This window comes from Engystomops pustulosus, chromosome 7, assembly GCF_040894005.1.
Source record: "Engystomops pustulosus chromosome 7, aEngPut4.maternal, whole genome shotgun sequence".
Taxonomy (NCBI): Eukaryota; Metazoa; Chordata; class Amphibia; order Anura; family Leptodactylidae; genus Engystomops; species Engystomops pustulosus.
In genome coordinates this window covers 103,954,101-104,098,279 of record NC_092417.1, presented here as the reverse complement: position 1 = coordinate 104,098,279, position 144,179 = coordinate 103,954,101, and the positions used below count along the sequence as shown (strand labels likewise).

Here is a 144,179-nt window from a genome sequence, read left to right as displayed (position 1 = left end):
GCTATACCCATCTGACAGTGTGCTTACTTATCCCATTAGCTTGGTTCAGGGATATATAGTTATTTTGTTGGGTTACAGTTGTGTAAAAGGTGTCAATGTATACAAAAAGTATTGCAAAAATTTTTGAAAATTTAAATTTTCATGTAATTTTTGTATCTTATCACAGTTTGTTGCAAAGAAGGAGTTTATGTATTTATAATAAAGTATAGATATGCAATATATTTTAATACATAGTAGGCAGAACTTTCTAAAAGAAAATGGAGGCATGTTTGTTATATAAATCTACTCACTTTTACTTACATTTTTAATATCTTTTTTGTGTGTAAACCTCAGCTTCAATGTGGGCTTTATGTGAAAATGCATGTTTTCCTGCTTTTTTTTAAGAAAAACGTTACATGAATGTGGTACTGGCTGTCAACTGTTGGCAAAGACAAATGTAATTGCCAGGTCACCTGCTTTCAAACATTTTCCAAATAGGTTTTAGTGGAGCATTTCCTTTTTAATGGGTGTAATTACTATATTTTGCAGTTTGTGACCATTTTAAAATTTCTAGTTGAAAAGCAGATTTATGGTTATTTCAGTTATAGTGATTTTATTATAATTTATTTAATTATGAGTTATAGGGGCACATTTTTTGCCATCAAATACTTTTTTTACATTTTTTTTATAAAAATCTACATTTTAAAACGCATACTGATGACTGTGTGTATAAACTAGGTGCAATTTTGACAATATGACAACTGTATGGGCCTTAGAATGTGGGGTATATGAAATTCTCTATGTTGTAATTTTGGTTTTTATTTGTAAATATCAAAATTGTAGAAATTGCTCTGGCAAATGTGGCTGTAGCCTTATACACATACATCTCATACAATGGGTAGTACACATATGCATTTGAATTCATATGGATACTTACAGCATGAATCCAACACAAGCTTTATGTAACAGCTTTGGCCTTTGGACTTCAGTGTCATCCTTTGCCCATAAAATACGGCAGAAGATGCTCTGCTGATGGTAATTTTGAACTTTATTTGCTTTCTGTCCTGCACTAGTCTAAACTTATTCCCTCCTGGTTTTCTTAATTGATTTCCACCGCACTTTTTCTGTCTCCTCTTAACTTAGTGCTGGGTTGCATAAATAGAGAGCCTCCTCCAACGACTTTCAGGACAAGAACTTTGATATCACATAAGAGAATTTCCCATTTCCCAGTGCTTGATATAAGTCTTCCTTTCAGCTTGATATCAGTTTATGGACTTTTATGGACTATTTTGGATATTTTGAACTATTTCCTGTCCTCTAACCATCCATTTGTCTATTGATTCTGTACTGCATTTTCCTCTTAATTTTGACCCATACTTGTATGACTATTCTTGTGTTTATTTGGTCTCGGTTTATTTTCTCACTTTTCACTGTGGCACAGGAAAGGAACATCAACCAGTTGTCACCTATTATTACAGCAGCATTAAAATTTGCTTATGTATTGTCTGATATTAGAGAGGTTTTCTCCTCATCTACTTTGTGTCAAGTAGAAGACATTCATAGATTTATTGCACCTCAAATTAGTGCATGAACAACTAGTCAGTTGACCAAAATGTACTTTTCAATGAATAAGTGAACATTGACCAAATACAGAGGTCAAAATATGAATGGAATTTCCCAAGAAAATATGTTTCAACATGAAATTCTGACCAGATGTCAGTAACAACCCATCCATGACACCAGCTGAAATAAACAAGTGATTAGAAAGCAATCCTACCACTTTATTATTCAGCTAGCTCAACTGATAGCCTGTAAAAAGGTGTCTTGTAACACATGGTTTGTTTGTCATGCATTGCAATAGAAACACAATGCTGGGCTTAGGAGCTGTGCATTTAGTGAATATGGATAAGGTAAATTTGTTTTATTTTAATGCATTTGTGGTATTAAAACTATTTTTGGCAGTGGACCGGGCATGTATGTAAGCTCTAATGATTGTGTCCAAACTCTAAGAATTTCAAAAAATAACTTTTTGATGTGTTTTTTGTGCTGTGTAATAGAAAGTTTGAGTTCCATCCAAAGATATGTAGATATTTAATAAAAAAACATACAAAACGGATAGTTTTTACTTTTAATGGCAGTTCATTTTTCTTGTAATAGATATCAATTAGAGATGAGCGAACATGCTCGTCCGAGCTTGATGCTCGGTCGAGCATTAGGGTACTCGAAACTGCTCGTTACTCGGACGAATACTTCGCCCGCTCGAGAAAATGGCAGCTCCCGCCGTTTTGCTTTTTGGCGGCCAGAAACAGAGCCAATCACAAGCCAGGAGACTCTGCACTCCACCCAGCATGACGTGGTACCCTTACACGTCGATAGCAGTGGTTGGCTGGCCAGATCAGGTGACCCTGGGATAGACTAGCCGCTGGCCGCGCTGCTCGGATCATTCTGTCTCTGGATGCCGCTAGGGAGAGAGCTGCTGCTGGTCAGGGAAAGCGTTAGGGTGTTCTATTAGCTTACTGTTAGGCAGGAGTGATTCAACAAGAACCCAACAGCCCTTCTTAGGGCTACAATAACGTTCTACTTTTTTTATTTTAATTTGCATCTATTACCATTTTGTGAGGAATTAGCAGGGGGACTTGCTACCGTTGTGTTTAGCTCTTAGTGGCACACATATCCATAGCAAAGACCGAAGTGGGAAAATTCAGTAGGGGTTGGATTTCTATTAGGCAATAACTCAGTGTCATCTCAGCTGGCATAGTAGTGTGCTTCCTTTGATACTTGGCTAGAAAATAGCCATAGGAGAATACAAACAGCTTCTTGAAGCCTACAGTAGCGTTCTATATATTTGATTTCTGGTTGATCTGCTGGTGGCTGTAGTTTCTGCAGTGCATGTACTTGCCAATTCTGAGCAATTTGTAGTGAGACTTGCGACCGCTGTGTTCTGCGCTTAGTGGCGCACATATCCATAGCAAAGGCCGAAGTGGGAAAATTCAGTAGGGGTTGGATTTCTATTAGGCAATAACTCAGTGTCATCTCATCTGGCATAGTAGTGTGCTTCCTTTGATACTTGGCTAGAAAATAGCCATAGGAGAATACAAACAGCTTCTTGAAGCCTACAGTAGCGTTCTATATATTTGATTTCTGGTTGATCTGCTGGTGGCTGTAGTTTCTGCAGTGCATGTACTTGCCAATTCTGAGCAATTTGTAGTGAGACTTGCGACCGCTGTGTTCTGCGCTTAGTGGCGCACATATCCATAGCAAAGGCCGAAGTGGGAAAATTCAGTAGGGGTTGGATTTCTATTAGGCAATAACTCAGTGTCATCTCATCTGGCATAGTAGTGTGCTTCCTTTGATACTTGGCTAGAAAATAGCCATAGGAGAATACAAACAGCTTCTTGAAGCCTACAGTAGCGTTCTATATATTTGATTTCTGGTTGATCTGCTGGTGGCTGTAGTTTCTGCAGTGCATGTACTTGCCAATTCTGAGCAATTTGTAGTGAGACTTGCGACCGCTGTGTTCTGCGCTTAGTGGCGCACATATCCATAGCAAAGGCCGAAGTGGGAAAATTCAGTAGGGGTTGGATTTCTATTAGGCAATAACTCAGTGTCATCTCATCTGGCATAGTAGTGTGCTTCCTTTGATACTTGGCTAGAAAATAGCCATAGGAGAATACAAACAGCTTCTTGAAGCCTACAGTAGCGTTCTATATATTTGATTTCTGGTTGATCTGCTGGTGGCTGTAGTTTCTGCAGTGCATGTACTTGCCAATTCTGAGCAATTTGTAGTGAGACTTGCGACCGCTGTGTTCTGCGCTTAGTGGCGCACATATCCATAGCAAAGGCCGAAGTGGGAAAATTCAGTAGGGGTTGGATTTCTATTAGGCAATAACTCAGTGTCATCTCATCTGGCATAGTAGTGTGCTTCCTTTGATACTTGGCTAGAAAATAGCCATAGGAGAATACAAACAGCTTCTTGAAGCCTACAGTAGCGTTCTATATATTTGATTTCTGGTTGATCTGCTGGTGGCTGTAGTTTCTGCAGTGCATGTACTTGCCAATTCTGAGCAATTTGTAGTGAGACTTGCGACCGCTGTGTTCTGCGCTTAGTGGCGCACATATCCATAGCAAAGGCCGAAGTGGGAAAATTCAGTAGGGGTTGGATTTCTATTAGGCAATAACTCAGTGTCATCTCATCTGGCATAGTAGTGTGCTTCCTTTGATACTTGGCTAGAAAATAGCCATAGGAGAATACAAACAGCTTCTTGAAGCCTACAGTAGCGTTCTATATATTTGATTTCTGGTTGATCTGCTGGTGGCTGTAGTTTCTGCAGTGCATGTACTTGCCAATTCTGAGCAATTTGTAGTGAGACTTGCGACCGCTGTGTTCTGCGCTTAGTGGCGCACATATCCATAGCAAAGGCCGAAGTGGGAAAATTCAGTAGGGGTTGGATTTCTATTAGGCAATAACTCAGTGTCATCTCATCTGGCATAGTAGTGTGCTTCCTTTGATACTTGGCTAGAAAATAGCCATAGGAGAATACAAACAGCTTCTTGAAGCCTACAGTAGCGTTCTATATATTTGATTTCTGGTTGATCTGCTGGTGGCTGTAGTTTCTGCAGTGCATGTACTTGCCAATTCTGAGCAATTTGTAGTGAGACTTGCGACCGCTGTGTTCTGCGCTTAGTGGCGCACATATCCATAGCAAAGGCCGAAGTGGCAAAATTCAGTAGGGGTTGGATTTCTATTAGGCACTAACTCAGTGTCATCTCATCTGGCATAGTAGTGTGCTTCCTTTGATACTTGGCTAGAAAATAGCCATAGCAATAGGATAGGATTGTTTGGTTTTAAAAACTCAAAAAAAAACAAAAAACACAAAAAAAAAAAAAACACAAAAAAAAACAAAAAGAAGTAAAAAAAAAAAAAAAGTTATAACTCTCATTTTAAAAATGTTTAACCCGAGGGCTAGGGGTAGAGGACGAGGGCGGGGACGTGGGCGTCCAACTACTGCAGGGGTCAGAGGCCGTGGTCCTGGGCGGGGTGAGACACCACCTGCTGATGAGGGAGCAGGGGAACGCCGCAGAGCTACACTCCCTAGGTTCATGTCTGAAGTTACTGGGACTCGTGGTAGAGCACTGTTGAGGCCAGAACAGTGCGAACAGGTGATGTCGTGGATTGCTGACAATGCTTCGAGCAATTTGTCCACCACCAGTCAGTCTTCCACGCAGTCCACCCATGTCACCGAAATCCCCACTCCTCCAGCTCCTGCACCTCAGCCTCCTCCCCCCCAGTCTGCCCCCTCCGAGGAAAATTTGCCATTTGAACCGGCATACTCTGAGGAACTGTTTTCTGGACCCTTCCCACAGTCACAAACCACTTGTCCGGTTGCTGCTGAGCAATTTTCCGATGCCCAGGTTTTCCACCAGTCACAGTCTGTGGGTGATGATGACCTTCTTGACGTAGTGGAAGTGTGTAAAGAGGTGTCCGACGATGAGGAGACACGGTTGTCAGACAGTGGGGAAGTTGTTGTCAGGGCAGGAAGTCCGAGGGGGGAGCAGACTGAGGGATCGGAGGATGATGAGGTGACAGACCCAAGCTGGGTTGAGAGGCCGGGTGAACACAGTGCTTCTGAGACGGAGGAGAGTCCTCGACCTGAACAGGTTGGAAGAGGCAGTGGTGGGGCCAGACGGAGAGGCAGGGCCAGAGCTGGTGCATCAGCGCCACTGTCAACTAGTGAAGCTCCCGTGGTGAGGGCTCTTGCGGCGAGGGCTAGATCTTCAGAAGTGTGGAGGTTCTTTAAGGAAACACCGGATGACCGACGGACTGTGGTGTGCAACATTTGCCAAACCAGGCTCAGCAGGGGTTCCACCACTACTAGCTTAACTACCACCAGTATGCGCAGGCATATGAATGCTAAGCACCCCACTCAGTGGCAACAAGCCCGTTCACCTCCGGCCGTGCACACCACTGCTCCTTCCCCTGTGTCAGCTGCTAGTCAGCCCCCTGCCCAGGACCCTGGCACAAAAACCCCATCGTCGCCTCCACGATCCTCCACAGCATCCACCAGCGTTCAGCTCTCCATACCCCAGACGCTGGAGCGGAAACGCAAATATAGTGCAACCCACCCGCACGCCCAAGCCCTTAATGTGCACATCTCCAGATTGCTTAGCCTGGAGATGCTGCCCTATAGGCTAGTAGAGACCGAGGCCTTTCGCAACCTCATGGCGGCGGCCGCCCCTCGGTATTCGGTCCCCAGCCGCCACTACTTTTCCCGATGTGCCGTCCCAGCCCTGCACCAGCACGTGTCAGACAACATCATCCGTGCCCTGACCAACGCCGTTTCTGACAAGGTCCACCTGACCACGGACACGTGGACGAGTGCTGCCGGGCAGGGCCACTATATATCGCTGACGGCACATTGGGTTAACTTGGTGGAGGCTGGGACCGAGTCTGACCCTGGGGCTGCTCATATACTGCCGACGCCGAGGATTGCGGGGCCTACCTCGGTCCAGGTGTTTCAGGCCTACTATGCCTCCTCCTCCTCCCACCCCTCCTCCACCTCCTCCTCCGAACTACCATCCGTGGGCACGGCGCCATCAGTCGGTAGCTCTAGGCACAGCAGCAGTGCCGTCGCTAAGCGACAGCAGGCGGTGCTCAAACTGCTGAGCCTAGGCGACAAAAGGCACACCGCCCAAGAGCTATTACAGGGCATCACGGCGCAGACTGATCTGTGGCTGGCACCGCTGAACCTCAAGCCGGGAATGGTTGTGTGTGACAACGGCCGTAACCTGGTGGCGGCTCTGCAACTCGGCAGACTGACACATGTGCCATGCCTGGCCCATGTGTTAAATCTGATAGTGCAGCGTTTCCTCAAGACATACCCCAATCTGTCTGATTTGCTCACGAAGGTGCGCCGCATCTGTGCGCATTTCAGGAAGTCCAGCCCAGATGCTGCCACTCTCAGGGCAGCGCAGCGCCGCCTCCAACTGCCCGCTCACCGACTGTTGTGCGACGTGCCCACGAGGTGGAATTCAACACTGACCATGTTATCCAGAGTTTACCAGCAGCGCAGAGCGATTGTAGACTGCCAGATGTCAACTTCCACCAGAACTGGTAGTCAGGTCAGTCAGCTTCCTCAAGTCTACAATGAGGAGTGGACGTGGATGTCTGATATCTGTCAGGTGCTGAGTAACTTTGAGGAGTCAACACAGATGGTCAGTGGCGATGCCGCCATCATCAGCCTCACCATCCCGCTGCTTGGCCTGTTGAAAAACTCTCTGGTCAGCATGAAGTCGGAAGCTTTGCGCTCGTCACAAGAGACGGGGGAAGAATATTCCCTTGTTGATAGCCAAAGCACCCTGAGGTCTGTTTCTCAGCGCATATCGGAGGAGGTGGAGGTGGAGGAGGATGAGGAGGAAGAGGAGGAGAATGTTGGCGAGACACAAGAGGGGACCATTGTTGAGTCCTTCACTGTTCAGCGTGTATGGGCAGAAGAAGAGGAGTTGGAGGAGTTGGAGGAGGAGGAAATGGACAGTCAGGCCAGTGAGGGGAGTGAATTCTTACGCGTTGGTACTCTGGCGCATATGGCAGATTTCATGCTAGGCTGCCTATCCCGTGACCCTCGCGTTCAAAGAATTTATTCCAGCACCGATTACTGGGTGTTCACTCTCCTGGACCCACGGTACAAGCAAAATCTTTCCACTCTCATCCCTGCAGAGGAAAGGAGTGTGAGAATGCATGAATACCAGCAGGCCCTGGTGCACAAGCTGAAACAGTATTTCCCTTCTGACAGCGCTAGCGGCAGAGTGCGTAGTTCTGCGGGACAAGTAGCGAGGGAGAGTAGGCGAGCAGGCAGCTTGTCCAGCACTGGCAAGGGTACGCTTTACAAGGCTTTTGCCAGCTTTATGTCACCCCAGCAAGACACTGTCACCTGTCCCCAGTCTCGGCAGAGTAGGGCTGATCTTTACAGAAAGATGGTGAGGGAGTACGTAGCTGACCATACCATCGTCCTAAATGATCACACAGCTCCCTACAACTACTGGGTTTCAAAGCTGGACATGTGGCACGAACTGGCGCTGTACGCCTTGGAGGTTCTTGCCTGCCCTGCCGCTAGCGTCTTGTCCGAGCGGGTTTTCAGTGCAGCTGGTGGCATCATCACCGATAAGCGTACACGCCTGTCGACTGACAGCGCTGACAGGCTGACGCTTATTAAAATGAATAAAGGCTGGATTTCTCAGAATTTCCAATCTCCACCAGGTGAAGGAAGCTCAACCTGAATAATTGATCCACTCCTCCTCCTCCTCCTCATTTTCCTCCTTCTCCTCCTCTTTGTACAGTAAAGCAGAGGAAAATGGCTATTTTTTGACAGGGCCCACTGGCTCTTGCTATAGTACTTCATGCATTTAATTTTTCTGGAGGGCCACCTACCCGGTCCTCTGTTTGAAACAATTTTTGTGAGTGCCACATACAGGCACTCAATCTATTCCATTTTACTGCAGGGCCACCTACCTGCTCCTCTGGTTTGAACAATTTTTGGGACTGCCACATACAGGCACTCAATCTATTCCATTTTACTGGAGGGCCACCTACCTGCTCCTCTGGTTTGAAACATTTTTGGGACTGCCACATACAGGCACTCAATCTATTCCATTTTACTGCAGGGCCACCTACCTGCTCCTCTGGTTTGAAGAATTTTTGGGACTGCCACATACAGGCACTCAATCTATTCCATTTTACTGGAGGGCCACCTACCTGCTCCTCTGGTTTGAAGAATTTTTGGGACTGCCACATACAGGCACTCAATCTATTCCATTTTACTGGAGGGCCACCTACCTGCTCCTCTGGTTTGAAACATTTTTGGGACTGCCACATACAGGCACTCAATCTATTCCATTTTACTGGAGGGCCACCTACCTGCTCCTCTGGTTTGAAAAATGTTTGGGACTGCCACATACAGGCACTATCCAAATTAAATTGTCTCCATAGCAGCCTCCACACGTTGTCTCCATTGCTACCTCCAAAAGTCGTCCATATAGCTGCCTCCATACATCGTCCCTTTATCAAACGAGGTGTGTCAGGCAGAAATTTGGGTTGTTTTCATGGATTCCACATCAAAGTTGTTAACTTTGTCGCCACCCTGCTGTGTTATCCACAAAATATACTGGCAAACTTTTACCATTTAGGGATATTATTTCAGCGCTTCTTGCGCATCTGTTTACATTCCCCTCACCCGGCATATCCTAAACTTATAAGAACGCTACTACACTTGATCTTATACAAAAGGTTCTTAGAAGTGCTGTTTGGGGAGTAGCCTAGAGACAGGGGCTTGGATTGGCGAAAGCTCGCCTGGCAGCGGAGCGCCAGCTCCATGCGCATCATGCGCTTCTTGCGCATCTGTTTACATTCCCCTCACCCGCCATATCCCAAACTTATAAGAACGCTACTACACTTAACTTGGTGCAGGCTGGGACCGAGTCTGACCCTGGGGCTGCTCATATACTGGCGACGCAGAGAATTGCGGGGCCTACCTCGGTCCAGGTCTCAAAGGCCTACTATACCTCCTCCCACCCCTCCTCCACCTCCTCCTCCTCCGAATTACCATCCGTGGGCATGGCGCCATCAGTCGGTAGCTCTAGGCACAGCAGCAGTGCCGTCGCTAAGCGACAGCAGGCGGTGCTGAAACTGCTGAGCCTAGGCGATAAAAGGCACACCGCCCAAGAGCTATTACAGGGCATTCCACATCAAAGTTGTTAACTTTGTCGCCACCCTGCTGTGTAATCCACAAAATATACTGGCAAACTTTTACCATTTAGGGATATTATTTCAGCGCTTCTTGCGCATCTGTTTACATTCCCCTCACCCGGCATATCCTAAACTTATAAGAACGCTACTACACTTGATCTTATACAAAAGGTTCTTAGAAGTGCTGTTTGGGGAGTAGCCTAGAAACAGGGGCTTGGATTGGCGAAAGCTCGCCTGGCTGCAGAGCGCCAGCTCCATCACAAGATCCAACTAACATAGTTGCAGCACCTTTAATCTACTACTAGTTCACTGCCTCCATAATAATAATAATCTTTATTTATATAGCGTCATCATATTCTGCAGCGCTTTACAAATCATAGGAAACAAATACAAATGTAATGTAACAGAGCACAACATTTGTATGGAACAACAGGAGTGAGGTCCCTGCTCGCCAGAGCTTACGGTTTATGAAGATGATGGGGTAACACGAGGTAAAAGAATATTAAATGGTCAAGCCATTCTTCTTAGGGAATAGAAAAAAATATAATAAATGGAATTGCTGTCGCTTGAAACACTCAGCCGTCATCTTATATACCAGGTCCAGGGTGAATGGGACTGCAGAGAAGTCTGGTGCCTGTTGGTTGCTGGATAACAGATGGGAGGACGACACAGGACGGGTTAGTAGAAGAGTTAAAACTTCATGCAGTTAATGAGTGTTATAGGCTTGCCTAAAGAAATGGGTTTTAAGAGCACGTTTGAAACTTTGGAGGTTAGGTATTAGTCTGATAGTCCGGGGCAGAGCATTCCATAGAATTGGTGCAGCTCTAGAGAAGTCTTGGAGACGCGAGTGGGAGGTCCGCACTAGGGTAGAGGTTAATCTAAGATCACTGGCGGATCTAAGAGCACGGGTTGGGCGATAGACTGAGATAAGAGAGGAGAGGTAGGGGGGTGCAGCATTATACAGAGCTTTATGGATGAGGGTTATTATTATTTTAAACTATTCGAAAGGAGACTGGCAGCAAGTGCAGCGACTGGCATGAACTGTAAGCATACATGGTCCCCTTATCAAACGAGCTGTGTCAGGCAGAATTTGGGGTTGTTTTCATGGCTTCCATGTTAACTTTGTCGCCACCCTGCTGTGTAATCCACAAAATATACTGGCAAACTTTTATCATGTAGCGATATTATTTGAGCGCTTCTTGCTCACCTCCTTTGGTTCCTCTCTGCCACCCATTGGTTTGAAGCCTGAGTCCATTTAGGGTATGTCGCCATGCCACTCTCTAGCCTGCCGCTGCTGCCGCTGCCTCTGCATGCCGTCCCCTATAGTGTCAGGGTCAATTATTGGATGTTTTAGATGCTATCTAGCTTCATTCTGTCACTCTGTCATGGCCATGCTGTTGCCCATAATTTTGGCATAATGGTGCGATTAGGCAGCCTCAGAGGCATCCATGCATGCTGCCCCTGCTGTTTCCTGTCCATTTCCGTGGTGTTTCCATCCTTTTCTGAGGTTCCCAGGTGTTTGGCCAAGCTTCCCTGTGCAGAGCCTTGGTCCCCTTGAAAAATGCTCGAGTCTCCCATTGACTTCAATGGGGTTCGTTATTCGAGACGAGCACTCGAGCATCGGGAAAAGTTCGTCTCGAATAACGAGTACCCGAGCATTTTAGTGTTCGCTCATCTCTAATATCAATCTTACATTTGTGGTTGTTATGATCTTTCCTTCTTTTTTATGTTTGCAGTTTTATTGTTTTGTGGACATGTGTGTAATTTTAGGTTAGGTTGCATTATGAAAGCATGCATCTACTGATTAGAGTAGTCTTATGTTCCAAAACTTTGAGTTCTGGGCACTGACTGTATGTGGTTTTATGGGTTTAGATTATACACTTGATTCCACATTTATGATATTTTTGTAAAATGAATGGATAGAGGTTTTAAAAATGAATCCGTTTTGTGATGAAGGAGTTCATTCAGGTCAATGCCAGAATTATGGCTGAAACTTTAAAAGATTTTCCTTGTAAAATAAACTATAGTTTTAGATGGACCTTGTTAGTAAAAACAATGGCCCACCTTTGCACCAGTCTTCTGTCTGACTTTGCACTCAAAAGAATGTGCAAACCACTTGCACATGTATTTATAAAGTGTCTGTGCCAGTTTTGTGTCGTTGCTGCACTGTGTCCGACAAAACAGAAAAAATGTGCAGATAAAGGGGCATGTTACTGCTTAGTCAAAGTTTGCACCACATTTGTCACTGACGTGGCCACAATTTAGTCTTTCTACAGCATAAACAAAGTGCACCAAAAAGAATGGTGCACACTTCCAGAGTAGTGCAGGGGGTGCCAGATTAAAGTAGACCGCGCACCAGTTTTGATGAATGTAGTGCACTCTGCACACTCCACAGGCAAAATGCACATAGTACAGGCTACGCTAGTTTTGATAAGTGTGGGCCATAACGTTCAATCTTCTTAATTCTGTTAATTCTGCTACATGGTATAAAGGGGACAGCCAGGTATTGTCTTGGTCATCCACCCCCCCCCTTCCCCCAGCCTCAGCTTACTTAATGAGCCTAATTGAGCCACAATGTTGACAAACACAGCATTTGGCTGGGCTTCAAAGACCTATGCAGACAAACTGACTCCAGGCATCACCCCCCTCGCCTCCCAAGTATCAAACAAAGAGCCATTAAAACTCTCAAATCACCATGTTGAATAGGGACAATATGAAGTTGTGGTCCCTCTCACCAGAAGACCAAATGCATTTTTGGATTGGTTGCTTTCAGGGAATCATAATAATCCATTTTTCGGTGTTCTAGGATACTCGGTTCCAGAGATATCAATATCTCTGGATAGGACCACAGAAAAGGGGTCAGATTTGGTATCAATGTGATCCAGGGATTCACCCGGATCCAATGATACCAGAACCATGACCCAATGACTCCCCCTTGAGAAGCTATGGCTTCTCCAGGGCTTCTCCAGAAGCTATGGCTACTCCAGGGCTTCTCCAGGGCTCTGGATGTAATACCAGGTAGGAGTGACTCATGACTCCTCCTTAGGGTGGACAGAGGTGTGTCCACAACTGATGTAATCAGGCACCACTGAAGGGGCCTTGTCTTTGTCTGGGATCCACTACCATCAAGCGCAGAGAAGGAACTTAAGGTGTGGTCTAACAAAGGAAAGAAAAAGATTTTTCTCAGCTCACCCTGTAGCCACGAATTGTAGACGCCGGTGCACGGATATACTGAGCCGAGTCAGGAATAGATGCAGCAAGGAGAAAACGGTGGAATCCAGCAACCAGGCAGGCATAAGTTCAGGCATTAGTTAAGTAAAACTTCACGTTTATTTCATCATATAAAAAGTTAAAAAAGGTACCAAAGTAGAAAGAACTGACGCGTTTCGAGCTATAGCATGCTCTTAATCATAGTCCTATGAAAAGTTAAAAAAGGTACCAAAGTAGACAGAACTGATGCGTTTCGAGCTACAGCATGCTCTTAATCATAGTCATATGACTATGATTAAGAGCATGCTATAGCTCGAAACGCGTCTGTTCTTTCTACTTTGGTACCTTTTTTTACTTTTTATATGATGAAATAAACGTGAAGTTTTACTTAAAGGGGTATTCTCATCTGGGCACTTACATTCAGTTTCATTAATCTGCCATATATAAACATTTCTTCAATTGGATGTTATTAAAAAAAAAATGTTCCTGTGTGAAGATAATTTCTCATAAATATAACCATGATCGCTGAATCCTGGTGGTTTGGCAGGACTCTATAGCGCAAGTCTGGCCACCGCTGCCAGAGTATGACGTGGTCGTATCCGAGGAAGCCATCTCGTTTCTAAGGGACAGAATAACTACATTTATGAGAAATTATCTTCACACAGGAACATTTTTTTTAATGACATCCAATTGAAGAAATTTTTACATATGGCAAATGAATTTAATTAAATGTAAATGCCCAGATGGGAATACCCCTTTAACTAATGCCTGAACTTATGCCTGCCTGGTTGCTGGATTCCACCGTTTTCTCCTTAAGGTGTGGTCTATCGGATTACATTAGCCACACACACACAAAGGTAACTAAGTAACCGGACTGCTTAGACTTGTAGTGCTACCCGTGTAATTTGTGCTCTGTTTACTGTATATATCTATTGTGTGTACTGTATTGTCTAGTGTGCCCTTAAGGCAATAAAATATAAAATCTAATCTGTGTTGCTCTTTTATCTCGATCACAAATCTTACATCCGGGTTTCTCGCTTATATACATGCTACTGGGTTGGTTCTTCACCCTATATAATTCCGTTACGGACCCGGTTTATATTAAAAGAGAACTGGTGGCAGCATAAGGCTGATAATATTCTGTCTCACTGCGGCTAGTGAGAGGGATCTTACAGCCATTCAGGGATTTGCTTTATGGTTGTGCCATATCCGGAAGTTGCGTGGACAACTTTAAATCACTTCTTGTGCCTCTCAGAACCTCTGCGTTCTGGGAGTGTCTGTAAAAGGATAACTGAGTGACCTTGCGTACCCTTCAGGGGTCCGGAATGTCATGGTTTCCTTCACAGTTTTTTATGTTAATTCCAAAAAAAGTTCAACTCACTGTTATTTCCAAAAAAATCCCTTTGTTATTTCTGTACATTTATATTACATTTCCAAAACATTCTCAGCTAAATCATTATGCTAATGATGCAGTTGGTGTACGAAAGGTGTGTCCTCAAAGCCTGCAGAAGGGTTTTCCCTAACCAAATCTCTTTCCTATTATTATAGTGTGACCCCATGCTTCCCACAAGACAAATGTCCTGCTTAACTGATTGATCGGGAAATAGTCCAGGCAAGGATGATAGTGACAGGGATGATCATGTGATTCACCAACTGTCTCAACATACAGATTGTAATGTTCCAACATAAAATGCATGGGGAGGCATTAGACTTCCTTTAAAACCAGTTCTTCATGTGTACAGTTGATCTCTGACTTCTACATACTTTAACTTAAGCATGTTTTACAATTCTGTGAATACAAAAGGTTGGTTTGCTTGCAGCTCATCTCTGTTCTGTCTGTAAAGCATACTTTGTTGTGCTGAATATTATGAATATAGACTCCCTATTTGCTATTTTGCCTTTCACATCTGGTATGTCTTCTGTCCAATTTATTAACTCTTCTATGGCCTGGCTATGTACCTGAGCAAGGACCTTGCACTGGATTACAATACTTTACTGGAACTAGATGTTTGTTAATAACATCTAACATCCAACCATGACACTGTTACATATGAAGCTGTAATTGTGACATATAATAATGTCTTATGTCGAAGACATAGCTTATAATCCATGAATAGCATGTCTAATATTGTAGTCAACTGAAATTGAATATAACTCATACACAATAAAATAAAATGCAATAGTGTGTGATATTTCATTCAAATAAAACCTAATCCTGTACAATTGAAGGAAAAATCATAAAATTAGATTGGATGATCAAATCTGTTTGCATGCATTGTATATGTAAAGGTCAATATCTCCATGACATTTCTATATTCTACTGACATTTGTGTGTTCTAAAAGTATTCTGATGGATGAATCAGCCCAACTCCATATTAAAAATAGAAAACTGAAAAGGAGACTGTCAGTAGGTTCTCTTTAAATACACAGGACCATAACACTGCAAAATTTCAGTGGCAGAAAATCTGTTACATTCCATTTGTTGTAAATTTGTTGCAAAACAAGATGGTAAAAATGGTGCATTACTGATGTATATCTGTGCATGGTAACAGTAACATCTCTAATGAAGGCATGCAGCACAAACCTACAAATACACACGCAGTTGACCCTTTATTAGTATCATTTTTTGCTAATCCAAAGCCAGAAGTGGATAATTCTTTGATAAGTCTTTTGGTTCAACAAACACCGGTCCACATTTATCAAAACTAGTGCAAACTGCACTAGGTGTAGTTTAATCAGGGCTGGATTATAGGGGGGTGTGCGCCCAGGGGCCCACACCAATTTGTCCTTAAAGTAGCCCCCGCCAAATTGCCCACACTGTATTTGGGTCCGGGCTCCCCGGGCCGTATCCATCCAATCTGCCCATACTTCAGTGTATGGCAGAGCTAGGGAACAATAAGTTGTATACAGTTATTATAGGGGGTGTATATAGTTAATATACGGAACTGTATATAGTTATGATAGGGGACTTTATAGTTTTTATAGGGGACTGTATATAGTTATAGAAGACTGTATATAGTTATAGGGAGGCTGTATATAGTTATTATAGAGGAGCTGTATATAGTTATTATAGGGGGCTGTATATATTCAATTCTGTGGGACTCTATATAGGTAATGTTGGGAGGCTGTATATAGTTATTGCTGGGGACTGGATACAGTGATTACTGGGGGCTATATACAGTAATAACTGTGGGAGCTGTATATAGTGATTACTGGGTGCTGTATATAGTTTTTGATAGGGGTATATACACAGTGATTGCTGGGGGGGCTGTATATAGTGATTGCTGGGGGGGGGATGTACATAATGATTGCTGGGGGAGCCCTATACAGTGATTACATGGAGCAGTATACAGTGATTACTGGGGAGCTGTATATAGTGATTGCTGGGGGAGCTGTATATAGTGGTTGCTGGCTGGGGGGCTGTATATAGTGAATACTGGATGCTGTATATAGTGATTACTGGGGAGACTGTACAGCAATGGCTGTTCCCTGTCTGGACTACATTCACTGGGGGCCCCTACCAGATTTTTCGCCAAGCCCCCCCCCCCTTCCCCCAACCTTAATCCAGCCCGGAGCTTAATAAAAATAATTCCTTTCTTTATATAGTGCACACAGATTACGCAGAGCTGTACAGAGCGTTCCAAAACGGTTCCTGTCCCCAATTGAGGCTCACAACCTAATCAACATAACAGCATATTTGGAGTGTGGGAGGAAATCCACGCAAATTTGCCTGTGGCGTGTGCAGTGTGCCAAATTCAATAAAAGTGTGTCAGGATCGGAGGTAGTGGATCCTCTGAACCACCGCAGATGATGACACAAGCCAACACCTGGGACTGGAGTCTAAGTGGCACCTGGTCTCCACCAGAGCCCGCCGGAAAGCAGGATGGTCTTGCTGCAAAATGGTACCACCAGGTCGTTCCAAAGGCGTGTCTTGTCTGCAGTGGTAGCCAAGGTCGAGGTACGGGAACGGCAGACAATCTCATAGTTGGGGACAGGCAGGAGGTCAGCATGGGCAGCACGGTATCCGAGTCAGGGACGTAGCAGAAGGTCAGGTCAGACAGCAAGGAATTGGAGCTGGGGACGTAGCAGAAGGTCAGGATGGACAGCACAGGAGCAAGGTCAGGAATGGATTCGAGGTCACAACAGGAAATCAGGATAATCGCAGAGGCGGCACGGGGGTGTCCTAGGAGATGGGAACGCGGGTGCCGAAGCGCGGACATCACGGGGCTCCGGGGGCACCGGGATATGGGTTGCAGGGGCACCCGTGACACTGGGGAGGTGTACACCAACTTTTTTAGTGCACCATTAACATAGAGCGTGTGGCACAATTCTGACGAGTTTCGGTAATAAATGTGGTGCACAGACCAATGTTGCATTGGGATGGCTCTTTAGGGGCATAAATTTGTGGTGTGGCAGGCACAGTGCAGCCATGACACAAATCTGCTGCGTACACTTAAATACATGTGCAAGCAGTTAGCATGTTCTTTCTGGTGCATAGTCTGACAGAAAACTGGCACAAATACTTTATTAAATGTGGGCCATTGGGGCAAAATCTGCACAAAAAGGAAGCAACAAAAACTGAGGCCTTTATTTTTTAGGGAAAAGTTATTAGGCCTTGCATCCTAAGGCATACAAAGTCACATTTTGTGGTACACACCAAGTAAATTGTGCCATATTGGCCCAGATTTCTCAAAAGTGAGGCAACTGCAGAAAGTACAGTTTGCCTCATGAATGCACAGGTTGCACTAGCTTATTGAATACTGGCACACTGCTCTGGAAATGTGTACAATCTTTTTTCAGGTGCACCTTAAACATACAGGGGCAGATTTACTTACCCGGTCCTGTCGCGTTCTCCATGGAGCATTCGGGTCTTCCGGCGATTCACTAAGGTAGTGCGCCCGATGTCCACCAGGTGTCGCTGCTGCGCTGAAGTCCACTGGACTCCGCTGGAGTTCACTATCCTATCCTGGGTGCAGGTAAGCGCGTGTCAAGTGACACATTTTTTTACAAAATTCTTCCGAATCCGTCGGGTTTTCCGACGGCCATGCCCCCCCATTTTCGTCGCGTGAAAGCCGATGCGCCACAATCTGATCGCGTGCGCCAAAATCCTGGGGCAATTCAGGGAAAAACATCGCAAAACGGAAAAATACGGGAAACCCGACGAAAATGTGGTAATCGGACCCTTAGTAAATGACCCCCAATGTCTCCAACACAATTCTATCGAGTCACTGTATTAAATGTGTCACAAACTGACAAAGCACTAATAGGCCCCTTTACTAGAACCTTTGAACTGGTGAAAAAAAATTTTAAGTACTGGTCCAAGCTCAAGAGACATTCTTTTCAGCGCAAAGTCAGCAAACTGGCACAAAATAATAGATGTGATTTTGCATCCTGTTCACCACTTCTCAAAATAAGGGTGTGGGTATGTATGAGGAAGAACCCAACAGGTTTGTGATAAGAGTTCTGGCATCTCTTATGCCTACGGACCAAATTATTATTATATATCAGCCTCTGTTATGTAGGTCACTTAAAGCTATATTTTTCTTTACTCGGTGTATATGACATTTAGTAAGCAATATTAGTATGTGATTTTTCTGTTGTGCATTTTCACTGTAGAAAAGGGTCAGGGGGGGGAATTAATTCATAAAAATAATTTTATAAAGATAAAATACAGTTCATTCTTATTATTACATTATATAAAGACATCAAACATATTATATACTCTAAAAGTCCAAGCTAGGGTTACAATAGATATATCTCTGGGCAGGGGCATAACAAGACATCATAGCAAACTTTTAGCTGGGGCCCCCTTCCAAAAAATATAGTACCGTAGTATATATATATATATATATATATATATATGGAGGGCAATGGACAGTGGATGAGGTGGATGGCCCAGAGGACCCTGGTTGTAAAAGGGCAACCACAGAAGGTGCCCTATAGCAGCCGCTACCGCTCCTACAGCAGTAGTAACACCCCTGTCTCTGGGGATCAGGGATGTTCTTATCATCAGCTATGTATATATATATATATATATATATATATATATATATATAATATGATTTTTTTCTTGTTGTTTTTCTTGTGTTTGTATAAAGTTTGTATAAAGATTATTTTGCTTGCAGAAGTAATTTTCCCCTTTTCATTTCCTTATCTATAGACCCAGGTATATTATTTTACTTGAAAATTAATAGTGTTAGTGTTTCTTTCAAAGTATTCTATAGCCATCAGACCTGTATTGTGCAACAAGAGAAACAAAAGCTCAACGGGGCGTTTAAACAAAACGATTTTTGATAAAAGATAAATCTCTCCTTTGTGTTCAAGCACAGACCACCAAGTGCTCATCAACGGCACAGCAAACCACTAAAATGCCAGAACGAAGATACAGCTTAATGGTATCCTAAGACACAGTGACACATTTTTATGAATTGGATAGATAAGAGACAGCACAAAGCTTCCTGGGAGTGCATTGCTAAGATATCAAGACAAAGGTTAAAAGCATCATAAAATTCCATAGAGAATGGTAAGCTCTCGTGTGTGCCCTCAAGTCGGATAACGTCTTGCAAAAGATCACTTTGTAACACTCAAACCAATCCATATAGCAGGGACATAAAAAGCCTAAAAGACTGGGTTACTATATATAATACCATATAACGGTATATAAGCCTCTCACTATGTGACTAGTGGTAAAGAAAATGTTAGCTACTATATTCAATTTATAGCTGGAATCTACAAGGATACAATAGGTTCCATCAATGTGACGGATAATGTGAAAGGTATCATCAGCAATGGCATGTATTACCGGGAACAATTCTGCATTCAGTGGTGCTATTTTCTGCCTCTCAAGTGATGCAGGCAGTGTCAAAGAATGTTTTAGTGGCAGACTTAAAGCACCTTTGACTGGAAAAGTACAATAGAGAATGAAGTATTGATCTTTAGAGTCTGTCTCTTTTTCTTTCCACTCTTTTATTGTTTGCTTGTAGTTAAATATCACATGGTGTGAAATGGTCGCTTTTCATCACGGAGCACCTTCAGCTTAAACAGCAATAGTGTTAAAGACAGTTCTGTGACCTTTAATAATGTCATTTAAGACCCTTCCACCTAAACAGCAAACAGTATTGTGGTTTCCTCAAAATGGCCTCAAGGAACAAGTTTAACCCCCTATGTTTTTAGCACAATCAGGTGCACATATCCACATTATTTAGATAGAAAGACAGGGAGACATTGCTACTTGTGTCTACATTACTCACCAGGAAAGGCTGGAAGGCTGTACTTTCTGCACCTATATAAATTACCATAGATGTATGGAAACAGTTCTATCTGCAAGAGGAGACAGGGAGCAGGCTCCCCACCATTTACATGGGAGTGAATAATATAAACATAAAGCCCGGGAGGCACTTCTATTTCTACTCAAACCATGCAGAGAGAGAGAGAGACAAAATTGTAGTACTACATGCTTCCACATCATTTACAGCAGCAGTAATAAAAAAAAAAGTTTAATGCTCACTGCTCCCCAGGGCTGATGCTAGACTTTCTGCTGCCTGAGGCGAAAAATGGAAATGGCGCCCCCTCCTCTGCAACGGATCCCTGATGCCTGCTACATCCGGGTCACCAAAGTTATTGACACAGATCAGTGGCATCTAGTACCTTTACAGGATATGATCTATTCCATCATAAAGAGGAATTCATTACAATTTCTCCCCCCTATGGTTTATCACTGCTGAATTAACCAACAGTTGTCTTTAGCTCCGTGCAGCACATTTCCGCACTGTGCACCCAAATATGCCACAGTCATTTACAGTATAATGTCAACAGGATAATATATACTCCAAACAACAAAACTTACAACACAAATAAAACATCCTATATATAGCCTAATTAAAATATAGATAGTATATACAGCCAGACCCTATCACAGATAGTATATACAGGTAGGTGTTGCTCATAGATAGTATATGCATGCAGGACCACCCCCCAATTATAGTATATACAGGCAAGACCCCAATAGATAGCATATAAAGACAAGACCCCCATAGATAGTATATACAGGCAGGCACCCCTCATAGATAGTATATACAGGCAAGATCCCTCATAGATAGTATTTAGAGGAAGTACCCTCCCCCAATAGAAAGTATATATAGGGAGTACACCCCCTCCCATAGATATCATGTACAGGAAGAATCCCTCCCCCCACCATTGATAGTATATACAGCTAGGAACCCCGTCCATAAAGAGCATATACAGGCAGCACCCCGACCCCTCTAGATAGTAAATACAGGTAGAACTCCCTCATAGATACTATATAAAGCCAGGACCCCATAAAAAGGTACACACATAGGCATAACGCCCCCATAGATTTTACCTAGGGGATGGGGTGGGCTAGGACTCTGGAGACGACAGCTTGAGGAGCCTCAGGAGAGAGGAGGACTGGGCAGGAAAGTTACTTCACCCCAGGCAAATTGTACAGCAGAGTGGACGAATCGGAGGCAGAGGATAGTGCTGGCCTGGGTCGTAACTAGGTGAGGCTGGGTCCCATACCAGATTTCAGCATGGGGACCGCTACTACCTCAACAAAATATATCCATACGCACACATTTATATACTAATACATACATTATATAAAAAATCATAGTGGCTTGTTTATCAGGGCTTCTGTGCCAGAACACAACGCATAGAAGCTTTGAAATAATCACAAATGCCAGCCTATCGTTAGCACTTGTGATTATTTCCCCCTTTCCGCCACCTCCGCAGCAGGGAGGAAAGGGGTGAAGGGGGCGCAACCAGCCGGGGAATGGTCCACATTGGGCACAAGAACCCACACTCGCTGCAGGAAGTGACTTCACACATGAATAGTCTCTGGTAATGCTTATTTCTATGCCAGGTAGAACTCGGCATATAAATAAGATGTGCCGGCGCCACATGCCAGATACATCAAAAGGCCTAAGAGTATCCAGCTGCATAGGGAGCAGTGCGCAGAAAACTGGCGCGGAAGCAGTGATAAATTCCACCATGTATACGTATATACACATCGTATACACACATTCTATATAGTACATGTACATTCTAAACACATTATAAATATAGACATACAGTATATACACACCCTATATACAAATATACATACAGTAGAAACACACCACATAAACACATACTGCATATACATACAATTATATGACATTATATTATATACATACACATACAGAACATACTCACATACATACAATATACAGAAATCATAAACAAATATATATAGTATATACACACACACATTCAGCATATACACAGTGTAACGGGTCACACAGACAACGGAAAAAGTCTCTATGGGAAGAGTCCGAAGGGAGGAGTCTGTGGACCAGTGGACCCTCTGGACCACCGCAGGAGATGGTATGAGGCCCTCGATGGCAGCCAAGGTACAGGGATGTGCAGGAAACAGTCCAAGCCTGGGATGACAGCAGCAACACTGGTGACACTGGCACGGACTGCAGACACCGCTGGACTGGAACCCTGGAAGGCACAGCAGGAAGCGTATGGGAACGCTGGAGACAGGAGACACAGAGTCGTCTGGAAACGCTGGAAGACAGGACACACCAGGAGCGTATGGGAACGCTGGAGACAGGAGACACAGAGGCGTCTGGAAACGCTGGAGAACACAGGAAAGCGTCTGGAAACGCTATTGGGCTTTCTCTTCACAGGAATGGCTTAGGGAAGCCTGGCATGGAAACCATAGGAATCCTAGGAGAAGATCCGGCAGGGAGAGAAGGGAGGTGCCGGATTATAAGGGCGAGCCAGATTAGCAGGAGCCAATCAGGAGGACGCTGGCCCTTTAAGGCTAAAGAAGTCCGCGTGCGCGCCTTCTAGTGGTGAGAGCGTGCGACTGCAGGCAAGGAGGCGTGCGGCCTACACGCCGGGAGCCGGAGCACAGACAGGAGCCAGGAGAGGTAAGTGAGGGCAGGCAGCATATACACAGCATTAACACACACTCGTACAATATATATACTTACCAGACTTGGTACTTTTCTTCTGCACCACGCTCCACTCGTCCTTGTAGATGTTGCCCGGCGAGCCGGGTCATGTGACAGCGGGCAAACTAGGTGGGCGGGGTCAGGGAGGGAGTGGATGAGGGGAAACATCACTGGGGGCCTGGGCAGAGACAGGCTATGCTCCCTCCTCCTTTCTGCAAGGGTAGGGGGGTTGTGGAAGTACCCGTGTGCCCAGGCAGCCTAAGTAGAAAACACCTCCTCCTCTCAGGTGGCGGATGCCGGGGGCATAGGGATAGGCCTTGTGGGTAAAGACTCCTTTTCTTTATCTTGTGCAGACCCACATGTCAAATGCAATAGAGAAAAGGTTCATTAAACCCCTTAATGACAAAGCATAAAAAAACTCTAAAGGGGTTTGCTCACAAAAAAAAAAATTCGCAAATTTCAATCCAATACTGAAGTTTACACAATAATGATCATTGTTAACCCCTTACTATATTGCTGTTTTAGCTCCCATCACTCAGAGATGGTCAATGTAAAATTCCAGGGTGTGGGCCGGGACTCTCTAAGCAGACACATTATGATCCATCTAGTTCTATGTGCTGACAGTGTGGTTAGATTTATCATGGTACAAGGTTTATATACTTTTTCATTTACCTATTAAACATTGTACAAGTATCTAACATAGAAAGAGAAATGAGACAGATCAGAGATGAGATGATGAGATCCATATTACACACAATGTAATCTGATGTGACTTCCTCCCCCTCCCCAGATAAAGAACTTATCTGTCGGTAGCTTGTAATAGCTGCTGCTATTGTTTGTTGACAGGAAGTCAGCATGTAATCAGCCAAGGTTTGTCACCCTAACGATATTACACAAACAATATTGATCATGAACAAAAGACTCATGGTACGTTACTAGTGGCCATCTGCCATAGGCTTGGTCTTTCACTGACAGTAGAAATTGTCTGCCCAGGCAAAAAACATGGGCAGGAATAAGGTCTGCTCTATAATTTGTGACTCCAAAGTTGGGTTGTGAAAATACCAAAGCCGTGTGTATGAACATATTGAAATACATGGAGTTGTGTTTTTGCCAATATTGTCAACATCAAAACATGTTTATATGCATGTAGCCTAATTCGGATCTCCTTAATAAGAAGTTGCTAATTAGGTTTTAAGCCTGACTATATACCCAGCTTGGCTCAAATGCAATTAGCAGTAAAACCATTGCATCCTAGGCCAACCATTCTTTCAATGGTAAAATTAGAAAATGTGGGTTTCCAAATAAACCGCTAATAGAATGAGCCATGTTTTTCTTGCAGTGGAGGTGTGCATTGAACTAGACAGTTGTCCTAAATTAAATTCAAAATTCAGACAAGATTTGTGTATTAAACCTCGGTATTTGTAGATGAATTCAAAGTTTAAACTACATTTTATTTTCAACATATTTTCAGGCTGTTTTTTAAATGGTATAGCAAAAGGTTAAAGTAAAAGTTACTGCAGGAACCAGCAGGATATATTCATGTGAATACCAGTTTTAACATATTATTATCATTATTGTATTTTCCTGACCACAAAAGATGTGTTTTTATATATTTTTAACTGACCGTTTTTTAGCATAATTATCCTTGTTGAATTCTGGTTTGGGTCAGAATGTACTTACTGTGGTTCTTACAAATCAAAATGACATTTTTAAGACTTTATTTTTGTCATGTAAAATACAACATTCATACTGATGCCTCTTGTTTTCTTACATCAATTGTAAGAACAGAATGTACCTCTTGTCTGATATTTAAGGACAAGGTACAAGTATTACAATTGTAAATTATCATTATTGGGCTAGTAGATGCATGTTTTTAACCGGTTCAGGACCACATCAATTTTCCTGGGAGAAACATAGGAGAAACATAGGATTTCTTATTTTTTTTACTTTTAGCACTCTTTTCTATTCAGAGTTCCTTTCAGCTACCTACAGCAGGGAACACAACACTGGTTCTGCGCCATAAATGCACAATGGTTCTGATATCCCTCTCTCAAATGCAGTATAAGAAATGAATGCACTGTGTTGACAATGACAAGTGGTAAAAGTTTCTTAAAATTGACTTGTGCTAAATATGGAGAAAGGCATTTGAAGAAAAATTTTTCTTTTTGGAAAACCTCATACTGAACATGTTATAGGGCCATCCCACATTCCATTACTATATGGACTCAAGCCCACGGCTGTTGCATACATCGTGCTTTGTGTAGGCCAACTGCCTGAATTACAAAAAATGCAGTAGGTCCTGTTCCTGCTCTGACAATCTTTTTCTATTGACACTGTTAGTGTGAGTGGTGCTCAACCACCAATGTCAAATGGTCGCAAACAGATTTTGCTGTGTGTGCATGTTGCTTTATTAATATGCCCAACAAGTTTTATCTGTTGTGGTCTATTTATTCTAGTCCAATACTGTTCTGAACAAGTCTTCTGAATAAGGCTTCTTGATTCAAGAATGTAGAAATTAATCTAAAGTGCTTAAAGGGGTTTTCCAGGTTTTTTCTATAGAAGGTCTATTTGCATTAACCAAGTAGACTATCAATAATTGATTGGGGGGCTGTAAGTGTTCCACCACACTGAGCAATGATTTGGAGCTGCATAAAGAGAGCATTGAGCTGTTTTATGTAGTGGTTGTTACTGCAGCTATGTTATTCCCCCTGTGTTATAAATATTAGCCATAAGGAGAATAGCTTCTATTTTAACCTCTCATCCACCCAAACCTCTTCCCTATGCTGTGCTAATGAGATGCAAAAACATTGAAACAACCAAGTCCACAGATGAGAGTCTGTTTCTTATGGAATATATATATATATACTGATTTGACTAATGTCCTGCATCAGGTGATTAGGCTTTCTGCAAAAGTAATGCTTGATGTTAAGGGAGATGCCTAGCTAGGTAGCTGGTAGCTTTGAGGTCAAGTTGACCTAATCCCATGATGTTTAATGGGTTGGCATATTTATTCCCTAGGTCATCGATAGTCATTCCTGGAAAAGCCCTTTAATAAGTGTCATGGTGATGCATTTGTATACATTTTGCACACAGTTTTGTTAAATTATGGTAATGTTCTCGCTGTAGCCAGTTGTACCTTTTCTAATCGCTTGCAGTGCAGAGAGTAATAATAGTTTTTTATAAGCTAGAATATTCTCTGTTTTCATTATACGGATGAAGAAACATATCTTTTTCTCAATTCATGTTTCTTTTCTTGCTGTAAAATTCTAACCTCTCACTTAACTGGGATTTTAAACGTCTCTTAAAGGATTTCAGAATATTTCACAACCAGTAATCCTTTCCCAAGTATCAAAATAATTTTTAATCCGCACTCAACAAAGGCTAGACAGGTTGACCTCTCCTGATCCAAACCACAAAGAAATCATTTTTATTCCCTACTATTTTTAAGTTTATGTGAGCGCCATAAGAGATAAGCTACTGGCGTTTTTTCTTAAAGCCCCCTTATTATATTTATTTGAAAAATGAAATAAATAGACAAATCAAGAAGTTGGCAGTATATCATTAACCTTTACTATACGAATATAGTAACTGGGAATATTAGATTTTAATGTTTCAAATATTGCCTAAAAAAGATGAGATTTCACTTATATAAGGAAAATAATAATTGTCATTGAATTTAACAGACATGGAAATATAAAATGGTTGTAGAATTACCGTAAATAAGGACGTCTTCAAAATACTTAATAAAATATTCAATGAAATACAAGGAAACATCCAAGCTTACATAAAAATTGCCTGCTTTTTTCCATAAACAGCTAAACGGTCTAACTTTGATAGAAATGGGGCTGGGGGTGGAACAATCAAAGATGACTAATTCACACTTATCTGAAAAGAGATAAGCACTGGTATATCACTTTTGATAGTTCTGTGTTCCATTTCTACATGTAGGCCAGCCTGTATCTCCAATCTTAATGGCATGCCCTGCCTAATAGTCATGCCCAGCAGTTCCTAATATCTAGCAAAAACAGAGAAGTTCAGGGGCACTATCCGTCTATATATAGATTTGTGTGATTATTCCAGCCAGGCAAATCAATTATGTTTATGTGAAGCAGAGGTAACAGAGGTGGCGGTGCTCAGACCTTCTTGAGAGAAAGAAGTGTTGTATATCATCCCTGCTACAAACTCCATCTCTCCTGTCTATGCCAGGATATCATCATGCTGAAATAAAAGTTTACATTTTAACAAAGTTGATAGCCAAATATCTTTCTACTTCTATTGGATTAGTTCCATAGCATATGCACATACACATGCAGCATTTACATACCATATACACCCATACAGCATATACACACAAAAGAATATACATATCACATATACACATACAGAATATAGATACATTCCTTACATTCATACAGTATATACACACTTTACACCTCCATACATTTATACACTCTTAAACACATATGTGTATAGTCACTGTCTGGCAGATTTCTTATCCCATGGCCCAGTAGCTGCAGACCACATTGGAGAAGTAGAGGGCAGGATGTAGAGATGGATTGTCCCTAGTCCTAGTGTCCTACTGTGCCTTCCTCCTCACCTGGCATTTCTTATCTGTGATGCTAGCTCAGCTGTATACTCTGGAAGATGTGCACTGTTTTATACATATTGGGGCTCATTTACTAAGGGTTTGTTGAATGCATTTTCATCGGGTTTCCTGGCGATTTCCGGCTTGCGTTGAATTGCCCCGGGATTTTGGGGCACGTGATCGGATTTTGGCGCATCAGCGCCGGCTTGCACGCGACAGAAATCGGGGCGGGCTGTCGGACAACCTGACGGATTCAGACAGCGCGCAGGCTTTAACAGTTAGAATTGTGTCACAAGACGCGCACTTACAAGCACCGGGAAGAAGCAGGTGAACTCTGACGGATCTCAGCGCTGAAACGACGGATGCATGAACTCGGGGGCATGATCTTAGTGAATTGCGGAAGACCAGAATCCTCATCAGACAACGCACCGTGGGATCGCAATAGGATCGGGTAAGTAAATCTGCCCCATTATGTTACACAATATGAAGCATAATATTTTTAAAATGGTACACATCTTCCATTCTTGAGTTTAGCAGGTTGGGTGGTGGGGTCCCTGATGCTGCTATGGCTGCTATCACTGTAGTTACGCTCCTGGTGGATGCTTTTTACTGAAATTAGACTGTACAAATAGTATTTGCAGCAGAAGGCAAGAAGTATATGCCAGGTCGGTGCCAGCACTGGGCATACCTGGGCAATTGCTGGGGCCTTAGCTGCTGGAGGGGCCCAAAAAAGGCTGTATATAAGGAATTCATGGGGATGAGGGGGTCTGTATCTAATGAATTCATAGGGGCCCTAGGGGGCTTTATAAAAAGTACTCGTGAGGGTTCTTTATATAAAATAACCACGAGGGGGCTGTTTGGGATGAATAACTAGGGAATATATTAGGGAACAGGAGAGTGCTTTCGTTTCTGAATTTTTAATGGCAAAATGAAGGTTCACTGCAAATGGGCCCACTGAGGAACTGTCACCCAGAGGCCTACTGGAACCTGGAATCAGACCTAAGTATATGACTATAAATCTGTTTTCGTTAAAGGATTATTTCCATTTTAGCAAGTAATAAAGATATTGTTTGAATAATGAAAAAGTTATACAAATTTCCAATATATATTCTGTATCAATTCTTCATGGTCTTCTAGATCTCTGCTTGCTGCCATTCTATAATAAGCTTCATTGTTCATTTCCAGTTGACAGAAATATGACCGTAGTCATAATCAGATTTCTGTCCTCAGGAAGTAAACATAGGAAATTGTGAGGAATGGCTACAGAAAAAACATTGTAAAATTGTATAATTTTTTACCATATAAAAAGTAACATTAATTTGCCGAAGTGGGAATACCCCTTTAATAATGTTGAGGGATTATCTTAATTTTTTATTAGAAATATATTGGTCGATGTTGTTTGTAAATGAATTCAGATACTTAGAAAGCAACAGTTCAGTCACTTATTATTTACCAATAGACATGTGTCAAAGAGCAAATGGTCAGCTAAGTATTCTATATTCATTATATTAAAAGGGCCAGACAGGTTTTATTGTTTTAACTGCATAAACATATTCATGTTGACAACACTCTTCGTGAGATGAAAATCTACTGAAACCTTGATGAGAACCTTACAGATAGCTCTGCAATAACTTTTAGGTGTACCAAAAGATGGGCCTGATGGGATCAGTCGCTACAAAATTATTGTCTGTATTTATAGAGCAAAAAAGGTGAAATAAATTATACCAGCTTAAGAAAAGATTAATTACAAATTCCTGTCAGGATCACGGGAAGTGGACCCACTTTGCCCCCGTGAGCAATGACGTAAGCCGACACCTGGGAGCAGAGTCTAAGTGGCACCCAGTTTGCACCAGAGCCCGTTGCAAAGCGGGTTGGACTTGTTGTGGTATGGTACCACCAGGTTGCTTCACAGGCGCGACTTTGCTTGCGGTGGTGGCCAAGGCGAGGTACAGAGTCATGAGGCAGAATCATGGTTGGGGTCAGGAAGGAGGTTAAGACGGGCAGCGCGGGATCGGAGTCAAAAGGAGAGTGGAAGGTCAGGGATGGCAGCAGAGGGGCAAAGTCAGGAACTTTAAATCTTAGAGCCAGCGCATGCGCACACTAGGAGATGGGGACGCGCACCGGAGCGCAGGGACCGCCGCTGGAGCCAGGAAAGGTGAGTGAGGCTGCAGACTGGCTCTGAAGGCACAGAGAGGCACACAGCTGTGCCTGCGACCCGGGACATGGGTCCCAGGAGAGCCCGTGAAAGAACTTTTACCAAAGAGAAAACTATAGCTATAAATATTCTGATTATAGTATTAATCCCCGCAAGTTACCTTACAAGCATGTTAAAAATATGTATATATTGATGTAGGTAAGGTAAGACCCTACGTAATTATAGGAACTTTTGTTTTTTACAGTATTATAAAAATCAGTAACACAAAATACTGTTTATATTATGTATGGATTTAGATGCAAGTAAAAAAATTATCAGCTTTATACTCATTATACTTGTGAGGATAGCACATCGCACACCAGTGATTATGTTCCCCTTGCCCTGGTAGATTCACATTATCGGCAAACATCTCCATTTCGTCTGCCCAGAGGATATTGTTTCACATTTTTTTACTTTGTACATTTTGCGTAATGAAGTCATGCTCTTTTTCAGAAGAAGAAGCTTCTTTCTTTCCAAACATATTCATTTGTGTTCCATTCATAATGAACTTGACCATTCAAAATGATAACTTAGATCTTTAGAATCTGAGAAAGGCTCTTCTTTGCAGGATTTTTGTGAGAATTGCACAGTCGGACCTTATGATATGATTTCCAACATACAGAAAAAGACAAACATATCTCCACCATGTTAAGCACCAGGCCAATCGATTTTAGTCCAAGGATGGATAATTTTATATAAGATGACCACAATTCTGGATTTGAGGGAAAATATGATAATACGAGAAAGTCTAATTTCTGTTTAATGCAAGAAAGGAAGACTCCACTTTAATGAAGTATTTCTTTATTGACCTATGTCACCTCCTTGAGATTTGCACTCATCCATCATTGCTTATCACAGAGTGTATCTAGACATTTCTATGTCTTTTAGAGATGCTGATAAAAGGTGTAAATGAATGAAATTATTTCTTTAATGTGTTCTGGACTCTATAAAAGTTAAATGAAAAACAGAGACATCAGGACAAGTAATCCAAGACTAACAAAGCCACAGAACACTACACAGTTTGGGTTACTTTTTAATATTATGACAATCATTGCTTTTAGAAACACTTCAGCTAGGTGTAATATCTTTCTGTAATACATGCTATATGGGGGCATTAGACAGCTACTAATCACCTGAGCTATAATCTCTCATGGCAGGCTCCTTTCACAGGACTTATGGCCAGGTTACAAGATGGCCAGGATTGAACAAGGTGAGGTGTTCCATCTTGCTCCCAGACATCCACATGTCACCACCCTTCATACAGGAAACCTGTCAGGATAGAATATAGTACTGGGGAAGAATGGCTATTTTAAGTAGAAACCTAATTTTATTTCTTTGTAAAAAGTGGTTCATGGCAGACACTTCTGTTTGTTTGGAAGTAGGAGACATATACTTTAGGTTTGCCCTTCAACGGAGAAGAGGGATAACTATTTCTGGCAATGGAATGAACCTGAACAGAATACATTGGGGCAGATTTATCAAGCTGTCTGAATAAATCACATCTCAGCTTTCATTTTACCAGTGATCATGAATATTTTAAAGGGGAGCTGTGATTGGTTGTCATGGGCAACTAAAAATATTCTGTCTTTCAGACAGCTTGATAAATCTGCCCCATTGTTTCAGTGCTACAAAACAGAAACAAACAAGGCCAAGACCTCTACCACTGTGAAACCATGAGGAGCCCCAAAAGTCTAGAGCAGTGATATTCACCCTGTGACTCTACACCTTCTACAATAACATAACTCTAATTATGTTGATACAGGTAGAAAGCCACAAGGTGATAGTCAATCTTTCATGTGTAGTGCGCACCACACTTGTAATCCTTCAACAGACCAGGTCTTACTTGTTTACTTATATAAGATTACTAAATTCAGCAGTATAAGTTAAGGAAATCAGCAAAACAAGGGCCCACATTTATCAAAGCTAGTGCAAATCGCACAAGGAGCAGTTTACCTGTGTAGTGTGCAGGGTACGACAGGTTCATGATTTGTGTTGCACGTTCTTCATGATTGTGGCGTACCCTGCATTGCTCCGGCAGTTCACCAACTTTTTTTGGTGCAACACAATTCCGTGGAAAAGCATTAATAAATGTGGCGCGCGGTCCCACTGTCCACCAGAAAGCCCGTTTATGTGCAGAAATTTGTGTTTCGCCAGGCATAGTGCACAAATGTGTCACGGACACTTTATAAGTGCATGTACAAGTAGTTTGCACTGAAAGGAACATGAAAAGTCAGATAAAAATCTGGTGCAGGGGTATAAATGAAGGCCAAGGTGTTTTGGGGGAAACACTTGTCAATTTGATGCTAAATTTGTAAGTTTGGGTAAACTGAAACCTTTCTGATCATGTCAGTCTGTGTAACTTTAGAATTTTTACTGAAAATATAGAAGTATTAGTCAAGGTAAAATATATATATATATATATATATATATACACTACTTATATTAGTATTACATGATACTAAACAGATACTAAATATATATATATAAATACAAAACGTATTAGCCTTGGTTTTTGAGTACCATACTAAACAGAGTATTTATTTCTAAAAAATAAAGAACAAAATATATAAAATTAAAAATATTTTTAAAAATAAACCTAATACTAGAAGCTTTGTAGAAAACACCTACAAATCACAAAACGGAAATAAAAAAAAGTCAATTTTATTTCAAAGTTTGCTTCTCATATTGAAGCACATATTAAAGCAACAGTACGATGTTCATAAAATATAAGTGTGATGCTGTAACATGTCAGAATACTGATATTTTGTATGTATACTAAAATAAGAATTTTAAAATTGTACAAATAGATACATTAAAAATGACATAGAAATAGGGGTGCGATTCTGGCACGTATTAGTTTTAAGACGGGATTATAAGCAAAAAAGATTTACAAGAATCAGCAGTAACAAGTCTGATGCTCAAGAGACATTATAATTGTACATTTTACTGTACATACATTATATGAGTTGAAGCTGGCTGAATATTATATTGTTTTTTTGTATTTTTTTTTTCTTTTCAAGTTTAAAAATGCACTACATATAAAGTGTCCATAGTTTAAGGCGACATTACAGCTTAAAACTGTTATCCTTTCGTATTTGTGGAAGCTTTATTTGACTTATGTCTGGATGGTTACGTTACATACTGTAAAATATTCCCCCATAGAATCATGTGTTTCCTGCTTTATGCTTTCCCATATCAACAGCACTTTACAAGTGGTTTTGTCCTAGGTAACTAATAACTTCAACACAGGTTGTAGGGTTTTCACAGTATTCACCACCACTACTATGATCCTTGGAAGGAATTCCGTCTGTAAACCATTAGAGGTTGAAGAAGCCTTTTATTTAATTTTTTTTCTCCTTTAAAAAAATACCTGTTAATGCTTTCTCTGTATTTTTGAGAACATTACAAAGTTCTTAAGGCCAAATTTAGTATTTTATCGTTAAGAATCATCTTCACAAGTGTCTTTGGAACCATATAAGTCCGCTAGTTTCTTAAATCGAGGTCCCCAGTTCTGTAGATAATCATAGTCCAGATCTGAATCCGTAGAGACTGACTCTAAAGAGCTGAGGGATCCAGCTACGGAACCCCTCCCTTCGTACCCATAGATTTGAATAGAATCATAGGGGGGTGCTGTTGGGTCATTGTCAGCTTCATGTATCCTTGTGTTTATGAAATCGTCAACATCAACACTGTTGGGAGCTGGTCTTATTCCAAGATCTCGTGGTGAGTATTGGTATTCAGGTTTTATATCTTTACGTGGAATAAACCCATTAATCCCATCAGGATTTTGCAGGGTAGCAATGTCAAAAGCCTCTGTGTCTTCCTCTCCCCCACCTTCATCATCATAAGTTATTATATTTTCACGAATGTCTTCTTCTTCAAAGACAATGAGGGGTTCCTTATTCTCTCTTCGCAGGGCTACGAAGAGTACCACGATCACTGTAAGTAGAGAGGCGGACATATCATTTGTTTGTTATACAGAAAGATTTCTAAGAGAAGCTAATCGAGAAGATGAGTTCTTTAATGTTCAGATGCCATTTAAGAGGGTTAAGAATTTTTCCCCCAAATTTAGGCCTTTTAGATATAGAGCAACATGCAGGATGCTATGTGAAAGAACATGAAGTATATGGTATTATTTACAATTGACCCAATGGATTTCTGTATGTCACCATATGGTGCTCTGTGCAGTGCAGTATTAAACCAACTAATGTAAGGTATAATAGCTCTATAATACATCATCCAGTGAAAAATACAACCCCTCTATTTTTATTTGATTTCTAAAATTAAAAAAGGGTAGGTGCAGTAAGATCATTTTATGCATACCCTACTGGGTAAGGTTGTAAGAAATGCCTGCAGCAGCTGCATTGGTTTTTTTCCTAATTCTGGGATGCAGCTGCTGCAGAAATAAACTTAAGTCAAAGATTATGCTAATTAATTTCAGCTGCTACTGGGGGCGGATAGTAGCCTCAGAGAACTCGAGGGACGAAGATTCCTTCACACCCCCAGTAGCTATTGCAGACCCTTCTACCCCCTCGTCAATTACCCCCTTTTTCTTGCATGTCTCCAGGATAAATCCAGCTCCTGTCCTGATTCTGGAGACGTTCCTGCTGCACGTGAGGTACTGGGCATGCGCAGAGCTTCCCCGCTGCTGCTGCACCGCCGGAAGACGTATATGAGCTACTGTGCATGCGCAGTGCTCACAAGCAGCAAAAGCGTTTCTGGAAGTGGGATAAGAGCTACTGCTCTTGTGGTAGGCCGGTTATAAGGGTCTGAAATGGCTACTTGGGGGGTGAAGTAGTTTTTAGCCCCGGAGTGCTCTGGGGCTACCACATGCCCCCAGTGGCATCTGAAATTAATTAGCATAATCTTTAATTAAAGTTTATTTTTGTGTGCAGCTGCATGCCAAAATTAGAAAAAAAATGGGATGTAGCTGCTGTTGGCATGGGGAATTTGCAGCGGCAACTACTTCAGAAAGTAGTTTCCCTATGGTATATTTCCTTTAAGCTATACCATTGCAATATCCATCTAGTTCTAAAGAATTTAAAGGGTTTTCTAGTTTTGGCTGCTGTCAGTAAAAGGGAACATCTTTCATTTTAATGGGCGTTTTTAACTCACTTATAACAAGCAGATTTGTTGGAAATGGTGAGGAATTTAGTTATTTATACACAGTTCATCTTATTTCAGAAGGCAATTTATAAAGCTGGATTCAATTTAAGTGACCAGAATATAACTTACCTAATAATATAACAATGCAAGCGAGAATGGCAATCAGTGCCCCCGTGCTCAGCCCAGCATTGAGAGATAGTGGTTCATCGTTGCAGGAGAGGATGGTTTCATCACTGCTACAGCTACATATGCGTATGGTGAGAGTATTAGTGCTAATCATCGGAGGAGAACCGTCATCATTTATTACAATGGGAAATAAGTGCAGTTTTTGTTTCTGACGACTGAAAGCTGCTCGTCCAGTGTAAATGTCCGCTGTATTATCTGTTCATAGCAAAAGAATGGTATTAGATCACAGCCTTGAATGCACACTTACTGATGACATAAAAAAAGGAAATTCACTATCTTATAATATGCTATCTTTGAAGGCCGTTTAGAGCTATCATAATTTATCTATATATCTATGTAATTATCATCTATTTATTCATATTTCTATCAATGTTGGAATACACAAATATATCTATAAATTTTTTCATATAATATTCACACTGGCAAATAGCCAATTTTAAGCAGATTGCCCAAGACCAAGGTTGGCCCAACAAACTCACTCTCTGCACTTGCATGATTTACCGGACCAAATCTAAAATTAACAAACTGAACCTAGCAATTCTAGGCTTGGTTTTCTAAATCCTGCAAGTGAAGCAAGTTTGTCAGACTTAACGTGCTGGTGGGTATCAGGTTATATACTGGCAAAGGCATTTCTCCCTGATAAAGTTAAGTATGGCTGACATTAGAGGGAACCTGTTATTAGGATTTCACAATTTAATCTAATAACAGATTCCCATAGTCTGTTTAATTAAAATTCCCAAACTGCTTTCATTATTAACATTAGTGGTTCTACTCACTTTTAAAAGTTGATGAATTTAGTTCTGGCTACCTGCCAGTAAAATGCATTGAGTCACGGAGTCATCTACACACTGCTCTTACAACTCTACTTCCTGATCTCTCCTCCCCACAGGAGGAGTCAAAGTGAAATCCTGATGGCAGGTTTGCTTCAAGACTTCCCTCCTATTATAAAAAGAGACACTGCATCTGCAGTATTTGTCTATTTCATAGACAACTAAGGGATCCTGTGAAAAAAGGAGACCTCCTTCTGTAGGGGAATCTGTAACTACTGTCATCCATATGGAAACAACTTATGACTTCTGTTATCTTTTATTAAGAAATTGAGCTACCTAGTTATCTTGGGTAGTGAAGAGTTTAACAGCAATATCATTGCAGATCTAGGACAATAAAGTAGTTGAAAGTTGTTCACTTATAAAGAATGGCTGGATTATACAAGTTTTTTACCTCTTGTGTCACCCCCTCATCCTCATAGTCTGTAAGCTCTTGTGAGCAGGGCCCTCACTCCTACTGTTCCATATGACTGTTTGTTCTGTGTAAAGTAATATTATATTTGTATATGTCCCCTATGATTTGTAAAGCGCTACGGAATTTGATGGCGCCAGATAAATAAAGATTATTATTATTATTTAATAATAAAAATCTCCACAGGATCATGCCTAATGCTGATCAGTTTGGGTCTCAGTGATGGGTTTATGAGAACAGGGTTCTGATGTAACCTCATTGCACCCCTCGTCAGCTCCCAAAGAAGAGTGAAGCAGCCTGCCCCATTCATCTCTATGGATCTGCCCCCCACCATTCTATCATTCTATCTATCTATCTATCTATCTATCTATCTATCTATTTATGGAATAATAAATAACTCCTATTTATTACTTCAGTCTTAACTTCCAAAAGTTTAATCCATGACATACAACTTTTTCTCTTTGCCATCTATTTAATTTACAGAAAAACCTAGAACACAGTTTTGTTTAATCTCCGACATTTCGATGGTAGGTTATTATCACCAGTAGAAATACTAGCATATAAAAGGGCTATTGATGTACGTCTAAATAATGGAAAGCACTGCACAAAGAAATTTTCATCAGAGACTTTAAAAAATCAATTTAGAGAGCAAAATATTACTGAATATAGAAGCAAATGTATTAACATGGCAATAGGTAAAGCAGTACACAATGAAAGAGGTGCTCAGCCCTTTAACACAGCAAAATATTTCCAATTATCTCATGTATTTTGTATGCAAAATAGGGTTTGTGATGTTAAACTTACTACCATAAGTGGCCACTAAAAGAAGATGTAGGCTTAGATTGCATCTTGCTTTGGTTACTGCATCATGTAATTACTTCTTGAAAGCAGTAAATGAACTCTATTAAAGGTAAATTAGGGAAATATATTCACTTTAAAGGTCAATAATAGAGTCACATATCAGAGTTTTTATACCTGTCTGTGCAGTTTATGATGCAGTTTTTCAAGCAATAATTTGCCTGCATAAAGCTTCCTAATCTCACACAAAACCTGGTTGATGTGTAAAGACAAGAATATGGAAAACCAGCACAAGTCCAAGTCTCTCAAAAGTCACCTCTTATTTATCAGCTCACTTGTATATGAATATCATTTTACACTATAATATGTTTTAAAGAGGACCTTTGTCCACTTACTCGAATGAATGTGCATCTTGTAACAGGTATTGCTCCACAACCCCCACCCCCTAAAAACAGCCATTTGTCTTGGCACACAATATGCTGATTAGGCACTTTACACTAGCCCACCTGACAGTAGACAGCGTGGGACTATCTGACTATATGGAGCCTAATCGATTATTTAGAAGTAGGGGGTTGAGAACAAAATCAGTGGAGCAATACCAATTCAATGATGTAGAGAGTTGGAGTTGGTGGAAATTGAGAAATCTCCACTTAAAAAGGGGTATTGACATATATCAACATTTGTCTTAAGTTAAATTGAAGTTTAGTACTGAAATACTAGAAAGGTCTTTATCTGAGGTAATTATACAATAGAAGTGGAGATGCAGAACTGGGAAATATATAGCTTTCAAGGATTTTGTTCAGTATTCTTAAAGGAAATCTACCACTAGCTGGCAGACATATTAAACTACAAATACTTACCTATGCTCCTCTTGATGTTGATTCTGGCGGTGTCCTTCTCTAACCATGACACCTAAAAAAGAAACTTATAATTAGCAGCCCAGAGCATTGGAATGTCCGATGTCCAGCAATCCAGGCTTCTAATTATGCTCACCTCCTGCATGACATCACCTCCCTCTCCAACATGGGATTTGTCATGCAGGAGGTGTGATGCGAGAGCGAGGTGCGAGAGGCATAAATAATTAGCAGACAAGGGTGCCGGACATCTCATCCCCACGCTCTGGGCTACTAAGTATAAGTTCCTTTTCTAGGTGATCCTGGGTTGTCAAGCTTTGAGAAGGACACCGCCAGGATCAACTTGAAGAGGACGTAGGAAAGTATTTGTAATTTAATGTCTACCAGCTAGTGGTAGATTTATTTCTTTTGAGAAGAAATCTGTATGAACTTTGATATGATCAAGTATATTCTAGTGTCGGGCCAACAGTGTCTCAATGGTACATACAGGGCAAGATATAAATCTTCCTGCTTGTTCTGGTAGTGCTTGTTATCTAATAATACTGATTAAAACCATGGAAGATAACTTTAATAAAATCTCAGTATTTTCCTCTTTATCCTGTGTTACCCCCTCAGATCATGGACTAAATACACTCACATTTTTCTTAAAATATGATGATTCTGATTTCTAGAAAATGTATCTTGTCTTAACAGATCTATTTTTAGCATTTCAAATTAGCCGTATATGGCAAAGTATATTTTTATCTAAGCCATAAGCACAAATCTCTGTAGGGATCAAGAATTATTTATACTTTTGGAAACTGTCTTACTATTTAGACACATCATGCACATACCCAGCATAGTAGTTGTCCAAGGGAAGACCAGATAATCTAACCACTAGTCTAGCCTAGTCTAGCCTAAGATTTATTTAGTAACTGCATCACCAGTAGGTCAAAACTTTTGTCTGTGGTTACAATGATAAAATATACAGTTCCGACTTACATACAAGTTCAATTTAAGAACAAACCTACAGAACCTAACTTTTACGTAACCCAAAGACTGCCTGTATATATATATATCCATGATCAATAACTGATATTGAAAACCAAAGGGCCATCGAGCATATTTCAATGTAAAATTTCAGAAGTATTTAGTGTCAGGTTATATTGGTATGACATTGACCATGGATAATTATAAGTCCTAATAAGGGTTTTAAGCTATGGAGAAGAGTGGCGATGTTACTCCATAAAAAAATCTTTTTTTTACTAATGTTGGACAACCAATTTAAGAAGCCACATACAATTGTTCAGAGAGAGACAGTAGTGGGGATAAATTATTTTGTCACAGAACCGCTAAAGTGTTGAGTTATATCGGTTAAATATAATGTAGGGAGAGCAGAGGTTTTGCCCAGTCTGCAAGTACACATAAACTGACATAAGACTAATAATTCCATTTTTTATTTTCTACCAACCTCTTTTGTCTCGTAAGGTAAAGTTTGCATGCGAATGACTAATTTCTTTTGGTAAACTGAAGATAAATAGTCGTCCATTTGCAGTATCATCTTTATCTACGGCTGTTACCGTGAAAAATTTCTGTGGAGAAAAAAGGTATAAGATTTTTAATTTCTTTCAACAATTCATTCTAGTTCTGCTTCTTGTTAAAAGCTGCCAGCCATACTTATAGGATTTATTCTTCATACCTGTTGTTGCTCAGTCACATTCATTGCAATTGACCAGAGCTGGAATTGACAACCCATCAACAGGCGTGGTGTTGTTTTTGAAATGGGAAACAGATGTACCCTGCAACAGGAGGGGAAAAAGGGGGACAAACTAGAAAGATGAATATAAAAGTCAATCTTTATTGGTTACATATATACACATAAACGTGGACGATGTCAACATTAGATGGCGCCGTCATATAAGTATCAATTGAATACAATAAAAATATGCTAAAAATATGAGTGGTGTAATACAGAACAAAAAGAAGCGGACGGACCCGGACAAAGTGGAGTGACAGGTAAGTACAAAAAATGTGATTAAATTGGCAAAAAACTGGGCTAGGATAGGCCTGAATCCTGCTAAGTCATGTGTTTCTGACAAAAATAGATATCAGCGGTAGCGTGAAAGAAGTATATCTGTTGTGAATAGTAACAACGCTATTGCCAATTTAATCAAATTTTTCGTACTTACTTGTCACTCCACTTTGTCTGGGTCCGTCCGCTTCTTTTTGTTCTGTATTACACCACTTATGTTTTTAGCATATTTTTATTGTATTCAATTGATAGTTATATGAAGGCGCCATCTAATGTTGGCATCGTCCACGTTATTGTGTATATGTGTAACCAATAAAGATTGACTTTTATATGCATCTTTCTAGTTTGTCCCCCTTTTATCCCTCCTGTTGGAGGGTACATCTGTTTCCCATTTGAGTTTTGGGGACCTATAAAACTAGGTGCGTTATCATATGGGGTGACCACATGGTGGGCCACATATTTGGCCTTTGTATACATTTAGGGAAGAGCTCTATCTCCCCAAATAAAACCCCTTTACCTGTATCCAATCTTTTGTTCAATGTTGTTTTTGAAAGAAAGCAGTCAAGTTTCTATAATCTTGTACAACCCCTTTAAGATAAACAACCTTATCTGTATGTTTGTTACTGCTGGTGAACTGTATACCTTCTAACTTTAATAAGAATCAGTGTTAGCCCATGATTGTGGAAAGACCACTGAAATAGTTTGCAGGTCATGGGATATGTCTGTTATAGTGTATTGCAAGGAACATCAATAAAATGATGTGCAGATCTGTTCAAACTCGAATGTACCATTTAAGAACCCTTTAATGCCTATGAATCCTCCATTAATGCTTGGATAGTAGGGATTTTTCCGTTAGACCCATTGTATGAATTCGGCCTTAAGGTTAAGGGGCATTATACTGACAATGGATCTGGATCTTATTCTTCAATTTTGGAATATTTTTACCCAACTTATACCTGAGGGTCCATTCAGGGTCCTCATATATCATGCAGCGTGATAATCTCCATTCATTAAATAACATGGGTAACCCAGTTATTATGAGGCAATGTGTATTGCTATAATAGGACCATTTAGCATTTCCACTAACTCGAACTTGACAGTAGAAAGTCTAAGTCTAGTACACTAAATGGTAGAGAATGGTGGTGGCTAGAGCATAAAATTTGTACTGTCCTGAAATCAATGGATTGACACATTTTAAAGGATTAAAATACTAGTAGTTGGTGGATGTGATAAAATGTCCACCAGGTTCCTTCACAGATAAAGTTGATCCTAGCAGAATACCTGATACAAATATATTATTGCGTGAGACTCTTGTAACAAAAAGTGATTGGATGGAATGGACAACCCCTGCAAAGTTAAATGACACCTGTCATGAGGTCTCTGTCACTATTTCTGTCACTACTACCTGTTGGAGCAGCTCACAAGGATCCCATCACAGCCTTTATTCAGTCAATTCATACATTAATCATTAATCCTCTTTTCTTTATGATGTAAATGAGGCTGGTCACATGGTCAGAGGCAGTGATGTCACCCCTCCCCCTGCTCATGTCTATGTGTAATGTATAGGAAAGCATTGCTAGTGTGTGCTTTACCTGCTGACATGCTGTGTTCTCCTATACACAAGTGTGAGACACAGACATCAGCTACACATGTACCTGACATGTTTTGCTATATAACATGGCTGCCTGGGGCTGTTGTATCTTTCACATACACACCCAGGCTGCAGAGGGCACCAGCACCAGGAAGAACATGGAGGAGCCATTACACCATTATACCTCACACCATTATACAGGCTGTCAGTCATGTGTATAGGACTATCTCATATGCACAGGCTGCAGGGGGCGCCAGCACCAGGAAGCACATCATTATACAGGCTGTCAGTCAAGCACTGGGGGTGTGGCTCTGCCTCCCACTCATGAATAAACTGGACATCTTGAATATGATAATGACTAGAGATGAGCGAGCACTAAAATGCTCGGGTGCTCGTTACTCGAGCCGAACATTTCCAGATGTTCGAGTGCTCGTTTCGAGTAACGAGCCCCATTGAAGTCAATGGGAGACTCGAGCATTTTTCAAAGGGACCATGGTTCGGGAATAAAATGTGTTAATTAATTGAAAAAGAATGTCTTCTGATAAGTTAGCAGATGTATGCAAACATCTGCAATCTATTCTTCACTGTTCCGCGCGTATATTATCTCCCGACAAGTTAACAGATGTGAAGAACAGTGAAGAATAGAATAAAAACAGTGAACACAGGATCATTTAAGTGAAAAACACAGTGAAGAATAGATTGCAGATGTTCTGCACATCTGCTTACTTGTCGGGAGATACGCTGTCCCGGGATCCGCTGCTCTCCGTGCCCCGCTGCTCTCCGTGCCCCGCTGCTCTCCGTGCCCCGCTGCTCTCCGTGCCCCAATGTCTCCGTGCCCCGATGTCTCTGTGCCCCATGTCTCCGTGCCCCATGTCTCCGTGCCCCATGTCTCCGTGCTGCCGCTGCCGCTGCTCTCCGTGCTGCCGCTGCTCTCCGTGCCCCGATGTCTCCGTGCCCCGATGTCTCCGTGCCCCGATGTCTCTGTGCCCCATGTCTCCGTGCCCCATGTCTCCGTGCCCCATGTCTCCGTGCTGCCGCTGCCGCTGCTCTCCGTGCTGCCGCTGCTCTCCGTGCCCCGATGTCTCCGTGCCCCGATGTCTCCGTGCCCCATGTCTCCGTGCCCCATGTCTCCGTGCCCCGATGTCTCTGTGCCCCATGTCTCCGTGCCCCATGTCTCCGTGCCCCATGTCTCCGTGCTGCCACTGCCGCTGCTCTCCGTGCTGCCGCTGCTCTCCGTGCCCCGATGTCTCCGTGCCCCGATGTCTCTGTGCCCCATGTCTCCGTGCCCCATGTCTCCGTGCCCCATGTCTCCGTGCTGCCGCTGCCGCTGCTCTCCGTGCTGCCGCTGCCCCATGTCTCCGTGCTGCCGCTGCCCCGGTGTCTCCTAGCTGCTCCCCGGTGTCTCTGTGCTGCTCCCTGGTGTCTCCGTCCTGCTCACCGTGTTCTTCAATGTGTTCTTCACACATATATATTGTTCTTCACATACTATTTTGTTCGCACCGTTCCGCGCGTATCTTCCGACAAGTAAGCAGATGTGCCGAACATCTGTAATCTATTCTTCACTGTGTTCTTCACTGTGTTTTTCACTTAAATGATCCTGTGTTCACTGTGTTCACTGTTTTTATTCTATTCTTCATTGTTCTTCACTGTGTTTTTTTAATTAAATGCTCGATCTCGAGCAGGGGAACTACTCGTCCGAGCAACGAGCCGTCTCGAGTACCCTAATGCTCGACCGAGCATCAAGCTCGGACGAGCATGTTCGCTCATCTCTAATAATGACTCATTGGACATCTCACAGGTCATTTGCATACAGCTTTAGGACCTCATTGCTTAGGTTTACAGGCATATAGAGGGACAATGAAGGGATAGAGGCAATGCTTTCTAATGGCAGTTTATGACAATATATTTAGTTTAGGGGGTTAATTTGCCTGACAGGTTCTCTTTAAATTAATTTACATTTTTTATTCTTCACATAGAGAACAAGTGGAAAATACCTTGTTTTCTTTTGCGTTTTCACATACAGATGCTTCATAGGGCCTAGGAAATTCTGGAGCATTGTCGTTCCGATCCAAAACTTTTATTGTCACAGGAACACTGTTAGAAAGACTGTGGATGTTTGCTGGCGATAAATGAAAATATTGGTTTTAATGAAGGAAAATAAGTAATTAAAACACACTTTTCCTGTAAAGTTCAAAGAGGGGGTTACTTATTAGATCCCCAAGAGATGTCTCATTAAGGAATAATTGCATTATGTGCAAACATTATTGGTGTAATAACCATAGTTACCTCCCCCCTGCCTGAGTGAAATAAGATTTTCTTCAGTAGCAACAGATTGAGCAGAGCTGTCATTCCCTATGAGAATATCTTCCATCTAGTTTTTAAAATAACATATAGGGGCAAATTTATTAAGACATTTCTGTTAAGGAGAATTTTAAAAATTACTTGCGAAACGCAAGTCTTAATAAAGTCTCTCCACAGAATTTATCGATAGCCCATGACAAGCTGACTATCTTTGTAATTACATTACATTATATTAGAGGGGTTGGCCACAATTACAAAATCTTACTAGGATTGATGGGTGAATCTAATAGTGATCCTAATAGGCTCAACCATATAGTACTTTCTCTGGTCCTGGTAAAGTCTGAGTAAAGCTACCACAAGCAGTTATCTTTGGCATGGCCCTCCAACCACTGGTATGGGAGTAGTTATTACAGTAAGGGGGTGCAGACAGTAATGACTGCACAGTCCCCTTTATCCATCAGTCCAAGTCAACAGCACATGGGAAGTCCCGAGTCTTGCTGTTAGCGGATCATGTGACTTTCTGGACCCGTTGGCTTTACACAAACGTTCCCTGCATAAGTATTATATGGGTGACCCCTGTAAGAGCCTTTCACTTATCCTGGTGAAGTTTAGTTATGGTGGCCAACCCCTTTAACTTATCCTGAGTTTAAACTTGTTTTATACTCCAGAGCTGTATTTACAGTTCTGCTGTTCATCACTGGAAACTAAAGATTCTTAGAAGCAATGAATGCTTTAAAATGTAAGCTCTAGAACCTGCAGGAGATTAAGAACACACTGAACCAAGACCTTATTAACTAGCCTACCTTTTCTGTCAGTCTATCTTAATTTTGGGGTTTCTAACTTAAAAAAAATCATAATTAATGGACATGTTTCAGCACAATTTAATTCTATTCTCAATTATATTGTATCTTGGTCTGCCAGTCCTTGTGGGATAACAGACATCTTGTTTGATAGTAAGTGGTTTGTAGATCATAAATCTAGATTTTAAATTTACATACAAGATAGGTTCTTTAGGTTTGTTCTTAAGTTGAATATGTATGTAAGTCTGGACTGTATATTTTATAATTGCAATTCCAGAAAAAAATTGTCCCAGTGACAATTGGATTTTCAAAATGTTTTCCTATAATGGGATCATGGATTACCAATAAAACTTCATTACAGATACCATACAGTTGATCATTGCAGCCTAGGACTTAAGTAGAGTCCAGAGAGCTTCACCAGAGATCACAGTGGTCAGAGAGGTCCGTCTTTAATTAGGGGTCATCTGTAAGTCAGGTGTCCTTAATTAGGGGACCGCTTGTATGACCAAGTATTGACTTTAACCATGGAGTTACCTGAGATTTTTAGGGGTTTTTACTGTAACACTAAATACTAGTAACTACCTCTCTAATGCCTGTATAAAATCGCTTATTGGCTGTATAAAATTCCTTATTGTCACAATATTAATCATTATGTATAATCCATTATGGAATGTATAACTAACCTATGAGAGATTTCAAATACAGAACCAAAGAAGGTCAGACCACTCAGCAGATCAATTCAATGCATTCATCTCTGCAATGAGTGATTTCCCAGTCTAAGTATGCAGGAAACATCTAAACACGTTCCACTGCTTTCTGCTAGGGTCTTAGCTAATGAATTCAATCTACCCAGGGAATACGTACAGGCTTCAGTTGCTATCACGGAGATGTTGTGCCAAGCGATTTCCTCTCTATCCAAAGGCTTTGTGGTTATGATGATACCATCATCTTGGATGTTGAAATATCTTTCAAGGTCAGTGTGCCGATCGATTATATACCTAAAGAGGATGATCGCAGAGTAATTAGACAAGAAAATTACTAAGCGGCCTGATGCTCAAGTGTTAGATATTAAAGATTCATTCGAGAGTAGTTTCCCAGCAGCACACATGGCAAAATCAGAATATTAATGGAATCTATCAAACAACTTTTAAAAGGAAATTTAGCTTCATCATTTATTCATGTCTGCATGTAGGGAACATTTTGCTACATCAGGATCTACTTTCCTTGCTATTAATGAAAAAGAGAAAATGTAATGCCAAATACCATATAGTGCAGATTAGTCAATGAACTGCTCTTGTACTTGATGTTCTGTCTCCCGAGATGCTCAGTAGTGAGGTAATGTAGTACATGAATGAGGATTGCAACATAAAAGGATTACCTTACACTCCGTTTAGAATATGGTGAGACCACCCTGCCCTTTGTCCAAGGGACATATACAAATTGTTTTCAATTGTTTCACTGTAATGTTTACACAGGTGACCAAATTGGATCCTCATGGTCTACTATTTCAACTAATAAATGTCTCATATAACATGACTCAACACATGCAATTTCAGAAGTGTCAAAGTCATGTCATAGCAAGAGAAGTTGGTTGTTCCCAGTCTGTGAATTTTAGAATATTGTATCTTTACAATATTACAAACTCATTCAAGTCCAAGACAAATACAAGAGAGGACAGAATAATGCTTTGGAGGGAGGAGAAATGATCCATAGTTCATTTTTGTGATGAAAGCAAGTTTAATTTATTTGGATATGATGAGAAACATTATGTTTGTTGACCAGCTGGGGAAAGACTTAACCCAAAGTATGTAAAGAAGTCAATGAAAGGTGGTAGAGGAAGTGTCATGGTTTGGGGACACTAATTTTTAATTGTTACTTTTACATTACCTGGCTCCCTTTCAGCAATGTTTGGCGAGTCCACCGGGGGTAGTTCAAACGGCAAGAGTCCCCTTCTCCTCAATTCATCCTCACTCATCACTTATCACTCATTAGGGGGAGAGATAGTGATTAGGAGGAATTAACGAGAAGAGGGCTTGTGCCATTTGAACAAAGTCCCCACCCCTTCCCCCGGGACTCACCACATGCTGCCGGCAGCGAGTCAGATAATGTAAAAGAAACTATTAAACAGCAGTGGATTTATTTAGATTCAAGACGAAGGCACATTTGAAATCAACATTGTCAGAGGTTATTGGAACCTGTCATCATGTACACATAAACATCTTATGACAGGTTCCCTTTAATGTTCTATTACTATCTGCAATGTAAAACACATTAGTTTCTATAATTTACTATTAGAAACATATTCAGATTATTATGAAAACCTCTGCAAGCATTTCCCAATCCTGACAGCTTTCTTTTATGTTGGAGGAGACTCTTTACATTCTCTATTAATTTAAAAGGGCTATCCACCTTTTTAAAATAGGTTCCTGATACTTTAGACTGTGTGTAACCCTTTGCATTGGTGATTGTTTTCCATTGCAGCTTTTTCACTGTTTATATCATGTGCAGGTGCTATCACAGCTCAGAACAATGCCGAAAACAGACAGCACCACCACACGGCTAAAACAATGTAGATGCCAATATTACCAAACATAGCCCCATTCACCTGAAAACCCATTTGGAAAGTCTGCACAATGGAGGAGAGAAGTTTAATGCAGGCGGCAACTATACCGTTAATGGAGCCAGGCTTTTTACACTTTGCCAATAATAGCAGATTGGTGAGATTCCCTCCAATTCCAGTTGGCTCTTTCACCATCGTCAAGTATTCTTCAAGGTAGGGTAAAATGCATGTAGTTTTGTATAGTCTTGGTGGTTTGAAAATTCCAATTATAGGTGCAGAATTATTGCAAATTGTAACATCCCTGTTAACGATTGTTTAAAACATGGGGTTCTCCTCGATATAAGACCATGTGAAGGTGAACAGCACATTTGTTGTGTGTAATATAGGAAGAATTTGAATACACATGGGTCTCTGAATGTCTTCTCTAGTAATAAAATCCAAATGTTAGGAGAAGTGGTGTTTAAAATTCCCCCAATCCGCATTGTACTGTAGTATTTTTATAATTTTATTGCGTTCAGGAATATTAAGCACAGCAAGATTATGACAGAGCTAAAGGCAATGGCAATAGTGTCCTGAATACGTAAACTAAAACTCGAGGGAAAAGAATACCTCCCAGGCATTGGAGTGTCAGAAAAATATATAGAGGACCTTCCTGCAGAAATTCATTTTATCGCCATCGTATGGGGTTATGTCATTTATTAGGCTGCAAACAAATGAAAACATTAATAAAGAGCTGTTTACACCCGCAGAAGACACTGCCAACAGGCTGGAGAGATTTGTTACTGACAAACTCACAGTTTGCAGAAAGAACTGAAATTGCTCGAGCAAATACACAATTCAAGTCTAAAACTATATCTCATGGATACAGCTTAAATTTTTTGTATTTGGCCTTTGTTAAATTACTCTACACACTGTCAGCTTCTTAAAGGGGTTGTCCAGATTTTTTTCTTAACCAGTGCAGCTTAGTTCCACTGAATTGAGCTGAAATTATTGACAATATCACTTACAGAATGAGGTTGTTTATTATTAATAACTTAGGACTTAGTGTATGGTTATGCTATTTTTGGAACAAATTTTAAAACATTTTCTGCCCTTAAAGGGAATCTGGCACCAGATTTTACCCCATTAAACTGCTAGCCCCCACAGGCAGTATATGAAATTTTCTTTCTAGCATTTGCTTTTTATGGGACATCTCACCCACTTTATCTACAGAAAATATCCACCAAAGTCATGTAAAAATGAGGAGAGAACAGTCAAATTTTGCCTGAGATGAGTCAAATTGGAAGGTTTCAAGGGGAGTTTCACTTTTGATGCTCCTATTTTTGGTTCTATAGCACCTGCAGACATCCTTGTTGTCATTAAAAAATAGAATCTTATTATATTACATCTGGATTGTAAACTGGATCTTTATCATTCACTTGTCCAATGCCCAACTATGGCCCCTTCTACACTTGGGTTTTTCACGGGTGTGTTCTGCGCGTGCTTTTGACGTGCAGAACTTGCATTGCACTCTGACCCATTGTAACTAATGGGTCTTTTCAGACTTGCATTGTTTTTCACGCACACGGTTTTTTTTAATGCGCGTTTAAATCTCGACATGCTCTACTTTTGCAAGTCACGCGCGTGTAAAACGCACCATACAAGTCTATGGAGATGCATCAAAAGCGCATTGCACTCTGAGACACTTGCAAGTGCAATGCGTTTTTCACGCATCAATTGCCATAGAAAAAATAGAGCTCAGTCCTAAGTCCTTTTCACGAACGTTATCTATCTGCACGTGAAAAACGCATTGAAATTGCATTGAAAACGCATTGAAAATGTGCGTGAAAAACTGAGACACTGAACAAATTCTGACTGAAAACTGATTGAACTCCGATGCAAAATGTCAGTTTTTCACTAACCAAACCCTGATCAAACCTTGTCAAACTCTGATGTGATCTGCAACGCATGTGTAGAAGGGGCCTATGTCTTTAACTGCCCATAGCTAGTTCTATAGCTAATTGAACCAACTGTTTGAGGGTTTCTGAAAAACTAGTTTCTTATCTTTAATATGACACTAGAAGCATGTTGCTAGGTACTATAGAACAGTACCTGAAGCAGAAAGACCACTGAATCCATAGCAGATGGCTACACACTGGTCCACTTCATGGAATAAGGGAAATCAACAGGCATAGCCACTAGAGAAACCTGGCATATCTAAATCCTTATAACCTAGTTTTTCATTTTTTTTCCAGGCTGGTCTATTTTGACAGACTACGGTCTATACTTAGACTTTACTTCCCTTTTAATCAAATGGAATGTATACTATTATAAAAACCACACAGTTTTGTTGTATGTCATCAAAAACTTCCTTTTTTCAGTTAGCTTTACGTGTTAAATTTTGAGAACAAATGCAACCTTTGGGTCATGTGCAATGTGATGATGCCATTCCTTATATGGGTACTTTATACAGGCCTAATGTAATCTTTACATTTTGTAGTTAAGTAAATTGTATGGTAGCAGAGTTAAATGTTCTAGTTGCTCATGGTAGCCATTCAGCGCTCAGCTTTCATGTTCCCACAGCTGTTTATAAAATATAAGCAGAGCTCTTATTGGTTGCCATGGGCAACTAAAACAGTTTTGCTCTCAGACACGTCTGATAAATCTCCCCCTATATGTATGTCAATAAAAGCCTGCTCCTCTTAAAACCAAAGTCAAAGTGATCAACAAATGTCAAAATGCAATGTATTGTTTCACATAATGTGGTATTTAACTCTTATGTTAGGCTTATAGACTGATTTTGAAACCTCAATGCATCGTAAACTTCTATTAAAATTATCATTGTGGGAGGGGGTGTTAATGCATTACTACTGATGTGTTTTTAATGATTTTTGTAAACACAACATATACGGCTTATTGGTCTGTACGTCAATAAGTGTAATTGGATAATCAACCTCTGCTCCTGATTATCAATAACCAGGCAACCTTACAGGCTTCCATATTCACCAAGGAATCCATTAATGAAACAAGAGTTGGGTTCAGTAATCCATAACCCCGTCACTCTGTCTAGTGTGTCAGATCCGAGGTTAACAGCATCAATTTAAGAGATGTAATGTAATGTAGTTCATGTTGGCAGTCCTGTATAATCTCAATGGGACATTAAGTACCTTTCATTTTCATTGTGAGCTCTAACTAAATGATACCAGCTTAACAATCTTGTGACTGAGTGTTTACATTAACTAAGCGGTTTAAGATTTAAGTACCGTGCAAAATACATTGGCTTCGGAGACAGAGAATCTTCAGGAGCATCTTGCTGTTGTCTGGGTGCGCATGTTATTTATTCATGGTGGCAACTGTGTTTTAATGATTTAGTTTTGCAATTACATTTAGCCCCCAGTCTCTACTCCATATTACAAAAAAGTATTGTTAATGACACAAAGACATCACAGCATGTTGTTTGAGGATCATCTACAGAGGATCATTTATCCTGGACCCAACACAGAAGCAATATGTAAATCTCCTGACTAATTTACTGTATTTGTAGCATAGAACTCCAGTCCAGTAAATGAAATCACTTGAGATGATTCATAATATGTGAGTCTGTATTTATTTCTTGCAGACCCTAAGTATTCTGCAGGTCAACAACTGCCTAGGTGACCACTCGAATATAAGACACAATTTCATGCCAAAAAGAGCAATACATACAGCACATAATGTGCATATAAAATACCTCCATGGAATTGCCACCTTAATGTCTATCTTAAAGTGGGGTGGACCTCTTTAAGTCTTCAAACCAACACTAATTAACTGTAGCATACACATTAATTAGACAAAAGTCCAAATCAAATATTTGTGTTTCAACAGCACAAAGATAAACTGAGGGTATGAGAACTGGTTAAATCTCACCATATTCCTGTGTTGGGAATAGTTAAAAAAAGAGCTATGGACCAAAATGTTGCTTGAATCCTGCCAATTTTTAGAGGAAGCATTTACAACAATAATTTATCAATTCATGGTACTTCCACTAAGTTCTGACCCCCGGTATGGTTCAAAAAACCCTAGATTTATTGATGGTGCGACTTTTTTCATTGCTCAGTAATCATATTTTGGCCAATTGGCATCTTGACCATGTTACCCTTAGGTCCCCTGTCCATTAAGGATTTCTTGTGCTAGTGATGTATTAGTCTACATTTGGGAACTTCAAATCAATGATTATCTATTAAGCTATGCACACCTCAGATGTTTTTCATAGTCTAATGATCCAATTCAATCTGATTTTCACTGACCAAAGTTACATCATGTGTCTCTCAGTTAATGGGCAACTGGCTTTTGGCAACAATTGCAGTTAAGTTGGCCATTGGCAACTATAATCCATTTATGCTAAGCCGTTGTAACTTCAGATATGATAGTCAGAGCACCTAAACTTAATTTAACTGTGCACTACCGTTTCCTCTGAATTCTTCAAATCCACCTTTGACTTTTATTTTTTTTATGAAATGTTTGTGACCACAGGAAGTCTTGCTGCATATTTTTTCTTCATTACAACATTCTTGTATGTTCAACATCACTGCACAAGTAACCCCCACAAGTTTGGCATTTTTAAAAAAATATTGGCTAGTTTAGCACCATCAGTCATGCCATGTTTGAAAGTCAAACAGATCACATAATTTTAATTTTCTATTTTAAAGTAGATTTAAAGTGAAACAGATCCATAAAGCATGTAATAATTTGATTTAATGCTAAAATTCATCATCTATAGCACACCCTTATAACACCAACCAACAAAAAATTGAGAACTACAATTATCACTACCAGAAAAGTATATGAAAACGTATACAATTTTATTCTATTTGTAAACACGCCTCAGCTTATTACAGCTCAGCTGATTATGATTTGTTCCTGACACACATAACACCATCTGTGCTGGTGGCACATTGTAATGAATCCTATCTAAAAATGCCATATACTGCAATACAGCAGCATTGTAGTATGTGGTAGGAACAATCAGACCATCCAGGGTTAAAAAATCTAAAATTTCAACTCTTTTCCCCTAGGACTGATAAAACTAAATAAACACTAGAAATCTCAAGCATTGTGGGTATAGTTGCATCCAAAATGCCCAATCTATGAAAATATAAAAACGGCAATTTCCAGTGGTGAACAGAAAATAACGCCCAAATGTCAGAAGCGCCACTTTTGAACCATTTGACATGACAAATTTAATAAAAAATGATCAAAAGGTTGCACAGTCCTCAAAAATGTACACATTATTTTAATTTTGAAAATGTGTTAAAACACAATAAAACCTTTATAAATTCGGTATCTTCGAGATCGGACCAAACCAACGAATATAATAGACATATCATTTGGAGCGTACAGTGAAAGTTATAAAAACGGACCCCACAAGAAAGTGACACAAATGCTTTCTTCACCAATTTCACCTCATTTGGAATTTTTTCCAGCTTCCCAGTACACGGCATGGAATAATAAATAATGTCCCTGAAAAGTAAAATTTGTTAAGCAGAAAATAAGCCCTCACACAGCTCTGTACACGGAAAAATGAAAAATATTTTTGAACGTGGGGAGCAAAATATTAATGAAAAAACCGCTGTGACGTGAATAAACGTTTTGATTGAATAAACTAATAAAAGTTTTATTGTGTTCGGGTATAGTTAAATATTGTTCTGTCTTAGTACAGCCTTGGTGATAAAAACAATTTTTATTCTTTGTTACATATTAACAATATTTTACATTGTATGGTTGGTGTACACTCAGTCTTATTTATCGAGTTATTATATAACTGTTATTGGTTCTATATGTTTATACCTATAGTCATAGCGCATGTCTGTATCACACTGTAGAGCTCCACATCTTTTCTCTTTTTTGCAGTCTGTGATCTGTTTTTATTAGACTTTACCTCCAAAATGATATTTTGTAATGTGTAAAAAAGAATAAAATTGCATACTTTTTTTATAAACGTTTCTAATAGGGATAGTTTTCTAGTTCTCAATTTTTTGTTGGTTGATGTTCTATTGCCTTAGGCTATATGAGAAGTACTACAATGATGTTCTATATTTCTTTGGAAAAATTTCAGCTGAACTCAGAGCTTGGATTTGGAAAAATGCATGTAAAGCTGGGCCAATCCCTTTAGTCAAAATTGAAAGCAACTGTAACCAATAATGACAGCAGCAGATTTTGTAAACCAACTGTAACTGTTATTGAAAGTCACAGATTTTGTCTTTGTTCAGGGGTGTTAAGGAACAAAAATTTCTTCAATTACATTTTTAGTAAACTAAACAAAAATATTTTTGTTTTAGTAGAAACAATAGGATAATTACCTTATCTGAGTGTTTGCCGCATCAGGATCCTTGGCATGAACTCTTCCAACTGTGGTGTCAGATGGTGCATTTTCATATACCTCTAAAGTGTAGCTTGGCTGCAAAAATATTGGTGGTTCATCTGCATCTTCTATTGAGATCTTCACTGTTGCTGTGTCCTTAAATGGGCCTCTACTAAGAAATCTTGAATCTAAATGCACATTAGCAGCCTCCACCTTCATACTATAGAACTTCTTGGTTTCATAATCTACTGTCTGCAACAACAGATATAGTAATAGGGTACATTGAGATATGTCATGTAGTTAGTTGGCCTACTTCTACCCTTATTAATAGTATGTTATATTTTACCTTTTTAAGCTTTACGACTCCCTCTTGTGTTATATAATCTGTTGTGATTTCGAAAACGTCAGCCCCATCCCCATCAAGGATACGATACTTTATTTGCCCGTTTTCTTGCAAGTCAGGATCTTTGGCTTTTAATCGTCCAACCTCATCTCCTGGAACTGCTGCTTCTGACACAGACATGGGATATGAACCTGTGTGGAAAATCATACATATGAATAAAAGATAAATATAGCAATTTTAAAAAGCATTTTATGAATTTGCTGACATCAGATAAGTCTTTTAAATTTAAAAATACACTCACTTTGAGGAAACTTTGGGGGGTTGTCATTGACGTCTGTCAAAGTTATTGTCACTTTGGTTGTCCCTGAGAGTCCTCCCAAGTGTCCTCCCATATCTTTTGCCTGAATCACAACATGGTATTGCTCCTTGGCTTCTCTATCCATGTTTGGAAGTGCTGTCCTTATTATTCCTGGGTGAATAAAAAATTTAAACTTTATAAACCATCAACAGCTTGGAATCGCTTTATATATTTTACACCACTCACTTGTTTCAGCATATTACATGAATGAAAGGTGGACATGAAACATCATAATCATATTTATAATAATCAATCATAAGTAATATATATGATAAATTGTATTATTAACTTATTGGCTCATTGAGGCTGGTGTTATCATGCCTTGTGCAACAGTTATTTTGCGTAAAAGGTATGGAAAATTCACAATTCATGACATGCACAGAATTTGTTAATTTTTTGCCCCATGAAAAAGTCTGGTGCTGGAAATTACTTAGAGGTTTGAAACTCTTAATAATACCGGCATATTGTGCATCAGATGCACTTGTGATTTGGACTGGCACATAATGCACCAGTCTTAATACATAGTCCCTTTTAAGTTCCTAAAATAGAACCAAACTTTACACATTCATTTCTAAGCACACTTTATTAAATTGTTCTACAAAAAATAAAAGGAAAACTATTAGTACAAACTAAAGTACAGTTTGCAGTTAGCTGTAGTGGATAGTCTGAATTCCTGCGCTGGGGGTACAAGAGAACTAAGAGAAATATATGTTTGCAGTTTGTTCTCTGTTTGCGTGGGTTTGTTCCCATCCAAAATATTGATTAGTAAATATAATGATAAGAATTGTCCAGACTATTTACATTTTTTTAGAGTGACCACCTTGACCTGTCACCACTATCACATATGAAACCAGTGATTGGCTGAAGAAGTCACATGTTATTGTAGAGACATCCTCATTTTTACCCAGATACAGAGATGAATGGGAATTCTAGGAGGCAGTGGGACAGTTGCAGCTTGGGATCAGTAAGGTAATACCCAGTTTGTTTTTCAAGACCAGAGGTGCACAACCTTTTTTCGGTCCAAGGGCTGCATTGTCATACCGCTACCCTCCAGGAGGCCGCACTATTAACCAAAACCCTAGATGCAGCGAAAACCACAGTACAGTGCCAGCGCCCCCCAGAAACCACTACTGAATAATACTGAATTTGTACAATATGCAACATAGAACCCAGAGTACACTTCAATAAAGTGTACAAACAAGATGATAATGATAGAAATTATCTAAACCCATGCTGCAGGTAATAATTGTGAATACCTGGCTACACATAGGGGCTCTGATAGACCCCAGTTCTGTGGACCCCTGCCTGCAGACAACCACTTATTCCGCACTTATTACATACTTGAATGTTGTCATTGAAGGTCCCAAAGCACAATACTGTGTGCTTACCAAACACATGTTTTGTTTCATTTTTAGAGCAAATTGCAGAAAAAACACAACAAAACTGCGGCCACAACCGGGGGCTCTATGGTTGTGCATCCTTTTCTTTATGTTAAAAATGTTAAAGTACTGTAAAACCCCTTTAGTTGTCTTTCTTGTTCCCTTAACCCCTTAACGCTGAAGCCACTTTTCACCTTCCTGACACGGCCCATTTTTTCAAATCTGCCCTGTGTCACTATAAGTGGTTATAACTTTGGAACGCTTTAACATATCCAGTTGATTTTGAAATTGTTTTTTCGTGACACATTGTACTTCATGTTGGTTGAGAAATTTAATCAATATGTTTAGTATTTATTAATGAAATAAATGGAAATTTGGCAAAAATTTTGAAAAAAACTATGTTTTCCAAATTCAAAATTTTCTACTTTTTGGAAAGTTGGTCATATCACTAAAATAACTTGATAACTAACATTTTCCATATGTCTGCTTTAACTTGGCATCATTTTTCAAACATCTCTTACTTTATTTTGGATGTTAGGAGGCTTATAATTTTAGGTGCAATTTTTCAGATTTTCACAAAAATCATCAAAACCTACTTTTGGAGGGTCAATTTAGTTAGAAGTGACTTTATAAGGCCCACATGACAGGAAACCCCCACAAATGACACCATTTTAGAAACTACACCCCTCAAAATATTCAAAACAACCTTTGTGAATTTTGTTAACCCTATGAACGTTTCATGAGGGTGAAAGATAAATGAAAGTGAAATTACAGAAATGTAATTTTATCTGACTATAGATTCATTGAACACTAAAATTTGCACCTTCACAATGGGTTAAAAAGGAAAATGCATTTTACAATGTTTAGGGCAATTCCTCCTGAGCATGCCAATACCCATTTTGTCACTGTACCCTGCTGTACGGGCACATGGGGGCACTTGGAATGGAAAGAGCGTTGTTTTGTTTTTGGAGGGCAAATATGGATGAAAAGTTTTCATGTGACAGGATGCATTTGGAGAGCCATAATGGTACCAAAACAGAGGAAAGCCCCAACAAGAGACACCATTTTGGAAAGTACACCCCTTGGAGAGTTTAGCAAGGTGTAATTTGTGTATTTGCCCCAACAGGTGTTTGATTCAATTAGGCCCCAAAAAGGAAAAAGGTGAAAATTTTCTCAAAAAAGTCACTTTTACCCTAAATTTTTGTAAGCCACAAGGGATAAAAGATGAAACAACCCCCATAAATGTGTAGAACTATTTCTCCTAAGCACAGAACTGCACCACTTTTGCATATAAAGTGTTGTATGGGTACACAGTAGGGCTCAGAAGGGAAAGAGGGGCTTTGGCCTTTTAGAAGCCAGATTTGACAATCATCCTTTACATGTGTCAGGATGCATTTGGAGAGCCCTAGTGGTACCAAAACAGAGGGGAACCCCAACAAGTATCACCATTTTGGAAAGTGCACCCTTTGGAGAATTTAGCAAGGTGTAATATGTGTATTTTCCCCTACAGGTGTTTGCTTCAAATAGGTCCCTAAAAGGAAAAAGGTGAACATTTTCCCAAAAAAGTCACTTTTACGGCAAATTTTTGTATCCCATAAGGCATTAAAGATGAAACAACCCCAAAAAATGTGTACTAGCATTTCTCCCAAGTATAAAATTGCCCCACAAATGCAAATAAAATGTTGTATGGGTACGCAGTGAAGCTCAGAAGGGAAAGAGGGGCGTTGGCCTTTTAGAAGCCAAATTTGACATACATCCTTTACATGTGTCAGGATGCATTTAGAGAGCCGTAGTGGTACCAAAACAGAGGGGAACCCCAACAAGTTTCACCATTTTGGAAAGCACACCCTTTAGAGAATTTAGCAAGGTGTAATATGTGTATTTGTCCGTAAAGGTGTTTGATTTAATTAGGACTTAAATAGGAAAAAGGTAAAAATTTTCCTATAAAGGTCATTTTACCCCTAATTTTTTATAGCCACAAGGGATAAAAAAATTTAATAACCCCACAAAATGTGTAAAGCTATTTCTCTCGAGTGTAGAAGTACCCCACATGTGTATATAAAATGTTGTATGGGCGCACAGTAAAAGGAAAGGGGGATGTTTGCCTTTTAGAAGCCAAATTTGACAGAAATGTTTGACATGCATTTGGAGAACCCTAGTGGTATAAAACAGATAAGAATCCGAAAAGTGACCCTAATTTTTGAATGCACACCCCTTAGAGAATTTTGCAATGTGTAATATATGTGTATTTGCCCCTACAGGTGAATGATCCAATTAGGCCCTAAACATTAAAAAGGTGAAAATTTTCCTATAAATGTCACTTTACCCCTAATTTTTGTAAGCCACAAGGGATAATATATTAAATAACCCCAAAAAAGATGTAAAACTATTTCTCCCGAGTGTAGAAGTACCCCACATGTGCATATAAAATGCTTTATGGGCGCACAGTAGAGGAAAAGAGGGATGTTTGTCTTTTAGAGGCCAAATTTGACAGAAATCCTTCATATGTGTCAGGATACATTTGGAGAGCCGTAGTGGTACCAAAACAGAGGAAAACCCGAAAAGTGACCCTAATTGTTGAATGTACACCCCTTGGGGAATTTAGCAATGTGTAATATGTGGTGTAGTGTAATACACGTGGTGAAATGAGCATTTTGAACATATAGGTGGTTTCCAAATATCATGTGCAATGGAGTCCGAGATGGAAATTGCAATTATTTCTGGAAAGTTCAGTGCCAGTTATGTGGCGCCCCTTATGAAATAATGGAGGGGTATAGGGAGCAACGGGACATAATAGTTGTTACAATTATTCATTTTACCGAAATTAATTCACAACAGGTTGGGCGTGAATTGTGAATGTGTTGTGTATAAGGAGGTAGAATATACCAAGGGACCAACTAAACTTTTGCCACTCTGGAGTTGTCGCAGGTCTCTTACCGTAGTAGTATATAGTGTCCATCCTTAGTATATAGTGTCCATCCTAACTCCTCTTTTGTAACAGACTCTTTATTGAGTCCTACCATTAGAAGCAGCAGAATTCACCGGGAAAATGCTGTCCTGGCAAAACACAGGAACATCTAAACCAGAGGTACTGGGGCCCGTCCTTCTTGTCCCAATATTAGTTTCCTAATATCTTCCTCTTGAAAACGGAGAAATGATACGGCAGGACCTGCACATTGGAACAGCTCGTAAGAGTTGTACACCATAATCTGTACAATGTACACGGCCAGCACTTTAGTACCAAATCGTGGTTTTTCGTACGGAAATTATCGCCAAGTGTTGCTCTTATTCACCCTAGCGATGCCCATTGTGACGAATATTGCTGCTTTTGGCTGGACCAAATCGACCAACCAATAGCGGCAAACATGGACAGAGGGGGGCAACAAAACCCCTCTGGACCGCAAGGCAAAATTGGTGGCTGTCAGGAACAGCCGCCACCCTGCCCCGATCACCGTGTCTACAGACATGGTGATCGGTATTACTGACGTCATAAGTAAATTCGCTGCTATTGGCTCGTCTGAATTGATGAGCCAGTAGCAGCGATCTTGTGGGGGGGACGTAACCCTTCTGTTCCATGGGGCAGGATGGATGGACGTCAGGAACAGCCGCCATCTTGCCCCGATCACTGTATGAACCGTGTTAGCAAGTCACTACCCGCCGCACCGTTCTATAACAACGCTCGTTGGGAATAGGCTATACAATCTTTATTTATTTTTTAAGCAATTTAGATACATAAGGGCTTATTTTTTGCGAGACGAGATGCACTGTAAAAAAAACCTTCATTTTAGTGGGTTTTTAGCTTATTGAAGCAATTTTATTAACTTTTTACGTGTGGAGGAAAATAAAATCATCAATTCTTGTTTTGAATTTTTAGCATTTTTTTGGGGGGGTGTTCACTGTAGCATAACAATAATATATTATCTTTATTCTACGGATCACTACGATTACGGTGATACCTCATTTATATAGTTTATTTTATATTTGTCCAATTTTATTGAAGGAAAACTAGAATAGAAAAAATTGCATTTGTTTTAGTATTTCCATTTTTATAGCAGCATAACTATAGTATTTTTTGGTTGACGCAGCTGGTTGTAAGCTTATTTTTTGCGTGACAAGTTGTTCTTTTCACTGGTATCATTTTGGTGCTTGTAACTTTTTCGGATAACTTTTTAGAACATTTTTTGTAAAGCAATTTGATAAAAAGTTTTAATTTTTGGCAAGTTTTTGGGGTTTTTTTTTTACCACGTCCACCGAGGGGGTCCAATTATGTTTAGGATTTATTGTACAGATTGTTACGGACGCAGCGATACCAAATAAGTGGGGTTTTTTTGTGATTTAGTGTTTTTTATACTTTATTACTTGTGTACAGGGAAATGTGGTGTTTGGGGGGACTTTCACTTTCTTTTATTATTTATTTTTATTTTAAAAAAACCTTTATTTATTTTTTTTACTTTTTTTACAGTTAATGACATCTAAGCTTGAACAAGTGATCTTCTGATCACTTGTTCAAGCTATTTTACAGGTTACACAGTGCAATACAGATGTATTGCACTGTGTAATGTAAGACACTGAGCATGCTGCGCATGCCCAGTGTCTTACAGCCGGGTCCTGCCAGAAGGCAGGGACCCGGCTTCCGGATGAAGATCGCGCAGCCCCGGGCACCGGCAGTCCCGGGGCTGCGATCGGAGGAGCGGACCCCCCCGGTAAGCGCCGCGGGGGGGTCCGATTCACTTTTACTAGGCTTTAAATGCCTCTAACACGCTGCGGTCAGCGCGACCGCGGCGTGTTAGGGGTTAACACCCGCGATCGGAGAAATCTCCGATCGCGGGTGTTAGAGGCAGGTGTCGGCTATAATATATAGCTGACACCCGCAGCTTCTGGCCCCGGCTCCGTTCAGGAGCCGGGGCCAGAAGCTTGACGTAATAATACTGCATTTTGCGGGAACGCACCTCCCGCCATGCAGTACTATTTCATCAAATGTCGGGAAGGGGTTAAATGTCTTTCTCTGAAGTAGGGAAACCAGACCATGAGCACAAATGGAAAATAGCACTAGTGATAATTTCTCTATAGAGCAGTGAAATATCTTGTTGTTAGAAAATCAACATTAATGATAAATAAATCATAATGATAGAAGTTGCTACAAAGCAAAATATGTGTGAACATGAAGTAAAAAAACAGAACACTCTCACAGTTGCTGATTTGTAATATTTCACATCGAATTTATTTACTGTCAATTAGAAGTGTTATCCAGATATCTCTATACATTTTAATAGTTGGATAAGTATAAAACAGTAAAAAGAAAAAAAAAAGATTTTTGGTCCTGTCCACTCGCAGATGTTAAACCTTTCTAGATAATGAAGAAGTAGGCAATCTTGAAATTTTTTACCCTGACCGTAACTATTATTTTAAGGTCAGATCGTCATGGTAACAAGCATTAGACCTAGAGACGGGACTACTCTACCAAAACATTTTTATTCAACCACTACAAAAGCCTTCCATTGTGTGCTGTATTGTAGGTAGTGCTTAATGCAACAAAAATAGAACGACCTAGAGTATGCATAAAGCTTTTGTCAGTGTACAGAGAGGACCGATCATCAACTTCTCCCTAACTGCAAATTCATTTTTGTAAATCTTTATTTCTCCAAAACATAATGGGATATATAATAGAAAACAAATTTTTTAGGGAATTTTTGATTTTTTTTTATCTAAAAGTGCAAACTACCTATATATCTCTATCAATCTATCTATCTAGTAATCAAAAACGGTGGCACACCAAAATGTAGTGAAATAATGGAATATATTCCGTTTTTTCACAACATTTTGACGTGCCACAGTTTTTGATTACTACTATTAATGGAATTAATAAACCATAAGGTAGAGAAGCCGATTTTTCTTATACTGGTGTAGCTGAATTCTTTTTGTGTTTTCTATCTATCTATCTATCTATCTATCTATCTATCTACCTATCTATCTATCTATAATTATCCAAAAAATGAGGCAGCACTCCAAAAATGAAAGTGAAAAAAGCGAAAAAGGTGATAAATACCGGAACGTCGCTGGTTTTGGAATAAACCCTTCCTCATTTTTTGGATACCGGTAATTATATGCATGTAAGTCTTCCACCAGGACTACTGAGTCTTTGCACCCACCCCCCTTTTTTAGGGGTCTTTTTCGACATTGTGCTGCTGTGGACTTTCTTTTTCTATCTATCTATCTCCTTTAAAAGAAACCTGTCAACGCATTTTTCACAAATTCAGTTAGTGACAGGTTTACATAGAGCTGGATTGACTACAGTATTTTTGGACTATAAGGCGCACCGGATTATAAGGCGCACCATCAATAAATGCCTACTAAAATGTCTAGGTTCACATATAAGGCACACTGGACTATAAGGCGCACCTGATTATAAGGATGAATGACCAGCAGATGGCAGACCTGTGCACAGTTCAAGGCAGCTGTTGTCTGTAAGTAAGGCGCACTGGACTATAAGGCACACATTTGATTTCTGAGAAAATCAAAGGATTTTTTGTGAGTCTTATAGTCCGAAAAATATGGTAAATTACACCCTTCTTTTTGCTTAAAATTGTTTCCCTCACATCCCCATAAAATCAACTTTATGTTTTCTTACCTGGCATCAGAGTGGGCATGTCCTGCTCTGCCAACCCTTCCTGTCTACTTCTCCCTATAATATATGTCTTCTAGCATTCAGCACTTCATGTTGTGTGACCAAGGTGATGCATTTTAAAGTAATTTATCCAGTAACATTTAACTTATGTATCTGATCACACGAATTCACAGCCTCCAAGGATACAGGCTGTGATTTCATGTGTTCAGAAACATACCTGAGGTAGATGTTAAAGTTAATGTGTAAATATTATGACATCACCCTGGCCATGTCACATGAAGTGCTTAATGATGTAACATAACTCTCTTTCAACATTCATGCAAGGCAGTGTGATACCGTTTGACACCATTTTTTCTATCCTAGATAATAAGAAAACAAAGATTTATCTATCTGTAGTTGAATATTGGCAGATGATCCCTAAGTTCCATACAGTAGCATGTCCTAGAAGTGAGACCTGTCAACCAGGGACATGGATGCAGGGCAAAGCAAGAAAAAAATAATATGCATTATATTTGTATATAAGTTTACAAACTGATTTTTTTTAACATTGCAGCAATGGAGAGGAACTATGGCGGAATAAGAGCAATACTATTTAATCATATATTCATGAAGTAATTATTTAAGGTGGGTTAATTTGCATTGCAGGTTCTCTTTAATAAAGTCCTGTGCTTGTTACATTTTGAATTACTAAGAAATTCTAACAACTGAAACAAATTACACAATTAAATTTACCTGTTTGTGCTTCCACTGAAAAATATGGTTGCCCTTCAAGAATACTGTAGACAAGCTTCGCACTGTTACCATAAGTAGGATCATCTGCATCAGATGCTGTAACCTGTATTACTGATGTACCTATAGAAGACAGAACCAAATCATTTTAGATGTTTTTTGTGGCAAGAATTGAAGCAAATAGAACACAAAGATTTTCTCTTCTCTACTTATAAGAATGGGCATTACTACCATTGTAGCAGCCGCATAGGCTGCGGGCCTGGCAGTCAGACTAGTTGGCGCAGAATAGTGATAAATGAAGGATGCACAGCATGATTGTATCCAGGGCCTCCTCCACAATTCTCATGGAAGTAATACCACATCTGGGATGCACTGTATATGGGCACCCTCATGCAAAGGTCCAATAATATGTATTTCAGCTTGTGATGTACCGTACATGTTCAAGTGGAGAGGGGCCATATATGAGTTCACAATATCAGTTTTTCCACTTTGTGGTGTGAGTGGTACAACTTAAATTTACATTTCTTCATGCTTCATAGCTGAAGTCCCATATGATTTCCTCCACATACACAACTTTTGTAATAATGCACCTTACAAAGTATAGAACCCAGGCGATTTACTGAACATGCTTATAACATATTAGCTAAATTGTTGGAGATGGGTCTGAGAGTTTTTAGAATAATCTTCAGGATTGTGTTTGCAGCTCTAAAGTACAGTATAACACATGATTTAACTCATATTCATTAAATGATAAGTTGTGTGATATGATTAGATAGTTATATAACTTTTTATAAATATATATATGTATATATAATGATTTTTACAAAAAATTGTGACATCTTCACAAATAGTATTGACATAGGTGAAGGGTTTGAGGAAGCACTTACCCACGCTAGACATCTCTGGAACATCTGCATGATAGTTTTCTTGTAAAAATTCTGGAGGATTATCATTGATGTCCTGGACCTTCACAATGAATTCTGAAGGTGGTTCCAGAGGTTTATTTGTTTCCCGGTCAACTGCTTGTGCCATTAATGTATACTGAGCTCTTTCTTCCCGGTCCAAGGTTTTTGTTGCATGAATGTTCCCTGATTTGTCATCAATAACGAAAATGGTCCCTGCTCCTTCCCCTGAGAGTATGTACTTAATATTCCCATCCCCAGAATCAACATCTGAATGAAGCTGAGAAAAAAACATATAGAAATTAGTATAATGCATTATTTTATTTATATACACATGAATACAACTTGTCTTATTTATCTCTATCAAAAGGATTGATGTCCCTTCTCTAAGGCAGCAAAGTGAAAAATCTCCAATTTTTCAGTTACCCTCTAGCTGTATGAATATAAGCAAAATAGTGCCAAACCTGCTACTCTATAAGGGGAGCATTTATAATTGACTTTCCGTCAGTTATTTTGATGATTTTTTTTAGTTTGCTGTGCATTGTGCACCATATCTACGACGCGTCAATGCCCAAATTTTGTTTCTTTTGTAAAACTCTTTTACCCATGGTAACCGATCACAGCTCCCATTTAAAATATACATGAGCACTGGTAAAACGGAAGCTGAGCTGTGATTGGTTGCCATTGGCAACTAAGCACATTCTTACTGTTAGGTAGCTTGATAAATCTCCCCCACTGTGTTATCATATAAAAATTGGACATATAATAATGATGCATAATGGAACTTTATATATCTTACGTCCATAAACCTATACAATAAATTTTAGCTATCCAGCTGGATGCTATAGTTTTCATAAAGGATGATGAATACATTCATAATTTAAAACAAATCGGACAGATTTATCAAAAATGTCTTATAGTCAGACAGTGTAAAGTAAGACTAAATATTATTTTCCAGATTTATGTAAATTTAGACTAAATATGTTTTGCCATATTTATTAAAGTGCCTGAAGCTGATTGATAAACCTGGCACAGTATAGTTTGTGTAGTCTAACTTTACACCTCCTATAAGTTGACTGTGTTTAGGCAAAATGTTGGTGCATCAACACAATGCTTCTTTTCCCAAGAAGTAACCCCCCCTTTACCATGCCACACTCCGTCTGGAAGCAGGGGAGCTGCATTACACACCAACTATGCAGCATAATCAGTTCTTTCTGCAGTAAACAGCACAGACATAGTAACATAGTGTTGGTGTTCTAAAGCATCCAGAGCAGTTGCTGCTAATGTAAATCTTACAACTTTTTTCTCTTATTTCTGAATAAAGGAGCACTAGAGTCATCCCCACACTAGGAATAAAACAGCCTATCCATTTTATCTATGGGCTTCCATTTATATATGCAATCCTACAATTCTACTAAGTATCATAACATTTTGCAATTCAACTAAAAATGTACTTATAATATCATCTGCAAAATAGCTTGAAACAGTATATAACAATAATACATAGGATTCAGCTCAAAAAATGCAGCCCAAACTTTTTGATAAAATCATAAATCTCAGTCTTGTCCAGGAATGCCCTCGACAAGGCAGGAAAGTCTATTTATGGTTGGGCTTTCTATAAGTCCTGCTCCTTTTAGGCTGGAACAATCAGTGACATTTTTGAAAAAAAAAAATCAATTTTCATTCAATGTTTTTTTTAAGTAATGTCATGGATATACTATATCATTAAAAGGAACATAGTGAAATAGACTTAAAATATAAAAATGATGGTTCTAATGATATTCCTTTATTCTGACATTTTAATTGATCACAAAGGACAGTGATAACAAGGTATATAAAAAGCTCCAAGATGAAAGCAAAAAATATAAGTACATAACCTGTGCTTTTTGGATGTTAAATAAGAGGCGTCTACTTTGGTTTCTGGTTTTGTGAAATATTAGATTATATTTATCATGTGCAACCAACACATCATATGTTTTATATTAGTGGTAGCCAGAGTAAAGGAATTTTACTTTACTTGCATATTGATTTACAATAAGCCTAACCCCATTTCACCTGCAACAATCAATTATAATAAGTTAAAACTGGCAGTAAACCCTCATGTGCATGAAAGTTGTTCACGTCTGCATACCACTTGTTCAGGTGTGAGCTGACTGCATGGGCAGCAAATCTCAGACCACATTTAAAAATGCCTATTTAAATGAATGGGGCAGATTTACTTACCCGGCCCATTCGCGATCCATTAAGGTAGCTCCTCCGACGTCCACCAGGTGGCACTGCTGCACTGAAAAGCATCGGAACGTGACGGAGTTCCCGGAGTGAAGGTAAGTGCAAGCTCCGCGACAGATTTTTTGTTTTAAATGCAGCGGTTTTTCCAAATCCGCCGGGTTTTCGTTCGGCCACGCCCCCCCCCCCCCCCGATTTCCGCCGCGTGCATGCCTGCGCCGATGTGCCACAATCCGATCTCGTGCGCCAAAAACCCAGGGCAATTCAGGGGAAATCGGCGCAAATCGGAAATATTCGGGTAACACGTCAGGAAAACGTGAATTGGGCCCTTAGTAAATGACCCCCAATGTGTTATGAGTCATGCAGTAATAGATGAGCCCTCCTTAGTGAAAGATATCTCTGTAACCATTCCCAAGGGTCAATATTGTGATTCTGAATAGTGAACACTGCTCTTTTATCCCAATATGATTTCCAAACTGATTATACCCTCTGAAGGGTGTAATAATTTCATTCTGTCCTATTGACCTCACAAATTCTCCATTTGGATACTACCTCAGTAAGTAACCAAAAGTAGCAATGCTGTGTAAGGAGTGGGGACCACCCCTGGTGGAATCTTGCTGTCAGACTAGGGGGGACCACACCTAGGCTAGGGTAGGCACTGTGCAGCAGAGTAAATAAGAGTAAATGTCTGGCAAAAGGCAGGGCACAATACTTGGGTCTATCAGAGCCCCTGCATGCAGCCTGTGAGTTATTCACAAATAATACCGGCTACACGGGTTCCTCAGGGAAGCTGCTTCCTCCGGAGCTGTACTGAGGCTGCACTGCACACTGACAGCCCCTCCCTCACCTCCTGAGCGTGAAATAGCCTCCCACTCTCCCTGTAAAATGCTGCCAGAGACCTGTATTGTAGTCGGAGAAAGGGGCGGGGGTCTCCAGTATTATAGCCTGCTCTGGGGTCTTCAGTATTATAGTCTGGAGCTCTCCACTACTACAAACATCTGTCAAGAGGTCTCCGTTGTTATACATCTGCTCTGGGGTCTTCAGTATTAAAAGCCTACTCTAGGGGGAATCTTCATTTTTTTAATCTGCTTTTTATTCAGCATTATTATTGTTTTGTTTGAGCACTGCATTGTAGTCTGCTCTGGGATTTAGCCGTTATTGTACAAATGTAGTATTTGGTTTCTGGGGTTGCATTTGCTTTGCCTCTAGTTAATAGTGTGACCCCATGAATTTGAGCGGTATGACAATATGGTCCTTGGAACGATAAAGGTTTTGCACCCCTGGTCTAGATGCATTCACTAAATCTTGACTGTCTTGCGTTATTCCTACCCAAGACAGATGCCATGGCTGCCTCTATCACCATGTCGGGCTCCCATTGAAGTGTGTGTCAGCAACAAAAATAGCACACGACAGTGAGCTCCAGTGTTACTCTCAGTATAATATCCCAGAATTGGGGTCATTACTACATTAGATGGGGGGTATTTATTAGACACTGGCGTTATGTGCACAAGTAAATTATGTTATCCCCACCCCCTGGCACCCGCCCGATTTATCAGGAGGCTCAGACTTCATAATAAATCCCAGGGGACAATTCTACTCCAGGCCAAACTGAATGTGCCAGGAATTATTTCATTGCTTCTATGCTAGACTTAATACCTAGGGGACGCAGCCATCCCCGGACATCGAAGTTCACCACACTCCACACCTAGTAAGGACTGGTTTCTTTACATGTATTCCCTGATTAAATTACATGGCACAAGCTTTTGCTGTGCAGGCATTGTCTACTAGGTTATTATAGCCCATGGGTTTGACTCTTTATGCGTTCACCAGATCCCTTCCATACTATTCATTACACATTGGGGGTCATTTACTAAGGGCCCAATTCGCATTTTCACAACGTGTTATCCGAATATTTCCGATTGGCACCGATTTTCCTTGTATTGCCCCGGGATTTTGGTGCACGCGATCGGATTGTGGCGCATCGGCGCTGGCATGCACGTGATGGAAATCAGGGGGCGTGGCCATAAAAAACCCTACGGATTCGGAAAAACGGCCGCATTTAAAAAAAAAAAAAAAAGTGTCGCTCGACACGCGCTTACCTGCACCCGGCCTGGCTTGGTGTACTTCAGTGCAATCCGATGGACTTCAGCGCCGCAGCGACACCTGGTGGACATTGGAGGAACTGCCTTAGTGAATCCTGGCCGGACCCGAATCCTCCGTAGAGAACGCGCCGCTGGATTGCGAATGGACTAGGTAAGTAAATCTGCCCCATTGTCTCCATATGTCCGGGCATGGCTGCTCTCTTGTCTGTGTACTATCATTGTAACTCTGCAACATAGTTATGTATTTTAACCATGTTTATGTGTTGTGACATGTATTCATGTATGTGAATACAGATTGTTATATATATTTTATCCTTACTTGGATATTATAGTTTTGCTTCACTTTTTCTCCTCCTTTGAAGAGTACAATAGGTTGCATATATCTTGTGGTTATCTGGGGCATCTGACCAGGTGTGACAATGTATACAGGGCCCTAAAGCAATTCTGGGAGCAGGTCCTCCCGATTTTCGCCGTTTCTTTCTCTTCCTACTTTTTGTCAAAATTCGGCTCCAGGCCAAACTGAATGTGCCAGGAATTGCTTATTTCAAGGCTTCAATGCTAGATTTAATGCCTACTCACCCTAACATGAGAAAAAGTTCTACGTGAAATAGGCCTCCTCTCCTCAGGGGCCCATAACAGTTCTGTTAATGTGTATTACCAAATGGTTTGACATGGATATACTTGTAAAAAGCATTGATTTACATCACATAGAAAGCAATGGCATCCCAAATAAACACTGACTGACCAAATAGAGATGATTTTGCTGATAAACATTTTCCTGACACCCAATAGAGAAAAAGCACCACCACAATCAACACTCAGAAATGAAGCAGTATGGGATGGCTGAATGTTATATAAATGGTTCAATCTATTTTGTGGCCTTGTGATTACAGTAATCAGCACTGTAAGCACCAACTATTTTCATTAATCCTGAAGTCTCCGGAATCCTCTGAAATTCTCAATATATATCAGTATTATTAAGACTGACTGTAATTGATAATGTTCTTGAAAAACTAAACTATATAGTTATCAGTATAACATATGAGAATGATTTAAAATAAATCTCCACTTTTATCACCATTTTTCTGAGCTACATGTCCTCTGCATAGACATAAAATATATGTATGTGACTATGCTGGCGGCCGCTACACACCACTAGAAGGAGATTAGGTGCAGTGTAAACATACTGGGCTCCTTCATATGCAGTTCTAGTTCCTATGCACTAAAAACTCCCCAGACTCTCCTACCGCTGAGTGATGGCTGTAGTGTGTTTCTGATTGGATAGTGAACCTGTCACTCAAAGTTGTGTGCCACAGATGCATCCAGTGCAGAGATCTCAGCAGGCCACAGCTGGGATGACCTGGCCTGCTGTATGTACTATAGCCTGTGTCAGAATACTGGGGCAGGTTGAAGCTGAAATCTAGAACAAGTCTGACACAGTAGATTGAATTAAAGGATAGCCATTTTTACATGATGACAGGTTCCAATAGCCTTTGGCATGTTAATTTTAAAATATGCCTGTGTCGTGCATCTGAATAATTCCACAGATTTTTAATTGTTTTATTAGCATTAGCTGGTTCAAAAATATATAATATGTGGGTCCCTCTAAGTCTTCAAGGATCAGTACCCACACAGAAGGAAAAAGGGACAACAAATTAGCTAAACTGTTTCTAAAACATGGTTCATATTATATTTACAGCCTCTTTATAAAGCATCACACAACACAAACAGTGACTAGTAGTGACTCAAAATTGCCTTGAGTCAGTCTCCTTTTAATTTTCACAACAAAGCCAAACTTCCTGCAATGTGCTACAAACAACAACAAAGTATGTGACAGCTGTTACTATAAGAAATATAAGACACTAAAGCACTAATGGATCCAGCAGAAAAATAACCCTAAGCACTTTTAACCTTTGGTCAACTTACTATACACATCCCATGGTCAATGTATTCATCAGTAATAACAATAACGATATCATAATTATAAAAAGAGGCAATTATGTCTTAAAATACAGTAATAACACTCTAGTTAGTAGATCTGCTGCTGTGGTATCATTAGATGTTAGCAAATGTGCAGTAAAGACGTTTGCCAAATGGACAAATCTCTCTACACTAGAACATTTCTTGTTTGCCCTGGAGAACACCCTCTCGAGACTTAGGGTACAATCACACATGGCAGATAGCAGCACAGTGGATGAGATTTTAACAAGACTCTTCCTTATACTGTGTAAATGAATCCATAGAGAAATTGAACTGTAGTATAGTAACTGAAATACACTGAATTTCCTGCTAGAAATTCCACTTGTAGAAAATTTAAAGGGGGTTATCAGTTAAAATGGGTTGGCCACTTATACTAAACTTTAACCGGGTAAGCATAAAACCTTTACCCATGTTATACTTCCCATGTTAAAGCTTACTTGGAGCCGCAGGTCATATGACACAACAGAACTTTCTGTGATGCCATGCAGCCCCCCCTCCATCCATCAGAAACCAGCAAGGATGTGTCACAAGAAGTTCCTAGTCCTGCTAACCTAATTTAATAGGGTAAGTATAATATGGGTGACCTACGGTTTTATACTTATCCTGGTTAAGTTTAACATAAGTATCCAACTCCCCTTAATAAATTAATGAATACTTGTAAACTACTGTTGTAGTATACCACTCACAGAGGCGTAGTCGCTAGGAAAAGTAAGATTTATTCAGTTGACCGGGAGCATTTACACCCAAGACGCCTTGCTGAGAATGCTCAAAGGGGGGAGGGTCCCACACATCTTATATACATGAATTATCAGAGCTATACATACATGTTCAATCCTGACTGGATGGGTTAACCTTATTCTATAGCCTATTGGTTAGTACATGGACAGCACATGGTCAGCTAGTGATCTGTTCTAGATATCATATAGCCAACATCTGGCAAGCATCAGCCAATTTTTTTTCTTGTCCATTCTAATTAATGGTCACTCAGGACAGTGAGTGCCACCCCCGCCCTTGGGATGTGCACACAAGGAAATGTAGTGTTTGGCATAACAGACGGCTTTATCTTTATATTTTAATTTCTACTACACTACAATGCAAGCACTATAGATGTTACAGAATCTTATCCAAAACCCTGAAGAAAATCCAAAGCCTGCTGTGCAGATTTTGTATCTGCAGGTTGTCAATTTATCTTTTTGCCATAAATTTTAACATTCACAATGCATGGTGGAAAATCTATATTAAACCTGTGGTCATTAAGCTATAAATTCTGCATCAAAATGCATCTTTGGCGGCTATAGATTTGCTGTGAATCTTCCACTTTAGACGCTCAGCAGTATATCAGCCCCATGTGGACAAACCTATCAGGTAATTTCAACGAGTAGACATAAGACAACATTCAATCATTACAGACTCCAAGATCTGAGATGAAAAAAAAACTAATCATGCTGGATCCCTATTTCCTGTGTACCTCCCCTTCAACAAGGGGAAAAGCAGAAATCAGAACTCCAGTGTACAAGGAAAACACTTTCTTATCATTATGTGATGTGTAGCCTTCATTTCTCTTTGGTAGTTATCTCTGCAGTCCGTGGCCCTTTCTGTGCCTTGTGTAAAGGATTTATACAAAAACCCATAATTCTATAAATAAATGAATACAACAAAATACAATACAAAATGGAGTTTAAATTGTCTGCTTTAATGAGTCCTGGAGTAGGCTAGGTTATTTCCAAGATGGCCACCACAGGTTACTATAACTCCCATAAGTTCTCAGTCACAGCTCCTCCATCTTGTGCTCTGCTTCCACTGTTGATCTAACAGACTGTTCTGCTCTGTTATCATAGTAATAATAGTCACTGCACATTGCCCCACTGAGATGGTGTCTCACCACAATTCTGGCCCTACTGGATGTGTCAGTATCACCTGTCATGTGCTGCCTTCATGTATATCACCATCGAGGTTTTTTTATGTAAAAACCACCTTTCCCCTACAAAATACAGTTCTATGTAAATAAAACCCTCTTCTCCATTTAAAGGTTCTGTATTGCATGCCCTGACTCCCTCCAACATAGTCCCATGTAAATGCATCTACTCCATCCCCCCAAACCTTCCAACATGCAAGCCCATGTAAATACATTTCTTATGCCTCCTATACTCCTGCTGCAAGCAACCAACTACAACCAGGGCTGCTTCTGCCATCAGGCAAGGTGAAGACCCCGCCTCAGGCGCCCGATAGCGGACTCCATTTAAGAGCGGCATTTTGCCGCTGGTAGCACGGACTTGCCAATGGCTGGCAGGTCTGTGCCACCTGTAAAATAAATTACATTGCCGCCTTTAATATATAGGCAGGGTGGTGCAGCACATCGCACCTCTGCAGGACACAGGTCGGCGTGATGACGTCACCACGTGCCGACCTGTGTCCTTTCACAGACATCGCACCTGCTGGCTAGAGAAGATGAGGGAGCTGCGTGGGAGCACTGAGTGGTGAGTACAGTAGGCAGTGTATACTGTGGGGGATCGCTAGAACATCCTCCCATCTCTCATCACGATCTTTGTCCTCAGGACACAGATCGTGATGAGACCATGTGTAGTCACTGCTTTCCCCAGCAGTAGCTTCACCCTCCTGGAGTATAAGATTCCCGGAGGCTGAAGGCGGAAGGATCGTTGGTGATGCAATGGTCACATGACCTGCCGGGGAAAGCAGTGAACACACAGACCTGCATCAGTGAGGTGAGGGGGGAGACATGACAGGGGCTAGGGAAGGGGGAGAACATGGGGGGCTGTGTGGGCACATTACTTACTGGGGAGCTGTGTGGGCACATTAGTTACTGGGGGGCTGTGTGAGGACATTACTTACTGGGGGGCTGTGTGGGCACATTACTTACTGGGGGACTGTGTGGAGGATATTACTTACTGGGGGGCTGTGTGGAAGATATTACTTACTGGGGGGCTGTGTGGGCACATTACTTACTGGGGAGCTATATGGGGACATTACTGGGGGTAGCTGTGGGAGAAATTACTGGGAGGCTGGGGGGCACATTACATTGGGGTTCTTTGGGGGAAATTTCGAGGGGTTGTATGGGAGATATTACTGAGGGTAGCTGTGTGGGGGACATTACCGGGGGTAATTGAGTGGGGCATGTGACTGAGATGAGACTGTATACGGGTGGTGGGGGAGCAGAGGCTGTGTATTCGGGGGGGGCGTAGGCTGTGTATAAATGGTAGAGAGGAGAGGCTGTGTATATGGGGGGGAGTGGCTGTTCATTATTGGGGGAGGCTAAACTAGGGCACCTAATTGAATTGCTCTATATGCTCTAATTTGGGTGACTAAAGGCTGTTTTATGTTGGGAATAGTTTGTTCAGTCATGTTGTGAGGATAATATATATTGGAATCACAATCCATTATACTGTAAGCAACTGTGGTATTTTTAGGGGCACCATGGGGAGTTGTACTGCATGGAGTTGAAGACATTTCTTTGTGAATTCAGAGGAAAACTAAGGCCGGAAGAAAGCGTAAAGAAATGCCCTTCCGGATGGAGTAGATGGGCACGTGTAAGGTACTAGAGGTCACTAATATCTGTGACTAATGACTACTAGTGAATAAGGTAGCATCACCAGGGGCACGCACGCGCACGTGTTAGCGCGGGGGGGGGGGGGCAGCATTTTCAAGTTTCGCCTCAGGCAGCAAAAAGGCTAGAATCGGCCCTGACTACAACCAAACATGGTGATGACCACATGACCTGTCGAGGCAGGTGCAGGACATGTGGTGTGGACATGTGGCCATCTTTTGTCCTGTGTCTCCTCCACAGGGACAAAATCAAGGGACTGATTAAAGGGTCAGTAGCATTTTAATTCAAATTCCTCCATAGGATACATACACATGATCAATGCATCTTGGTCAAAGCCTTAGTCATGATCAGATGACATATTCCCATAAAATTTGTGTGAACTAACAAATAATTTTTAACAGCCCAACTGCCCTATGGAAGGATAACAGTACTGTCACCAACATATAACAGTAACTTCCATTTACACCACAAGTTACAGCTGTTTCTAAGGCTTAAAAAATTATAGCAAAACAGTGCCTCTTACAGGTTAAAGACTGTAGCGCACAAAAGTTCCAAAATCTATTTAAGTGATATTTGGCATGTAGATCTTTATATAATAATGGTTATATACACACAATGTTATGTTATTTATGTATGTTATCTATACAATATACTGTAAATATATGTTTTTTATGAATTGCAGCTCTATTTCATCCAAGTGAATTTAGGATAAACGGCAAAAACAGACACAGGGTCAAGTACACGTGTAAATGATAGCCACAACTCCTTTAATGTACCTGATATGGTAATAAAAAGAAGAAAGTGAGTCTTACCCGTCCAACAAGCACAGGATCCGGTCCAGTATATTCTTCTATTACAAAAAACTGATTCCATACCCATCCCCTCTTGGACCTATGTAACACTTGTCCTTCTTTGCCCTTTTCATGGTGACCATGAAATGATTGCCTTAATTTACTGCTTCTTCTGGTAGATGTGACATGACTACAGTATGCGATGCCCAGACATAAAAGAATGGCATGTAAACAAAAGTCCTTCTTCATATTTGGTAGTAGTGGATAAACAGTCCTTGTTTCCTACTCTAAGACACTCAAGATAATGCAAACCCAACGGCTAGCAGCAAATCCGACATGTAAATGTCATTCCAAAGGTTATATCCATAACGTAATTCTCTCTTCTTTCCCAGTATCCTTTGTCAATCCTGAAAAAAAAGAAGAAAAACCTTCTAAATATTGTATAGCCAAATTCTTATTAATACCACTGTTGTTACAGAAAGTTATCAATAAGGTGTTGTATAAGATGTCATGTGATTGGAATAGAAAACTCTTACAACAGTTTTAATACTATTATAATGCCATACAATGCTCATAATACCCAAAACTTGTCCCAATCGCCACCAGATTATCAATATCATCATATCAGCAACGATCAATGATTACTAAAAATATGTCATTGGTTGGTTACTAATTCAGCAGGTCCTAGGTTATTGCTGCTATCTGCACCTTTAAATATATATATATATATATATATATATATATATATATATATATATATATGTGTGTGTTTGTCAGCCATTCATCACAAAGGATGCTCTGTCACATATGCTGTGTATGCTCACACCCAATGAAGCTGTTAAACCCCACAATTTACAATCAGGCTCAGTAACACACAATATGTAACTGCCCTAAGTCTCTATACACCAACCAATAACTACAGAGCACTCAATGATGAAACAGAGATGAAAACTATCCGAAATCTGCAGTGAAGCATTTGATTTGAAAGGCTATGCAGTTCAATATCTACTTAAAGGAAACCTACCATTTCAGATCGTCGGTGTAAGCTGTAAGTACCGAGCACCAGCTCAGGGTGAGCTGGTGCCGGTGCTTAGTTTCGTTAGTGTTATAAACCGCGGTATCGCGGTTTTAACACTTTTTAAACTTTATAGCAGAAACTGCTTCGGCGCTGCGTGCGCACGATCGTGCGCGCGCCTACATAGGAAATGCCGCAGGCGTTGCGTGCGCACGGTCGCGCGCAGCGCCGAAGCGGCTTCTGCTATAAAGTTTAAAAAGTGTTAAAACCGCGATACCGCGGTTTATAACACTAACGAAACTAAGCACCGGCACCAGCTCACCCTGAGCTGGTGCTCGGTGTTTACAGCTTACACCGACGATCTGAAATGGTAGGTTTCCTTTAACCCTTTCACGACCCGTGATGTAATAGCACGTCACGGGTCGGCCGCGGGTGCATGGAGAGGGCTCACGCGCTGAGCCCTCTCCATAGCCGGTAAGTCTTTGCTGCATATTGCAGCAAAGGCTTACCGGTAACACCCGCGATCGGTGCTAGCACCGATCGCGGGTGTTTTCACCTCGATCGCCGCCGGCAATGCTGCCGGCGGCTTCAAAAGCATGGCGGCGCGTGGGCGCCGCCATCTTTTCGAGGATCGCCGCTCCCCGTGACGTCATCGGGGAGCGGCGATCCGTCGCCATGGTAACCTCGGGTCTCGCGAAGACCCGAGGCTACTTTTGGTTAACCCATGCATTACAATGTGCTATCAGCACATTGTAATGTATGAGGAGTAAAATCCCCATATACTGCCATACTGTAGTATGGCAGTATATGATAGGATCGTGCAGACCCCCTAGGGTTAAAGTACCCTAGGGAGTCTGAAAAGTACTAAAAGTAAAAATAAAAAAAAGTTAAAAAAAAAAAAATTATAATAAAAAACCCTAAAAACTCAAATCACCCCCCTTTCCCTAGAACTGATATAAATATAAATAAACAGTCAAAATCATAAACACATTAGGTATCGCCGCGTCCGAAAATGCCCGATCTATCAAAATATGATAACGGTTTTTCACTGCGTTTAATCCCGTAACGGAAAATCGCGCCCAAATTCGAAAATGGCACTTTTTTTGTCATTTAAAAAAATTAAAAAATTCTATAAAAAGTGATCACAAGGTCGTACAGTCCTAAAATTGATAACATTGTAAACGTCATCAAAATCCGCAAAAAACGACACCTCCCACAGCTCAGTACACCAAAGTATAAAAAAGTTATTAGCGCCAGAAGATGGCAAAATCCCCAAAAAAATTTTTGTACAGGAGGTTTTAATTTTTTTAAATGTATGAAAACATTATAAAACCTATACAAATTTGGTATCCCTGTAATCGTACCGACCCAAAGAATAAAGTAGACATGTCATTTGGGGCGCACAGTGAAATCCGTAAGATCCAAGCCCACAAGAAGGCGGCACAAATGCGTTTTTTTACCAATTTCACTGCATTTGGATTTTTTTTCCTGCTTCCTAGTACACGGCATGGAATATTCAATACCATCTCTATGAAGTGCAATTTGTTACGCAGAAAATAAGCCGTCACACAGCTCTGTACATGGAAAAATAAAAAAGTTATGGATTTTTGATCATGGGGAGTAAAAAATGAAAATGAAAAAACAAAAAAGGGCCAGGTCCTGAAAGGGTTAAAGGAGAACTCCTTTGTCTAAAGCAATTTGCTTTCCATAAGGAATTTTTCATCTTTGTTATTTTATGGAGTAAAGTGTTCCATGTCGATATAACTTTTCCAATAAAGAGAGATCTGAGTTTGAACGTTGCTATATCAAATGATAGCATTTCTTCTGAATGAATGAGTCTGGCAGGGTCTTGTGTTTCCTTAAATTAAGAATTTGGCATTAGTAAGCAATTGGAAAACTGCATTGACAGGATGAATTCTTTATACGACAGTGACTGGCAGGCAGTTCCTGGTATGGAGCCACCAGAGGGTCTTCTGGGATTATGATTAGACGCTTCTCCATTCAAATTCACATATCGGCAAAGGTTTTAAATTTTTTTTTTCTTGTTTGTACATCAAATAAATCTGCAGCCTTGGTGCTTGCTGAGCCTCACTAGCGGCACAATAATTGAATGCAGCTCCATAAACAAGATGGTTACATTTTATGCAGATGCTAATGGGCCGAGTGTTAAAACTGAGACATGCCGAGTGTCACTAAGAGGGTCGGCTGCACACATAGATCCCAATCCCTTTTATCTGCCTTTACAAGCATGCCAATGAACTTATTAAGAGTAAACTGCTGACAGTAATTGTTCATCATAACTGTGCAGTAAACAGATGTGTAGTATAATGAACATAGCCAAAATCTGCATATGCATTAAATATTAGGAAAATATTATAGACAGTATCACAGTTTTCTTTTTACACTTCCCACAGGCAAATTTGGTGTTGCCAAAGAGTGCTCATATACCTTGTCATATAGTGCTATGCATCATATCACCTAAATGACACCAAAATAACATCAATTTATAATATGTAAGCACTTTACTTAAGACAACATGGTCGTGATAGGGCTTGTAAACCCATGCTATTAAGTTTAAAGAGGCTTTACCAATTTGTCAGTTTATTCCCTATCCACAGGACAAAGGTATGCCCACCGATTACTAGAACATGAACCCCAGCAATCCAGATAACAGGAATACTGTTATCACTAATGGGTGTAACGAAGGGTTGAGCATGCTGCCTGCTGCTCTATTCATTCGTATGGAAGAGCTGGGAATTGGTTGAGTATGATGTAAGATACTCCCATTCGCTGACTTTGTGAGTGGTGGCGATAGCCAAGTGCTTGAGAATTTTCAATGATCCCATACAACTGAATGGAGTGGCAGGACACTTGCTCGTCATGCCACCCCACCTATTAGTGAAAACAGAACCCACATTTTCCAGATTCCTTGGGGTCACATTCCGGTGATTCGTTAGGATCTCACTAGTTGGAGGCTCAATCAAGCTTGTAATACAAACCCTGTGTATAGGGATTATTTTTAGAACTTGGTACAACCCTTTTATTGTTATTTATTTTATTTTTTTACTAGACTTCTCCAATACAATGAAACAACAGGGCCAAATAATAGCAGATACTTAAATCAGTGTCTGTACAATATAGTCATGTTATTCATTGGTCTTTAATCTGTGGCATTGGGGATTTTCCACAAACATAAGTTAGGCCCATCCACATACCTCCAATGGACCCGTCGTTACTCCGTCGGAGTAATGGGAAGACGGTTGCACATGACTGTTCTGCTCCATTAATCTCTATGTAGCTGACGGAGATCAGTCTCTGCAATTTTTGTGAGCTCCATAGAGATAAATGGAGCAGAGCGATCATGCGTGGCTGTCCGCTCCTTTACTCTGATGGAGCAACGACGGGTCTGACGGAGGTACATGGGTCCCCATCGGACCCCTTGTTTTCGTGATCTGTGGTGATCTCACCACTGAGACCCCCACCAATCAGCAAGTTAAGCCCTATCCGGGCCTAACTTGTGTTTGTGGGAAAACCACTTTAATGTCTCAAATTAATCCAAACTTGACCCATAATAGACAATAATGGAGTGGTGATGGTCCCTCATCATTTTACATAAATCATGTTGGTCCAATTTAACATATGTTTAGTTCAAAATCACAACTTATACTCTACATATTTTATGTAAGTGCACTATATTTAAGTTACATTTTTTTATGATTTATGTAAGTTACATATTTTATACCTCCTACATATATTCATCCAATTTATCTGATGGTCTGGTATGCATTAGGTCTTAGTAAATGCTAAATTAAAGGAATGTTACTTCTAGACGGGTAAGCATATGCCATCATTAGCACCAATTGCAGAGTAAATTAGCATGTGCGGATGAAAGGGCATTCTCGCTTCCACACAACACAAGTTGTTATCACTGTATGCACATAACTTACAGTATAAAAACCTTGCAAACACATCTCGTCAATGGATGACAAATTGATTCAAATTGGCAATGTTTTTCACACAATGAAAATTAATTTGTGCCTCTCCTCCCACCTATCCAAGAAAGCAAGTCTTAGCAATATTGAATCATCTCAACCAAAGACCAGTTTATTTCTAACCTCCTCTGCTAAAGAAAAAACAGAGAAAATTACGTAAAAGACATGTGAACCTAAGAAAGCCTTATAATTAGGTAACTTTGTATGGAGCACAACACACACAATGTTGTAATTCAATCAAAAAAAATAATGAAGCTTAAATGCAAAAACATGTGAAAAACTATGTTCTCCCCATGATCAATAGCTACATTTATCTGCAATGATTTGATCTAATTATTTCCTAAATGACTACAGGTGGTCTCCTATTTAAGGACACCCGACTTACAGACAACCCATAGTTACAGACGGACCCCTCTGCCCACTGTGACCCCGGTGTCTGTACTGAAACTTTATTGATAATCCTTGGTCCCATTACAGCAAACAATTTTGAAACTCTGATTGTCACTAGGGCAAATAAAAATTTAGTCTAAATCTACAATTGCTAAATATACAGTTTCGACTTGCATACAAATTCAACTTAAGTACAAACATATGGACCCTATCTTGTATGTAACCCGTGAACTGCCTGTATATAAATCTCTTACATTATTCTACAGGAAATTTGTTTGATCTATTCATTTTCATATAATGCTTCTGCATTTTGGAATAGTGTTTGTTAAATAAATAGTGACCAGTTCCTTTTTACCTAATTTTACAATATCAGGGGGGGGTGAGAGAGGGGGTAGGTAAACCTATAATTGGAACACAAACCATGCCCCAAAGAAGTTTTATAGCTGACTAATGAAATCATTAAGAGAAACTGGACAAATCCCTCACATGAAGAGAGAATGGCCCAGATATATTATTCTAGCTGCGTCAGTTTTTATGTCTATCTTTGCACTGCAAAGAAATTTTTTGCAGCTTAAACATGTATTTATAAAGTGTTTATGTCACTTTTGTGTCACGGCTGCACTTTGTTAAAACTGTGCACTTAAAGGGGCATGGTAGTGTTTAGTTGGAATTTGCGCTACATTTATCTCTGCCGCCTTGACACAATTTTTTGCATGCTGCAATAGAAAGTGCACCAAAAAGAAATAGGTGCAACTGTTTCCCATAACAATGCCTATTGCTTCAGATAATTAAACACCATGCACCACTATTGAATTATCTGGTGCACCTTGAACAGGAGTGTGGCAATCTAAGGGGGTGATAAACTTAATTTGGAAGATAGAGTAGCAATACATATGAATGGCACAAATAATTAAAAATCAATACAAAGCAGTAAATCATAGTACATTATTTGCCTAAATAATAAATTGCATGTCCTCTTACAGCCATGAAGTAGAGATATATATTAACATTATATCACATACCTGTCCAGCAAACAGCGCAATGAAAAGCAGACTTTGAGCAAGCTGTCAGACTATGAAACCATAGGCGACCTCAACCTGCAACATCCATGCAGGCAACCAACTGCCTAAATCAGATGAGCCGCCCCTGATAGCAGATGAACCTTACTAACAGACCCTGACAGACCATACAAGATGACAGGGACATCTTACTTACTGCAACAGACAGGTAATGGGGAATCTGAGATAGACCAGTGTTCACACTAGGACACTGTAATGCGTCAAGGCAACGAGACTCGAAAGAGACTAGGAAAACACTGAAGATGCATAGCACTGAGAGACAAACAGCAGCCTTAGACAGACAAGGGGAGTCAGACAGAACCGCATCAAAACCAAGATGGCAGAAAAGGTACAGAATGGAATCACTAGAGGGAAGTCGAGTAGTGTAGCAGAGGTCAGATATATAGAATAGCAATAGGGTAAAGAATAAGAAGACTAGTAGAACCAGAAAAATGTAATGGGACTGTGTAGATATATAGAGAAGTTCCTGAATGCCACCCCCAGCAGCTGGCTGGGTATCACGTGCTGTACAGGGTTGGACTGCAGAGAGCTGGATGTGGCTCAGTCAAACAAAACACAGCAGAAAACAAAGAGCTTCAGAATATGAAGGCGCTATACAAAATATCAATGTATTATTATCATTTTATTTAGCATTAGGAACCTTTTACCATGTGATCAGAGCCTTTTGGTACCCGCAATCGCCACTTTCATGTGTATCTCTATATCCATAACCCAATGCAGCATTCACAGACAGATGCTTTAAGGGATCATTGGTGTCCAATGTGATACATAAAGGCCAGGTCCACCAGCACAAAGAGAGCTCTGGTTAACTAGAGGATGGGTGTGAGTGACTTTTCTTTATGGTCGTGTACCTCAACTCATTAAGAACATGTTAAATTTCAATGGATAATCTCATTTGAGTGGAGCACTGACATTTTGTGGACTGTGTGAATTGGTGGCTACTGTGGGAGAGTGCCGATTCAGTAGCTCCTCTATCCTTGTTTTTCGGAGGTCGAACTTGCACAATATTTTATATGGAAATAACTGTATAAGTGAAATACACCAAAAATGAAAATATTAAATCAATATGGAGTGAATATACAATAAAGAGAGATGAAACATAAGATAAACACAGGATGCTTGTCTTGCTGTCTGTTATCTCCCAGGCAGATTCCCTTGTCTGCATTCATAGTTCTGGGGTTTCAGCTCACATTCTAATTACAAGCTGTTATTACAATATGCCAAAGTATCAAACACAATTAAAACCTAACAGCGAGAACCAGACAACACTCAACAAGGTTAATAGAATCCAGCAAACAGTTAGATGCAATATGTCAACTGCGTCCAATCAGAAGATGCCTGCCACCAAAATGCAATTAACCCCAGAATGTCCTGGAACTCTAATCAGTTCCTTGTTAAATATGAAGCATTATCTAAGCAAGTCACTCTACCTTCAGATTTAATCATAGTTATACTGGTTGTCACCAAGAAAGGACAACTAAAAATAGACTTTTATGGCAAATACACAAGCAGTGCTCTATATATCTGTTAGGGGGATATTACTTCTCTGACCCAAGAAGGACTGAGATCATAGAAATCTATAGACTACAATGGAGCATATAGGCAGCCAGATGTCATCTTCTTCTCTTTACCGTTGCCATAGTCTGGTTTCTATGGTTACCATTCATGCTGTTTGTGTGGATCACCTATATATATAACTAAATATCAACTAGACATTTCAAATATCCCTTTACCACGGGTCAACACCTATGAGTTCTCCTATACATTTATCTGCACAGCCAAGAAATTGAAGGATTATAGTTCTGATTTTTTTCATTTCATTTAAAAGGAAAAAACTTGTAGGCCAATGCAACGCTGGAAGTGTTAACCCATAAGACTCCAGTGGAAAGCTAGCATGGAATGGAGTTGTCTTCTGACAGACCTTTGGAAATATTGTCCATGCCTAAATTCTCTACACATGCCTAGTCCTTTGGCATAGGATTAGTTAACCCGACTTACCCTCTACAGAGCCCAGCAGAAGGCTTTAAGCACTCATTATAATCATCATACTTTGTAGACACATATTAAGGGATCAGTGCCCTTGAAATGCACATTAAATTCACCATATTAAACCAAGTCATAGAAGAGAACAGCACCCTCTAAATGCACATAAAATCACCATATTTAGCAAAGACGCCTTTGAAATCGCAGCCTATTGAAATGACTGTGGCATGCATCCACCATTAACAATGCTGATTTAATTGCCTATGTGTGACTAACACTCGGTTAAACCTTTCATTAAATTTTCGGATTAATTCTAACAAAACAGGCAAATGTTTCGTATAAATCTAATAGAAAAGCACATAATCACGAAAAGCCATTTCCAAATATTTCTCTGCTTTGGAATTAATTATTTTTCTGCAGAACATTGCTCATCGTACAGCCGTACTCAGTAAATGAGCAGTTAGGCCCATACCTCCAATCAGGCGCTTGCTTTCAACATGGCAAAGAGAGATGAAAACTAATTGCTAATTGGTAGTTATGAGTTCCTCAACATTTGCACTCTGTCAGTGAATATCTCCCACGCTGTCAGAATAATATTAACACAACACTTTTACTAATGGGAACCAGACTACAAAGTTAACACTTTACTAAGATGATTAAGTTTCTCCAGGTAAAGTGAGACAATGTGTAACACTCAGGATCATCACCTGAAAATGAAAAAGCTCATGGGATGCAGTGAACTATGGGTAATAACTAATATTGAGGAATCTACTGCTCCTATACTGAAATGCTTAACTTTCCCAGACTTTGAAATACTAATATTCTGCTGGTTTTGCTATTCAAGAAATGATGGTATTAACCTGTATGTAGCTGTAGATGGAGCACTGGCATATTCACACAGTATGCTTTCTGTGATTTTTTTTTCCACATTTGTTCATCAATTTTTCGTGGATGGTTTACATCTGTTAGAAGGCTGGGAGGGATGTATCTTTATTGCACAAGTTTGTGCCTGTTTTGGACTGTTTTGTGCTTTAGTTTTGGACTTGCTTAAGTTACCTTACCATGTGTTTAATCTTGCTTTTTTTTTTTTTTTTTTAAATTATTTTGGCACCTCCAGCGATCCCGCGCCAGCAATAAAGTGGAGTGTTTTTGCAGTAAGAATTCTGACAAAAAAGCAAGTCGCAGTTGATGAAACAGACTTAGTCACAGTATAACATCTGTTTGACAAGGAAAATTGGTGCCGAAATGGGAAACAGTAGCAGAAAATAGTCACAAAAAATCGGGGTAACAAATGATACTGAAGAAGCCGAGCCTCTCTCAGAGAAATGTACATTTGGTTAGGGACTCTCCCACCAATGATAGAACCAGGGTTAGAAGTTCCAGCAGGGTCAGAGTCAGGCAGGGTTAGCCTCTGTGTTGTAATTATGGCTTCCAGTTGTCTCCACAGATGCAGATCTCATCCCCAATCACTGCTCACACGCGCATTCTCCTAACACTGCTGGCACACCAGCTGATGTGAGCGCAGAGTGGGTGACAACGCGGCATGCTCCAGGCATCAGGTAGCTGTTAACCTGCTATTGTACAGCACTTTCCTGTATTAAGGCACTGTATTAACCCTATCCAGCCCACATTGTTAGAGTTGATAGTGTTCCCTCAGTTTTTCCTGCTGTTACCCTGCTGAGATGTGAGTGGTGCAAGTGCAATAAATAGGGCACATGTAAGACAGGAAGAAACATACTTTCATTAGAGGACCCTCCTCATACTATTTCCCTATATTTTTACTATCTAACATAAACATTATAATAATACATGGATTATTGAATACATATAATATTAATAGAAAGATTTGATAAATAATGAATACTTATAATACAGAAATAAGTAGAAGTCTAAATTAAAACTAAAATAGAAAACCTAAAATGAATTCATATACATGGGCTATAGTGATTGAATGTGTATAGATTGAACCGTATTACTATTGAAGATCTAGCTTATAGGGCTCTTGCTACATTTAACCCATGTATGTGCCCTTGGAGGCATGATAGATTCTGGGAACTGCTTGCACCCGCCTAATAGTCTGTCAATCATGCAGTTTGTAATCGCTTTGCACACACATAATAAAAAGCATCTAAAATCCATAACAATGACCCCAAAACATCTTTTCGTACAGCAATTCTTTTTCCAGAAGAGCATCTTGGCACCTCTCCAGATGATGGATGTCAGAATATATTGTGATGCAGGGAGTGATTGAAATTGCGGAAGATTTTTCATTTGCTATTTTCAGTATTGGCGTTTGGAGATATTTGACTCGGGGGATTTGCATAAAAGCGCACCTGTTCTCTGTATTCCTGTATACAGATCAATGCTCTCTAGGTCATCTTAATTCCAGTGCTCTCCTCACAATGTACTAAGAGGCAAAGGTTATCATCTTCTTCCACTACAACATTGCCAATAAGATAAATTCAAGACAAGGAGGATGTTAACTGTCATACTGTCTGCTGCTTCAGAACCTCTTATAAATCAGGATAGTACTGTATTGAATGACAAACAAAACCCTCCAAAATAAAACATGATTTAAGAAGGGTGATTTAGGAAGGGTGCAATACTGCATAAAGCACTTCCATGCAAATTGTTCAATCATCCTGCTAAAAATTCTATTTAGATGTGATAGAAATGTATCCACATTTAACTTGGCTCAAAGGGTGGTCCACATCAAGTTTACCCCTAAGAACAGAGCAGCTGGTTGCATATTTACCTTCTGCTTTTACCTTCTGTCCGTGCCATAAAGCATCTGACTATGATGGAACTATGTTCTCATGATAATCTGTGGAACCCCAAACGATATACAAGTTATCCTTTAGATATGGGAAAACATGTTGTGGCACTTGAACTGCCTGGAAAACCCTTTTAAGAAATTAGATCAGAATTACATTTACAATTTGAGCGTCTCTAATGAGTAGACAATGCTGAAGTTCATATCACCAAACCAGGTGTACATTAACGTGTCTCCACACTTCCTGGCTCTTCCAACAGAAAGGTTGCAGCAGAGACAGCTCATTAGAAATGTGTTGCTGTTCGGTTCCTACAGGTGTTCCCGCCGAGCTCCAATTTAAACTTGGAAATGATAACATCTTTACAAATGACACTCTCAGAATGGGGCAGATTTCCTATACTAAAAGCACCAGAATTAAGGTTTAAATTGTTACAGATAATTGATCAATATGCAGTGTGCCACATGGGGAAATGACGGGGGAAATCTAGATATGAAAAGATTCTGCAGAACTGTGCCCAAATTCCAGTGTAATTTTTGTCTCAAAGTAAACCAACGAAACGTAGGCTTCCAGCACACAGGACATGCAATTATATCGGACACAAACTGCAGTCCCGTGGACAGTTGCTTGCACCCCATGTGTCATCAGTGAGTGAGAACCTCAATTGTAAAAGATTGCACTAGCTTCAATATAGGCAGGAATAGGACCTGCTCTATTTTTTGCAACCCTGTGCATGGGACATTACAGTGTACCATTGCGCCATATTTATCATCCCAAACAGCCTACTTAATCTGGTGTATTTTAAAGGGAACCTGTCACCAGGAGACCCATTTTTAGCACTCCCCCAGTTCCCACAGAGCATAGACATACACTGCCAGTATTTTTGTATAAAAAATAGGTTTTACAGAAAAAAAGATATGTTATATTGTACCTTTTATTAGCATCTGCTGTGGGACTAGGCAGTTGCCTAATAGGAGGGGCTGGAAAGGACCTTGGGAAACATGTGACCTTTTCAAATATATGAATAACTCCCCACACTCGGGATTGGCTGTAGAGGAGCAGGGGGCGTCGCTAAGCCCAGTGATGGGTGTTTTCATATATTTGAAAAGGACACATGGAGTAGCTGTTCCCCAAGTGTGTGTGTGGGGGGGGGGGGGACTGCTCCTTTCCAAACCCTCCCATTTGGCAACTGCCTAGTCACACAGCAGATGCTAATAAAAGGTACAATATAACATATCTTTTTTTCTGTAAAATCTATTTTTAATACAAAAACACTTTGGCAGCGTATGTACTATGCTCTGTGGGGACTGGGAGAGTGCTAAAAATGGGTCTCCTGGTGACAGGTTCCCTTTAAGACGGTCTAATATAATATTGCATCATTAGTAATTCTGTCCCATTGAGTCATATCAAAGTTGGACAGGGACTTTCCTAAACAATAAAGACCAATATGTACAGTAAATCACAAGTCAACTTGGAGCTAACTCCGGAGACAGTTATTTATTACTATAGTCTACATATTGACTAATATAGAAAGAGCTCAAATAACATGCAAATGTCTTATTTACAGGGACATAACTTGAGTGGGTGTAGAGGGTGCAGTCGCAACTGGGCCCAAGAAGCGACTTTTCCAAATGAGAAGACTAGTACTATAAACCACATATTATAGTCGGGGGCCTGGCACAGACTTTACACTGGGGCCCATCAGCTTCTAGTTACGCCACTGCCTGTATAGTTGCATGGTAGTAACTCAGCCCATAGTATTGTATGGACGTCCCAATTCACACCATTTCAACACTCGTCTTGATTAGAAATAATGTGAGGCAGATCTTAGTTTTTTCCTTACACATTATCATGCTCCATCAGCTACTTAAATCTCTAATACCACAATAGAATAATATTAACAATAGAATGAGATTCCCTTTGAAGCATGCTTTTCAATCATTTCAAATGTTATCTTTCATCTCCGTAAAGATGATAGTTCTACAAGGAACACATTGGTTTCAAATGTGATATCTGATATAAGACCATGTTGATGTATTAATCTATTGCCGACTAAATATTCTCCAAATGCCATTCTTCAGATACCATGAAAAGAGTGAACATACTATCTTAATAAGGTGAATGTTAAAATATATATTCGACTAAGGCACATTGTTGCAGGTTTATAAATCTGTTTATGACACAATTGTAATATTCACCATAAAACTCTCTAAAACACCTTGTACCACAGTGACCACACTGGTATGACAAAAAAAGCAAAGGGTGTAGCAAAAGTTGCTCCAAAAAACACAACACACTCTGGATGATATTTTCTAGCATAAAATAAGCCAATCAATAGGAAGTGGAAAGTGGACATTCCTAAATTGCACCAGATTTCTCTTACAGCGTGAAGGCCGACCATCTAACTTTGCACTGCTTCACTCTAATTCACTTAAAATCTGCCCCATGGTCTACTGGAAAACTTAGAATCTCACCTACAATAGATCATGCCCAACTTTTTTTAGACTGCTGATAAAATTCCTTTTTTATCAATTGCTTATAGTAATTAGCTCTATTACTTCACATCTATGTTTATGTTGGTTGGTGGCCCTATTCACGGATTTACAGCCTCTGTTGAACTGGACTCAAAAAAACAGAGATTTGAATAATAAAAAATCATAAGTCACATTGAATCTTTTCCCACAAAATGATATATCAATCTGCTCAGCTCCTCCTTCTCTGTAACTTTCTGCTGCAGAGTACGCTACATGCTCATAGTGACACCTTAAGGAGAACATTTGTAAATAAAAGTTACTTTTTTTCTCATAGACACAGTTAGGGATCATTTTATTTGCAAGGATGTCTTACTGGAATGTATCAAAATATCAATGGTAGGGGCATGTTACCTTTGACTCTAAGGCTTGGTAAGTAAGCCATATCTTCACAGCGGCCTAATCTCAAGTGACACCCTTGGCCTTTTGTTCAGCGTTGTAATGCTCATGGTAATGGTGGCTATTATTTCAGAATAAGTGATGTTAAATGGACAGGCTTATACACCCAACAGCAGCTGAATCCTACATTGTATTTGCACGATAAAAAGATTACTGGGCCTGAAAAGCGGAGGACCAAAAATCTCACAGCTTCTCAGCCTAGCAAGTGAAAGACTCATTGTAACGTCACCACAAATCCAGCGTTCCCCAAACACTTGACAACTAGAGCAACGGACAATAGAATTTTTGTGTGGAACAAAACTATCCTTATCCATCAAAGCACATATCTGCTTCATTTACAAATGTCCTTCATTGTTCCTGTATAATTCCCTAGTAATAAGACGGACTCCATAGATATCTGCTATTACTTAATCTATGGAAAGAATGGATGACTCTGGATAAGTCAGATTCACATATGCTTGATCTCTGTAAGAGATCTTGAGTCCAACCATGCTTTTAACCCATGGGGGCAGATTTACTTACCCGGTCTATTCGCGATCCAGCGGCGCGATCTGTGTGGAGGATTCGGGTTCTGCCGGGATTCACTAAGGTAGTTCCCCCAACGTCCACCAGCTGTTGCTGCTGCGCTAAAGTTCGTCGGAATGCGCTGAACTTCACCAAGCCGGGCCGAGTGCAGGTAAGCGCATGTCAAGCGACACTTTTTTTTTTTAATGCGGCGGTTTTTCTGAATCCGTTGGGTTTTTTTTACGCCCACGAACTCCTGATTTCCGTTGCGTGCATTCCGACGCCGATGCGCCACAATCCAAGCGCGTGCGCCAAAATCCTGGGGCAATTCAGGGAAAATCGGCGCAAATCGGAAATATTCCGGTAACCCGTTGGAAAAACGCAAATCGGGCCCTCAGTTAATGACCCCCATTGTGTTATACTTTCTCTAAAATGTCTACATCTGATCTTGAGGGACAAGTTACAGCAACAAAAAGTGCTCTCTGTGGTAACAAGAGGCATTAAAGGAAACACATATATAACTAAACTCATAAAATATCTAAAGCCATCCTTCTTACCTTAGGTAAGGTTATAAGTGCGATATTCTTAAGGGGGCAGTCTTAAGCTTGCACATTTTATTGATCCTTTTTCTATCTGTCTATCAATCTTTTATCTATTTGAGAAGTAACTTGAAGTATGTGGACCTTCCTCCAACTAATATGCAGCACTGGTCTATCCATATGTAAAAGAGAAACCTTATGGTTCCCCAAAGATGTCTGGGTTCACCTTCCAATCTATCTATCTATCTATCTATCTATCTATCTATCTATCTATCATCCACTGTTTCAATTTAAGGGAACCTGTCACCAGGAGACCCATTTTAGCACTCCCCCAGTCCCCACAGAGCATAGTACATACACTGCCAAAGTGTTTTTGTATAAAAAATTGGTTTTACAGAAAAAAAGATATGTTATATTGTACCTTTCATTAGCATCTGCTGTGTGACTAGGCAGTTGCCAAAAAGGAGGGACTGGAAAGGAGCAGTCCCCCCCCCCACCCTTGGGAAACATGTGACCATTTCACATATATGAATAACTCCCCACACTCAGGATTGGCTGTAGAGGAGCAGGGGGCGTCGCTTAGCCCAGTGATGGGTGTTTTCATATATTTGAAAAGGTCACATGGAGAAGCTGAATCCCAGGGGTGGGGGGAACTGCTCCTTTCCAGACCCTCCCAAAAGGCAACTGCCTAGTCACACAGCAGATGCTAATGAAAGGTACAATATAACATATCTTTTTTTCTGTAAAACCAATTTTTAATACAAAAACACTTTGTCAGTGTATGTACTATGCTCTGTGGGGACTGGGGGAGTGCTAAAAATGGGTCTCCTGGTGACAGGTTCGCTTTAACTTCACCCTTTGTTATTTTGGATTTTTGGAGTGCTGAGGGATATTTCCAGGATTCAAGGAGGCTCTGCACCACCTTTATTGAGGTTTCTGTCCACTGTGCGGACTTGGTTTTCTTTTTTGTATTATCTATCTATCTATCTATCTATCTATCTATCTATCTATCTATCTATCTTATATATCTATCAAAGCCCAGGAAGAACTTGATGACGCTATATAAATAAATATTATTATTAATTATGGGGCTGTTTTTTCATTTATTTAATTAATGAAAAGCCATAAACATGTTGCTTTAGGCTGTGTTTAAATCATGGATACTACATTTAATATCATAATGTCTGGTAATGTCTTAATGTTCAAGATGATTCAGCCCTTCCTAGCTACTAGCTTATCTATTAGATGAACACAAAATACAAATACCTCAGCAATTTCATTGTATTCTTCAAGACATGTACAAATCTGCAGCCGGGTCCTGATAAAAAGTGATATATTATCGTATGTAATAGATCTGCAGCCTGTAGTCTTCAGAGTGAACAACCAGACCCAAATCTGTCAGGATTCTCAAAATGTGAAGAGTCTGCTGTAAAGCAGTTATCTCAATGACTCCATTACAGGAGCTAAAGATTCATTACCTGCCATTTACTAAATGATCATCGTGCAAGACAAATGTCTCCCTTACAGTAACAACAATAATAATTTGTATCTTATGTTTTGCCTCTTTATTCTATCCCCGTCAGCAGCTTTGTGCATTCTACTTGGTTCCAACATGTAATTTCTGCAAACATAATCCTCTCTTTCTGAATACAATGTACCAGACAAGTCGCTACCCACTATTAGCACCTGCAAATACTATCAAAGGCAGTCTGAATGTAGAAATATCACCTGCGAGGAATTGTTTACTAAGACGTGATTATATTTAAAGGCACCTTGCGGCTCTAGATGTCCTTGCTCATTAGTGGTAAATGGAAGAGTCTACTTCAGGTAAAGACATCAAAACTTAATGTAATTGCAAGGTTCAGCCAGGTGAATTTGTAGGAAACTTAATCATCAACCATGGAGGCGGTGGGAGGGACAGAAATATATGACATAAAAATGAGCATGTGCTTTAGGCTATTGAATACATTCCCTATAAATAGATGTATTTTGATGTTTAGAAGAAAACTGCAAGTAAATGAAAGTTTCGTTGGCCCCTCTACAATGTTAATAAAACATTCACCTCCCCCAACATAGCTCTTAACAGAACTCAATTGGTCAGATTTGTCCTAAATTTTAAGAAGCTACACCCCTGATATGGAACATATAAACACAATGGTTCCTGAGGGTATTGCGGTTAATCTAACCTTATCCATTTCAAAGCTTACAGGACATCCATGGGTTATTATAGCTATACTTTTACTGAACAATGGAAGTTAAATAAGTCTCCCTCGCCCAAATTTGCATAGAGGTAAAGACTTGTCCAACAATGCTTTTGTCCAACAATTTTGTACTTCAACATCCTATTGTTTGCTGAGATAATCTGCCTTGTTAGTGTCTTACACACATTCCTATGGCCTCTTGCATGTCACATGTTTGTGGCCCATGTGTCATCACTGGTGACAGGAGCAGAGACTGCCTGAGACACAAACTCAGTCAGGAACAGGACCTGCTCTGTGTTTCGCAGTTCAGGCTCTGGCAGTATACACAGCCATGTGTATCAACCCATAAAACATACAGCACACGACCAAACAAATTGGGGGTCATTTACTAAGGGCCCGATTCGCGTTTTCCCGACGTGTTACCCGAATATTTCCGATTTGCGCCGATTGTACCTGAATTGCCCCGGGTTTTTGGCGCACGCTATCGGATTGTGGCGCATCGGCGCCGGCATGCGCGCAACGGAAATCGGGGGGCGTGGCCGAACGTAAACCCGAGGTATTCGGAAAAACCGCCGCATTTAAAAAAAAAATTGTGTCGCGAAAATTTCACTCACCTTCATCCTGGATAGGCCGGTGTATTTCGAGACATTCCAGCGGACTTCAGCGCAGCAGCGCCACCTGGTGGACGTCGGAGGAACTGCTTTGATTAATCCCGGCCGGACCCGAATCCAGCGCAGAGAACGCGCCGCTGGATCGCGAACGGACCGGGTAAGTAAATCTGCCCCATTGTGTGTGAAAGAGGCTCTGCATGTAGACATGTTAATGGAGTGGTCAGAGGGCATATATAGATTCTTTCAGGGTTCCCACATGATGGAACATCTGGGTACTTGGGGTACTGAAAATATGTCCTATATATATCCTAGGTATTGCATCAAAATACACTGTATGTGGCACACTTACCAATACCTTTTCCATACCACATAATCAGGGAAGGAAATGTATCACTTACTTAATTGTTACTTATAGAATCAATTACTAAGTATGTTTTTATATAAACAATAGTATTCTCTTCTTCTTGTCTTTTTCTCTCTTTCTTTGATTACTCCTTTATTAATTTTCTTGCACGCTTGAACGGGTATTTAAGAAGCGTTTGTGTTGCTCGCAACCCTTTTTTTGTTGCGTCTGCACTATTCTTCATGCAACACAAATTTCTGCACTGATGAGGGTGTTCCGATGCTCCGTCGGACCGTGCGCCAGATTAAACATGCAAAGTCCTACAGAATTGTGTTGCACATCCCATGTTAGAGGTGCACACAAAAAACAAGTAATGCAATCTGTCATAGTAGTGCAGGGAGCGCCATATTGATGAAGACGTGCACCAGAAATCCTGAATCTGGCGCCCCCTGTACTATACCCATTTAAACTACATATAGTGCAGACTGCAATGTTCCTAGTAAATGTGCCCTATTATTTTATGTGGAAAATTAAGGCCAATTGGACAATATCTTCTGAATACATGGGTCTAATAGATTTAAAAAAAAGGAAAAGTACATTTTTATAAAAAAATACCCAACAATCTGACACTCATAAGGCAGTGTTGATCATGTATTACATTTTTTACCTACATACACAGATGTAGCAGAGAAGAGTTTCACAATAATCATAAAACGATTACATGTAAACGCAGCATTTATTTCTGTTCCATCTTTGTGTCGTACATTTACATTATCTATATCCTGTAAGGGGTGAAGTTGAATAGCGACTGTTATGTAGGCCATGTACATCTGCTTTTACTATGATAAATGTCCTTTTGTCCTTCTGCCTATTTTTTCCTCTCTCCTTAGGCAGCATCAGTGATCAGCAACATTTCTCATCTGTTCAGTGCGCCGCGGGTGGAGACAAGGTCAACTCACCCCAGTAACAGCGATCCTAATCCCTGTGTGAATGGTGCTTAACATCTCATTCATGGAAGAGTTAATGTGGTTGCTGCCATGTAGAGGTCAGCGGTTGCAAATGAAGAAGTGAAAATTACAGGTGTCTAGGAAGGCAACCCCACACCTGCTCTGCAGCTTAGCAATGCTTCATCTACTAGATGATGAGCTACAGGCATGGTCATTAGAAGATACAGGGATGGCCGGGGAGATAGTGCCTAATGCTGCCCTACTAGAGGAAGGCTCCGCTTGCATTAAATAGAAATATCCACAGACAGACAGGGAATAAAGATCTAAAGTAACTGTGCCAGGGTTTACTGAATGGAAACATGTTTCCATAGATATCAGAAGGTTTTCACATGGAAGGAATTTAAAGAATTAAGCATTCTCTCTCTCTCTCTCTCTCAATCTCTCTCTCTCACTCGCTCTCTCATATTAAAATTTATATTTCTGGGTATAAGATGTCCAAGGATCCAGTCACAGAGAAATGGAGAGAGAACAGTATTTTGCCACCCCCATCGAAGGATTGTGTGTTCATTCGGCTTCTATACCCTTACTATTTTTTGATTATTGGGCCAAAGCAAAGGATCTCAGAAAGTAGTAGGCTATATGTTATTTGTGCCCTCTTTACAATGTCTACATGATGCTAAGTCTTTGAAGAACATCTTTTACTAAGGCAATCCCCTGCAATGTCATCTAGTGGATACGCGTACAATAAGTAAATCACAGTAAATAGTACAATATAATATAATAATATACTACAGTACATATACATTGGTAATATGTGCTTTATGAGAATACTATACAATCATGTTCAGCCACAGACCAAACACAGTGTAGTAGATGGAAGGAATTATATAGAAACATGATGCAAGTATTCTCTATCTGTCGGTTGGTCTGCAACACAGGAACTTCTGTTTTAGTGGGAGTCCTTCGTTTCTGTATGAAGCAAAAACTCCTGTCCACTGCACTGTGTTCAGTCCTTGGGATCGGACCAGAACATAGGTTAGTTTCCACTGGTCATATCCGTAGTGTTTGAAGCCTACAGTAAATTCACATTGAATACACAATGATGACCTCTTTTGGATAAATTGCTAATATGCTTTTCTGCATTGACCTCAAGGAGACAAACAAGACATCATAAAAAGCACAGGACCAAAACGTGAAAATAGAAATTGGTGTGTATTGTTGTTACATTATGACAAACCTTGTTGTTGAAGACAAGGAATAGTTATTTCCATCCTTTCAATTGTAAATGAATGGTAAAAGGTTATTATATCCAGGGTCTGTCTAAGTGAAAAACACTCTCCTTGAAGGATCATTCTAATATTGGAATGTTTATCTTAACTTGTAAACTACTGCACATATAGGATTTATTATTATTGCAAGAAGCTCTTTCTAGGTGTTGTGGACTAAAAGTGGAAAAATCAGAGAAAAAAATTCTAACCCCTTGGACGCCCCCATATATCCATTCTTATACAAGTGACACAAATGAGGAAACATAACTAATAAGTGGGTTAGGGGTTTGCTGCTTTTGATTTCGTAAAAAGCTCCAATTTATAGAAGTAATGATGAGGTCATTTTGTATACTGTATTCCCGGAAATGTCTCGGGATACGTCTTGGCCACATTACAACCGTCTTCCAGTAATAGAAGATATCTTGTTATCACATAGGATATATAATAATTTCATTAACCTTTATTACATGCAGTAGGCCAAGGGGCATTTTAATACACAACATTCAAAGGCATAAGAAGCAAACTGCGTGCAAATTAAACTAAATCCCATAGACGTGATCACTCTCTGCAGAGGATTGGATCATTGCGGCCTCATAAAGCTTAATACAAATCCCAATGTGCAGCTTCCCTGTGGAAAATAGATACAAACAGATGATACCTATCTATCCATCAAGAGGGAGAAGGAGAGGACATTTACTGTAAAGGACCACTTATGCCCATATTAATACCAATTCAGGCAGCAAACTTCCAGTAAACTTCTATTAAATTATGCACCTAGGGCCGAAATCAATGAAATGGATTTCTCCTCCTGGTCGCGCTATTTGATTACATAAAGCACCTACGAAAAACTTTGCTTCCGTCAATCACTTGTAAATCATTTTCTGCAGAGGAAACTTTTCACAGGAAACTGAAACCTTGTTTGGATCATGCCAGTCAAGGTAGGATGATGGTTCAATCAGTGATATATTAACTATCTGTGCACAGGATTCTATACAAACAGAAATACATCGTGCATATAGCAGAGATGAGTTTAGTAATTAAAGAGATTGTGTCATACACAAAATCACATTTTGATTAGAATCATGAATACATATATACATATAGTGCACAGCAAGAAATTGTGATTATTTTTGCAGTGATGCCACCTCCACACCATGTGGGCATGGAGGGCTATGGGCGACAGGGGAGTGGGCCAGTCACGTGCCTGCATACTTTCTAAAAACTTGTGTAAAATTGTTTGGAGGTTTTTATGCAAAACCATGCCAGGATCTGGCGAAGTTTTTGCCTGGTGCAGATGGATAGGTCAGGAGACCTATTCCACAACAGGGGCAAGGCTTTTCTCCTATCCATATAATTTATGATAACTCCCCCCCCCCCTTAATGTCTATCATTGTTCACTAGTTATATTAAAGCCCATGGGGTCCATCCACTATATGTTGAATATTTCTTCTGGACCCAGTCAATCAAGCCAAGTTCACATCTAAGCTGAGAGTCTTCAGATGTTCTGCTGTGGTATAGGGGCGGAACTGTTGACTATTAAGCTAAGAGAAGGCATAATGGACTCTAAAACACACACTACATATGAGCATTAAGGACAGTACAATGATCCATTTGACTTGCATTTGTTATTCCATCAATTTGCTAGATGAACAAATTCTTTATGCAGCCTTCTAACCTAGCCCAGGAAAGAACTTTCATTCTTATTTACTATGCCCATAGTCACATACTATGTGCGCCATTAATAGTGCCAGCTTGTACAAATACCCCGGGCCAGCTAACAAGCAGTTTCATAAATAGCATAAAAGTACTACTATATGCTGTCCCAGACAGAAGGTAGCATCATTAACAATGTCAAAGTACCTAGACATCCACCAAAGTGTCCTGCAATGGGTGGAAAATTGAAAATTCTAATTCAAGAGTGCACCTTTAGAAAGTAATAAAATGCATCCATAAGCAGTGTCACAGGCAAAGTTTACCCCTTTCCAATGTTCCAGTGGCAGGCAAAAAGTTAAACATCTAAAAGTTAGGCAACAACTATAACCATACCTGGCCCTATGGTTTGAAACATGGAACAACAATAGATTGTGAGCTACACTATGGGCGGCACGGTGGCTGAGTGAGTAGCACTTCTGCCTTGCAGCACTGGGGTCCTGGGTTTGAATCCCACTCAGGTCAACATCTGCAAAGAGTTTGTATGTTCTCTCCGTGTTTGCGTGGGTTTCCTCCCACACTCCAGAAACATACTGTTAGATTGTGAGCCCCATGGGGACAGGGACCAATTTGACTAGCTTTGTGCAGCGCTGCGTAATCTGTGTGCGCTATATAAATAAAGAATTATTATTATTATTATTACACTAATGTGAATGTGGGCTTTGTGTACAGTGCTTCAGAATGTCATCATATGTCAGCTAATGGGAAGTAAATCTCCTTAAGACCTTTTCCAAGTAATATTAAAGTGAACAAAGGAAAAATAGAAAAAAGAGAAAAAAGGATTTTGTGTTTGATGTGATATCATGTTTCAGTTAACAAACAGTTCCTCATGAGTCTTGTCATTTCCCCTGCTAAACTATAGAAAGCTGGTGACATTTACCATGACGGCTCTGTAAGTTTTCAATCTCATAAACCTTATTCTGACATGAAGTAGTAACTAAGAAAAATGGCATATAAAAAGAGGAAAAAGCACTTATAAAACCTCCAAAAACCTTAACACTTAACATGTAAATCAGCAACAATAATATGAGGTGCAACAAATCCTACGGTAAAAAAATTTGCTAAAGTTTGCTAATTTTATTCACTGATAGGAATTCTGAACCAAAAGAAAGGATGGGAATGGTTGTGTGCAGGATTATGGCAGCTCATATCATTTTTGTGTTAATATCCACTAAGTGTAAAAATGACCATCTGTCTTTACCAGAAGACTACATCCAGATCTCAAATTGATTGTCTCTGGAGCAATGGGAAATGAGGACAAAAGTGTAACAATTCCTTCAGGACAATCACTTAACATTGTAAAAGGAGGACATGTCCTGGAAAAAAGAGGACATCTAGAAGCACCATAAATAGAAGGAAAGATATAAGCATTTAACTTCTTACATTTTAGCATACATGGGATACATCATTCACAGCTTTCTTTCCCTTGCTAATCTGCCCTGTCTTTATATTTATTTATTTATTTATTTAGTTGTTTGTCTCTGTCTTAAAGTTTTTAACACAGAATACACGACATGGTCAAGTGAGTTGGACTGGCCTACCAGAGCTCTAGAGGGTCCACTGGTGGGTACCTTGGCTCTAGTCCAGTACTGAACCTCAGAGATACAGCAGGAGACAGTCCACTTTGGAGGCTATTTCTTAGCAGTTAATTGAAGGCTGCCCCCTGATTGGCCCAAGGAACCCCAGTCATACACTAAAAACAACCGTCTGTCAGTAGACCTGGTCCAAATCCATAAAAGCCCTAATAGGGTAAAGGTCTACATTAAGGGGTACAGTGTAAATCCTAAAGATGATCCAACAATGCAGATGAGATAACTGCTAATTGTCTCAAATATGTGAGAAGAAATTCCTAGTACTGTATATCTTGACCCATGTCAAACATCCATAAAACGCTGGCCCAAGATTTGGTCTTCATGAATAAATTACTGAAGAATAGAAAGAATGAATAAATGAATGTAAATGTATTTAAACTGAGAGTTGACAATGAATAGAAGCACCATCAATCTTTATAGATTCTAAAGGTGCCTTCACGAAACATGCAATCACAGGTTTCATCCAAGCCCTGAAATAAGATTCTCTTTACCGAATTACTAGTAATGTTTATATTTTTTCATATAACAAGACCTTATGACCTTTGAGTGGAATAGACCATTATAAATCAACATCAGAAAGTGTGTATATGTGAGAAGTTGTAGCATCACACCAATCTTCTCAATTGACATATAGCAATACTAAGGACAGCAATATATACAATGCTCGTGAACATACATACATAAAAGACAATCTAGGAATCCGGAAGACCTCTATCAATAGTATAGCCAGGAGATGCAGTTCTATAAATCAAATTAGCAATTGTCAGTTTGGGAGGGAGAATTAACCTTTCATTTTGTATAATCAGCAAGAACAGCTGCTCCTTGGAGTATACGTCGTATTTCAGTCTAATGACTTTATAAATGTAAAAAAAAGTTTTATAACCATCAAAGTAACAATAGATAACTAGGTTCCTATATGTCAAGGATGTGACCATCCATGACCTCTAATCCTAATGCCACTGCATATCACCATCAGAATAAAGTCTATAAAAATGGCAGTCTATGGGGAGTTATTTGCATGCTAACACGAATGCTATCCTCATCCTACTTGCATTCCCCAATCCTCCCTTTTGGATGGCTCCTCAGTAAATTTCAAAGCCATTCATCTCTGTGCCGCCATCTATGTTAGCGCACATTGCTTTGGAAAGTAAGGTATAAATAGCTGCATAATAATAATACACCCCCAATGGTATAAAATCTGCAGTCAAATAAAAAGAGTTTCCTGTAGTCATTCAGAGAACTTTTATATTCCCTCAGCTAGGCACGCTGCCTTGTAAATTTCGGAAGTTGCTTAGCAACACCTCCCTTACTGCAGCTGTGATGTCTTTTAACAGGTGTTATCCCAGGTTCCTTGTTTAACCCTTGTCTACCACAATGGGTAGGGAACTAATGTTTAAATTATACTGTCCTGCCCTCCCACAGTCTAACGCTATGCCTAAAGAGTCCTTATTATATGTATATGACACAAATGTAGTCCCCACAATCCTGGAAACTGAGCAGACAAGATAAGTGACTCAATGAAGAGGGTGAAGGAGAATTTTAATAGACTTCTGTTTCGAAGAGCCAAGGAACTTTAATTCAAATGTCATTCCTCTGAATCAATGCTCTACCCACTCGGTATTCGGAGCATGACCCAAGTCAGTGTCAAGACTGCTTTCTAACCTATTCTGTTTATTCCAATCAGACTGTCTGCACAGGGCAATAGTTTACTTGGCTCGTAATGCACTAGTGAGACAATAAAGCAGTGGAATAGACCTGTTTTTGAGGGTTTTTTTAAGAACATTAAATAATATGTAATAAATTAAAAACATTCTTTTCATAGTTTTTTCCTTACGGATATTATTTGGCCACAATGGGAAAGACAAGAACCTTGAGGCAAAACACAGCTCTTACAAGTGGCTTCAATATTTTTGAGTTCAGGTAACTGTCAACCAACCATACTCTGCATGTAAAAAATAATTTGCATATCTGAAAACCTAAACACTTATTCCCCACTCAAAGTCACTAGGAAAATACTTCTGCATGGCCTTCACCTAGTTTGCATGACTGTAGCTTACATTTGTTGGAAATCATTACATACAAGAATAATTGTGATTTGTATCTAGGAGCTGAATTTATTTGCAAAGTTATTATTTTCTAAAAGACAGAGTTTGACTGTGCTATAATGGGGCTACCAGAGGTGGTGATCTTGGGGGCCAACCCTCCATCCAATAAATCCTTATGTAGGATGTATCTTTAATAATTTCTAATAATCCATAATATTTGTGAATCAATCTTTAAAAATAGACCATAGTTAAGTGATTGCCTCATTCACCTCCAAATTGGTTTAGGGCCACTTATAATGTGTTTGAGCCCCAGAAGAGCTAAGTGTACTTTTAGAGTATGGTTGGAAAGTGAGGAATCCTGATAAAACCTATTGCATCATGGGAGAAATACAGGTTCTATGCAGACATATCTCTTGGTTTATTTCTTATGGCTTTGCATATTTATGAAAAATATTTTTGAGCCAAAAATTAGCAACCAGTTGTTATGAATTTATCAATCCCTTCTATGGATAGGTCCATAAGAGTAATGGTTTTATTTGAAAAAGGTTATCTTTGCCCACCTGAATATACTCCGCTCTGGTAATAGCAAATTTGAAGTCATCTTAAGATATTATGGTAAAGGCCTGGAACCAAGAAGTGATTTGCTTTTTTTTTCTTAGACTTAAAGTAGAAAGCTCAGGGAGATGTAAAAAAAAATAACTTTGAGTCTCTAGATAATTGGATTTCACATCTTATCAGCTAAGCACAAATGTGTGATCCCTCGATATATTTTGTAAGTACTTATAAAGGTTCTGTAAATCTTATCAAGCGAGAAAATAGTGATTTTAACCCTTGGGAAATGAGAATAGTAAAAAGGAATACTATTAATGTGGAAACCACTAATAAACTCCAGCTGTTCTCCAAAATGTGTGATACAGGGATCTTTAACCTATGATGCATTTGATAATATGAACTACCACTTTCAAGTCTGGTAGAGCAACCAGTGTTGTACAGGAGCTCAGCTTAATATGCTAAAAACATAGGGTATGTATTAAAACTAGAGGCCAGTACCACAAGAAATATCATAAAAGGTTGCATCATATGGCTATAGGAACTACTACAAACATATATACTGTATACATTGTATACAAGGAAATCCCCCTTCTTGCATCTCAATGCTTTCTTCTGCAATATCTGACAGGCTTTTGTGTATACCTGCCTGGCATTTTATGCCCATGTTCTTGTATACTAGTCCGTAGTTACTGTATACATTGTATACAAGGAAATCCCCCTTCTTGCATCTCAATGCTTTCTTCTGCAGTATCTGACCGGCTTTTGTGTATACCTGCCTGGCATTTTATGCCCATGTTCTTGTATACTAGGCCGTAGTTAGCTGACTAAATGGATAAATAAATTCATTCAAGCGGATAGAATAAATAATGTAGTTTATAAAGTGACACAACAGAAAGATGCCAAGTGGCAATATTCAGTACACTCAATTTTTTTAACCTTATATATAGGTTACCTTTGGGAAGCATCATCTTGTTAACACAACCAACACATAATATTCAGCTTGTCTTTGCAGGCAACACAAGTGTCAATTTTGATATAGTTCACCTTATTCAAACATAAGAATTGTCCCCAGACACTTGAGAAAACTGCAGGCAAAATGCTCAGAACTCAGATGAAATACAATTGTGGCATTGTGACTTGTATAGAGAGAATGTGAGTTTCAAATACTGACAGTTTTCTTTTCAGTATTAACGCATTACTGGCCTAGAAGCTGAGGACTGATGTGTCCATAAGAAATCAATGTCTAAAATGATTATGTTTTTCACACCTATATTTTTGCATACATTTTATTATGCTGAGGCCATGAAGGTAATCATAAAGCACTTTGACCAACTCAAGACAAATCTTAGACCAAAAGATTAGAGAGTGATGGATATGAGACCATATTTTAACCCCTTCACAACTAACACAGCTATATACGTCCTGTTTGTACATGCCCTAAGCAGAAAGTACGTACATACACGTTATGACAGATCAAACAGTCATATCTCCTGAACTGTGACACCTAGAAAAACACTTCTGTGCCCTATTAAAGAAGAGAGTTTTCAGGTGCAAGGGATTAATGAATTAGAGCTCTTTAGACTTGCTTTTAGCTTCTCTCTTTCTGCAACACAAGTTGCGCCAAAAAACGAATCAGAAAAATAGAAGCGCCAGAAAATGCTTGGATTTACAAGCGACAAGTTTTCAGTCTGAGTTTGCGCCACATTTATTACTGACGTTCGCCACAATATAGCAGCATGAACAAAGTGCACCATAAAAAGACGCACACTTCATGAGCAGTGCAGGGGGCGCAAGATTCATGAAGACCGCGTAGTTTCCAATAATGTGGTGCACTCTGCATACTCCACAGACAAACTGTACAGACTGCGCTGGCTTTGATAAATGTTGGCCAATGTGGGGAGTGAAGTGCACAGTAGTGTAGTCTATGCTTCTAGGTTATAGCGCTAACAAGGAGATCAACTAACCATAAAGAAACAAAGAAAAACTAGAAAGTTGATCACGTTTTACTGTCTACATCTGGCTGCCAAATGACCAGTACCAGATGCCAGAATGTCACTTTACTTACCATAGTAAGGGTTAGGACATGCCGGTTTGGGCATACTCATACACAACCTTCTCCGCCTCTCATTGCCTCACATCTTAGCAGGCCGTGTTTAAGCCTGAGGAGAGCTGCATCACATGACAAGACATCATATGACAATTCATTCGTTTAATACAGGGTGGGGCATTTATCAATTTTGGCACAGGGTCCTTTTTTGGTGCATAGTGCTATATTTTTCATTAGGATGTTAGATTGTGGCGCAAGGGGATAATGAAGAGACTGAAAAGAACTCCACATTTCTATACATACATGAAGGTTAAATAGAACTGTGTAGACCAGACTTTTGCCGTTCTAATTATGCAGCAAAATTTGTGCCTAAAAACTTGTCAGAAAACTAAATGAGCAGGAAAAGTGTTGAATTCCCAAGAGGTTCACAAATTGTGCACCCAAATAAAGAGTGTCGGAAAAGCACCAATATTGCTTGAAACTGAAACTTAATAAATATGGTGCAATAGGATCAGCAAGGAAAAAAAAATGGCAGTTTTCAATAAAATCAATGATAAATGCCCCGCAGGGTCTTCATCTCTCACTTTATTTTTACATCAGATTTGATTAATTATCTAAATTAATAAACTAGATTGGATGATTTTTTCACATGGACTCCACTGAGATTGAACATTAATAGCTGGTCATTATTACCATTCTTGCATTGAACTTTTATTTAACTATTGCTCAACCCTATGACATTTTAAGAGCAATTTATAGTAGAAGATACTGGTTAGAACAAAACTGTATATACTCGAGAAAGATCCCCACTTAGCTTATACTTGAGTACATAAAAGAAAACCTTAGTGCTCCCTGCAGCTTTTCTTCTCCCCATGGCTCTGGCTTTCTGGCTTCCTGGCAGCGTGGGCAGATGCATGTCTATGCACTTTGCCCATGTATACACTATGACACAGGGTTCCTGCCTGACTATATCATAGTGTGTGTGCAGTCAGAGAACATAGACATGCCTTTGACCCCGTTGTCGGGAAGTCGGAAAGCCAGATTCGTGGGGAGAAGAGGATGTCGAAGGAGTAAAAAATTTTTTAGGGCGGGTCTGCAGGACATTTTATTATTATTGAGCAGACTGCTTTTGGATATTTCATTATTAGTGAGGAGGCTACTGGACATTATATTATTGAGTGTAGGCTGCTGGACAATTTATTAGTGAGGGTAAGCTGCTGGACATTTTATTAGTGAGGATAAGCTGCTGGACATTTTATTAGTGAGGGGAGGCTGATGGACATTTTATTAGTGAGGGTAGGTTGCTGGGCAAAAAGCAACTCTATATCCCACCCTAGGTTAATATATAACACAAGGAGAACTGTTTTTCACATGATGAGTTTTGCGGCAGTGCCACCACTGGATGAATTATTAAATGCTAGGCATTTTGATCAGTTGGCTTTCTATGTAACGCATGGGTGCTCTAAAGTGAGTAGGACACTGCAGAGGCACTCCCTGTCCTCATTAGAAGGCCCTGAACAGGGCATTTATTCCATTAATGTATAATGGAGGATTAAAAATGGGTTTACTGAATGGGCATTATTTTTCTATTCATGTTTTGCCTTCAAATTACCATGCTGAAGGTGTTATAAGCCCACAATTTCTAGAGCACAAACAAATAGCAGGTATACAACGAACATAAGAGCCATGGGGTTGTTTGTTGAAATGTACTATACTGAATGCCACACAAAAGGGTCATATCAAAGTGGCTTAATGGGCACAGGATACAAAATAGAAACAACAGCATATTATGTTAATATTGCACCACAAGCTAAAGCAAATGAATAAACTTTGTGCTCTTAACACTTTGATTACAGATTATGCAGACAATGTAATTTAGAATATGCCGTCTGATAAATGCAATGAGGGGGAATTATGTAAATTTCAGCACATTAGATTGATTTGCTTGAAATGAAACCAGTTACACTCGATGTTTTCAGAAAGAGGCACAATTATTATGATTGAGAAACAGCAATGTTAATGAAGTGTGGTAGTGTTAATCAATTCCTCCCTCCGTGGTAATAGCGCAGGCTTGTGCCTTATCTCAAAGCACTTACAGCTGAGTTTCCTTTCTCTCCAGCATCATAACTGGGATGGAATGAAAATGTTTTCCTTCCCATCACCTGCTTGGTTATTGAACTAGAGGATACCTAAAATACAAGTTCTTACACATAAAAAATAAGGGATATTAAAGGAAATATACCATCAAAATACAGCAAGATAAACCAGAGACGATAACTCATAGATCCAGGCACAGTGACTGTGGTAATCTTCTTATATTTGTTATCCATGGCCTCCTTCCTTTTAAAATCAACTATTATTACTGGATTATGCCAATAAGTCTGAAGGGCTCCTGGGGGTATTACCAGAGCCCCAACATGAAGCGTCTTCAAAGCCTGCTATACTCTCTAAGCCTCCCCCTGCTCCTTCAGCACTTCCCCATCCCTCTACCAAATGTAATCTCATTGTAGCAGAGGAAGTTTCAGCACACAGTGGGAAGTGCTCCTTACACAGTGTAATTGTCTATGAAAGTACAGCACAGAGGGCCCAGCAGTGTCGGAACTAACATAGACATAGTTCTATAGAGGGGCCAGGGATCGTACCACAGCTCTTTTACACTCAATTGAATGGGACTCCGTTTGTAGTATCTTATTCTGCTACTAAACAGTATTTGAAGTTATTCCAGCATATAACAGTTTCTCTACCAAGGTGCTGTTTTTGACCTATGCTACGGATATAGTAGGGCCAGGATGACCCTTTAAAGGGGACTCAGAGCCTGGTATAGAAATAAATGCAGTGTGCCGGCATGGGGACAGTGTGCACCGAGCCCCCGGCTGGCTGCGCCCCCACCCCCCTTCATGCCCCACTGACGTGAAGGTGGCGGAGAGGGCTAAATAGTCGCAAGTGCTAGAAGAGGTCCTGTTAAATATGCCCCATAATGTATATACACTTTGGACAGTGTCTTCTAATGTTGGTAAAACAAATGGAAAATAAGAAAAACAAGAAGAGTATGGGGTAAATGTGGCAGACTGTTTTGCCTATATGAGAAATGTGATGTAAATACTTTTGTGTAAAAACTACAAAAGTGCTTAAGGAATGATACCTTTATTGGCTAACCAGAAAAATGATATTTGGTGCAAGCTTTCAGGGCACACAGGCCCCTTCTTCAGGCATGAATACAAATGAAGCACTGGGAGAAAACCACAACATTTGAGGGATGTTACAACAAGATAATTAGTACATATGGTGAGACCCAATGAAGATAAGCTGGGGCAATAAAAGTGGAGGTTATGTTACACAGAGAAGGGTGATGGGGGGGTGGCCTAGAATGGTAGGGGTCTGGAGTTAGTCTCTTGTGGGGATTGAAGCGAGTCCATGTAATGAGCCATAATCCCAGGTGCAATATTGAGGCCTTGTGTCAGTGACTGGAAGGTCATCATCAGTTTGAACTCCCAGGTCTTCCTTTCTCTGTTGTCCTTAAAGTCACCTTTCAGTATTAGTATCTTTAAATCCTTCCCGCTGTGGCCTGGTCCAGACAGAAGAGTGTTTTCCCACAAGTGTGTCCATGCCCTCGCTTATGGTGTGTCTGTGAGAATTCATCCTGCTCTGAAGTTTTTGTTGAGTCACCCCAATGTATATATTATTTTTGTGACACCTCATGCACAGTATCATGTACACAACATTGGAAGATCTACAAGAGAATGTGCCTGGGATTTTATACTCCTGTTGTGTGTGGGGCTCCGGATTCCATAGGTTTCAATGGAGCATAGAGCCCCTTAGGCTCATTTGTATAATTTTAAAGTCTTATATGGTTAAAAACAATTGCATAAGAAGATTAAAGAAGAGCAGATCCTGCCAGAGGGGGGACTCACCAATATGTCTATGTTTACAATCCTTGATCAAACCATGGACCTGGATGGGTACAACCTTCAGGGTCCACACCAGTCTTATCTTGGTATAACAATCTGTAATATACTTTAAAAGCTTATTACAACGGTAAAACAATCCATAGCTTTCCTATACTGAATGACACATATGGCATGCTGCTGACAGGATAATTCTTTAGGGTCGCTGTGGGTTACCTGAAAAATACCCATTTTAGTTAATACATTTATTTTGATCAATATTTTTGAATTTGATCAATATGCGGATGTTCATCGTTCAGATCTCTGTGGTGCTGGTGGTTTTCCATTACTTGCTGTATATTTTTGTATTATTAACCCTCTTCCCTATGGATATACTGTTGCACAGGCATCAGATACTAAAGTGGTTTCGAGACAGAAATGGAAACATATTGGTAACATGTCCATGAGGTACTAATGGATAACTCAAATTTAATATTGTTCATTAATCCATTATCCAGAGGCTTTCAAAATTACTGGCAGGGATCAAAGCTAAAATAGTAGAAAAGTATTAAAGGCATATTACTTTATGTCAATCTTGGAGACAGAGGCCCAAGAAAGCAGAATATGTACAGGAAAAAATAGAATTGTATAGCTGATGCATCAGGTACTGGATCTGGAGATAGATAGAATTGTTTTTGAATCCTTTGGAGTGCTACAATTTTTTGGGTTTACTTAGTGAAGATTAATCAGTTCCTGGACGTGCACCCACTGCTGTTGACAGATGTAGCTGATTTCATTTCCTGTATTCTCAAAGCTGAGGGAGCAGGGGGAGGAAGAGGCAGTGTAACAGCCTGTAAAGACAGATCACAGAGGGTCTAAGGTAGCCCCTCTAGCTCAGTAGCATAATTTTAAAAGTTAATTTTAGGGGGAGGCCATGGATAATCATGATAGATACAATAGCCAAATGGTTGTGAAAAAAAAAAAAAATTTTATTTTTACTTTTTGTTTTTATGTTTTTACAGACCTTGGAACATTCAGCCACTAGTATTAAAAAAAAACATCTCTTCAGGCAGGCCTATGACACTGAGGAACTGCATGTAACTTTCATTCTCTTTTCTCTAACCTTCACTGATTTACAAAAGTTAGTCTGCATGTCCATGCACCCTGGATCCATTCAGAATTATTTATTTTATCCCTTTCAAACAATGGCTGAACCATTGTACAAGCCACCTTCTGTGTCACCCCTTCTTCCTCATGGATTGTAAGCTCTTGTGAGCAGGGCCCTCACTCCAAATATTTCATGTTTCTGACCATGGTATTGCTCTGTGATATGTTATTGTATTTGTATATGTTCTCCATGATCTATAAAGCCCTGCCGATAGCACTATATAAAGATGTATCATTATTATTACTGGGGGACATCTGTATTAGAATTTAATGATAAATTACTTTTCTCACCGTTTACTTTGAGATCCGCTCTAGACCTGTTGATAGTAATATAGAAAGCTGTTTTGTGGAATCCTTAATTCTTAATGCCATCTCTATTCTACAAGGAGATGACGACAGTCAAAATCTAGCGATCTTTCACCTGCGTGCAATAAAGACAGAGGTAAAAATGACCAGTGAAGTGATTGTGGATTGAACGCTTTTGCCTGTTCCACATCCTTTTATGTGACAAACTCTTGGGACTTAAATATTTTATTTTCAGTTTTAGAGCATGTAAATCCAAGGGGAGCATGACAGGAAACAAGAGGCTGATACACGAACGTTTTACCAGCAGGAAAGTTTTGTAGAATGAAATGGCACTTTCTATGTTTCTGTGTCACTTTCAAGCTGTGATGAACTCTGTAGAAAGGCCAAACCAATTACAGAAATGAGGATAAAAAGGCATAAAAAATCTATTTTAAACCCAGTGCTCTGATATCACTATAGTGCCTAAATATTCGGTAGCGCCAGGGCTGCATCCGCCATGAGGTTGGATGAAAATCCCACCTTAGGTGGCAGATTGCAGAGCACTTTGTGGGGCATCGCGGACAGCAAATTTATAGTCCTGATCTTGAAGGATTGATCTGTATTTAGCTACTTGATAGCCACGTCCTTCTGCTGTAGCAGGCTACTGGTTCAATACTACAGAAGTCTGTCTGAGCAGGAAGGAAGGGCAATCCTGGTTAAAAAAAATGCACTTTTCACAGTACTGCTGCTACTAAGAGCTACTAATACAGAAAGCAAAGTAAGTAAATTATATTTATTATCCAAAACACATGAAGCAATTAACGAGACGGCACTTAGAAATGTGAAAGTGATTTGTGTTAGCCGACATCAGGTGTAACAGTGACTTCTACATGAAGTCAACTGAGGCCTCAGGACTGATGGGACCAAACACGGTATCCAGTCTTCCTGTCTGCATTTATATATATGCACATTATTCTCCTGCAGCTGGAAGGGTAATCGAGTGGCCACAAACTAAGTGGAGAATTCTCGCTCGACAGTTCTTAAATTCAATTTGAAAAGGTTTCTATAAAAAGCGGCAAAATGTGGCAGAAGGAGGATTCTCTCAAAGAAAAGTGTCAGAGGGAATCTAGAGCCACCATTTGATGAGGTGCAGGATGAGGACTGTGTCTGTGGATTAGATAACCGTATCAGCCCTACCTTTCATTCAATGGCTTTTTGTAATTTCAAGAGAAAGGAGATGACAGCAGAATTAGACTTCCAGGCTCATCTCTGTGCAGACCACCTACTCAAACACAGGCTTTTTCGCTCACCCAACCATGACCTATCCTTAAATTGTTTAGTCTAAGAGAACCATCTGCAGCCTCACAGAGTTTATATGAGACAGTAAGTTTATAGTACATGGGCTGAGAAGGTGGCTGTCTACAGATAGTGTAAACCTTATTGTGTATGTTACTTCTGGTCTGGTTTCAGCACTTCAACAAAAGAGCAATATAAGGCCAGACTCTTGTTAAAGAAAAAATAAATCAAGTTTACCTCTGCTGCCCACCCCGGAGATGTAACTTAGACTCTGTAGTAGGTTCTCTCATCCAAAATGTCCCATTTTTAATCCTGGTGTCTCCTAATGTCTTGTACCAAGGAAAAGGTCTGATTGCAACTACCATCACACTTCCTAAAGCTTTAACCCTACGTCTAACAATTCTATCAATTAGATAAGGGATTTCTGGAGATCTCACCATTAGGACCCTAAGGGATAACGGGACTGGGGTCGGTGAGTGTCCCTATAGTAGAGAGTTCTCTATATGTTAGAAACACTAAACTAAGGGGTATCTATAGGACTCCCTTCTTGTTACTGCTCAGGGTCCCGGAGGTCTGATTTGTAGCAACCAGACAATTATTCACTATTCACAAAATAAAGCTCTCCCAACAAAATTGTGCATTTACTAAGCTCTTTTGCTGTTCTAGCAGCCCTTACTTACATTGCTGGTAATGTTCTGTGTCCTGAACTATGTGATTGTCTTGTCTTTGTAGAGTCTGGGACTAAACGCTATAGAGATCAGAAGATATCAGTATTTAGTTTAAACACTTTCCTGCTCTACTAAATGATACCCAAGTATTCTGGGATAGTATGATATAGGAAGAGTATGTGACGGTACAGTGGACTACCAACTATGTTGTGTGTTCTCCATGGTTTGTATGGAATATCTTCAAAAAAGGGTGAATACTTTGTATCAGTGTACTAAGGCTATATTTGACTGCACTGTGATAGAATTATGTAGTGTATAAAACTTTTGACAAACTGTTAAGCTAACCTAACAAATTCAGCTTGGATACATCAGTGTATAATAATCACAGAAAAATGAAGTATTTTGTTCTATTCCTGTTTAAAGGCTTCCTGCTGTGAAGATGTACAGAATGATAGGAGAGTAACTAGTAATGTGATGTATGTGACAATCTGCTCCACATCTTTAGTGAAGACTATGGCCTTATAGACCCCTGGATAATGGGTAATTACTGCACCCGCCACCTTGTGTGACCTTCATCTACACCTCAAAAGAGAGGTGGCAATGCCTGTTCCATGTCACATCTCACTCGGTAGCTGTGTTACAACAGTCATTATTCCTGCAAACTCTTTTTTTTTGTATTACGATTCAGAAATTATCTGATATTACAGTCACTTCTTGGTGGCAGGTAAGTGTAATGTAAAATAAAGGCAGCAAACCTGGTCATCTGACAGGGGAGCAACAATACATTTAGGAGACTATGAAAAGACATATTATCCTATCCTATTATCCTGCATTATGTCATTACGCTTTCTGAAAAAAGTAATTCTTCATATTAAAGTGGCTGCCTTACAGTGTAGCTAAGAGGCAATGTTTTCCTTATCAAATCTCGTAAAACATATTTGCATGTCCACATGCCTACAGAGGTGGTCTTTATTGTCAAAGTCTCCAAAAGGAGTCTTTTTAATTTCCAGACCCAGTTTCTAGCTTCTCACTCAACCAAACCAATTCACTACACTGTACTGAAGAGATGCAAACACATTGAAACAGAGTTGTTATTAACAAAAATACAGTATTCCACAGGTATAATTCTAACTCAGTATCTATCGGCCCTGAATCTTCTGAGTTCAGGGTCGGCAGACATCTTGTTCTCCTGTCTGATGCTGCACTGAGCTTCTAGCCTGCACCCTTGCATTCCAGGATGAGCTCACACAGACACACACTGACTTCCTGACAACAAACATCAGCACAATGTGAAGAGAGTAAAGCTACAAACTACAGGCAGATAAGATCTTCATCCAGGGGAGGGGGAGGGAGGTGTATAGCAGGGCTGCATATGTTATGGCTGTGATAGTAGAGCTGAGAATGTCATGTGTAATATGCATCTCATGGATCTCATCATCTCTGATCCATCACTTCTCTATTTCTATGTGTCAGATACTAGAACAATGTTCAGAACCTAATTAAAGTGTATATAAACCTTGTACCTAGCCACACTGTCAACACAGAACTAGAGGGATCATGAAGTGTCTGCTTAGAGAGTCCCCCCCCACATGCTCTGGAATTTTACACTGATCATCACTGATTTACAGGAGCTAAAACAGCAATAAAACTGACAAAAATTGTAAAGTACAGGGTTAAATTGTAAAGTATGGGGGTTAAAAATCTTTATTATGTAAACATCTCTAGGGGGTTGAATTTGAGAATTTTCTTTGATAGACAATCCCATTTCAGGGGTCTGCCTTATGTCAGTGTTGCCTAGATTAACACAGCTTTCATTTTACCAGGGCTTTTTAAGAAGTGACAGCTGCATTGTGATTGGTTGCTATAGTTAAGAAATGTAGTTTTACTTTTAGGTATTTTCATATAAAATTCTCCCAAATAAGTTTTCACACTGCCAGCCAATGCAGCCTCAAAGTTAAAAGACAACTTCAGCAATGCTGCATGTGCAAAGTTTCCAATTCTCTCTATCAATCATCAACACTTCCAGAAATCAAATGCAACTAATGTCTATCCAGAGCTTGTATTATAAAATAATGACTCCCAGAGTAGATCAAATGCTGTTACACTTCATATCCCCAGCAGTTAAGATTTCATTGTGCGTCAAAGGAGCGAGAAGAGTTTTTGATTACATTGTGCCCTCTAGCTGTCGGGGCAATGAAATTGGTGAGGTTAACAGACAGTTTACAGCCATATACGTTACAGTAAGACTGTCACTATATGTAATAAGTACAGGCCTGGAGGACTCTTTTAATGGAAGATGTGACACAACCAATGAAATGTTTGCCTTCATTAGTGCGCAGAAGTGCCTCCGAGTTCTCATTAAAAAGTTCTGCACTCTGGAAATTTTAGGATTTCAAAGAGCATTGGTGACAATTCCAGATGCTTAAGGCCTTAGCAAAAAAACGTCATGGTACAATGACTATGTCTAACGTCAGTGGGCTGTAGGATGTAAAGAGGGAAGAGCCCAACTGAAGCTGAGTCTCTGATGCTGCAGCGGTGAGTTTGCAATATAACACAACCCATTGCAATATCACAATTGTGTGTCTACAGATTTCCACAGCACTTCCATTACCACTTCTGCGTGATATAAACGCAATGGAGGACATTTATAATAGGTTTTCCGTGACTTTTTGGTGTTAAAATGCCACATTCGGTTTTTTGTGACTTTTTATTGCTAGAAAGTCACACTGGGCTTTTCACGCCACTCAAATACAGTAGCTTATACATATATGCCTAGTGCAATGCTCAATGAAACCTAAATAATGACATGTGTCTTTTTTAAAAAGAAAGTAACAAGTCACTCCACTCCCTTCCTGCCATATGCAACTTTCTATGTATGTTATGACTTTTGTGTGACAAATATAGCATAGGGACAAAGCAACAAGATTTATTAAAGGGCCAAATCCTCAGTGGTCCACACTTACTAATAGCGAGTTTGCCTAGTCTGGCGTATGGTGTTCGTTAATCTGGGGCACCTTTTGACTGCCCAATGCAGTTTTTTCCTGGTGCACTCACCTTAACGGGCGTGCACCACAATTATGCCGGTCTTGCTTACATAAATGTGGTGGCCGATGCAAATGCGCAGTGCAAATGCAGTGAAAATGATGAAATAACGCATTTGTGCCATTTTCTTGTGGGCTTAACAGCTTTCACTGTGCGCCTCAAATGATATGTATTATTCATTCTTTGGACCAGTACGATCATGGAGATACTAAATTTGTATAGGTTTTATAATGTTTTCATGCATTTATAAAAATGAAAACCTCCTGTACAAAAAAAAATAATTCTTCATTTTGCCATCTTCTGGCGCTAATAACTTTGGTGTACGGAGCTGTGAGTGGTGTCATTTTTGCGACTTTTGATGACGTTTTCAATGCTACCATTTTGAGGACAGAATGTAGTTTTGATCACTTTTTACTGAATTTCTTATATTTTGCAAAATGGCAAAAAAGTGGCAATTTCGACTTTTGGCGTTATTATCTGTTACAGGGTTAAACGCCGGGAAAAAACTTTATTATATTTTTATAGATGGGACATTTTGGGACATTGTGATAAATATATGCAGCAAAGACTATGGAAAGGGCTCAGCCTGTGAGCTCTCTCCATGCACCGGCACCAGCATGTGATGTACGTCACATGTCGAGATTCATTTCAATTCGGTTCAAATCAAATTTTGTCTGAAAATTCGGCCAACCTGGTCAAATCAAATTTAGATAAATTTGCCCATCTCTAATTCACATCTGTTGCAAGGGTACGTCAGGCAGATTCCCCGTACAACGGAGGGTAAAGACTTAACCCACTGTATGCAGGATAGAAAGACTTAACTTGCTCCATCTGTGAGTATATGTTGGGGGCTTTCCTGGCATGTATGCTGAGCATATACAAAAAATGTGACGTGAACCTAGTCTACCTGCCCATACAAAAGGTCCAGAGTGGAATGGTGGCTTCTATGATGTCTACATGCACTCAAATGTCATGTAGATGAGACAGTATATGAGACAGTTCCTTTAAGACTAATCTGTATAATTATGTCAAGCATAAATAACACTTTTGTCAATGAGCTGTATGAAGCTGCTTACTTATCAGTGCTACATCTATATAAAAGTATGATATAACACAAAATGTGATTAACATAAAGTATAACCTTAAATAAAGTACAACAGCAATTGCAACAAGCAGCAAATTCTGACGACTAAGCAGCTCCATATAGTCCCAACCTAAACCTACAGCCATTAACATAAAATGTGCTAAATGGGGCATCTTGAAATAGAAGCAAATAAAGGATCGCTTTATCCAGTGATAAGTGTGTGTGATAACTAAGATGGGCAAGAAGAGAAAACATCTTATTAAAACTAGTGGCAACTCTTTTGCATATTCTTGGCTCATAATAGCAAACACATTGCTCTTTCAGATGCCATATTAGTGGTACAAGGCTTGTTTCACAGAAGAGTACATTCAGATAAAGTGGAGTTTTCTAGCAGCTGTGTTTTTTTCTTCCTTTCTGCGTCTCTTTTGCCTTAATTTATGAAGTGTTGGCGCCACGATATTGGTGTTTTCCGACATTCTCCATTTTTTTTTTTAGTTGCAAAATTGCAGTGACGCTTGTGAATACACCAGTTTTCTGGCACTTCTCTTTTTCTGACTTGTTTTGTGGCACAATTTTTGGCTCAAAAAGAGAGCAGCTAAAAGCAAGTTTAGGGAGTTCTAAACCTTTTAGTCCATGATCGAATTCATTAATCCCTTGCACCATAAACGTACATCCCAATGAAAAATATGGCACGGTTCCAGCGCCACCCTCCACTAAAAATAAAAAATGCCCCTCAGATGCCCTCAGAGGTTTTTTCTTTTATATGCCTCTGTAATTTTTAGGTCATTGTAAATTAATGGGAAATATAAAGTAAGGGCTTATACTTTAATCCTGCTGAATCCACCTCTTGTTTTGGTTTAAAAACCAAGTAAAAAACAGAGTTTTCCAAAAACTGTTGGAAACCACACTACTGCCTTTCCCCAGTTACATCCCTGGTCATTGTAGCAACATACCATTTGGATAAGTTGTTGCTGTATAGTGACAGCTAACAACCTGCATGCCTGTTTTCCAAAAAATAAGTTACATATTTTCTAAATTGTATGATTGGAAGTAGATATCAATTTTCAAGAAAACTCTATTTTAAAATCTAACCAGATTGCTAGATTCTGCTTTCCCTCTGCACCTATCATGACATAGATGAAAACTATGATGCCAAGGGCTCGGCACTAAAAAGTAATTCTTGTGGTGCATCAATGTACAACTGGATGCAATATAATCTGACGCCCATTTATTAATTCCTGCCCGTAGTATGATTCAGAAGATGGGCCTTGGAGGGAATCATACTGGTTAGTTATAAACTGCTCTACTATGCTATACTATGTATGTATAGTATATAAAATAAACTAGGGGGCTTTTTATTTCATCTCCCATATTATGATACAGATGCATTGGATGGTTTAGATGCTGTATGCTGTATATCTACAGGATGTACAGTGAGGGTACTCTGTCATGTTTCACACTTCAAGGGCCTGGGGGCCCACCAGTAGATCCATAAATCAGAGGCTTGGGTTTTAGGTAAATTGGGGGTTTTACTGTGCTCATTCTACAGTTAAATTCTTAGTGTTCTTAGTAAACACTTGGTGGTTTGCCGATTCAACTAAACTTCAGCAGGTTTAGCTCAGTTCAGATCGCTTGGTGTAACTGCAGGCACCCACAGCCATCAGGAGAGAGAGGAACTGAAAGTGAATGTGGCCCTTGTGCGTAAGATCAGCGTAAATCATTGAGGGTATCGTAATGCAACCTAGTAGTGAATCTACTTTTAACATTATTTTGGTGTTAATTTGAAGTTTTATTACAAACTACATGCTACAATTTGAAAAAACCTCAAATGTGAAATCTTCATAAAGTGTCAAAAAACAATAAAAACATTCAGCAGAAACTTAAAAAAAAAAAAGAAATAATGAGAACCCTATAAACCCGGATGACAGTGAATTGTAATCTAAGCACTTGCCTGTCTCCGTTTCTCCCTCTCTTCCCATTCAGTAGAAAATAAAGGCTTCGATTTGTCCTTTAATAAGCACTTTTCACATCCCACCAATCTCCAGCGCAGGCCGTATGCTGTGCCTGTGCTAAGTGCGTGCATATTCTCAGTCATACTCCAACAGACACCTTTTACAGCTCCCATCCACAGACTTCCTCTGCATTGATTTCTTCCGCTTCATCTCCGAATTCATTACAATACTATTAACAGCTTTGATAAAATCTTGTGCTGATTCAGTTGATCGACTGCTTTCATTCTCACAAAAAGAGCAATGAAGCTTCTATATAGAAACTGAATAACATTCTCTATGCCTTGCCACCTGCATCTCACCTCATATCCGTGTGGCCCACACAGCTCTCCTCCAAAGTGAAAAGAGAATGGCAGAGATTGCTCACAATTTTACAATGAGAATCTCCAAGGATGCACAATTAACCCTCTCCAGAATAGAAAATTCCTCTTGTAGAGGTAGGGATGATCTGTTACTATCTCCTTAGCGTAGATGAAGTTGAGAAAGTCCTTCACAGGTTCCTGCAATCCATAGAAAAGTCAGGTTTACCAGCCATACTGTAGGTACTTGGCAGTAGCTGGCTCAGATACATTAATCTATGAAGAGAAAAAGCACTTTTACCGCACAATGTAAAGAAGATTTTTACCTTCCTTAATGTTAATTTCATAGGAGGAAAGTCATAAGCTAAGTGCCAAAATAAACATCTTGATCCCAATAGTCTTGCATAGATCCATCTCCGCCTCTGTCAATAACAATGCAGAATGATTAAATCAGGCAAACCTACAACCTACAAGTAGTCACAAAGGTCAGTAACCGGGAGAGTGACCAAGGGACCAGGAGGATTATTCACAATGTTGTCCCATGATAGATCACTCTCATAAAACTGTCAGAAGATACACATTAGAGTACTGGATCACAGGGGATTGTGAATCAAAGGGCTACTATAATTACATAGATGAGAAGTACCACATACACCAAGCCCAGGCCAGACATGTAGAGTGGTCATGGGTCTGCAGCTCGTGTGTGGGCCTAAACAGGACCCTCTGTCTTAGTAATGGCATTTTTATATAAAATTACAGCAGTGAACTGATCCTTTTTACTTGTCAAAGGAAAGCCAAGACTCTACCATAATATACACTACCATAACTACAAAAGAAGCATCTGCTTGCCAGAAATAATAGAGACTAGAGACTAAAAGCAGCATCTTATAGGAGACCCTATCAGAATATTAAACCCTGGAGCTTATATATATACATACAACTATATGTTGGTACAGATGTACACAGATCGACCGATGATATTGTACAGCTTTCTAGGACCAAATGATCTGAGGTCATGGCTGGGATTTGGGTTAAAGGCACACAAAAGTATGCCGTTAAAAACCATAAAACCTCCTGTAGATGATGATGGTGAAAATACATTGGAAAAGAGGGCAAGCAACAAGATGGAGACCCGTAACTATTACCATGTAATCACAATGCATCGTACTAGAGGGCTGAAAAATTGGGACAAATTGGGACAAATAGTGCCATTTTCGACTTTGGGCGCGATTTTCCATTACGGGGTTAAACGCAGTGAAAAAACGTTATCATATTTTGATAGATTGGGCATTTTCGGACACGGCGATACCTAATGTGTTTATGATTTTTACAATTTATTTATATCAGTTCTAGGGAAAATGGGGTGATTTGAATTTTTAGGGGGTTTTTTTAACTTTTTTTTTTATTTTTACTATTTTTCAGATTCCTTAGGGTACTTTAACCCTAGGGTGTCTGTACGATCCTATCATATACTGCCATACTACAGTATTTTACTACTCATACATTACAATGTGCTGATAGCACATTGTAATGAATGGGTTAACCCCAAGTAGCTTCGCGTCTTCGTGATACCCGAAGCTACCATGGCGACGGATCGCCACTCCCTGATGATGTCACGGGAGCGACGATTCTCAGAAAGATGGCGGCGCCCATGCGCCGCCATCTTTTTGAAGCCGCCGGCAGCTTTGCCGGAGGCGATCAGCAGTAAAAAACCGGTAAGCTTTTGTTACCGGTAAGCCTTTGCTACAATATGCAGAGACTTACCGGCTATGGAGAGGGCTCGGCCCGCACCGGCACCCAGCATGTGACGTACTAATACGTCACATAAATACACCTACAATTGTTCCCCTTTAGACCCTTTAGTAGGAGGTTTTATGACAGGATATATGTTGACATGGTAGCGACTGCAGTAAACGGCCGCTAATACACAATTAATGGTGCGGTGTACGGTATTCCCTTTAAGCACTACTATGTGGGGGAGTTGCTATTTAAGCGACTGCTGTTTTGTATGAGTTTGAACCTTTGCGCCAATCACACAAAGTTTCTCATATTCCACGCTCAGTTCCATTGTTCATTCTAACCAATTTTCGTTTCCTGAGACTCTCGCCTCCAGTTCTCTTCTATGAATGAAAATACTCTGCCGCTACTGACATTTTCCTGCAACCTCCACTCCAGCTGACAAACACACGCAGACAATCTAAAGTTATACAATTCCCTAAAACTTTGTAACATACAGAGAGGTGCTGATACAACGCTACAGGTAAGAAGAACCACTGACTAGAAAGATGTTAATCCTGACAAACTGCTTGAGCATTAGGCCGGAGCACAGCTAGATTGAATTCTGTCTCCCCAGAGACTTTGTACATCGCTGGAGGTAACAAACCATCTTTTCATACTGCCCTGAGATGCACAGAGGCCACTAGTCGAGATTTATGGAAGAACATTACTGCCCTCTAGTGATTACTCTTATGTTCAAAAAGAATAATCGACCGCTATTAAGTTACTTCATGTTCATTGAAGTATCCATGTTCGGCCACACACATTTAACACTTTCATCTTCTTTGTGATACTCTGCAGACTCATGTATAAGCAGAAATCAGGAGAAATACAAAGGGATGATATGAGCATAACACATCATGTTAGGAAAACTCTGTCTATTATTTTTATTATTCATTTATTTGTCTATTTTGGATGAGGTGTATTGCAGATTATAGACTTCCTTACTTACAAGAGGCAGCACATATGAGCATGCTTGTAAATTCTTATAACTCTTGTAAGGCTGCCATAATTCAGTTTAAATAAGACTATAGAAAAGATTTATTAATATGTTGCTCATTAGACCAGTGCAGAGAAGCACTAGACAGTTCTCTGCTGCACCAATGGGGCACATTTACTAACAGCAGTGCAATCTGCATTAAATGTAGTTTGCCTGTGTATAGTGCAGAGGGCGCCAGATTCAGGATTTATGACCACGTTCTCAATGAATCAGGCTTTCTCTGCACTGCTCCAACAGAGTGAAACACTTTTTTTGGTACACCTTTAACATGGGGAGTGCAACACATTTCTATTGGACTTTGCAAGGTCCAATTTGTATTGCATGATGCCAAGTGCAGCCGTACCACAAGAGGGTTGCATGCACAAATGTGGTGCAGACACTTCATAAATACCTGTGCAAGCAGTTTGCACTAGAAAGAATATAAGAACGCCGTGTCTGACAGAAAACTGGCGCATGGCCCCTAGTAAATGTGTCCCACAGTGTGATGCTGGATGATTAATCTGGTGCAGTATAAGAGTTTACTGCACCACAATATAGAATTTTCTGGTGCACAAGCTATATTCTGTGTAGTCATACCCACTCATTACCGAGGTACATTATTCGGAGGATTCATTAAGCTGCCTAAAAATAGTCTAAAACTTTCAATAAATGTGGTGCTCCAGTTACTCCAGTTCTCTGGCATAGGTAGATTGATACATCTCCCCCTAATAGACTTATTGGGGCACATTTACCAAGTGTCGTGTGCCAGTTTTCTGTCGGACTTTGCACATTCTTTTAGGTGAAAACTGCTTTCACATGTATTTAAGAAGTGCCTGCACCACAATTTTGTCGCAAGAGACCGTTTTGTGGCATACCAGCACTGTGCTTCATTCACCACAAATTTCTGCAAAGAAGGGGTCGTTATGGTGCTCAGTTGGACCTTGTGCCAGATTTACATACATACATTTACATCTATCTATCTATCTATCTATCTATCTATCTATCTATCTATCTATCTAGAAAAATGAAAAAGGCAGCACTCCAAGTCATGCGATATTCAGTGAAGAAAGTGTTCTTTTATTCCATGTTCCATGTTCCACTCGCTTCCTCCCCCAATATGGAGGCACAAGTGGTATGGTAGGAGCCGGCATGCACGCCCCACATTAATCTATGTAGCTGCTGGCAGATTTGCCATAGGCGTTTAAATAGATAACACTTGGCCGTCACCAATCAAATATGAATCTGGATACGAACTGAATGAACTTTGTGTCCGAGTTTAAAGGAAACCTACCATTTCAAATGGTAGGTGTAAGCTGTAAACACAGAGCACCAGCTCAGGGTGAGCTGGTGCCGGTGCTTAGTTTCGTTAGTGTTAAAACCGCGGTATCGCGGTTTTAACACTTTTTAAACTTTATAGCAGAAGCTGCTTCGGCGCTGTGCGCGACCGTGCGCGCGCAACGCCTGCGGCATTTCCTATGTAGGCGCGCGCACGATCGTGCGCACGCAGCGCCGAAGCAGTTTCTGCTATAAAGTTTAAAAAGTGTTAAAATCGCGATACAGCGGTTTTAACACTAACGAAACTAAGCACCACCTACCATTTGAAATGGTAGGTTTCCTTTAAGGCCCAAACTTGCAAAGTTCATTATAGACCCGAACTTTGTGGTTTGGACCTGCTCAACACCACTCTTAGCTAATGGGTGCAACTACACTTGTATAACATATTTAAATACCAAGCACACATACTTTACAGATTATGCAGGACTTTCACTGCTAAGTTCCTTCAAATGAGAACACAATCCATCATGGGAAGTGTAGGCAGGAGATAATACAGTCAGATAGGGAGAAGATAAAACTCCACCTTCTCCTCTGTAGCTGAGGAAGACTTTTAATAAGTAGCTTGAGAACAAAAAAATGCAAGGACTTGAAATACAAAGGTGAGCAACGCAATGAGGCTCATTTACTAAGGGTCCGTGGAACGCACAAACGTTGGATATTTTGACGATTTCGGATTTGCGTCACATTTAAAAGGGTATTGTGTCGCACGCATGGGACTATCCGACGGATTCGGAAAAACCGCAGGATTTAACTTTGTGTCGCAAGCCAAGCACTTACATGCATCGGGAGGAAGATGGTGAACGACGGTGGACCTGATCGGGGAAGCGTCACATTCAGCAAGTCGGATGTTAGTGAATCGTGGCACAGTGCATTGTCATTAGACAATGCACTTTCAGGATCTCCTCCGGACCGGGTAAGTAAATGTGCCCCAAAATATGCATTGTTCTGTGTGTTTTGAAAGATACATCAATCACTGTTAAACGAGAGATGCAGTTTAATGAACAATTAAGTTCACAATTGCATATGATTCTTCACCCAGGGGCCACTAGGACAAACCCCAAGTAGAAAATGTTAAACTCTACAAAAATCTTATCCACTGAGCTGCACAAAGTACATAGCAGTCATCGACACATGGATTCTAGCACACTTTTCCCTGCCACATTTACTTTGTCATGAATTCCTAGATTGCAAAAAGTGTTCTTGTGCTAAAACTTTGATAAAGCTACTTATCTGGAAACATATTATAATGTAGCAGAGCTCAACTGGTAATTAGTACACATTGTGGGAATCTATTAACCCTAGTCTTAATATTTCCCCTGCCGGCGCTCTGCAATCCAGATTTACTCAGAGGCTCTTAGAAGATCCTGAAGCACTTTCCACCAGTTCAGACCAGTTTAGAACAGGTCTAATATGGCTGTGATAGTCTTCGCCTCCCCCCCCCCATGAGGAAAGGCAAAAAAACATGCAGAAACGATAGATGAAACTTTGAGACAAGGCATAATATATCCCCCACTGTTGTCCCAAATAATAAAACTTGGCTCTGCTACATCACAACATCTTGTCTTTGCCATAATTCAGAACCTTAAAGGAAACCTACCACTGCTCACATGATGAAATCATACAAGCACACCACCCTGTAGGCTATTTAATACTGATGCCAGCACATACTTTGGTTAGGCACGGCTATCTTTAGTTTAGCTAAAAAAAGATTAACTCACATATGTAAATTAGCCCTCGGGTGCTACCCCTATGTCATCAGCCCTCAGTCTATGCCTTCCAATTGTTAATTATTCACGGCTCCTTCTTTCTACCTGCACTCCTTCAGGTGCCAAAACCATGAAAGACTGAGGCATGAATGAATAACAATAGGAAGGCATTGATGAAGGGCTGATGACATAGGGTAGCACCGGAGGGCTATTTACATATGTGAGTTAATCGTTTTTAGCTAAACTAAAAATCGCTGTGCCTAACCAAAGTATCTGCTGGCATCATCATGTGAGTAGTGATAGGTTTTCTTTAGCCTCCTGAATCTTTTCCACTGCTTTAGCCACTTCTCCTGCATTGCTTTGAATGGCTGTGTGACGCATCCTTGTGATCATGATAGGGATCAATAGCTCCATTGTCAAGATCAATTTTAAGATCTTTCTGTTCTGATCGATGGCTCCTTAAAAGAAAGCGGCTCATGTGGACGGACAAAGTAGCAGCAATATCTCTATATGTAGCAACAACAACAACCTGTGACTCTCAGGGTACATGTAGAACTCCTATAAGACTGCCCCCAAATCATGACTGAACATATGCAAAGAACTGGGGTCATAGATCCCTGTCATTGTATATATGCCCTCACTCTATATAACAGCTTCATGCAAGATGCAGCAGTGTCAAGCGTCTCATGATCCATACAGAACCAGTTTAAACAAATACCTAGGGATACAATGGGTGCCAGTTGTGTCCCTATGGCTGCACTATCTATGCCTTTCATGTTGACAGTATTCCAGTATTCCCACAAACTACTGCTTATTGTTATGTTCCCTCATTATTGTCCTTCATCAGGTTGTTCTTTTATACAATCATCAAGAAAAAAAAATCATAACCCCCAGCATGAACCAGTTTGCTGCAAAGTCCAGTCAGTAGAATACTGCATGTTTCCAGTGATGAACATTTAAAGTCTTCATCGCCAGGTATATCCCTTCTTGGGATACAATGGGGGGCATTCATTATTGGCTTTTTTCCCTTGCTGTGCCTGTGGTGCCATATTTGTGAAGTGGTGGTGCCACAAGATTGGTTTTTTTCGAACACTTACAAATTTTTCTTTTTTTGTGTGCACAATTTGGGTGCCGCTTGGGAACAAGAACCTTTTCCTACGCCTCTAGTTTACTGACATGTTTGCTCACCATCATGAATGTTGAGAATTTATTAGCCCCTTGCACCTTAATCTAATATCCCAGTGTAAGTCATAGCAGGATTTGTGCACCAAAAACATTGACCCTGTGCCATAATTGTCAACCGTTACATGATGGCTTCTAATTTTGGATGTCTGATGAAGGACTCATTGTTTTTCCAAACATCAATAGTAACAATAGAAAAACAGCAAATATTATAGTTTAGCAAAAAAGTTTTGTCTTACAATCCGTTTAAGAGACTCAAGGCAGAAAGATCTAAGGGTGCACCCACTTATAGATATGCTTATACATTTTATACATTATATGTATTTATCTTACCAATCTGATCCTAGATATGAGCAAACTCATGTTCTTCATGTTCCCCCAACGTGATCTTCTTTCTTTCTACCAGCACAGAGGGGGTTATTTCAACACTTGGAGAGTCACAGATTGCCAAACCCTAATCTACTTTTGCTTGTAATCCAATTGTGTTCTCAACACCTCACACGCTCCTGCAGCTCTAATTACCATCCGTGTAGTGTACAGTACAGATATAGAAAGGCTATAAAGCAAAGGAAAGCTGCCATTACCAAAATCCCATGCACTACAGATAGAAGTTACATTATGAAGGCCAGAAAATGAAAGCAAAAACTGCAATCTGCAGCCCTACAGGTCACTACTTCAAGTCTCAACATTCAAAAGGCTATGTGGCTATGCTGAGAGTTGTAGTTTCCCAACATTTGAAGAGTCACTTGGCACAGATAATTTCCTAAAAATGTGTTAAGAGTGCTAGTCTATAGACTAACAAGGCTAGAATCTATGATTTACAGTAAAGGAAGTCTAGCTGACTACTATGGCTGAGAATAGCTGGAAAATCATGGGCAGTTGCTGTACTAAAGTCTAGGCCCAGGAACGCAGCAGCATTTGTTTAGTTCTGCTCCAGCACTTGTGGACTTGATTCATATGAATTGATGTCTATGGAGACAAACACAGATCTGCCACCATTTCAAGACCAAAAAAAGAAAGAGGAAGACATAAGAATGTACCATATCTCACGTTTCTAAATAAAGCTAGTTACGGATGGTGTGTTACTCCCAAATATAAGGAGACCAGTACTGTAAATGATACACTATAATGGTCCTCTGGCAACCAATCAACTAACTGATTACTCAACTCTATTGCAGATTCAGAGAAGCTGCTGCCCAATAATTATTTTTGCTGGTGCAGAATAGGTGTTACCATTTTTTCATGATCTGAGTCTTATGTACAAGGGCCAATATTTTCGAACTTAATGTAAACCCCTAGATCGCCTGATCAATGGCCTGTGTAAAAGGGATTTTAGGGTCAGCAGCTAATGAATCAAAACTAAAAAAATAAATTCTTTGCCAAATACTCCTGGTTCTGTTAAGTGGTTTAAAACAAAACCTTCTGACAGGTTCTCTTTAGATTACAATCCAGTGGCAGATTTATCAAAATTCTTTCTAAAGGACACCCCCTCTTTTCTATCCAATTTATATGAAGTTATAATGGTCAAGTTTAGAAGGTGGTTGTGAAATTAGGCATATGCATGATACCAAGGAGGGATTGGAGCACCAACAAGCCAGAGCTTTTAGATATAGGACTAAACTTAACCTGAAACTGAATGCCCCAAGTGATGCATGAAGAGGGTTTAGATCGGGCCTTACACCAATGTTTCATGAGATACCAAGAGATTCACTTATGTGGAATTCTCTTTTAAATATAGTGTGAGTGAAAGGCATCATACACACAACTGTGTGCACTTTACACATCGTGCTCCACCACACCATGAACGTGCACAATAGAAGTCAATCAGGGACGTGATTAGCCGCCATTTGTGCGGCAAGTTCACATCCCCCAAACACAGTCGTGTGTGAGGCCTAAGGTTGTGATGGGATGTGGCATATAATGGAGACATGACATTTTATAATCCTTATTCTGAAATCAGAATGAGAATATAGAAATATATATATATATATATATATATATATATATATATATATATATAACTTTGGGTATCATTGTATTTGGGACCCATGATCTCCCTTGAGCTGTAAAGATGTGGCTGCAGAACAGTTCTGTATCGCTATATATACTATATACTAATGACATCCTACAAGTTTGCTGATCGTCCACACAGAACAACATGAGGCCTTCATTAGGCCTTGGAATGGGGGATCATATGTAAGCGCCTGAAGATTGTGAAAAGATGTGCATATGGAAAAGGAATGAAAACACCAGACGACCTTTGGGGGGAATCACTTCCAGATGTTGAAGTAATGTAGCCTCAACCCCCCACCTCCCTCCTTACTAAACTCACCCCACCCCTTACACTTCCCCCCAGCCTGGGGTTGCTTGTGCATTTTCCAGGGTCTCTGACAGCCATGAAAACAATATGCCTTGCAGGAATTTTGCCTTACTGCTCAGTCTGAAGTATTTCCAGATGAAAAAGACATTGTATCTGGCATATTGAAGGTATCAATGTGAAGGAACCAGTCAGGAAATGAAGCCTGAATGCAGCAAATCACAAACGGTGTGTCACAAAGTGCCAAGTGATGATTAAAACGTCCGAGGTTTTCCATTTACATCTGCTCAGTCGGTTTTAACCACAGTGGTCTGTAAGTCATTCCTTAAAAAAGGAAGTTTTTTTGGAAAATGGAACTAAACAAAGGAAAAATGTGTGCAAAATGGATTACAAATTATATATACATACATATATATATATATATATATATATATATATATACTGTAGGAAGATATAGGACATATATAGATATAATACATTTATACCTGGAGTTAATATGAGATAGATAGATAGATAGATAGATAGATAGATAGATAGATAGATAGATAGATAGATAGATGTTGTGCCAAACCCTATACTACAGAAATTTCAATGATGTAACAAATGTATACTGATGGATAGATGCAATGTAGAAATGTAAATGATATCAATATGATAGATTGATTGATTGATAGATAGACAGATAGCAGAAAACCAAAAATGTCATCAATTAAAACGATGGAACTAAAAATTATAAAAATCTTGCGCTTAAATTGTCATAGGCCAACTTTTTTTTCCCATTTTTTGAATACAATTCTATCCCCTCACATTTTAGATGGACTCATAAATCCATCAATACACAATGTTTTTGTTTCCGAACAGACTTATTAAATAACGCTGAAACAATATTCCCTGTGGCACATTGGCCTTTCACCTTACCCATAAGTCTGGTACCAGATAAACACAGGCTACATTGTATATATGGGGCAGGGAGCTTGTCATTGGCTGGGGAGAGGTCTGTGTGTAATTGTGCTGAGCTCTGAGCTCTCATTGGCTGAGCCCAGTAATTAACTGCAGACGCTCGCTTTATGCTGAGACAAAGAAGTTTCTTACATATAGTAGTTTTTCAACTTTTTCTTTGTTTAACAATGCAGTTTAACAATTACATTTACAGGTTGCCCCATAAAATACATTTTCCCGTAGTCTGATTAAGTATATATCTGGAGTTTTTTTTTTTTTATCTTTATCCTAATATTCACTATTTTTTTTCTGCATTTCATTTGCAAAATAGATTTAATGTATATGACCTCAACATTCAAACTATACAAACAAGAGAACTTTGACTTTGATTTATATATGTGATTTTTTTTTTCAGAAATAAGTCAGCAGTATTGGTTTCCATTTGACTTTCTATTTCTGTAGTTTTACACCTACTTTTCTGCTGTTTGGGCGTCTAGAAGGTACCCTCTTCCTGGTGAGAGCTATTATGGAGGCAGTACTGGTTAAATCCCAACTTTCCAAGAAATAGATATAACTGAAACAAATGGTATAAAGAAAAGAAACAGGTACAGCATCGTTCAGGATAGGATCGACCCATATTACCAGATTTTTTTTTTCAAATCTCTCTAAATTCTGCTGTGTAAAAAAATGATCAAAAACACAACTACAGCGAGTGATTTATATTTAATGTGCCAGCAGTGTTTTAGACATGGAAGTTAGAAATACATTCAGAAACCCTTATTAAAAGTGTAAGATTCAGAGTATGCCGCTAACAGCGGGGTCCCACTTAAGCTCCAGTTTCTCTGTCCCTCTTTTTTTCAAGACAATATCACATCTTGACATTACAGAGGCTGAGATCTCGGCAAGATATCTTTCTCCATAAGGGCTTATATGGACGGATGATCTGTGATAATCCCATTGCCTCATTTTTAAAGGGACTCTTACTCTAACGTCTATCTATTCTCCAGCTGCTATACAGTTGGATATCATCTATTGTTTCATGTTATCAGCCATTTCAGACTGGTGAAAAGCCGTCAGCGCTGTTCTTAACTGGGATTACAAAAAAATAAAATCTTGGCCCTATTAACGTTAATTAAGTTTTATGGACATATAGTACATGTATAGGTAATATCATCAGCTCCTTACAAGTTTAACTATAATCAACTGTTGACTTTGGGGTTACCGTCCCTTTAAGGGCATTAAAGCGGCATGTTCATTGAAGTTAGAGACAAATGAATACATTGTATCTCTGTCTTGTATAGAATTTGAGGCATTAGATCTATGTTGCTAATAAAAATTCCTTCTGCATAATCAGAAATGCTTCAGTCTACGCTTAGCAATTCTCAGTAGTAGAAGCTTGAACTTGTGGATATAATCTGGGCTTTGTGCAAGCATTTTGTACAGACTGTACAACTCTCTGGTCTATGGCAGAGCCCTTCACACAACAGTATTATGCTACAGACATGAATTGAGATTGAAATTATTCCCCAAACGGAGTCAGTAACCACAGCCAAGCCATGGTCAGCCTGAAGATGCAGATGCAGCAGAGCTGAATGAGTCTTATAACTCTTTGTACTACATAGTGACAATTCTACAGTCCACTGTAAAACACATACTGCTACTACTACAGTAGATTGGACAAAGTCAGCTCTGCTATTCCTGTACAGGTCTACGACAATGCATCCATTTTTGTTAAGTTTGCTTAAATGCCATAAATTGCAAGTAATTCCCTTTTTTGCTGATGCCTCAAAGTGTAGCGATAAAATGAAGACCTGAATTTTCCCGTCTCATAAAATTCAGAGACACTTGACAATCATCCACTTGTGTTGTATGTCCTCAGCGGAAAAAGGAATTGATTTAGACACACTTTATAATAGTGGCTGAGAACTCGTCCGTTTTAATTAAATCCCCATGTTATTGTATTGACAGGAGCCTGGGATCACACCAGGATACATGGAATAAGGCATTGGGTACCTCTGGGCATCATGGCTGTATTATATAGGCAGATATATTCCACAGCCGGGGACAGGAGGACTTTTCTTCTTTCATCAGTCTGTTATTCTTTCCCACTGAACTGTTCCATGATTAAATAATTCAAAAGAAAATTCTATTCTTCATGGGAGATGCAGTTTCGACAATACTTACAGCCTTGATCATATGAACGACTATGCAAGCAGGCTCAGTGGTCACAATGCAGGTCTACCCATCTACTACTAATGATATGTGCTAGACTGGATGTAATGCAATCAGAGGGGCACCGACACTGAAGACGCAAGACTCAGTACCCCTCAGGGGCTTCAGATGTAGATAGAAACCTAAGCAGGAATAGATGCACTGAATTTTTCTTTACATTATTTTCTCTTTATAGGGTCAAGCTCCCCTACAGTAGAGAGTTTGTTAATCAGGATATCCCAAGGATACCTTCTGCTATAGCCACAGGATGTGTTCTCAATTAAATATTTAGGGTATTATGCAAAAGAAATCTATTGATCTTAGGGAAGAGGTTTGGAATGATATACAACATCTCACCAAAGTAAGCTCTTTTTAAGTCTATTATGTACTGAATGGTGAACAAGTAAGATCCCAAGGCCTAAAACGCAGAGGTAAGCAATGAAAGGGTTAAAATGCCGGTTTGATGGCACTGGCATGCAGTAGCTAATTCTTCCTACTAAACTAGAACGATATCATACTCAGGTCCTGTAAACACACATGTAGTAAATTGGAAGTTAACCCTTTCTATAGATCATCTGGCAGCCAAGGAGTTAAGTACCCTGAGCAAGCAGAACTCTATTTAACCATTTCACAGTGCAGGATAGAGCAGTTAGCTGACTTTATTTTCCAAGAAATATCCCACAGGGAGCAATTTTAACCCTTCTCGAGACAGAGGGAAATAGCAATTAGGAATTGCTTTTAACCCTGTGCCATAAGAAAAGAGGAATCATTTGGGTACCATCAATCTGACAGATGCACTGGAATGCCTCCTGGCACAGGGCTGGTTAAAACTGAGCCAAGTATATTGTAAAAGGATTTTTTCATACTCCAGAATATCCCCATTATGTCCTCTTCTGCACATCTCACACCTCTCAGTCATCTCCTTAAGGATGATAAGATCCAAAAAAAGCCCACAATGTGCAGCTCAAAAATACAGGACATAAAAAAAAGGAAAACCAGTTAGATAAATCACAGTCAAAATTTGCGAACAGAACAAAAATGCCCAGTGGTAGCCAGCCATAAGATCTCTCCTCTCTGGGAAGTAGGATTGTGAAGGTACCAAAGCTCCACTGTAGGTTCTCTAGGAGCAATAAGAAATGGCTTGATGGACAAACAGTTGCTCCTAGTCCAACCTGGTGTATAAGTTCCTCCAGGAGTGGACACATCTCTAGCTGCCAGCTTCAGCAGATCCCGGTGGTATCCTGAAGAACCCCTCAACTCGCAAGAGGACAGAGATGCAAACAGACATGGAGACAGACAGAGATCCCTTCTGGGTGGAAGGTTCTTACCTTGGTTGTGGTTTCTTCTGATGACACCCTAGAGAAGAAATTGTAAGGTCCCAGTCACATGGAGACGTTGTGGAGACCCAGCAGCATCCTAAAGTCCTGTACACTCCAGCCCAGGAAGGAGATCCTAGTGAAGCTTGGAGCTTCTGGCAAGGAATGCAACAGAGAGAAAGAGAGAGAGAGAGACAGAGAGGGAGGGGGAGGCTAGGGCTGAGAGCAAGCTGCTGACGGAGGGAAGGAGAGGGGGCATGGGAGAAGAGGCACATGAATAATTGCGAGAGGCAGGGGTCTCACAGCCTCTCTCCTGACTTGTGAAGACGAGGAGTGGTGTCCATCAGAGGTGACCCTCAACCCCTCTGCATCTCACCTACTGATGACACGTCTAAAAGATGCTTTCATGGATAAAGTCATGGAAAGATGGAATTGATGCAAAGCAGATTGTGCAGCAAAGACAGCATATGGAGAGAAAGGGGAAAAGGGGGAGCCCTGAGCAGCACCCATGATGTGAGCAACACTACAACTATGGATGGGTGAAGGAGGCTAGGTGTTATGGCATCTTGGGGAGTCAGTGTTCTTCAAGGGGATGCACTGTGTGTGGGATGAGTGTTTTGCTTTCATTACATCCAAGGGATTTAGATTTGCATATATTGTGCATTCATTTGAGGGGATTGAATGCTTGGGAGGGGGGCTAGTGAGGGTGGAGGGAGGAAAGGGGGATACTCTGCCAAATAAACTGTAAAAAGTGTTGAGTTCAAGAGCTGCTGCTGGGCTAAGGCAGGGCAACACCACAGAGGATACAGAAAAGGCTGCAGCCAAGAGAGGGTGCAGAGTTTAGCTGCTCTGTACACTGATCAATAGACAGCTAGACTATTTGGGCTAGTGGATTTATACTGGCTGTCCAGGATATGCTAATCCTGGCTTCTTCCCATTCATAAAAATGACTGATCCAGTGCTGATCATTACAAATATCTGCTTTCTACTCTTGTTTGTTTTGCAGCTTGGGAATCGGAATAGGCAGAGTGCAACGCATAATAATGATGAAAATAATACAAAAATAATAATACATAATAATACAGAAAATAATTTGTATAAAACATCATTGTTATACTTGGTTACATACAAATTCCAATGACAATGAGTAAGATCTAAAATGAAAGAATAAAACAAAAAAAAAACTAAATAATAAAATAAAATACTAAATTGTGGTGTTTTACATTGCATTAACTTCCTCAACTCCAGCACAGAAGAGGTTAATGATTATCATCCCCTTAGTTGGCAACCACACATTTATCACTAGGGAATTCAATACCATGCATGCATGTAAAGACTATCAGGAATCAGCACGGTAGATCAGGGGTTAGTTACTTTGAAGAGCTTGGCTTTTGGGGTCAAATATCCAAAGAAGGACACCACAGGGGTGGAGTCTACACTCCAAAAACAAACTGAAACTGTGGCTTCCTATAAATTAGCTCCAGTCTCCACATGTACGGGGAATTTGGAGAAATGAGGCATCAATAAGGGATGTATAGTGATAACCTACATTTCTTACAACAAGAATCCTGTTATATGATGGGGCTGGGCCCCTATTCTGGCCTCAAAGACACATATTTAGGAACGCTGTACCTACCGTTATTGTCATCTCATTAGATTGCTAGCTCTGTGGCTCGATTCATAGCAAAACATTTCATCTCAATGAATGTATTCAATTTATTAACATCCCTTTTAAAAATTTGCATCTATTTTGGCTTCAAGAGGTTAATGATGACTTTCAAAGCGATATATCATGTAAAAACAACTCCAGATGTATAGAGGGATCTTATTATGTGTCTGTTTGTGCAGTAGATTGTGAGCTTCTCGGGCTAGGAGTTGGTGTCTTGTATGGTTGGCACAGTGTATACTCTACCAGGTTTTCTGATGTGGAGTAATCATTCCAAGATTAATCTTTGGTGCGGGAACTGGCATGAATGGAGATATTTACCAACGTGTCCCAGCTGCATGAGTGATGCAAGCACTGAGAGCTCGGAGCTAGGGGTGTTTTCCTGCACAAATCTACTGCTTTTGTTTACAGATCCCAAGTCTGGATCCTGTGCCCCAATTAATGGCCGCTCTGCCTGGCAGATTCTGGGCCTCAGTTACTTACAGTACAGTGGACATGAATGGCCTTCATACTGTACCTTCCTTCTGTTCCCATTTCTAGCAAGCACAGCAGATTTCATGACTTTCTCCTATCAAATGAATTACCTTAGGTAAATTCACATATAAACCTTTTTTCCCAGTAAAGATGTTTTTCCTCTGAGATCAGATGAACTTTGAGTTTTGCTGTGCGCACGGATTGTGGGTATCTCCGGAGACCACAAATGTCACCTTTCGGGGTCACTAATTTTTTTCTCTCTTCCTACCAGAGTGGAACTACAGCGATTGTTGTTTTTCGGGATTTATAGGATTTTTTTACTAGTTATTTACTAGCCTGTAGCAGAACAGAATGTAAACGACATTACGTGTAACACAATCTATTCAGAACATAGAACGATGGGGTGTAAATGAATGACACAATTGGCTACATTCATTACTTTCTTTTTCTTTATTGCAGAATGCAGTTTTACTTATTGATTCATTGACTTTTTTATTCAATTCAAATTTGTAAGGGGTTAATTATTTTATTATGTTCGACTAATTAAGTAAATTATTACTTCTGAAATGAATTTATAGATTTTTTTTTATATCTTTAATTCTGAAACAGAAACGAATGTGCATAAATACCAGTTGTGCATGGTTAATTCATGACACTTAAGGAATATTGAACTCATAACTGAGATCCTCTGTTCAGGAGGCTTATCTATTAAAAAGTGAAGAGAGTGGTCCTGGCGGACCCGGCATGAGCATGCAATACATGGACGTTCTATTGATTTTAGAGGGAAATGTGTAATGCTCCACTTCCCCTGCGGAGGTGCTGTGGAGGGATAGATCACTTGCTGCCTGTACACCGGAAATGATTCCTAACCAATAGCAATCATGCAGATCAGTGCAGTAAACCTTTCAACAAACAGATATTTATCATTTTAATGATTAGTCTCATGGAAATCTACATGAATTGTAAGAAATATTTAAAATATACATTGTCTAGATCCAAAAAAGAAACAATGTGATTTAGATCATGGAGCCCGGAGCATTGCTTTCCACCTCTCCTTCACGTCACTAACTATTGGGGTACAGACTTGACTTGACTATTTGTGGTCTGCAGGGAAATATAGGCTGATATCTGTAGAGAATCTGTAATACATGCAAATCTGGTGCAGATTTTGGGATGGATTTTGCTACGGATTTGCGGAGATTTGCCGAGATTTTCTCCTCTTCCATAGAGAGAAGAAAAATCAGCTGTGAATCCTTGTCAAATAAGTGACCTGAATTCAATTCCATGCAGAACACAATGGGGCTCATTTACTAAGGGTCGCGGATCGCACTTTAGTCGAACTTTTCACTGTTTTCAGGAATGCACGGCTCTGACAGGTATTTAACAGGTGTCTGCACTGGGATTGTGTCGCACACGATCGGATTTTGACGCAGCTGCACTGGCTTCCATTCATCACAAATTTGGGGGCGTGCCATCGAACGATCCGACTGATTCGGAGCAAGTGCTGTAATTACATGCACCACAAAATAGAAAGTGAACTCTGTCGGAGTTGAGCGGGCAAGCGACACATGTACGATGTTGGGCGCAAATTCTTAGTTAATCGCGGCACTGTGCATTGGAGTCGGACAATGCACTTTAGGTGAACTCCAGGGGACTGGGTAAGTAATGTGCCCCACTAACTTTGTAATCTAATTGCAAAGGTTTTTCTTTTTCTGCACACATCTCACAGATCTAATTTCTGGTGCTTGCCAGATATTTATATATATTGTAACTTGTTGCAGATGCCAGGTCTGTGTGATTTTATTTGATGCTAGTATGCAAGGTTCCAGTAGAACCCCCGTGGCTATTGCTCCAGGTAGCCACTGATTCTAAAAATGACATATAGAAAAATAACATTAAGTTTAAATGACTATATGTAAATGTAAATAAGTAACATTTTTCACATTCTCATTCATCTGCTTTCTCTATATGCTGGAGAATTAAATAAGCAGTCAGTCAATGTCTTACTAATGTTTCCTTTCTAGTTGCTCAGAAGCGAAAGGGTTGATGCATTATCCGTCATATCCCGGCTGCCCCTTCACTTCCATCATCTCATCTCTCGGCTATAATAAAAATACATGCACGTAAACAAGGCTCTCTGTTCCCATCTTGGCTCATCAAGGACTGAGTTTCTACAGCAGATTGGTTAATAAGGATGGGATATGGCTGTGACAGCACAGGGCACGCAGGAATCATGGCCTGCTGTCTCTGTCTGATTGATATATATTGATGTTACAATGAGGTCAGCACTTGATAAGCTGAAGGGTGAGTGATACCCAGGCACACCTCCTCAGGAAGTGGGAAGTGGTCGGCCGCGAGCCTCAAGTATGTACCAGGCACAGAGGGTGAGCGACAAAACTAAAGGGAAGCCCCGGCAGCCCAGGATATTGATTTATGTGGAAACATAATGCATATGCGGGTCAAAAGATGTCTTCCAATATTATTTACCTTTTAGAGTAGGGAGCTTTTAGTATTCACACAGCTCAGCTACTGCAGAACTTCTTTTTCAGTAGGAAGGTTGACCTGCTTGTCCACCATTTCCATAAATTGATTATGATGTTCTTCTAGCAGCTAGGTCACTGCTACACAGTATAGCTGCTGAAGAACCTCCTTATCTGTTATTATTGGCAAGGAAACCAATTTCTGTTTAGTTACCGCCCAGATGTGCAGGTCGTTATTTTATGTGTTGTTGCTGTGCAGCATTTGAATACCTCTGCTGGAGTGAATAAAAGTCAGCATTTGGACTGCTACCCTTGGAGTCTGTGTCATAAGGCAGAAATATTAACATTATCTAAAATAAAGAAAGAAGCATAAAGCTAGAGGAGACAGGAAGATTTGCTAGATTTATTTCCAGTATTTTGACCATGGTGACTCTGAATTTTGTGGCAACCCTGTATGCAGTTCCAAAGAAGTCATGTTTTCTAGGACTCCTGGTTTTCATTAACTTTAAGCATATAAAATTGTCCAAAACACATATCAAATGCACTGCAAATACATTTGTTTCCTGACACATTTTCACATAGTAAATAAGGCCCATTGGGAGATATTTACCAGGGACCTTACACCAGTTTTCTGTCAGACTTTACACATTCTTTTATGTACAAACTGCTTGCGGCAAGAAGTGTCCGCGCCACATTTGTGTTGAACGTGACCCTTTTGTGTCGCAGCTGTAATATTTTTCAATTGACTCAAATTCCGTTGAAATGCTTAGTTGGACCGTGCGCCACATTTAACATGCAAAGTTTTACACAAGTGTGTTGCATGCCCTATGTTATAGTGCACCAAGAAAAGTGCATGCAATGCCAGATTAATGAAGAACGGGAGCCACAATTTCTGAATATGGTGCCCTCTGCACACTACACAAGCAAACTGCACATAGAGCAGTGCCCCACTATGCAGTGCCCACTATGTTATACCCAGAGCAGGGCTGGTAGGAGTGATGCATTATGAACCCTCGCTTTGGTGGATTGTCTTATACGCCACATTCTCATGCCTTGCTGTAGGCTCTGCAGAGTTCATCAGTTTGTTTTTCAGTGGTACCCCAACATTTGCTCCCGCTATGACATGAGGACCCATAGGCCGTTAATCTGTTTGGTAAGTTTTTAAAGCAGAAGACATACAAAGTGATATTTACTCTTCAACAGTGATGATCAGACCCATAAAAATTTGGGTACTGCCAAAGCCAAATTTTAACACACTGTTTGGGTCCGGATTTAATATTCCAACAGTGACACCCACAATTGGTACTGGTTAACTCTTTTAATGCTGCTGTCAAATATCCTTATCCTCACTCTCCAGAACTGCACGCCGCCATTTTGTGGAGGACCATTACTCCTAATGACGTCATCAGGGAAGTGCCAATCCTTACCCAAAATGGTGACGCCCTGCCTTTCAGGGATAGCCCATTCAAAGGGCACTGGTGACTTTGCCAGCGGCATTTAAAGAGTAACTGCTCATGATTGGTACCAGTGATAATGGTCCAGAAGTTGGAATGAATTTTTCAGTATGAGACCATTCTGTGGAACCATATATGCTTCCTTGACTATACCAATTGATAAGTGGGCCCATGACCTCTAATGCCTTGGTCCCCAGTTTGCCTTTTTATATGGCATCATTACACAACTATGTCAGGTACCTGCTCATGTTCTAGTTATAACAAGAAATTTTCAGTTCATTCCTTTATGTCTCAGTGAAGCCATCATGTATATGTATGATAGTTACAGACCAGCTCCATTATCTGCCCTGTAGCTTATTCTGCCAGTGTAAATATTGATCAGTGAATTAATCGACAATTAGCCATCACCTTCCATAAGGAGTGATACACTGCAGACTCTTCTCATTAGAAATCCGCCAACAGCTTCACAGAATATACAGAAATTGTGTCATATCCTGATGCTGACAGGCATTGGAAACACATAAGTAACACTGAATAATTTTTATTTCCTTTCAAAGAAATATGCTTTTAAAGGGTTCTCCATCAAAATGTATGGTTTGAAGAAAAAGTCAGTGCAAAACTGATATATTTAGAACTTTACGCTTATATTAAGGTATGAGAAGGTAGAGCAGTGCCCCTTTATGTTCTGCCAAGCACATATTACATTATTGCCTAGCTTTATGTTTATTCTTACATCCCTCATGCAGCAATGATTCTGGATCCACAAATGCAGAATTTCTAGGAAGGTCTAAGGAGATTAAACTCTTAAACGCTTATGACAGAGGTAACGTATTCCCTGTAATATCCCTCACCTCAAGGATGTTACTGCAGATTCTCTCTTGATCATGCCTAGTTTGCAGGGGTAGGTTGGGTATTTGGCTGTCAGAGGCTGAGGTGAAAGGTCATAAATAGCTTATTCAGATCACATAGCCCTTAAACAGAGTAGTGTAATGAGTATAAGAAACCACACTGTCAAAGCTTTCATTGTCTGCTAAAGAAAAACAAAAAAAACAGTCACATGGTATTCAAACGAGCTCCCAAATCCTTCCACAGGTACAAAAAGCATTGTGTAGGACTTGTTATAATATTTCCAGACATATCTAACCCGTGTCCAATGATGCAGCGTTATTTATATATTTATTTAATTTCCTTATTTATACTGATCCCTTATATAGACAAACACTTATACCTCCTGTGTTGTTCCATCCTCCGTATAGACTGTAAGCTGTCCCTTACAATAGTCACGAGTGACATAATAATAAATGGCTTAACTTTGTTCTGTAATGTGATGGCTATAGAAGTAAAAATGTATTATTAGTATCTCTAGGAGTTACGGAATCAGCATAGAACAGCACAACTCCTACCACCCCAGCCATAAAGTGCTCTGATGGGAACAACCCCTTTAAGTGCCCTACACAATGCATGAGTCTACCTGGGAGGTAATCTGGGAGCTGGTGGACTACCATCTATGTGGATGTATTTCTTATTGGGACTTAATCGGGCACATTTACTAAGCTCTGTGCGCCTGTTTTCTGGTGGACTTTGCATGTTCTTTTTACTGCTTGCACAGGTATTTAAGAAGTGTCTGTGCCACATTTGTATTGCACACAAACTTTTTGTGGTGCGTCTGCTCTAGTCTTCATGCAACACAAATTAGGGGGCTCAGTAGGACCGTGCGCCAGATCTGCGTAACATGCAGAATCCGGCAGTGTGTCGCACGCCCTATGTTAAAGGTGCAACAAAAAAAAGTTGGTGCACTCCGTCTGGGGTCTGGGATTAGGGGGTGCAGGGAAGCGCCCGATTCATGAAGAACAGGCGCCAGAAATACTAAATTAGGTACACATGGAACCTGCATTTAGTGCAGTTTGCCCTGTTCTTAGTAAATTGCCCCTTTACTTCAATCCTGTGTGTTGCATATGAGGACGTGCCTATTGCCAGGACCCTCCTGCCACAATATACATTCCCCGTAGTCTTAGAACAGATCAGAAAACCCTTGCCGTGTCTTCAATGGAACAGTTATTATGGTAAAATGATAAAAAGCGGAGCTTCCTTAACATAATTTGACAATGCTTCATTTCCAATGAAATTTCATTGAAATCCAGAAAATACTTCACAACATAATGATGAAGGATGTGGGTGAAAATAGATTGTCTCTACCCAGCTCAGGGCTTTCTTGTTCTCTGAGTGGATCTCACTACTTTCTTCTTAATAGAGCAGTTTATTGTGAGATGCTGCTAATGTACATATAATACAATACACCGCTTAAACTATTCAATTATACACACAGGGGCTGTGTGGCAGTCATCAGCCATTCTTTCCGAAGCCAGCAAGTAAATTGTGATGGCAAGTACGAGCGAGGGGAAAAAAGTAATAAATAAAACCTTCCATTTACTGAGAATTTGTCTTCATAAGACGCTTGTGTTAATGATGTTTACTTAAAGATTTTCTTCGTTTCTTCTTCAGATGCAGCGTCTTAACTGACTGTCGCACGTTTTTTAATATTTATTATGCAGAATTGTAAAGATGCTAAGTTACTACAGGAAAATTGTTATCTTTTTTATGTGGAGGTTACGCTATATCATTTGGATAAATGTTACCATCTGGTACATAAGTATGATATAATGACTAATATATAAAAAGGTAGGTGACATATAAATGGATAGAAAGTAGGAGGACAGGGTTTCACTTTCATGTGAAGGGTGAACATGGAAATGAAGAGGGCTTATGGTCAAGAAATAATTTGGTCCCCTTATTGGGTTGGCCCATTGAAGAGTAAATCCTCTATAATGAGGAGTGGACACTCCTCAGGTGCTTGTCCATTTGTTAACACCTTAGTGACATGTGACATATCTGTGCATAACATGTCTGTTAAGAATGTATGGAGCGGCTACATTTTGCACCCACGGCTCCCACCCAAGATTGGTTAAACCCTTTAGTGCCTTTATCAATATATTATTGCAGTACATTGTTTCAATGATCAGACCCCCTTGGGTTCAAGAACCCTTGGTGGTATAAAAATTTTTGTAACACTTGAAAATACAGAAACAAAACAATAACCAAAATAAATAAAGCATGAAATGACACTTTATTAGATCAATATAAACAAATCCCTTAAAAAGAGACAACATACACAGAAAAGTCCACCAATGGTCAAATAACTAAATATACATGATAAATAGATCACAGTAACCTGTATAGAGGTATAGAAGGTCTAGACCTTAGAACAAGCTATGGTATTTGCTTACAAAGAAGTATTACACATTGCCCAGAGGAATAACAGAGGGCAAGGGAGACATACACAGGTATATACAGACCAAAAGGTGGATGCCACCCGACAAGTGTTTTACCTTGTGCATGTACATGTAGCAGGTAGGTAAGATAGGTTCATTGGGTGTGTACTTAAGTTGAATTTGTATGTAAATTGAAACTGTATATTTTATAATAGTAGCTCCAGACACATTTTTGTTGTCTGTAAGTAGGGAACAGCGATAACCCAACGAAGACATTTTATGAATTCAATGAACACCTAATAAAACCTACATAAATGTTATCTCTGTTATCATACTGACCCAAATAATAAAAGTGAGGTGTCATTTGGAGCACATAGTGAAAGTTGTAAAGACAAAGCCCACAAGAATATGGAGCAAATGCATTTTTCACCAATTTCACAGCATTTGGATTTTTCCTGCTCCCCAGTATACAGCATGGAATATAGAATAACATCGCTAAGAATTATATTTTGTGATGCAAAAAATAAGCCCTGATACAGCTCTGTGCAAGGAAAAATTACAAAAATTATGGTTTTTTGAAGGTGGGGAGCAAAAAACAGAAATGGGAAGTGGAAAAAGTACTTCACCACTACTGTACCACAAATAAAAGCTGGAACCGTTGTCTTTAGTTCAACAGCTCCACAACTTATTAGAAATTCTTTTGTGATATTACAGTGCAGGGGTGATACACATAGTGATGTCACAGTGCAGGTTCAATACATACAGGGGCTTATTTACTAAGGGTCCGCGGAACGTACTTTTGTCGGATTTTGAAGATTTTTGGGATTTGCGCTGCTGTGACCGCTATTTAGAAGGGGATTGTGACGCCGGCTCTCATGTGACAGAAATGGGGTGGCGGGCTGTCGGACGATCCGACTGATTCGGGCTGAGCGCGGGATTTAATATTCAAATTGTGTCGCAACCAATGCACTAACATTGGAAGAAGATGGTGAACTCTGGCGGACCTGAGCGGGGAAGTGACAGATGCAGGAAATCGGATTCATGATCTTTGGGAATCGTGGCACAGTGCATTCTCGTCGGACAATGAACTTCGGGTGAAATCTGCCGGCCGGGTAAGTAAATGTGCCCCACATTGTTGCGACAGCTCAATGATAATACACACAGTGATGTCAGAGTACAGGATAATTCAAGGAAATTTACCACTACACAAAAGTAAAAAAATGCTAAACATACTCACCTACCTTATACTGGGACACCCCTGTGCACAAAATCCCTTTACAGTGACAATTGTGGCCTACATTTCTATCCAGTAATGTAATTGTTCAAATTATCCCTGGACACATTAGTGTCCTTCTTTTCTATCCTATAACTTCACTGTGCACATAATCCCTGTGCTGTGACTTCGGTGCCCACTATTTCTATCCTGTAACATCACTATGCACATTATCCCTTTAGAGTGATATATTTGTGTAAATTTTTGTTGCACTCTGATATCAATGAAATTGTTGTCCCTGCACTGTATCATCATTGTGAACCCAAAAGGTAAAAAACACTACATATATTCACCTACTCTCCTCTTCATCCAGAGATGTCTGGCGCTCCGGGCTGCTAAATATGCACACCCCCGCACCTCATGTGACGTCACCGAGGAGCGGTGATCCGCTGCTATGAGAGCCTCCGGTCTTCCAAAGACCCAAGGCTGTCTAATTTTAACCCATACATTACAATGTGCTAATTGCACATTTTAATGATTGAGGAGGAAAATCCCCATATACTGCCATACTGTAGTATGGTAGCATATGGTAAGATCGATCAGACAAACTAGGGTTAAAGTATCCTAGGGCAGTGGTGGCAAACCTATGGCACAGGTGCCAGAGGTGGCACTCAGAGCCCTTTCTGTGGGCACTCAACCCATCGTCCTACTTCACCAAACACTGAATCTTCCTGCAGTCCCAGGCAACATAAAGGTGCAGCTCTCGGCACTATTTTAAAGCGACACTTCATTGGCTCTTTGGAACTGTGGGAAAAGCGAGAAGGTGTTGACAGAACTTCATTATCTTTGGAGGTCCTCCTGCTGGACCCAGTATTCTTCCTCTAGAGGGAGACCCTGGTGAGAAGCTACAATGAGAGTCTGAATTTGCCCTCCTTCTTTCAACTGTATTGGTAGCCTCAGGCAGACAAAACAATTGAAAGATGTTGAAGAACAGGTAGCAATAAGTTACTGCTTAAAATGCCATGTTGGCACTTCACGGTAATTAAGTGGATTTTGGTGGTTGTTTGGCCACCCGGTCTCTAAAAGATTTGCCATCACTGCCCTAGGGGGACTGAAAAATAGTAAAAATAATTTTTAAAAAAAGTTAAAAAAAATATTTAAATTAAAAAACCTAAAAACTCAAATCACCCCATTTTCTCTAGAAGTCATATTAATATAAATAAACAGTAAAAATAATAAATTCATTAGGTATCACCGTGTCCAAAAATGCCCTATCTATCAAAATATAATAAAGTTTTTTCACTGCATTTAACCCTGTAACAGAAAATAGCGCCCTAATTTGAAAATGGCACTTTTTTGCATTTTGAAAAATATAAAAAGATTCAATAAAAAGTTGATAAAAATGTCGTAAAATGAAAGCATTGAAAAAAGTTATTAGTGCCAGAAGATGGCAAAATAAAATAAAAAAATTTGCACAGGTTTTAGTTTTTGTAAATGTATGAAAACATTATAAAACCTATACAAATTTGTTATCCCCGTAATAGTACTGACCCGAAGAATAGCAAGAAGAATCTAAGTGCATTTTTTCACCATTTTCACAGAATTTTGATATTTTTCCCGCTTCCCATTACACAACATGGAAAATTAAATACCATCTCTATGAAGTGCAATTTATTATGCAGAAAACAAGCTTTCACAGAGCTCTTTACGTGTAAAAATAAAAAAATTGAAAATTTTTGAAGGTGGGGAGTGAAAAATGTAAATGAAAAAATAAAAAAGGGCCAGGTCGTTAAGGGGTTAAAACAATGATGTCATAGTACTGAGATAATGTGCACAATGATGTTACAGTGCAGGGATAATAATTGCAACAATAATGTACACAAGAAGATCACTGTAAAGGGATAATGTGCATAGTGATGTCACAGGATAGAAATAATGGGCACAGAAGTCACAGGACAGGGATTATGTGCACAGTGAAGTCAGAGGGTAGAAACAAAGGACACTGAACAGCATATTTTGCACAATTATGTCACCAGATTGAAATATAGGCCATTATTGTCATTGTAAAGGTTTTTTTACACGGGGGTGTCCCAGTATAAGGTAGATATATAATGAAGGGAGTGTGTTCTGCAACCAGTTTCTTAATCTTGTCTGTGCCACTTGGGGTTGGAGTGGATTTTTTGCCTTTTCTGTCCCCTGCCTGCTGAGGAGAGGATGTTCTCTACAAAGCTGGGCCTCTCCATTATCTTGTTGCACTATGAAGGTAAACTCGAGTGCAGAAACTAGAACTTTTCAAACTCAGTAAGAGTGACTGAGATATCACTATAGTGGCTGTGGGTTCAATGAATCGACTTGCAACCTTCCTAAAATATTACTGTTCTTGATATTATTTTTTTATAGACCTTGACTATTTACCAGTGACAATGGACACACATAACCTGAAATGACTCATGTGAGACCACTGTCCTGGCTTGTAAAGTGCACTGTCTAATAAATGGAGTTTTCCCAACACGTCTAAAAGTTTTCAATTGTGTTCTGTAGCGATATCGACCTTTGTCCTGCAACTTCAGCTGACACCAATAATGTGTGAAAACGAACCTGGTCAATTCTTACAGAAGTAGAAAAAAAGATATTGACCACTTCCTGCCCAGATGACTCATGATGCCAGGAATGCAGGATACTAAGACTAAAAGGAGCTTTTGTGCAGTTGTAAATTATTTGTTGTCTGTAATTAAAAGCCCACCAAAGTAAATTTCCTTTGTGGTCCAAAGCATCTTACTTTGCACAAAGACTACATGAATGAGAGGTAGAATCAAAATTTCAAATGGACTGATGTCCATTTTCTCATATAAAACCATACCCATAATGCCACAAAAGGATCAACTATGTCTCCACTCTGCTGTAAAAGGGTTGTCCCCCTTTTGGAAAATTATAGCATATCCTTCCATAGATCCCTTACTAGGAAAACATTGGTTCATCACCTAGCAAGAAACTGTGGAAAGTGGTGGAAGCATCTAAGAAATATGTCCATGCAGTCCTGTCTATTGAGTCTAGGGTGCAAGCACAATCATAATAACTTTTACCAAATTATCATATGTAATTCTCCACTTGGAAACTAACTAAATGATGGTCATGTTATGCTGCTCTCTTTTCTTACCAGAGTCATGGCATTTTCTGC

General features: G+C 40.0%; 1 protein-coding gene across 1 annotated transcript; it reads right to left on the bottom strand.

Annotated features, from left to right (window-relative positions):
• Positions 1-32,314: 32,314 nt before the first annotated feature.
• Positions 32,315-130,876, bottom strand: CDH11 (cadherin 11). Its single transcript, XM_072117491.1, has 12 exons — positions 130,458-130,876; positions 74,453-74,838; positions 63,756-64,050; positions 62,872-62,991; positions 54,079-54,246; positions 53,781-53,968; positions 53,433-53,686; positions 45,420-45,553; positions 43,449-43,573; positions 39,303-39,423; positions 34,905-35,156; positions 32,315-33,608 (listed from the first exon to the last, which is right to left on the bottom strand). The coding sequence occupies exons 2-12, from the start codon at positions 74,678-74,680 to the stop codon at positions 33,109-33,111; spliced, it is 2,385 nt and encodes a 794-aa protein (XP_071973592.1). The 5' UTR covers positions 74,681-74,838; positions 130,458-130,876; the 3' UTR covers positions 32,315-33,108.
• Between the last annotated feature and the right edge of the window lie 13,303 nt (positions 130,877-144,179).

Bases quoted from the DNA above. Each gene is read 5' to 3' on its own strand.
- CDH11 (XM_072117491.1), bottom strand. From the start codon at position 74,680: ATGAAGAAGGACTTTTGTTTACATGCCATTCTTTTATGTCTGGGCATC. The intron at 43,574-45,419 runs GTACGTATTCCC...ATTTATCGCCAG, and splicing joins CGTGATAGCAACTGAAGCCT to CAAACATCCACAGTCTTTCT. The intron at 35,157-39,302 runs GTTGGTAGAAAA...TGCTATGAACAG, and splicing joins TACCTTACGAGACAAAAGAG to ATAATACAGCGGACATTTAC.